At 42.9% G+C, this 143,386-nt stretch overlaps 7 protein-coding genes, 2 long non-coding RNA genes and 1 other non-coding gene across 17 annotated transcripts; 6 read left to right on the top strand and 4 right to left on the bottom strand.

Annotated features, from left to right (window-relative positions):
* The first annotated feature begins 6,605 nt into the window (after positions 1 to 6,605).
* Positions 6,606 to 11,178, top strand: LOC106590413 (COP9 signalosome complex subunit 5). Its single transcript, XM_014181414.3, has 8 exons — positions 6,606 to 6,911; positions 7,142 to 7,376; positions 7,556 to 7,684; positions 8,143 to 8,208; positions 8,592 to 8,677; positions 8,952 to 9,063; positions 9,968 to 10,116; positions 10,897 to 11,178. The coding sequence occupies exons 1-8, from the start codon at positions 6,775 to 6,777 to the stop codon at positions 10,985 to 10,987; spliced, it is 1,005 nt and encodes a 334-aa protein (XP_014036889.1). The 5' UTR covers positions 6,606 to 6,774; the 3' UTR covers positions 10,988 to 11,178.
* A 3,723-nt stretch (positions 11,179 to 14,901) lies between these two features.
* Positions 14,902 to 16,995, top strand: LOC145865778 (uncharacterized). Its single transcript, XR_014383085.1, has 3 exons — positions 14,902 to 14,989; positions 15,946 to 16,153; positions 16,418 to 16,995. It is a non-coding gene; the product is annotated as an uncharacterized LOC145865778 (long non-coding RNA).
* A 2,135-nt stretch (positions 16,996 to 19,130) lies between these two features.
* LOC106590412 (uncharacterized) lies at positions 19,131 to 22,795 on the top strand. 2 transcript variants are annotated; one of them, XR_014383084.1, is made up of 5 exons: positions 19,131 to 19,231; positions 19,424 to 20,709; positions 20,831 to 20,854; positions 21,150 to 21,282; positions 22,104 to 22,795. It is a non-coding gene; the product is annotated as an uncharacterized LOC106590412 (transcript). The 2 variants fall into 2 exon arrangements; XR_014383083.1 differs by having other exon boundaries at positions 19,424 to 20,854.
* A 1,408-nt stretch (positions 22,796 to 24,203) lies between these two features.
* On the top strand, positions 24,204 to 27,509 carry LOC145850241 (transcription factor 24). The gene is made up of 3 exons (XM_082970762.1): positions 24,204 to 24,986; positions 25,857 to 26,319; positions 26,878 to 27,509. Exons 2-3 carry the CDS (start codon positions 25,876 to 25,878, stop codon positions 26,983 to 26,985), a joined length of 552 nt encoding a protein of 183 aa, XP_082826888.1. The 5' UTR covers positions 24,204 to 24,986; positions 25,857 to 25,875; the 3' UTR covers positions 26,986 to 27,509.
* On the bottom strand, positions 26,118 to 44,198 carry mcmdc2 (minichromosome maintenance domain containing 2). Of its 2 annotated transcripts, none has more exons than XM_014181388.3 (14): positions 44,001 to 44,198; positions 43,619 to 43,695; positions 43,264 to 43,519; positions 43,045 to 43,167; positions 42,689 to 42,790; positions 41,971 to 42,099; positions 40,077 to 40,314; positions 39,694 to 39,899; positions 39,294 to 39,460; positions 38,595 to 38,774; positions 38,319 to 38,461; positions 37,667 to 37,776; positions 36,922 to 37,100; positions 26,118 to 26,225 (listed from the first exon to the last, which is right to left on the bottom strand). In XM_014181388.3, the coding sequence occupies exons 1-13, from the start codon at positions 44,095 to 44,097 to the stop codon at positions 36,934 to 36,936; spliced, it is 1,995 nt and encodes a 664-aa protein (XP_014036863.3). In that variant the 5' UTR covers positions 44,098 to 44,198; the 3' UTR covers positions 26,118 to 26,225; positions 36,922 to 36,933. The 2 variants fall into 2 exon arrangements, with proteins under 2 accessions (XP_014036863.3, XP_014036861.3); XM_014181386.3 differs by having other exon boundaries at positions 43,619 to 43,749.
* LOC106590415 (uncharacterized) lies at positions 31,202 to 36,344 on the top strand. 2 transcript variants are annotated; one of them, XR_006762744.2, is made up of 7 exons: positions 31,243 to 31,443; positions 32,766 to 32,827; positions 33,053 to 33,102; positions 33,327 to 33,493; positions 34,830 to 34,989; positions 35,226 to 35,276; positions 35,505 to 36,344. It is a non-coding gene; the product is annotated as an uncharacterized LOC106590415 (long non-coding RNA). The 2 variants fall into 2 exon arrangements; XR_014383082.1 differs by having other exon boundaries at positions 31,202 to 31,443; positions 33,327 to 34,989.
* Positions 44,199 to 44,256: 58 nt separating the features above from the next.
* sgk3 (serum/glucocorticoid regulated kinase family member 3) lies at positions 44,257 to 77,382 on the bottom strand. Of its 2 annotated transcripts, none has more exons than XM_014181398.3 (17): positions 77,132 to 77,382; positions 70,718 to 70,925; positions 70,437 to 70,520; positions 70,042 to 70,114; positions 69,648 to 69,723; positions 68,355 to 68,430; positions 65,679 to 65,728; positions 65,444 to 65,501; positions 59,343 to 59,426; positions 59,115 to 59,246; positions 52,406 to 52,518; positions 50,416 to 50,452; positions 47,140 to 47,226; positions 46,907 to 47,002; positions 46,626 to 46,781; positions 45,948 to 46,037; positions 44,257 to 45,839 (listed from the first exon to the last, which is right to left on the bottom strand). In XM_014181398.3, the coding sequence occupies exons 2-17, from the start codon at positions 70,793 to 70,795 to the stop codon at positions 45,672 to 45,674; spliced, it is 1,458 nt and encodes a 485-aa protein (XP_014036873.1). In that variant the 5' UTR covers positions 70,796 to 70,925; positions 77,132 to 77,382; the 3' UTR covers positions 44,257 to 45,671. The 2 variants fall into 2 exon arrangements, with proteins under 2 accessions (XP_014036873.1, XP_014036872.1); XM_014181397.3 differs by having other exon boundaries at positions 70,718 to 70,928; positions 77,132 to 77,381.
* A 2,573-nt stretch (positions 77,383 to 79,955) lies between these two features.
* LOC106590399 (myb-related protein A) lies at positions 79,956 to 106,462 on the top strand. Of its 4 annotated transcripts, XM_014181377.3 has the most exons (17): positions 79,956 to 80,407; positions 84,820 to 84,897; positions 85,676 to 85,775; positions 86,139 to 86,210; positions 90,117 to 90,209; positions 93,637 to 93,857; positions 94,784 to 94,982; positions 95,079 to 95,153; positions 95,548 to 95,658; positions 96,423 to 96,764; positions 101,814 to 102,182; positions 102,318 to 102,457; positions 102,589 to 102,703; positions 102,927 to 103,040; positions 103,137 to 103,241; positions 103,614 to 103,805; positions 104,134 to 106,462. In XM_014181377.3, the coding sequence occupies exons 2-17, from the start codon at positions 84,884 to 84,886 to the stop codon at positions 104,263 to 104,265; spliced, it is 2,394 nt and encodes a 797-aa protein (XP_014036852.1). In that variant the 5' UTR covers positions 79,956 to 80,407; positions 84,820 to 84,883; the 3' UTR covers positions 104,266 to 106,462. The 4 variants fall into 4 exon arrangements, with proteins under 4 accessions (XP_014036852.1, XP_014036853.1, XP_014036851.1 ...); XM_014181378.3 differs by lacking the exon at positions 84,820 to 84,897 and having other exon boundaries at positions 101,832 to 102,182; XM_014181376.3 differs by lacking the exon at positions 84,820 to 84,897 and having other exon boundaries at positions 79,957 to 80,407.
* Positions 106,463 to 109,129: 2,667 nt separating this feature from the next.
* LOC106590398 (uncharacterized) lies at positions 109,130 to 113,151 on the bottom strand. The gene is made up of 5 exons (XM_014181375.3): positions 112,962 to 113,151; positions 112,355 to 112,398; positions 111,270 to 111,440; positions 110,815 to 110,891; positions 109,130 to 110,041 (listed from the first exon to the last, which is right to left on the bottom strand). Exons 1-5 carry the CDS (start codon positions 113,029 to 113,031, stop codon positions 109,756 to 109,758), a joined length of 648 nt encoding a protein of 215 aa, XP_014036850.1. The 5' UTR covers positions 113,032 to 113,151; the 3' UTR covers positions 109,130 to 109,755.
* An 8,180-nt stretch (positions 113,152 to 121,331) lies between these two features.
* On the bottom strand, positions 121,332 to 122,767 carry rrs1 (ribosome biogenesis regulator 1 homolog). Its single transcript, NM_001141397.2, is given in 1 exon segment — positions 121,332 to 122,767. A coding segment is annotated over 1 exon segment (1,062 nt). The 5' UTR covers positions 122,751 to 122,767; the 3' UTR covers positions 121,332 to 121,688.
* Positions 122,768 to 143,386: the final 20,619 nt, after the last annotated feature.

Here is a 143,386-nt window from a genome sequence, read left to right on the forward strand (position 1 = left end):
CAAAATAAATATAAATACAGTAGGGGAAGAGGTAGTTGTTTGGGCTAAATTATAGATGGGCTATGTACAGGTGCAGTGATCTGTGAGCTGCTCTGACAGCTGGTGCTTAAAGCTATTTAGGGAGATAAGTGTTTCCAGTTTCAGAGATTTTTGTAGTTCGTTCCAGTCATTGGCAGCAGAGAACTGGAAGGAGAGACGGCCAAAGGAGGAATTGGCTTTGGGGGTGACCAGAGAGATATACCTGCTGGAGCGCGTGCTACAGGTGGGTGCTGCTATGGTGACCAGTGAGCTGAGATAAGGGGGGACTTTACCTAGCAGGGTCTTGTAGATGACCTGGACCCAGTGGGTTTGGCGACGAGTATGAAGCGAGGGCCAGCCAACGAGAGCGTACAGGTCGCAGTGGTGGGAAGTATATGGGGCTTTGGTGACAAAACGGATGGCACTGTGATAGACTGCATCCAGTTTATTGAGTAGGGTATTGGAGGCTATTTTGTAAATTACATCGCCGAAGTCGAGGATCGGTAGGAGGGTCAGTTTTACGAGGGTATGTTTGGCAGCATGAGTGAAGGATGCTTTGTTGCGAAATAGGAAGCCAATTCTAGATTTATCTTTTGATTGGAGATGTTTGATGTGAGTCTGGAAGGAGAGCTTACAGTCTAACCAGACACCTAGGTATTTGTAGTTGTCCACATATTCTAAGTAAGAACTGTCCAGAGTAGTGATGCTGACGGGCGGGCAGGTACGGGCAGCGATCAGTTGAAGAGCATGTATTTAGTTTTACTTGTATTTAAGAGCAGTTGGAGGCCACGGAAGGAGAGTTGTATGGCATTGAAGCTAGTCTGGAGGGTTGTTAACACAGTGTCCAAAGAAGGGCCAGAAGTATACAGAATGGCGTCGTCTGCGTGGAGGTGGATCAGAGACTCACCAGCAGCAAGAGCGACATCATTGATGTATACAGAGAAAAGAGTCGGCCCAAGAATTGAACCCTGTGGCATCCCCATAGAGACTACCAGAGGCCCGGACAACAGGCCATCCGATTTGACACATTGAACTCTATCAAAGAAGTAGTTGGTGAACCAGGCGAGGCAATCATTTGAGAAACCAAGGTTATTGAGTCTGCCGATGAGGATGTGGTGATTGACAGAGTCGAAAGCCTTGGCCAGGTCAATGAATACGGCAGCACAGTATTGTTTCTTATCGATGGCGGTTACGATATTGTTTAGGACCTTGAGCGTGGCTGAGGTGCACCCATGACCAGCTCTGAAACCAGATTGCATAGGGGAGAAGGTGCGGTGGGATTCGAAATGGTCAGTAATCTGTTTGTTGACTTGGCTTTCGAAGACCTTAGAAAGGCAGGGTAGGATAGATATAGGTCTGTAGCGGTTTGGGTCAAGAGTGTCCCCTCCTTTGAAGAGGGGGATGACAGCAGCTGCTTTCCAATCTTTTGGAATCTCAGACGACACGAAAGAGAGGTTGAACAGGCTAGTAATAGGGGTTGCAACAATTTCGGCAGATCATTTTAGAAAGAAAGGGTACAGATTGTCTAGCCCGGCTGATTTGTAGGGGTCCAGATTTTGCAGCTCTTTCAGAACATCAGCTGACTGGATTTGGGAGAAGGAGAAATGGGGAAGCCTTTGGCGAATAGCTGTCGGGGGGTGCAGTGCTGTTGACCGAGGTAGGGGTAGCCAGGTGGAAAGCATGGCCAGCCACAGAAAAAGGCTTATTGAAATTCTCAATTATTGTGGATTTATCGGAGGTGACAGAGTTTCCTATCTTCAGTGCAGTGGGTAGCTGGGAGGAGGTGTTCTTATTCTCCATGGACTTTACAGTGTCCCAGAACTTTTTTGAGTTTGTGTTGCAGGAAGCAAATTTCTGTTTGAAAAAGCTAGCCTTGGCTTTTCCAACTGCCTGTGTATATTGGTTTCTAACTTCCCTGAAAAGTTGCATATCGCGGGGGCAGTTCGATGCTAATGCAGAACGCCACAGGATGTTTTTGTGTTGGTTAAGGGCAGTCAGGTCTGGAGAGAACCAAGGGCTATATATGTTCCTGGTTCTACATTTCTTGAATGGGGCATGCTTATTTAAGATGGTGAGGAAGGCATTTAAAAAAAATAACCAGGCATCCTCTACTGACGGGATGAGGTCAATATCCTTCCAGGATACCCGGGCCAGGTCGATTAGAAAGGCTTGCTCGCTGAAATGTTTCAGGGAGCGTTTGACAGTGATGAGTGGAGGTCGTTTGACCGCTGACCCATTATGGATGCAGGCAATGAGGCAGTGATCGCTGAGATCTTGGTTGAAAACAGCAGAGGTGTATTTAGAGGGCAAGTTGGTTAGGATGATATCTATGAGGGTTCCCGTGTTTACGGCTTTGGGGTGGTACCTGGTAGGTTCGTTGATAATTTGTGTGAGATTGAGGGCATCAAGCTTAGATTGTAGGATGTCTGGGGTGTTAAGCATGTCCCAGTTTAGGTCACCTAGCAGCACGAGCTCTGAAGATAGATGGGGGGCAATCAGTTCACATATGGTGTCCAGAGCACAGCTGGGGGCAGAGGGTGGTCTATAGCAGGCGGCAACGGTGAGAGACTTGTTTTTAGAGAGATGGATTTTTAAAAGTAGAAGTTCAAATTGTTTGGGTACAGACCTGGATAGTAGGACAGAACTCTGCAGGCTATCTCTGCAGTAAATTGCAACACCGCTCCCTTTGCCCGTTCTATCCTGTCTGAAAATGTTGTAGTTAGGGATGAAGATTTCAGAGTTTTTGGTGGACTTCCTAAGCCAGGATTCAGACACGACTAGGACATCCGGGTTGGCAGAGTGTGCTAAAGCAGTGAATAGAACAAACTTAGGGAGAAGGCTTCTAATGTTAACATGCATGAAACCAAGGGTATTACGGTTACAGAAGTCATCAAAAGAGAGCGCCTGGGGATTAGGAGTGGAGCTAGGCACTGCAGGGCCTGGATTCACCTCTACAGAGGAACAGGATAAGGGTAGAGCTAAAAGCTATGAGAATTGGTTGTCTATGACGCCCAGAATAGAGAGTAAAAGGAGCAGGTTTCTGGGGGCGATAAAATAGCTTCAAGGTTTAATGTATAATGTACAGACAAAGTATGGTAGACAGTGGAGGTAAACCTAGGCATTGAGTGATGATGAGAGCGATATTGTCTCTAGAAACATCATTGAAACCAGAAGATGTCATAGCATGTGTGGGTGGTGGAACTGAAAGGTTGGATAAGGTATAATGAGCAGGGCTAGAGGCTCTACAGTGAAATAAGCCAATAAACACTAACTAGAACAGCAATGGACAAGGCATATTGACATTAGCCGAGTGATCATAAGGGTCCCGTGGGATTCAGACAGCTAGCCGGGCCATAGGTAGCAAGCTGGCAGAAGATGGAGGGAGGTCTGGTTTTAGCCACCTCGTGCGTTTCCGTCTGTAGATTAGTGGGGTTCCGTGTGGTAGGGGGGACCAGTCCAATTGGCAAAATAGTTATAGTGGCCCAAGAAAATTATCCGATAGACCTATTCAGATAGCAGCCGATAAGACAGCTAACGATTAGCGGGCCGCAGATGGGTGTTCCGGTGTGCCTTGTTAAAAGTTAATTTGTGGAATTTCTTGCCTTCTTAATGCATTTGAGCCAATCAGTTGTGTTATTTAACCTGTATTTAACTAGGCAAGTCAGTTAAGAACAAATTCTTATTTACAATGACGGCCTAACCCGGCCAATTGTGCACCGCCCTATGGGACTCCTAATCACGGCCGGATGTGATACAGCCTGGATTAGAACGAGGGACTGTAGTGGCGCCTCATGCATTGAGATGCAGTGCCTTAGACCACTGCCCACTCGGTAGGGGTGGTATACAGACAAGGTAGGCGGGGTATACAGAAATCCATATTATGGCAAGAACAGATCAAATAAGCAAAGAGAAACGACAGTCCATCATTACTTTAAGGCATGAATGACAGTCAATGGGGAAAATTTGAAGAACTTTGAAAGTTTCAGTCGCAAAAACCATCAAGCCCTATGATGAAACTGGCTCTCATGAGGACCACCACAAGAAAGGAAGACCCAGCGTTACCTCTGCTGCAGATGGTAAATTCACTAGCGTTACCAGCCTCAGAAATTGCAGCCAAAGTAACAAACACATCTCAACATCAACTGTTCACAGGAGATGCGTGAATCAGGCCTTCATGGTCGAATTTCTGCAAAGAAACCACTACCAAAGGACACCAATAAAAAGAAGCGACTTACTTGGGCCAGGAAATACGAGCAATGGACATTAAATCGGTGGAAATCTGTCCTTTGGTCTGATGAGTCCAAATTTGAGATTTGTGGTTCCAACCACTGTGTCTTTGTGAGACGCAGAGTAGGTTAATGGATGATCTACGCATGTGTGGTTCTCACCATGAAGCATAGAAGAGGTGTGATGGTGTGGGGGTGCTTTGCTGGTGACACTGTAAGTGATTTATTTAGAATTCAAGGCACACTTAACCAGCATGGCTAGCACAGCATTTTGCAGCAATACGCCATCCCATCTGGTTTGCACTTATTGGGACTATCATTTGTTTTTCAACAGAACAATGAGCCACCACACCTCCAAGCTGTGTAAGGGCTATTTGATCAAGGAGAGTGATGGAGTGCTGCATCAGATGACCTGGCCTCCACAATCACCAACCTCAACTCAGTTGAGATGGTTTGGGATGAGTTGGACCGCAGAGTGAAGGAAAAACAGCCAACAAGTGCTCAGCATATGGGAACTCCTTCAAGACTGTTGGAAAAGCATTCCAGGTGAAGCTGGTTGAGAGAATGCCAAGAGTGTGGAAAGCTGTCATCAAGGCAAAGGGTGGCTGCTTTGAAGAATCTAAAATCTAAAATATATTTTAATTTGTTTAACACTTTTGGTTACTACATGATTCCATATGTGTTATTTCATAGTTTTGATGCCTTCACTATTATTCTACAATGTAAAAAATAAAGAAAAACCCTTGCATGAGTAGGTGTGTCCAAACTTTTGACTGGTACTGTACATGGTATGACAATAAAATGCAACAATGAAATGCAATAAATAAACAAGCCGGCGAGACGGGGACTGAACACAAGTATTGGGCATTACAGTTTTCCATTGTAGTCTCCCTCCGCAATCAATACAGAGAGGTTTTATACATGTGGTGGCCAACTGTGCTAAAGAGGCCATTTAATACATCTACCCTCAATATCAGTTAAGCAATAAAGCCCTGACTGATCTAATATGTTTAACTGCAGTGGCTCAGTTTTGGGTTTTGGTGTCGCTGACTTGGACTTTCTGATCTGGTCTCTGATGTGCTCTTCATGGACAAAATTTGGTTCCACTTCCCTCCTCTCCTGCACAACTCTGCCATAGAAATTAATTACAATGTTAAACAGGAAGATTACAAGGAGTATAATCCATCCCTTTTTAAAAAATGCAGTTTTCACAGCAGCAGGTAGTTTGCTGATAGGTACTTCTCATGAGAGATTTTCTGTCAGGGCTGTGATAGATTATCATCCTGTGTGTTCTCCCAGTGAACTCTGGCTCTCGGCTTCGTCTAGGTCTCCTCCTCTCCAAGAACTCAAACTCCTCTTCCTCATCCTCCTCCTCGTCCTCTGTGGAAAGGTCCTCCTCAGAGTTGTACTGCTCTCTACACCTGCTTCTCCTTCTGGGCCTCCTCTTCCAGCCCTCCAAAGACTCCTCTGGTCTGTGGAGCTCCCAGCGCCCCCGCCCTCGTTGGGCCTGACCCTCTGTCCCTGTCCCCCATGGTTAAACTGGATGTTATGCTGGGCCTTCGGGATGGCTGGGGGGAATAAAGTGCAGCGGGACTCACAGTCTCTGGGGCCTACACCTGAAGTTTAGGAAAGAGAGGTGTTAAATTATCTACATGTGGCAACATGCTGTAGGATCTTAGTCAAATGTAGCCAATGAACAGGACAATCATCTTCAACTCATTAAACACACATTGAATAGGTCAAGAGATATTTTCACAAAAATATCTACATAATTTCCAAGGTATGCATAATCTATTTTTACATGAGAAGCATTTGAAGGTGGTCTCCTTAGTTGTCCTAACTGTTCTTTTAATGAAAGAGGTTGTATTCTTTGTTTCCCTCATCTCTTAATTTGTCCTGGAGGAAGAACAGAAACGTTTCTGCTTTAAATAACAAGCCATTTAGCAGTTTTCAAAAAATCCATTGAATAGTATTTTATTTACCATTATTTTACCAGGTAACAGAGCGCTAAGTTAGCTACAGCAAGCCAATGACATTATTTGCCTTCCAAACCTAATTGAAATGTAAGAATGACTTTGTTTCAAAATAATAAATAAGTGAAAAGCATTCACATATTCCCCCAGAAGATGTCAGTATTACCATTTCTATCACGTCGTCTGTGTTATTTGGACTAAACCATCACCTTAATGGGTGTTTCGTGGCTGTTGATAAATACAAGCATAAGTTTATTTGTTTGGGACATGCATTTTTGAATTAATTCGATGATTTTATGCGTATACTCATTAACTGAACAAAAACCCCACGGTCACTTTTTATTTTAGATTTTTTTTTAAATGTGTATGTTCCCCTTCCTCATAGCATGGTACAGTCCAGTGTCATGGCTCCCTGAACGAATGGATAAGCAAGGGCTACTGCTTTGAGATGATGTTATTATTACAGGTTTTTGAAATATTCCACGTTTGATAGCGCACTAGTCTTCTTCCTAGTATTACTTTATATTTTAGAGAGGTAGTGAGACTAGGTTGTCAACATGGCAGGGAGTAGCATGGCACAGAAAACATGGGAGCTACAAAACAGTATGCAGGAAGTTCAGAGCATAGATGAAATATATAAATATGACAAAAAACAACAACAGGAAATCCTTGCTGCGAAGCCATGGACAAAGGAGTAAGTATATATTTGATAAATGATAGATTGTCATTTGTTTTATTTGCAACTACTTGCTAGTTCCTTGTTTGGCTGAGTTAGCTTGGCCAGCTAGCTAACGTTACTAGCTGAAGTTAGCTTGCTAGTTAGCATGTCAACAATGGGAATTCTCCCTACATTGCAAGCTAGTTAGTGTATGCCATATTAATTCCCTGAACATAATTCACACCAATATTATTTTTGTCCTATAGTCATCATTACTTCAAATACTGCCAGATATCTGCTCTGGCGCTGCTGAAGATGGTGATGCACGCCAGGTCCGGGGGCAACCTCGAGGTGATGGGGTTGATGCTTGGGAAAGTGGACGGGGAGACTATGAACATCATGGACAGCTTTGCCTTACCCGTGGAGGGCACAGAGACGCGGGTCAACGCCCAGGCTGCGGCTTATGAATACATGGCTGCCTACATTGAGAATGCCAAACAAGTAATATAACTGACTCCTGGAGTGAGATTTTGGTCCTTAATGTTGCATAAAAGGATGGATCAAAACACATGACATTTTAGTGAAAACTGTGCTTGTCATTGTTTATCACAATGGTTACATTTTGGACACTATCTCTTCATTGTATTGATATTGATTCCTTGCCGTTTGTGAACTGTCAGGTTGGTCGGCTGGAGAACGCTATTGGCTGGTACCACAGTCACCCAGGTTACGGCTGCTGGTTGTCTGGTATAGATGTCAGCACTCAGATGCTCAACCAGCAGTTTCAGGAGCCCTTCGTGGCGGTGGTGGTGAGTACAGTGAAAGATCTGCCCCAACTTCAGCTCATAGCGCAATACCCCCAAAATACACATGTTAAAATGTCCATTTGTCTTTTATTAGACTGCTTCTGAAATACAGTACTTTGGTTTTCCTTTTGAATTTGTGGGTGCAAGGTTATACATGTGTAACTGAGAGGGGTGCAATCAGGTTCAGGCATCCCTTTAGTGGTTGATGATGTATGGTAGTAGTCCACCATGAGGCACGGCAAATATTTGGCTTTTGTAACTGTAGATGCTATTTACACTTGATTGGTTTTGCAGGGCTGCAGTGCCAAGGGCATAGGATAATTAAGTGTGTACTTTGACAACACTGGCAGCAGTAGTTGAGAAAAAAACATCACTCCTGGTGGCCGGCTTGGAGTGGTCTCTAGAGACTGTCTGACCTCTGAATACGTTTTCCTGTTCTACTGTATATCTCTCCCTCCCAGATCGACCCCACTCGCACCATATCTGCAGGGAAAGTCAATCTTGGCGCCTTCAGAACATACCCCAAGGTAAGGAGTTAAATGTGTTTCTTGCATTATTCCAGTGTTTAGCCGTATTACATGTGGTATTAGACAAGTTAGGCACACAATTACTGCAAATTCAGCATTTTGGTCTCATTTATAGCTCATAAATATATTTTCTATATTCAGCATGCCAAATGGAATATTTATTTTAAAGATTTTGTTGTATCTATAAGTAATACTATTATGATTCATTGTCAACATTTAGTTAATTATTCCTTTTGCAAAATGTGTTTATTAGTGGTTAATTAGTAGTTGGCTGTCTCTCACTATCGAACTGTGCAAATATTTTAAGACTACGTTTCCTCTCAGTAAATAAACATTTTCAGATATCATGAGTCTAATAATTGTGTGTTTGTGTTGTTTTTCAGGGTTACAAACCTCCTGATGAGGGACCCTCTGAATATCAGACCATTCCCCTGAACAAGATCGAAGACTTCGGCGTGCACTGCAAACAGTGAGTTTTCATCTTGGACATTTATACTTGAGGCAGACGTATAATATTTAGCATCATCTTGCAAATTGTCTAAGTAAACTTGACAAGATACTTCATATATATATATTTTTTTAAATTTATTTTAGGGTTGATGTAGCCTGTAACACAAATTCAAGTCATTATGATGTAATAATCCATTAGTAAGGCTGCGGTAAATAAAAAGGTAGTATTTTCTTAATTTAATTTACATTGTTTATTTATTCACTAAGTGCCGTGGGCTTGTTTGTTTGTTTAGGTATTATGCCTTGGAGGTGACTTATTTCAAGTCTTCCCTTGATCGAAAATTACTGGAGCTCCTCTGGAATAAATACTGGGTCAACACTCTGAGCTCTTCAAGTCTTCTGACGGTAAGTGTTTGGAATTTAACTCTAACTCAAGCAATGCTACATTTGTGAAACCCTTTTGTTTACATATAGATATGTAACCATACTATGCCGAGTCAAGGAGCAGCCGAAATATATGATGTGTGATTCTTACATATTAATGACAATCCCTTTCTTTATTTAGACCATTATTATAATAATTTTATATGGCCCGGGGGGGTCTTCTATTTTCCAAAAAGTCACTTGTACAGATTTACAAACATAGGTTAATTAATATGACTGAGGCCACCATGTTAATCTTGAAACAAAATATCTATTCGTTGGAAATGTGGTGATACAGATGCACTGTGGTTCACCGTGGATCATCTCCCTTGTTGCCAATACTTTCTAGAGATTGAAAGCCCCCAGTGAATTCCCATTGTGGATGCTAACAGTCTCTAAAGGCAGCACACTATCCAAACAGTGGACTCTGGTCATTCTGGATGAAGATGGATTGACTAGTTGTCAGGAGTTGACTGGTCCATTGGCGAAGGGCTTTGTCAGTCACCACAGTCTGGCTCCCTATCATTGTCTCCTAATTACCTGCTCCATGGAAAACAAGGCCTCACCTTAGGCAAACCTTTTCACCGAACCCCTTTCACGGCGACTTGACAAGCCATTTAATCCATGAACAAGTTCGACGTATTGTAACTGTTTAATTGAATGTCTCAGTAGTGGTGAAGAAAATAGGGTGGTGGTGAAATTGTGCATGAACATTGTGTGTGTAAAGAAAGAATGAAAGAAAGCCCACACATGGGTATATAGGCTACTGCTTCCACATACTTTGATTAACTTAATCACAATTCGTGCATATGCTTTCGTCTGATCATGGTACATGACAATATAACTTATTGGTACATAACCCAATGTGTGTGTGTAATCCTCCCAGAATTCAGAGTACACCACGGGCCAGGTGTTTGACCTGTCTGAGAAACTGGAGCAGTCGGAGGCTCAGCTTGGAAGAGGAAGCTTCATGCTGGGCCTGGACACACACGACAGGAAGTCCGAGGACAAACTGGCCAAAGCAACACGAGACAGGTACAGCAACGCTCCTCCACTCCGGTTAGCTATCTAATTTAGATCTTGTTTATTCTGCATTTACATTTACTTGTATTTATTTATTTTGCTTCCAGGCCTAGAGCTTATTTAGTGAATGATTTAATGCATTGATCTCTAAAATTGGCATGGCACCATATATTACTCTGTATGTTTGTTCATGTTTTGCAGTATTGACAGACTGGATTGGATTGTTGATAATGCCCTTTGTACTGTTACGATAAAGATTTTTACTGATATTATTGACAACTGTAAACCAATTTGAGTTGCTGTTAAACACACCATTTAAATATACAACTGACACAGAGAAACCAATTATTCCTACACCATAAAATAATCATTGCTCCGTATTCACAAAGCTTCTCAGAGTAGGAATACTGATCTCGGAACATTTTTGCCTTTCTGATGAACGCGATCAATGGAAAACTGTAAATCTCTGGTCTGCTTAGACCTACGCTTTGTACTACTCTAAGTTATAGAATCTCTCTATGTTTTGTAACCATTTTGATCACACATTATTTGTGTAGATGCAATGGGAATACTTAGGACAACTCTACCTGCTAAAACAAGTAACTATCTACCTATTCAAGGTCTGCTTATTATTTATACAATGGTTGTGATTTATTGAGTTTTTCTCCCGTGAATGCAACACCTATCTGTTTGTTTATCTGACCTGTCTGTTGATGGATAGGACGTCTGTGTCACCTCTTCATGTCCAGAGCGAAACTGAACTTTCCTCTTTTTTTCCCCTGGCTATTCTAGCTGCAAGACGACAATTGAGGCGATCCATGGTCTGATGTCTCAAGTCATCAAGCATAAGCTCTTCAATCAAATCAACACGTCTGCCATCTAAGCCCGAAACAGTCAAAGTGTAGTCACCCCTCGTGTGTGTATTACTATTTAGATTCTCGTTAGCAGGATGATCTTTCAATTATTATCTGAGGAAGGTTTATTGGTTTTATCTTCAGCTATTCTTTAGTGTGAGTGAGTGATCTCAACTTATGTCCACATAAGTGTATGAATAAATAGTGTTGTTAAAATGTATCTACATTAGTTTTCCTTCCTTGACTTGAAGTATCACCATTTTCATTGAACAATTCCTGAGGTTGGTGAACCATATTGTTTTGACTGAATTGCTTCCAACTTTAGTTAATGTATTTTCTTATTTTTGAATGCTTGCAGACTTTTGAAAGGTATTCTCCTTTGGGTTCAACATGACATAGCACTGTGACATTTTCATGTCCCATGGCTGTTAGGTATTGGCTAGAGTAGACTACACACACACCCTCGCAGCACAACTTAACACTTTAACAAAGACCATGGTATATTACTCCATAACAAAACCTACAACCAGTCAGCCAGTCATTTCAACTCTGGCCAGTCATATCATTACATAATGGAACAACAAACTCAAGCCGCTGCATCGGCTCAAACGTAAACACTGGCTGGCATGGTCGAGAAGTCTCTGCGGAGTGGCTTTCGGTGCAGGTTGTCTCTCTGTAGTACACAATCCTTCAGGATTGTCAAGTCGTCAAGTCGAGCCGCGGCAATGATGCAGCACAGAAACAGGAGCTGTGCACACTGGAGTCTATTCACCCAACCCGTCTGCTCTACATCGAAGCAGACACAGAGTCTGCTTTTCCTTACACACTGCAGCCCTGGCACCATTTCATGTCAGAATTCTTTTTCTTGTAGTATTATAATGGTGGAATGTATATTTTTGATGCAACATTGCAGAGGCGGGGAACCATATTTGGTGCACTTTGAATGGGTCTGCATTTCCTCATGTACATGAGCTTTGGCATCAATTCTTGTAATGATTTTCTTTTTACATTCTTTTTATGTTATTATAATGGGTGAAGTGTGTATCCTAAAGTGTTTTAGAAAGAGGAAACTTATTGAATTATGTTAAATGTAATTAGAGTTTTTGGAATTAACAACAGGAAACAATTGGCTTTACCCTCACATTGAATGCTCTGTAGCTAGTGGTTTTAAGTGCATTACAGTACTGTTACTGTATTAGCTAAATACTGTTATGGCTAGATGCTCAACAAGTATATGGAACGTGCTGTCTTAGTAGTGGTTTTACCTAATGCAAGGTTTGTAAATGATCATTTAAATATAAGACCAGTGTTCCATACATGTCATTCTTATGGTCGTCACCAGATGAACATTCAGATGCTTCGCTAACAGTGGAAACAAGTAAATGTGAATTCCAATGAAGGCCGACCGACAGCCAAGCATTCAATACTATTGCTAATATGTTACTGAATTAACATTTATTTTAATTAAGTGTAAACTTAATGTGTTTTCTATTATCTATGAAACAGTGGAATTGCACCTCATTTGGTGAGTTCATCGAAAATACATTACAATAATAAACAGGGGTGATGTAATAGTGATTTTTAAAAAACTAGGCCTAACTGAAGTTCTGAGAACAGAGGATTGATAAGGCGTATGATGAATAGCTATTTATTACTGGGCACCTATAGGCCCTGCGGAACAAATTACCCTGCAGAAGTCCAAGGATATTGTTTACTTTGGATCTCAGAATATGCTCAACAAGCATGGTGTAGGCTATAATGAAGGGGGTTGGAACTCACTCATTGCCCTAGAGTGGAGCTATGTGGGGGGAAAGAAGGGCCTATAGCGCTACATTTCCTCCCTGCCAAGTGCTCTGCATGCATAAGTGGAGGCAAGTCACTCATTCGCAGGAAGCCCGGGCCTTGACAATTATATAACAATGCATGGGTCACTGCTGAGACTCGCTGAGCCAATCGCACTGCGACCCCAGCCTGCCTGGCGCGTTATACGCATTATTACTGGGAGCAATGTGATCTTGGCTGGAGAGAAGAGGAGAAACTAATAAACATGGTGTCGGGTTACGTCATGTACATGTCTGCAGGCACTATAGTCTACAGGCCTCAGGGATAGCTGCAGGATCTGTTTACTGTTTGCGTGTGTGTGCGCCTGTCTGAGATGTTCCACACTATCTGATCTTTATTTAACCTTTGACCTCATTGAAAATAATCATGGACATAAAAGATTTTACATTCCACCACTGGAAAGGCAAAACGGTTTTTATTTCAGAGGTCTACAATACCACACAAGATCATTAGAAAGGTCCATAAAAGACCACATGATTCAGGGTGTTGGAATGGAATAGTTTTAGACTATTTCTGAAGAAAGGAAAAGTGCTGAAAGGAATTTAGCTTGTTTCATTCTGGCTTTCTTTATAATTATCCAATATCTTTCAATTTACTCAGCCAGAAAAGTCTGGCCCAAAATATGTTTTTAATGAGGATGTGACAAGGCAATAAAGTGTGAAAAGCGATCCAATTCACAAATATTTTGGATGCAAATATACACATTTATTCAAATCTAGATACCAATGGCAAAAACGGTGATATATTCAAACTGTAATTTATTCTGAGGTGATTTTACATAAATTAACAAAAATACATTTGATTGTGATCATTTAAATAATTGATTAAACCTACTGATGCATTCATTACATTGTTCAATTTTCTGTGAAACATAATTCAATCTAAAGGAAATGTTTTGTTTTATCTACATGCTGACTGCAGCAATAATGCACTGCATAGCCAATTATTTTCTACCACTTCCTTTGTGAATTCCTATGTTTGTTCTAGATCATTTTACTTTTGGGTCCACATTTAACTGAAATGTACTATAAGAATAATATATATTTTTTTTTACATTGATAACAGCCTGTATTTGGTCATTTTTCACAACTGTCACAGTCGAAAATATTTGTTTTTGTAGTTAAATACAACAGAGCGTTGACAAGAATGAAATGCATGAATACAGGCAACCATTGTAAGTAATTAGTAATGAGCAGAATATCAATTTATCTTCCTGACTTCAACTGCACGCGGTACACAATTTGATTGACACTTGTGTAAACCATAGACATAAGGTGTAAACAGCTCGTGCTCGAAAATCTCAACTAAATCCATGGTTGTTAATTAGCCTACTCAAGATAATAGAAGGAAAGTAACATTTCCGTTTCATATTTTTATTGCATAGGAAAGGATATATTTGATCACTGGGCGGCAAATTAGTTGTGGTATGCCATAAAAACATATAGAAGAAGAAGTACTTTACGCAGCTTTGGCGCGTTGTCCCCATGGCAATCATTCCAACAAGGATATCCACAGACCACACGAGGGTGAATTTATTCATCTCATCTCGCGTCTTTAGTCTCTTTATCATAACATTACAAGGAGGACACGTGCATATACTACAGAGGTAGCTAGAGTTGTATTTACTTTGCAAGTTTATTTTTTGATGGCTAGCGCTGACAGCTTTGTTGACAGCCTAACGTTTAGCTAGCCTGCATTGCTAGCTTGTTGTTTATTTATGCCTAGCTTGCTAGCTAACGTTAGTAGTTACTACAGAAAATATGTGAATGAATGTGGCCTTGAATTTATCCTGTAAGTTAACTGCTGCTAGTGTTAGTGTCAGTTTTGCACATGATTAACTGCTGTCCGTCGAGTCCCGAGGGCTACACTGATCTGGTTGCTGCCCACGGGAGATCTCATCTCAATCGATCAAAGGCCCTCCATTCATGTCAACTCTGCCTCGGCTCGTGCCCTGAGATCAGGTTTAGAAAATACTTGTTGTCTCTCTGTCTGTCTGTCTGTGTGTGTGTGTGTGTGTGTGTGTGTGTGTGTGTGTGTGTGTGTGTGTGTGTGTGTGTGTGTGTGTGTGTGTGTGTGTGTGTGTGTGTGTGTGTGTGTGTGTGTGTGTTTCTCAACAGAAGTGTGTGCATACTGGAACTGAGGCAGAAGTGTAAAAGGAGTAAAGCCTTGCTCATGAGGGATTGTGACTGGTGAGCAGAGAAGGACATCTATACTTCTCGATGTCTTCATTGAGAGAGAGAAAATCACATGCACATTTAGATCTAGTCTCAGGGTCTAGCTAATAAACAAACCCCTGGGGTGTCAGCAGGCCTGCTCGGGGAATAGATGTCCTGCTCGGGGAATAGATGGCCTGCTCGGGGAATAGATGGCCTGCTCTGGGAATAGATGGCCTGCTCGGGGAATAGATGTCCTGCTCGGGGAATAGATGGCCTGCTCGGGGAATAGATGGCCTGCTCGGGGAATAGATGGCCTGCTCGGGGAATAGATGGCCTGCTCGGGGAATAGATGGCCTGCTCTGGGAATAGATGGCCTGCTCGGGGAATAGATGGCCTGCTCTGGGAATAGATGTCCTGCTCGGGGAATAGATGGCCTGCTCTGGGAATAGATGGCCTGCTCTGGGAATAGATGGCCTGCTCGGGGAATAGATGGCCTGCTCGGGGAATAGATGTCCTGCTCGGGGAATAGATGGCCTGCTCGGGGAATAGATGGCCTGCTCGGGGAATAGATGTCCTGCTCGGGGAATAGATGTCCTGCTCGGGGAATAGATGGCCTGCTCGGGGAATAGATGGCCTGCTCTGGGAATAGATGGCCTGCTCGGGGAATAGATGGCCTGCTCGGGGAATAGATGGCCTGCTCTGGGAATAGATGGCCTGCTCGGGGAATAGATGGCCTGCTCGGGGAATAGATGGCCTGCTCGGGGAATAGATGGCCTGCTTGGGGAATAGATGGCCTGCTTGGGGAATAGGTTTAATTTAGGCCTATTTATATCCCTCTTTACTTTAATGAGCTCTTAAAGTCTAAAATATTTCATTGAGGTAATATATTTTTGTATCTGTCATATAGTTACTTATTTGTGGAAAGACTTCAATGACATTTCATTTCCTTTGACTTTACTCTTTACAGCTTATTCACTTCCCTTTTTCAGACGTTTCTGGTGGTTGTTCTGTGAACACTTGGCTGAAGCTGAAAAGCATCCACTCTGAGGCAGGGTCTGACGAGCCATCATGGTCCGCCTCACTATGGATCTGATTGCCAAATCCAGCTACGATTTGAAAAACAAGAGAAGCTACTCACTCCCACAGTACCTCAAACTCACTCACCTGAACTTCTCTAACAAGAACATAGAGGACATTGTAAGTACGATACTACAGTTACCAAAATGAATATAGGCCAGCTATGTTTTGTTTCTGTGCTTCTCTCTTTTAGCTTCTAATGCGCAGAAGCCCTCCAAACTGTGAGTAGGAGCTTGTCCTATGTATCCAGTTTAAATGTTTGCCGTCTGTGTTAAAGCTTTGGCGATACGTTCATCTGTTTCTCCATTCGTGGATCTTTCTTTCCGTGCATGTGTGTACATCTCAATCTTATGTTTGTGTGTGTCTCTCTCTGTGCCATATCAGCTACCTGGAGGGAAAAAGCATCATGGTGATGGGGGGGGTTAGAGGAGCTGAAGATGCTCTACCTGGAGGGCCAGAGACTGCCCAGTGGGGAGAAGCTACTCTTTGACCCCAGGACTCTCTTCTCCCTCGCTGTAAGACCCAATAACAAACCAACTACATCACCAACCACATCCTACAGTAAAGGAGATTGTTTCAGCTCATTTCACACCACAATTGAAATGCAGGTTGTGCCTGTGCACCAGGATTCCACCATTGATCTCATGTTGCTCTTTATCGGTAATGTCATAATTTCCATCTCTGAGCAATCGGACCATATGTATATGTTCACAATCTGTATTATGTCCTTGTCTGGAAAAGGTCTCTGATTTCCGTAAGGAAACTGGTCCCTGTAAAAGCGGTATTGTGCTGAGTTTGATGATGTTAAAGAGAGCTCTGTGGCACTTTCTGGTCTCACAGATCAACCAGGGCTGTTTACTCCTTAGACTCTGGTTAAACAAACTGCAAATCTCACATTCTTGTTTATTTTGATAATTAAAGAAATTGCAGCGCAAATGTAAGAGCTCCAGCTTTTTATCAATGCTTCCAGTTAAAGGAACTGAAACTAAGATGAATACCAAATTTGAACATGCGTATTTAATACAACAGCATTTAATAGAACCAAAGCAATCTATTGAACCATTTTACACTGTTAATCAAGGATCAATAATATATACTGGTTGTAAATATTATTTAAGTAGTTGTTCAAATGTTTTGCCATTGTATTTACAAAGTAGATTATCTTTGCAGGAATCTTTAGGTGTCTTGAATATCAACAGGAACAACATAGATGATGTCAGAGATCTTGCCGTTCTAAAGAAACACACATTTCTTTGCTGCAGACAACCAGTTACAGGACATGCAGGTACGGTTCCTCATGAAAGCGCTACTACTGATGGAACTAATACCAGTCACCACTTACTCTACTCTTTACCAACGTGACAAAAGTGTAAACTGTGAGCATGTTGTGCGATCAAAATAATGACCCACATCACAGCAACTATGCGTGGCGTTGTGTATCAAAATCAACATGCTCGCTATAAGCGGATCAGGGTAACATGAACATAGCAGCGCTGCCCTCTGTAAGTGATGTGTGAAATGATATGGAGAGCAGAGTGCTAAAGAACCAAATCCTGCAAATCCCGCCAGAGGTTCCCAGTCTCTGCGACTCGCACAGGGTCAGAATTATTCAACAAATCAGTGGCCTCGTCCCCCAGGACTGCCCTCGCTGACAGCTTTAAAACAAGCGCAAATTTCTCTCCTTAGGGGGCTGATTTTTCCTCTTTCTCTGTGAGTCCAGCATTTGATACCTCCTCCCCAGCAGCACCACTGAACTTGATGGGAGATTCATTAAAAGCAAAGATATGGTTTCTGCTCGCTGTGTTGACCTTGAAAAACGACCTGCTGTGCGTTCCCAAGGCTCCACTTCTGAGGGGGGGGGGGGAATAAAATCTCTCTTTATGGATCTGAAAGGCTTGATGGCTGAATTATTTTGAAAAGCCATTTCTTGATCCACACTATAATGTCACTTTGGGACGTGGCATTGAAAGCACACTGTTAGTGTGGGTAACATTGGCACTCAACATAAATGATATTCCACTGAGAAGAGGAGATTACCCTCTGCAGGTAATTGCTGTACATGTGTCAGAGGGAGCTTTCATGTTCTCATATTTAGTGGATATCTCCTTTAATTTATACAACCCCTCGCCACTATTGATCCTACAAAGACAGCACCATGAAGGATCAATCCCTCCTTCAGCCCAGTGTGGTCAGAATCCCCAGGAAGCATTATGGATTTTTAAAATAGATTATGACAGGCAGTCAGCCAGGGTGACAAATGGGCTGGTATCTATCGAGGCTGTTAGCACCGCACGAGGACCAGAGAGGACGGGGGAATCGAAGTGCTGGTCAAATACAGGTTCATAACTGGCCAATCATTAAGTCCAGTGAGGAACCAGGGCCCAGCAGCCCAGCACAGTGCTCATCCAGCCTAGGCTGCTCTAGTCTTCGCACCCCCGCGTGGGGGGCAATTTGGCGCTGGACCGCTCCTCGCCAGGGCCCTTGTGAGTGACGGCCCTGACACGATCATTTATCAAAGCCTGGGAGCGCGCCGCGCCGAGGGGTCCCCACTGAACTGATTGCAGCGCGGGCTGGAAAAGTGGAAGCGCTTTGGCCGAGACAGGAAGGCAATGAACAATCAGAGCGTGTCCAGAGAGTATTCATATTTCCAGGCTTGGATTAATGTGCCTTTAGATAAACATACACTGCGGGGCAGGCAACACGCTTATTAGTCACATGACACCAGCGACTGTTTATTAAAACAAGCTGATGTGTTGTTTGCACCTTTTCTCTTGGACTTTGCTCTTGGCAGTACAACCTTTGAATCGTGTTGTTTTTGCTGATAGTATGACTTTCCCACTGGAGAGTGGTTTGTTGATAACATTCATTGTATGACTTCTTATACTTTGTTGAATGTACAGTCTGTAGATGCATTATAAATGAATACTTTTGAGTCCTCCATATTCACTTCCTCAAAGGTTAAAGTGCCACTTTGTTTCCACACTTTGTCACGTAAAGACTGTACAGAGACTCTACAATGGTATATAGTGTCCAACCCCTATACATTTGTAAGTACAGTATGTTCAACATAAGTATTTATCTTGTGTGCTTTCAGGATTTAGAGGGGGTGTTTAGTCAATGGCCTCTGCTGCATCGAATGGATTTGAGTGGAAATACTGTCTGCCACAAACCAAAATACAGAGACAGGCTGATGACTGGGTGAGTAAATGGCCGCTGTCCGCGCACCTCCACCAAAATGACCGTAGGAATTGTATTATGCATTTTACATGAGGATCTTTCAAATAACTGATGCCTTTGACCTAATTCGCTACAATTGCAGAAAATATATCAGCTCTAAAACACATATGGTACGTAAATGAATTGTAGACGATAGTAATATTGTTTTTGTAGAGGAACTTGATGGGAAGGAAATTAACGAGTTGTCCAGGCAGTTCCTGATTAACTGGAAAGCGTCGAAAGACGGCAAGAAAAAATGGAAAGATGAAAGCATGAAGACCAGCCAGATCACCTTACCTTTACTGGTAAGATAATGTACTGTTATATCCAGATCACCTTACCTTTACTGGTAAGATAATGTACTGTTATATCCAGATCACCTTACCTTTACTGGTAAGATAATGTACTGTTATATCCAGATCACCTATCCCTTTACTGGTAAGATAATGTACTGTTATATCCAGATCACTTATTCCTTTACTGGTAAGATAATGTACTGTTATATCCAGATCACTTATTCCTTTACTGGTAAGATAATGTACTGTTATATCTTTATGACTGGCCAGATCACCTATCCCTTTACTGGTAAGATAATGTACTGTTATATCCAGATCACCTATCCCTTTACTGGTAAGATAATGTACTGTTATATCCAGATCACCTATACCTTTACTGGTAAGATAATGTACAGTTATATCCAGATCACCTATACCTTTACTGGTAAGATAATGTACTGTTATATCCATATCAACTATCCCTTTACTGGTAAGATAATGTACTGTTATATCCAGATCACTTATTCCTTTACTGGTAAGATAATGTACTGTTATATCCAGATCACCTATACCTTTACTGGTAAGATAATGTACTGTTATATCCAGATCACCTATCCCTTTACTGGTAAGATAATTTACTGTTATATCCAGATCACCTATACCTTTACTGGTAAGATAATGTACTGTTATATCCAGATCACCTATCCCTTTACTGGTAAGATAATGTACTGTTATATCCAGATCACTTATCCCTTTACTGGTAAGATAATGTACTGTTATATCCAGATCACTTATTCCTTTACTGGTAAGATAATGTACTGTTATATCCAGATCACCTATCCCTTTACTGGTAAGATAATTTACTGTTATATCCAGATCACTTATTACTTTACTGGTAAGATAATGTACTGTTATATCCAGATCACCTATCCCTTTACTGGTAAGAGAATTTACTTTTATATCTTTGACAGGCCAGATCACCTATCCCTTTACTGGTAAGATAATGTACTGTTATATCCAGATCACTTATTACTTTACTGGTAAGATAATGTACTGTTATATCCAGATCACCTATCCCTTTACTGGTAAGATAATGTACTGTTATATCCAGATCACCTATCCCTTTACTGGTAAGAGAATTTACTTTTATATCTTTGACAGGCCAGATCACCTATACCTTTACTGGTAAGATAATGTACTGTTATATCCAGATCACTTATTACTTTACTGGTAAGATAATGTACTGTTATATCCAGATCACCTATACCTTTACTGGTAAGAGAATTTACTCTTATATCTTTGACAGGCCAGATCACCTATACCTTTACTGGTAAGATAATGTACTGTTATATATTTTTGCATCCTTCTGATAATAGAGATATACAGAACAAATATTTAAACCTCCATATTATTGACAGCAGTAATGAAGAACCTCTTATTACAAATATTTAAGAGACACTCACTTTGTCATAACTTTAAAAAGTGAATATCCCATGTTACCGCCATACACTTTTCTCTAAGGTCCACCGCACCGCAGTCCCTACTTTGGTCCTGTTGTGTGTGTCCCCGAAGTATTGTCAGAACTGTGACAAGGTGTGTGTGTGACTTTGTTTGTGTTGCATCAGACTTCCACATGGGCCCACATCCTTCATACAACTATAACTACGGCAACACCCTGGGCAAGAAGAATCCTCTGGAGGGGGCGACCCAGCAGGAAGTCCGCTCCGAACACTCACAACTGGAGAGCGCAGCAATGAGGTACCGTAACAATCTATATTCCTATCATCCATATGAAACATTAATGAAAAAGAGATTGAACGAGTCAAAAACTTGCTGGATGTTGCATATTTATTAAAGTTCCAATGCAGTCGTTTTTTATTTTTTTTATCTCAAAATCATTTCTGGGTAACCTTACTGTGTTTTTTGTAAATGTAAAATGGTCAAAAAGAAACAAAAATGGCCTTTAATAAAAGGGGTAACAGTACAGTAGTGGAAAAGTAGGAAGATAAAGTGGCAGCAGCAGCAAAGGTTTCAGATCAAGATATCATCATTGCCTGTCACCAATACAATCAATTAAATGGTCTCTTCGGTCATTTATTAGTACCGTTTTTTAATACATCCATATGGGACACAAAATTGTGGAAACATTCAGTGTTTTTAGACTGTTCAATATGACAGATTTAGAATACAGTGGCTCTTCCCACCCATGTTTGATAATTGATTCATTTCTTCATTCATTCATTCATACAAAAATGAGAGCCAAATGTATATCTCAGTTTGAATAAGAACGTGTATTTAGTTGGTATAAGTGATTTAAACATCAACATGTTTCACTTAACTGTTTGTTTCATTTTGTATACATGCTTGACGAATGGCCTGCTATTTGTCAAATGCTTTTTTGTTGTTGTTGCAAATAAACACTTTTCTGTCGGCCTGGGGTTGACCATCAGTACAATATAAAAACTTCATACAGTGGCTTTCTCTTTAATATCCAATATACATTGTTTTATACTTTTTCATACCATATCACACTTAAACATGATTTAAAGAGGTTGATGATCTGGTCAGCTTTCTCTCAGTTCTCCCAGGCCACGGAACCTGAAGAAAGTCTGAGGCCTGTGAGACAGACATGCCAGCTCTGATAACACACACACACACACGCTGATGACCCTCTCACGTCTGACCCTTACCTTGCACACAACACACAGCCTACCACTGCTGTCGTCAAACATCAGGAGCGGACCTGACCCCTGAAAATCTCACTAGGAAGGAGTCTACCCTAGGGTCTGTCACTGTTAGTGACTGATGGACTGTGGTAGAGGCACTTTATGCATGATACTGTATATCTACTACCTGCACTCTTTGCCCATGGCAATGGAGTCTGTTGAAATTATACTCGCCAATATTTGCCCTGTTGAAAAGTGACAAATTATTCTGATTATGTTGTGCAGTGTAAATAAAGGTAGTTTCGTTTTTTTTATATTTTGTACATCAATGATAGTTGGTTTTGCCTGTTTGTTGTGTGTACCTAAGTGTACTTGATAAGAATGTTTAAAATACCTGGATTTTGGAGTGTTAGAGCGCGATGTGTTTATTTATGAATTCCCCATGCTGGGAAGTCTCAATTTCACTTGATAAAAAATATTTATTGGATTTTTCAAATAACATCACCAATTTGGGAAGTTATATCCCATAACTCTATATCGAATAAATCCACATTTATAAATCCAATCTGAATTTGTTTTATTCCAAATAAATCACTTGGAATAGCTTCAATTTGAGTTGTTACTATCTGGTGTCTTCGGCAGTCTATTTTGTCTGTTCCTGTTGTGTAAAGGACATGTTTTGTGGGACACCAACGGTATGTAATGATGTCAGATATATATTTATTTTTATTTAACCTTTATTTAACTAGGCAAGTTAGTTTAGAACAACTTATTATTTACAATGACGGCCTATACCGGGCAAACCCGGACGACGCTGGGCCAATTGTGCTCCGCCCTATGAGACTCCCAATCACGGCCGGTTGTGATACAGCCTGGATTCGAACCAGGGTGTCTGTAGTGACGCCTCTAGCACAGTACCTTAGACCGCTGCGCCACTCGGGAGATATGCACTTGATTGCGCACCATTGTCATTTTATAAGATTCTTGTAGAATAAATGGTGAATGTTTTCATTTAACAGAAGCCTTGGTTAATTGATCAACCATTTATTAAAAACAAAAAAGTAATTTTAGAGCATCAAATCAAATGTTATTCGTCACATGCTTCGTGAACAACAGTGAAATGCTTGCTAACGGGCCCTTCCCAACAATGCAGAGAGAAAATAGAGAAATAATAGGAAAGTAATGACACGCAATAATAAAAGTTATAATAAATACACAATGAGTAAAGATAACGTGGCTATATACATGGTGTACCGTAGAGGCGCAGGGGTACGAGGTAATTGAGGTAGATATGTACTGTACATATAACAAAGTGAGAGCTAGTAAACAGTATTGCAGCAACAGTTGTGATGAGTAAAAAAAATTGCAAACGGGGTCAATGAAGGTAGTCTGGGAAGCTATTTGGTTAACGATTTAACTAACTATTTAGCAGCCTTGTGGCTTGGGGTAGAAGCTGTTCAGGGTCCTGTTGGTTCCAGTCGTGCATCGGTACAGCATGCCGTGCGGTAGCAAAGGACATATTAATTGCGTGATAACCTAATGCATATTGCCTGCAGTCCCTCTCTCTTAATGTGGAAATAATCCTCCAACACAACACAACCAACACAACAAATCCTCGCCGAGTGAGGAGTAATATTGGGTTGGTTATTGTATGCTATAAGTCCCTGTCTAAATTCCCTGCGCACGTCTAAATGGCCTTTTTAAAGTATGTCGAAGTATAAAGCCTGAAAGATGTGGGGTAATTAGGGAACGAAGCTTACTTAACCCTTTTTGCTCTGCCTCATAATTAGTGGTCCTCCCCGAAGCAATTCTGTTACTCCATCCTAACAAAAACAATGTTTATTAAGAACCGTCTAAGGATATAGCCTATATTATGAATAATTGCAATCATTCATTTGCCGACATCTCCGTTTGCGGACCCTGGAAATCAGTGATTAATTTATGAGTCGCAAGTATTTCCTCATGTAGGCCTGTGTTGATTGCATTGTTCAAAGTTTGTTTATTAGCCCTAGCTGTTTCATGGAAATCAGACTATTTTTCTACCTGCAACTCAAGGCACCCAGGCAATTAGTCAATTTTGCATATCACCTTACCCTCTAGTCATCTTGTCATCATGGTCTGCTGCAACCATTGGCGTCTGCAACATTAGCACCAAAATATTTGGGACTGTTTATTTGGGAATGTACCTGATATAGCCCCCTTGAAGCCTTTAGAAAGCAAAGCAGTGACCGAGCACTTGGGTAGGAAGGCAGGTATACCAGTTGACGACCCATATCAACGTAATAATACAGATGTCCCCACTTTATTGACGTGACCATAATATGACAAAAATACATGGTTTGCTCACTTGTGGTTTTGAGAGAGGTACCGTCCCCAAAATGGTGTTCGCTAGAAAAAAATGCTGCCTCTGGTGTTGAAAAGGGGTCCCTCCTCTCCCCTCTGACAGAAACAAGTTGTGAAAGGGAAAGAGCAGAGTCTCTCCCACTGCCAGGCAGTCTTAAGGGCTTATGATTAATTACTCCGGAGTCTAAGAGTTGTCAGCTCTTTGGGTATCCAATAAATTAGAGGCTCCTGAGAGTTTTACGCACACACTCAGGTGAGCATGCATGGACACGGACCACTGCGCACCTTTTTCCTCGGCCGCGCCTCTTTATAAAGATTATCTGTACTTGGAGCGGCAGGGCTACTTTCCTCCACCTCGTATTGTAGCAGCAGTGTAGTCTGTGTGATGCACGATACCTCTCTGCATTGCCTTGATGTCGTTACTCAAGACGGCGTTTTTGGGGAAATTTGAAGGTAAGTTCTCCTTATTTTCATAGACGACATGGCTTGGAATACATTCAAAGTAATATTATTTTCAGAGGGTTATGAGGTGTTTTGATTTCTTGATAACAGCATCACCATCAAGCACAGTCAGTTATGTAAACATATTTAATGATGGTGATGGAACGTGCACGATAATTGGTATTATTTACATGAGTCTGCACCACACCAAATAATGATGCAATTGCCATAGAACTATTTATTATATGTTTCACATTCTTATGTCAAATTGAACTTGGGAAAGCAGCCGCCTTAGGTCAAGGTTAACCCACGTGGGTCTCACTATGATTCTTTTTCAAATGCTTTATTGCAATAATGAAGGAACAATAACACACGATTATATTTGATATTTGATTGACATTCTTCACAACAATTTAGTAATGTTGTTATGGCATGTTGATTAAGTACATGTTGCCTATATGCGCAATGAATACTTTATATGGGTATTGCAAATTTAAGTTTACTCAATAGGCTTAATTGGATACAGAATTTGTTGCAGTACTATTTTACCATTAATCTTTTTGAAAAGGCCTAAATATTCAACGGCATGTTTATACACAAGTTCAGAATGCACACAGTTCAAGACAAGGATGAGGATTTGATATGCCTGCCTTAATTTATGTTCAGCAACTAACTTGGCCTGTTGCAGATCATTTCAATGCATTTGCGCACACTGGTCAATATACCTACATAAACTTGTACTATTTCTGTAGGCTAATGTAGGCTTATTATAAAATACAGAACTTGTTATATTTCAATTACAATCTTGGCATTTTCAGTTTTTTTTATGTAATAGGCAAGGGAAAATGTACATTCATCAACAAGACATATGTTACCCGTCAGGTTTATAAGTGCTCCCTATATGGTTGGAAGACAGACGATCCGCATGGATAGTGGAAATGGCCCAGTGACAGTTATGGATGAGAGTCCCACATCTAGCCCCAGCTCCAGCCCCAGTCCTGACATGCTGACCACCGACAGTCGGCGTCCGGGGGCCCTGCAGCACTCCAGGGTGGTCCAGGCTGGTGGGCTCGGTGGCAGAGGGCGGCCGGCAGCAGCCAACGCAGCGCGGGAGAGGAGTCGAGTGCAGACCCTGAGAAGCGCATTCCTGGAGCTACAGAGGACTCTTCCGTCGGTGCCACCGGACACAAAACTGTCCAAGCTCGACGTGTTGATTTTGGCCACCACTTATATTGCCCATCTGACTCGGACCTTGCAAGAGGAGGGGATGGAGGAGGGAGAGAGCAATAGACAAACAGAGGCCTTACACTCGCTGAAAGGTGAAGGTTACCTGCACCCTGTGAAAGTAAGTAGGCCCAATACATTTTGACGTTGAATTGATATCGAAATTCCATTTGAAACTAACCTGACAAAGTGTGTCATAATTGTGTCAGCTCTATTCAATATACCACATAATAGAAAAAAAGTGATAATAAAAAAATAGTTAGCTAACAATAATCAATCATGCGTGCATAAAATGCATTTAGCCATCATTGCACAACTTTTTATATTACACAGATCTTTAAAATGAGTAGTCTTCCTATTATGCTTAATAAAATTATATAGAGAGGAATGGCTATTATGGGTAATTGAAAGCACCAATTTGCACCATAAATTGTGTTCAATTGTAAGTCGCTCTGGATAAGAGCGTCTGTTAAATGACTAAAATGTAAATGTAAAAATGCAATTAAACATTTAAATTAAATATATTGCTTAATGTAATGTGTGTGTGTTCAACTGAAGAATGACTTAAAATAAACTTAGCAACATATTTGTTTCTTCATTTTATTAATTCTATTTTCAGGTGCAATGAAATCAGTTAACTGCACTCCCTAAATCATTTGTTCTCTTTTTATCTCAACAGAAGTGGCCAATGCGATCCAGGTTATACGTCGGCGCCAGCGGTCAGTTTCTGAACAATTCAAAACAGACAGAAAATCAAGGCGCATCATCGTCAACCTCGCAGACATAAATCTATCCACTGCATAAGGGACTTGTAATTTAGACGAGCATTAATTAGTACGACTCTTTCAGCTACATCCACCCATGAGGACTTATGAAATGGACAGGAGATTCGTCGTCTTACAGTGCTTATTATTTTTATTTATCAAACAACTGCTTTTGACTTCAGTATTTTCGTGTAAAGGAGACAGTCACGACTCTTTCAATAGTAGGAACACATTGTAAATTAATATATTATGTATATAAAATCTGAGAAAGCCTGAATATTGTTGCTCTTATTTTGGCCATGCTGTGTTTCTGCTCTGCTTTCTGCTGTTCTGTGCCTGTTGGAGATATTATTAACGTGTGTATGCTTTTTAGAAATTCCGTATGCGGTGTAATGAACATTCGCACTAAATGCATGTGTGAATAACTTAACATCTGTCATGTGAAGTGATCTGTCAGCCTCTTCATCTTTTTTTATTACGTAAATGGTTGTAATTATGTTTTTTTGATAATGACTTGAGAAATAGAAATAAGACATGTCTCCCACTCCATCGGTTGTAAATAATTTTACTGAGATGTATTTGTTTTAAGTGGCCTAAATAATAATGTTCTGTAATTTAAGACAAGCTTTATCTCTTAACAATCAAGAGGGATTCAATTTTATTATTTACCTAAAAAGGGAATTATGAGTTGACATTCTTTGGAAATATGCCATTTTTTGCATGTATGTGCAGTCAGATATATATTTTACACAAATGCACAATTTTGCAACCACAACAAACTCATTACAATAAATGTTAATCCATTTCAAGGCACATACTGTGTAATGTATTATAGGCCCTAAGCCTATTCAAAATGGCAGTGTCTCTTTCAGTGTGGTGTATAGTGTGTCTAGATGCCGCTTTCAAAACAATGGGAACTCGGAACTGGAACTCGGAAATCACTGAATTCCGACTTCAGTGCGTTCAAAACAATTGGGAACTCGGAAAAAACTAGCTCTGACTGGGAAATCGATTTGAACGTTATCCAACTCCGAATTCCAACTCGGGAAGTCGGGCCTCTTCTAGAGCTCGGACGTCCCGACCTGAAGATCACTGAAGTCATGATTTGACCTCGGCAAGAGGCCACTTCTATTAAAGGGAAAGTTCGGGATTTGGGCAATTAGATGAACTGGATATAATTTTTATGTCTCTGTGTTCAGTTTTAAGTAAGCTGCCAACTACCGTTAGCGCAATTGTTAACTACTGGAAGTCTATGGGAACAGCTAGTAGGGGAAATCGATAAAGGGCCTCATTGCCAAAATCCCGAACTATCCCGTCAAACTATAGCATAACTTTTGAGATAATTCTGGCATTATGAAGTTGAAATCGAATGGTCAGAGATCAATTTAGAAAGTGCACGTTTATGCAGCCTACTCAGACACTTACACTGCTGAAATGTGCAAATTGGAGACTTAGCATAATATTCAAAAGAAAAACTGATAGTTATGGTTTTAAAGGCCCAGTGCAGTAAAACAATTGATTTCCCTGTGTTTTACATACAATCAGTGGCCAGTTTATTTGGTACACCCATCTATACTGAACAAAAATATAAACACAACATGTAAAGTGTTGGCCCCATGTTTCATGAGCTGAATTAAAAGATCCCAGAAAATGTCCATACGCACAAAAAGTTTATTTCTCTCAAATTTTGTGCACCAATTTGTTTACATCCCTGTTAGTGAACATTTCTCTTTTGCCAAGACAATCTATCCACCTGACAGGTGTGGCATATCAAGAAGCTGATTAAACAGCATGCACATTACACAGGTGCACCTTGTGCTGGGGATTTTTTTTTAAACACAAAAGGTGCAGTTGTCACAACACAATGCCACGGATGTCTCAAGTTGAGGGAGCGTGGAATTGGCATGCTGACTGCAGGAATATCCACCAGAGCTGTTGCCAGATAATTCAATGTTCATTTCGCTCCATCGTTTTGGAGAATTTAGCAGTGCGTCCAACCAGCCTCACAACCTCAGACCATGTGTAACCTCACCTGCGTGATCGTCTGAGATTAGCCATCCAGACAGCTGATGAAACATGTATGTAATAAAGCCCTTTTGTGATCAAAAACTCATTCTGACTGGCTGGGCCTGGCTCCCCAGTGGGTGGACCTATTCCCTCCCAGGCCAACGCATGGCTGCGCCCCTGCCCAGTCAAATAAAATCTTTACCTTTGCCAAGATAATCCATCCACCTGACAGGTGTGGCATATTAAGAAGCTGATTAAACAGCATGATCATTACACAGGTGCACCTTGTGCTCGTATAATCATTTTTAAAAATGCAGTTGTCACAACACAATGCCACAGATGTCTCAGGTTTTGAGGGAGCGTGCAATTGGCATGCAGACTGCAGGAATGTTCACCAGAACTGTTGCCAGAGATTTTAATGTTAATTTCTTTACCATAAGCCGCCTCCAATGTCGTTTTAGAGAATTTGGCAGAATGTACAACCACAGACCATGTGTAAACACGCCAGCCCAGGACCTCCACATTCAGCTTCTTCACCTGCTGATGAAACCGAGGAGTATTTCTGTCTGTAATAAAGCCCTTTAGTGGGGAAAAATTCATTCTGATTGGCCTATGGCTCCCATGGCTGCGTACCTGCCAAATCATGTGAAATCCATAGATTTATTTCAATTGACTGATTTCAAGTTTTAATGTCACATGCACAAGTACAGTGAAATGCCTTTCTTGCAAACTCAAAACCCAACAATGCAATAATCAGTAACAATGTAATACTAGAAAAAAACAGGAGAAGAACTGTAACTCAGTATAATCATTGGAATTGTTGCATGTTACATTTATATATATTTTTCAGTATAGTATCGGGTTGGACCCCCTTTGCCTCCAGAACAGCCTGAATTCTTCAGGGGAATGGATTCTACAAGGTGTCAGAAACGTTCAAATGTTTGGTTTCAAGGTACAATTGATACAATTTGCTACAATTGGTGTCATGGGACCTAACGTGTGCCAGGATAACATCCCCCACACCACTACACCACTGCCATCAGCCTGTACCGATGACACTAGGCAGGATGGGGCCATGGTCTCGTGCTGTTTACATCAAATCCTGACTGCCTTCAGCATGACGCAACAGGAACCGGGATTAATCGGACCAGACGATGTTTTTCCACTACTCAATTGTCCAGTGTTGGTGGTGGCGTGCCCACTGGAGCCGCTTCTTCTTGTTTTTAGCTGATAGGAGTGGAACCCGGTGTGGTTGTCTGCTGCAAAAGTCCATCCGTGAAAAGGGCCGACGAGTTGTGTGCACCGAGATGCCATTCTGCACACCACTGTCGTACTGCGCCGTTATTTGCCTCTTTGTGGCCCGCCTGTGAGCTTGTACGATTCTTGCCATTCTCCTCCGACCTCTCTTATCAACGAGCTGTTTCCGCCCACAGGACTGCCGCTGACTGGAAGTTTTTTTGTTTGTCGTACCATTATCGGTAAACCCTAGACACTGCCGTGTATGACAAGCCCAGGGGGACGTCCGTTTCTTAGATACTGGAACCGGCGCGCCTGGCACCGACGATCATACCACACTCGAAGTCGCTTAGGTCACACGTTTTCCCCATTGTAACGTTTAATCGAAACAGTAACCAAATGCCTCGATGCCTGCCTGCCTGCTTTATAAAGCAAGCCACGGCCATGTGATTCACTGTCTGTAGGAGCGAACCGTTTTCATGAACGGGGTGGTGTGTCTAATAAACTGGCCACTGAGTGTGTATTTCCACACTACGATGATAAAGCCCTTTTAGTGTAAGAGCTGTTTTAAAAGACTGCCTGACATTTCTGCCTGTTTTGGTGGGATGAAGTTTTGGCCTGCCTGACAGTTAATAGACCAATAAGAAAGAGAGTTCCAAACCTCTCGGCCAATAACAGCTTTTTTTTCACCTTTCCCCTCCCCACTCAGACCACTCCCAGACAGTCATAGAAAAACTATTTGTTTGAGAAATTGCTATTTGCTAAGCCATCTTTTTGAAAATATTAATTGAAAACTTGTTGTTACCCAGAAATTATTTGATAATGAGATCAAAACGGCTGCATTGGACCTTTAATTCAAATGCAAAATTGCCAAAACACAAATACAATTAAAACACCGTTTTCAAAAGTTATAAGATAGACCTATTTTTTTTTTAAATGCATGAAATTAAATTAAATGTATGAAATGTATGCATTCACTACTGTAAGTCGCTCTGGATAAGAGCGTCTGCTAAATGACTAAAATGTAAATGTTAATAATAGGTAAAACTTTGTAGTGTGTTTTTGCTAGTTGCCTGCGTGATGTGAGCTCAGACTGCGCATGCCAATAACGATGAAGCAGGAAGTCTTATCTTTCTTTCTGGAAGAACAACGAAGGAGGACACATGGAGTTTGTATGCGCTCGCACCAATATTGTTTTTATGAGCAACAACTTGTTGAATTCCCCGTTCATTCGACAGGTAGGTGGCTAATAACATTGGGCAGTCGGTTTTATTCAAAAATAATGCACATTTGTGTTTTAGCTAGCTATATAAAATACCAGAACACTAGCAATAGTAGCTAACCTGAATGTAACGTTTCCGCAGTCAAAATAAGGATTATATCCATCCCTCTAAAAATGGATTCGAAATAATTTACGTAGTTTTCTGTAATGTAATCGTCCTGTTTCAATGATACAATTGTATTGACTAGGTTAGTAAGCAAACCGTTTCCTTGCTACTGGTGCACTGCGCTCGAGGGCCACGAATCAATGCCACTGACCACGAGAGTTGGCAAGCTGGCGTGGCCATAATGTAGTTAGCGCTAGGGTAGGCGAGAGACTGGTAATGTATGCATATTGTCTGGCGAAGGATGCAGCTGATTATTTAATTCTTTAATAATCATTAATTTAGTTTGCTAATTAACCACTCCCCCCTCATGTTTATGCTCAAATTGGTGCAGACATTTAAGGCACTTTTGTCGGTGCATGTGGTCTTTTGGCAATCACATACTATGGATAATTTTACCAAAATAAGTTGACGTTTTACTCTTGGATCTTAGTATCATGTGTGAATGGAATGGGCCCATTGTCAAAAATAAATCATGACTCATCGAACGGTGTATTTGGGCCTAAATGTCCCAGCAGTATTGTAATAAATCATACTGTCAGCTGCTTGTCCCAGATCCGATGATAAATGGACCCTTTGTCATTTTGGCCCCTATTGTTAGTTAGGTTACTGCACACCTGCTCTGGTCACCGATCATCGGATACCATGGTGGTCAGTTAATTGTCTTCGCAATGACTTCATTGAGGAGTCTCGACTTTGGACGTCTCAAAGGAGTAAAGGTTTTGGTTAAGGTCGTGATCTGCTGTTGAACCTTCCTTGGAAAGGCTGCAGTGTGGGCTTTCATTGTGCAATACTCCCAAGCTGTGTTAAATGTGCCCCCTGACCCTAAGTTCATTAGTCATTTTAGCTGTCTAGTTGTTCTGAGTGCATTGGCTATTCCTTCAGTACAGCTTATCAATGCAAGATAAAAACCAATAGTGCCACACCAGTTACATGGCAATTACTTGGGAGTACTATTTTTGGATGTCACTCAGACTTTTTCAAAGTGCAGAATGCTTCCCATAGATCTGAATGTGGCTCTTAATATCTGAGCAGTAGAGTTGTGTGCTATCTGAATCCCAGAATTAGCAGAACCTTGAATCTGGCAAACTCGACAGCTGTGTAGGCTGACGGAAGTGTTTTTAAATATACAGCAGCAGGAATTTCACTTCAGGTTTTATGTATTTCTCTTACAGCTTTCATGGACTTGAAGGGGGTTGAAGGTTCCAGACACGCATACATCCTTTGTTGTACTGGAGTGAGTCGTCCATTCTTAAACCAGGGTTTATTAAAAGGCCTAGAATTCGCTATGCTTTTCTGTTCTGACAATACTGGAGTTGTGATGAGTTATCATTTTTGCCGTTTACCCATCTGACTAAATTGGGTTGCTGAGACTAACTAACTGAACTACCAGTATAATCACAACACTGACCATACCACAACTGTCAGTCAAATTTGATTTATTATTTTTGTTTTTTCACAGGTTTGTCTTTTGGGGACAGATGGTGCTGGCTATGCCAGTAGTGTACTGAGGTGAGTTCATTACTAACTATAAGCTATGCTCTGCTAGTCGGTTGTTCTGCTGGTATTGTGATGACTTCACACATTTGCCGTTTACCCATCTGACTAAATTGGGGTGTTGAGACTGTGACTAACTGAACTACCAGCATTATTCTAACTAAAGAATACCATTTCAACCCACAACCTCTCGATTGGAGACCAATGATCATCAGTATAACAATGTTTTTCTCCCACAGATTTGATTGGCTGGCAGGGTACTGAAGACGCTATAAGAGATCTACATCAGGGGTGTCACTCATTCCATAGAGCCTAGTGTCTGCGGGTTTTGAGTTTCTTTCAGTTAACCTCTATGGGCTAGGTGGGACGCTAGCGTGCCACCCGTGGTGCACTCCATCAACAGCAGGTGCATTTCAAGAGCGGCAAATTTGAATCCAAATAAATGTCAAAATTCAAATTTTTCAAACATACAACTATTTTACACCCTTTGAAAGATAAACATCTCCTTAATCTAACCACGTTTTACGATTTCAAAAAGGTTTTACGGCGAAAGCATAAATTTAGAGTATGTTAGGACAGTACATTTACAAGAGTTGTGTGTAATGTTTTGTCAAGTCAAAGACAGGGTCACCAAAACCATAAAACCAGCTAAAATGATGCACTAACCTTTTACAATCTCCATCAGATGACACTCCTAGGACATTATGTTAGACAATGCATGCATTTTTAGTTCTATCAAGTTCATATTTATATCCAAAAACAGCGTTTTACTATGGCATTGATGTTGAGGAAATCGTTTCCCTCCAATAACCGGCAGTCAAGTCAGCGTCACAAATTAAATAATTAAAATTAGAAAACATTGGTAAAATATTATATTGTCATTTAAAGAATTATAGATTTACATCTCTTGAACGCAATCAACTTGCCAGATTTAAAAATAACCTTACTGGGAAATCACACTTTGCAATAATCTGAGCACTGCGCCCAGAAAAATACGCGTTGCGATACAGACTAGACGTCATGTTGGGGAGATCTAAAATACTATGTAAATAATCCATTACCTTTGATTCTCTTCATCAGATGTCACTTCCAGGTATCACAGGTCCATAACGAATGTAGTTTTGTTCAAAAAAGCTCATCATTTATGTCCAAAAATCTCCGTCTTGTTAGCACATGATCTAAGCCAGCCGGACTTCTCGTCATGAAAGAGGGGAAAAAATATATTTACGTTCGTTCAAACATGTCAAACGTTGTATAGCATAAATCATTAGGGCCTTTTTTAACCAGAACATGAATAATATTCAAGGTGGACGAATGCATACTCTTTTATAACGTATTGGAACGAGGGTACCCAACATGAACTCGCGCGCCAGGTGTCTAATGGGACATCATCGTTCCATGGCTCTTGTTCGGTCAGATCTCCCTCCAGAAGACTCAAAACACTTTGTAAAGGCTGGTGACATCTAGTGGAAGCAATAGGAAGTGCCAAAATATTCCTCAGCCCCTGTGTTTTTCAATGGGATAGGTTTAAAGTCAATACAACACATCAGGTATCCACTTCCTGTCAGAAAATGTCTCAGGGTTTTGCCTGCCAAATGAGTTCTGTTATACTCACAGACACCATTCAAACAGTTTTAGAAACTTTAGAGTGTTTTCTATCCATGTATAATAAGTATATGCATATTCTAGTTACTGGGTAGGATTAGTAACCAGATTAAATCGGGTACATTTTTTTTATCCAGACGTGCAAATGCTGCCCCCTAGCCCTAACAGGTTAAGGCTTAGACAGCCAGGTGATGGAGTGACCTTAACTCATCAATCGAGTACAGGGAGCAGCGAAAACCTGCATACACTCGGCCCTTCGTGCAATGAGTTTGACACGCGATCTACATCTTGTTTTTGGTGAGTAAGGCCTATACCTTTTCCACTGGCATTAACCAACTAGTATACAACCAGCCCACTTTGGCTGTTTGAAATGTTTTCACTTCGGTTAATGTTGTGATGAGTTATAATTTTTGCCTTTTACCCATAAGACCATTATTGGGGTGCTGACAATGTGACTAACTGAACTACCAGTATTCTGAGATTTTACATTGTCTATCAAATTATCATTTTAATAAGTTTCTGTTCTTTCGTAGAGTTAATGGGCCAGGATGTATATTGAAGACTGATGTAAATCTTGCCCTGTGGTGAGTAAAATAAAATGTTTTTTATTTATCTGAGGACCAAATGTGTCTTTGATCGGCAAATGTGCACGAAACTGGAGTTGTGATGAGTTCTACATTTTGCCGTTTACCCATCAGACTAAATTGGGATGCTGAGAATGTAACTTCCTGAACTACAGTATAATTGCTTGCATATTGTGCCTAACTACAATCAAATGATAGTCATGCTAATAGACTGTTCTTCTCTCCTAGATTGGGTTTGATCCAGTATGTGGAATATGAAGACTTAAATCTCAACCCTATGGTGAGTGTCTGATGGCTAAAAGTAGCCAATTGTTTTCCTTCAGTCTTCTACTGGAGTTGTGATGACCTCTCACTTTTGCTGTTTACCGATCTGACTAAATTGGGATGCTGTGACTAACTGAACTGCCAGTATTAGCATTGATCATTATAGGTAGATGCAGAGAGCATAGTGGGTCAATTTCCACAACTAAGAGTGTTGAAGCGTGAGCATCTCGCTTAGCTCAATATCTGCGGTGCACCTCGTGGCAGCGGCATTGCAGGGTCTACCTTCAATCATTAAACCTGCAATCCCTGACTAAGTTTTGAGACTTCTTATTTCATCATGCAGGATTGTTAGACCTGCAGTAGGGGAGTTATTTCCTGGGTTGTGAGGTGTCAACTAAGATTTTCCTACCCATGTTAATTCATTTTTAATGGAATTGTGATGCCTTTTCTGCTAATTTACCCTGCTGAAAAGCCATTCATTTGAATTACCAGCATTGTAACTAAACCCACAATGGTGGAAGGCTGTAAAGTAGTTTTAGGTTGCTGGCTAATCTCAGACAATGGTCATTTGCGTTTAACTGATTTCTTCTATTCATTGACACAATTCACAAGGTTTGGAAAGCGGTGCATGTACTCCTTCACACATGTGACCCTGGAGACCTAAACTATCACCCTATTTTCAACTTTCTTGTCTGTCAAAAAAGCACAGCCTTGGTCTGACTCCCCTGCCTAAATTTAAGGTTAAATGTTTGTTTTTAATCAGATTGTATTCTGCGCTGTTATGAAATAAAACATTTTATGGTACATTAATCGCAATCTTTTTTTCTGCCTACATTGAATTACTGTGTCAAATTACATGAACTATACTGAAAAATGAATGGTACAGTTCATGTAAGGAAATAAGTAAACTGCAATAAATGCATTAGACCCTAATCAATGGATTTCACTTGGCTGCAGGTGCGTAGCCATGGGTTGGCCTGGGAGGGAATAGGCCCACCCAGTCAGAATTAGCTGATGAAACAGTATTTGTCTGGGTGGCTATCGCAGGTGAGGCCGGTCGGATGTACTGCCAAATTCTCATTCAATACTGTGGTGGACATTCCTGCAGTCAGCATGCCACTCAACCTGTGATGTGGCATTATTTAAAATTATCCCAGCACAAGGTGCACCTGTAATCATGCTGTTTAATCAGCTACTTGATATGCCACACCTGTCAGGTGGATGGATTATCTTGGCAGAGGAGAAATGCTCAGTGAAGCTTTTTGTGCGTATGGAGAATTTCTGGGATCAACACTACATGTTGCGTTTTATATTCTTCTGAGTAGCTCATTTCACCATTTTAAATTCAATTGGATATGTAAAAATAGAAACATCCTTTTACTTAGCTGTGGCGCTATTCTTCAGTGATGTAGCTGGCGGCCCCGGGTGCGTAGGTGTAGACAAAGTGCAGGATGCTCTGTTGGAGCTGCTCCAGGATAAGGTCTCTCCTGTGGAGAGCTTCCAGGTCACACAGGTCACAGGGAAATGCTGCGTCGGGTGGGATAACGAGCGCTGAGGCTCCTGTAGGTAGAGGGAGCAGTCCCCAGACCAACTATCAGGGAAAATCTAGACTGCAGTCCACACTGACTGCTATTACTAGAGCAAAGAAGATCATGGCCAGGATACTCTTGCCTGTAGCTACTGCAATAACATGTGACCGATAATGTGATTTGACTATAGATGGCCCCTGTAGAGATCACTCACTGACATTAAAGCAAGACCTGGGCATGGCTGCGGGAAGATGTTTTGTGTTCGGGGAGGGGGATTCTTCACCCCGCTCTGCTGATTGTATTTTTCTCCCCATATACAGGAGTATTAAAGACTTAGTGCACTAATTTGGGGTGGGGGTCATTTTGTATTTTTGATATGGGGGGGGGCTGCAGCATGGCTATGGACCTAGGGGTGTGGCACCATAGTCCCTAGACAAAAGGTTGGACTGTGACATAACTAGAAATGGTGCTGAATCTGGAGGGGTTTGTTCTTGGACTATCAGTTAGCCAGGATGTGTGAAGGTAGGTGATTTCAACATGGCAAATGGGATCTATGAGTTTGGCTGCTGACGTGGCCTTCGGTCCTGTGTGTCATACCATGTCTGAGAGTGATGGAGTTTTCACACAGCAACACAGCGATCACTGCATCCTCCTCCAGCACTGTGCTTCTCAGACACAGCTTACTGTGGGCCTCGGCCAGGGAGATCCTGGAAGAAACATGCCAATAGACATTTTGTAGAAGTAAACAAATGTTTATTTTTAGCTAAGAGCTAAGCAGAATTTACTGTGAGTAATGGTACAGTTACTAACTGGCAATGCAAAATCAAGCAACGACATACACTGTAGGAACAGGCCATCAGATCTAGAAAAACCTGTCTTTGTTAGCCTTTTATTTAAATATCTATATAGTGCCCCTGATGAAATTGGGTTTATTTTTACTGTTCACTTTCACAAAATATTTTCCAAACTATACGAAAAATAGTCTGGACCCAGGCACCCATTTATAGGTTCTGTAAATGAATGATTGCGCTCCACCTTGTGGAGAAATATGACATTACAGAGAACACTTCGAAAGCACAAAATGCTGCAGGTGCCCTGAGAATTAAGGGCTTTTTCTCTTACACATTGTTAAATCAGTGATTTGACAAATGCCCAAGTTAAACACTACAATAAGTAAAAGGTGATGTGTATAAATATTAAACATGGTATTTTTTTAATGAATAACCCTCAGCATGTGGTAGGCCCTTACAGTAGCTTGATGGAGGCCACAGACACCTTTGCACCATGGCCCGAGTCTGACCGGACCCTTCTGCTGGCCATGTAATAGCCATGGATCATCATCTCTGCCCCAGGGCTCAGCTCTGTCTGGATCCTCTGGGTGTAGGCCAGGAGCTAGGGGAAGGAAGAGAGCACAATGGTAAGTCATGTTGTCTGTCACAAAGCATCTAAGTGTGCGGATGTATTTTATGTGTGCCATATATTACATGAAAAGGTGAAAATCATCATTACGTATTGTGTGATTTACCTCCTGGTAGTCCTGTGTGGTGAACTGCATGCAGGATGGGTAGAGGGGCTCTCCGGGCTGCACTGCCTGCCTGAGGGTGTGCATCGTCTGGGCTAGCAGGGCCTGCTTTCCCCCTGCCTCCCGACACAGGATCACCAGACCAAAGGCCTCAGCCAACTGGGCAGGGACCGGGCCCATGTCCTACACACACAATGGATAACATATTTTCATGTGGCTGGTAGCTAATTTTGAAAAAATACTTTGACCTACTAGCTTAACATATTTAACAGTACTATATTTACCACTAGAGTACTGTTTCTTGTCCATTCTGAATTGGCACTGAGGCCAAAGTGGAGGAGAACCTGAAAGCGTTTGTTTGGGCAGCAGCCTGTTCCATGAGTGGGAGCAATTAACTACTTCCTCTGAAGAGAGTAAATTGTCTCCCCTTCCTGCTTTGCCTACATAAAGCATACGCCTAAACAGACAATTGGCTGGCTCAGAGATTTGACATTTCGGGAACACATATTTGCCAGTGCTGAGTGCTATTGGCATTGTGTGGTAGGAGAAAAGGTTTCAAACTGCTCACATGGAATAGCGTTGTTCCAGAACCACCATATCAGACAACAACCCAATGGGGACACATCGGGGGCACTCATATTTATCAAGTGCAGTAGTCCAATAAATTTGAATGGTAATGTAAATTAAACAACTATGACCCACCACTGTTCCCAGCACTGTACTGTCAGTCCTGGTGGTCTTGTTTGAGGGAGCTGTGGAGTCTGCCAAGGCCCAGAAGCTGCACTGGACAGGGAAGGAGATCTGCTGGTCAGCATCCTCTCCATACTTCTTCCCTGGGATGATCACAGACACTGTCCGACTCTCCAGAGCTGGGTGGGGAAGGAGAGTGGTCAAAGGTGAACTAACTGTTGGGGGTGGATAGAAGGCAAAGTCCCAGTGTGAAACCAGTCCCTTGGGTTATACACTCAAATAACCTACTCTATACTTTGTCACAGGAGGTGCCATAACGTTTCTTCATTGTTGCATTGCTTTGACAAGACAACACATTAGCTACAGCTGTATCAGACTGGCCCCAGGCTACAAGGTAAGCAGGGCTCTGTACCTGACTGAAGGGCGTCCATCTTATCCTTCCTGTGGTGGCCCAGGTCCCCGAGCATGCAGACGCCCCCGGTGGCCAGCAGGGCGGAGCCAGCGTGGATGTTAGCCGTGCCCGCTCCGTGTTCATCACGAGAAAGAGAGGCAAACATCTCCCCTGTCGCAGGGTGTCTCACCCCACGGCCAGCCAGGCCCAGGCTGTACGTCATCAGCCTAAGACGGGGGGTAACGGAGGCTGGCTCTCTCAACTATTCATTTATGCTGTTGACTTGAATATGGGCATAGTACAATTTTACTGTAGTGTTATTGTTTTGGTAATTTGGTCATTGTATTGTGCTTCCTAAGAACTTGGTTGATTGATTAATTGACTGAAGGATTATAATGCAGGACCTGTCCAGTATGAGTGTGTCAGTAGTCAGGGCCAGCAGGTCCAGGCAGTGCAGTGAGTCTGGGTTGTCCTCCCGGCCCTGGACCAGGCTGAGCAGCAGGCCCAGCTTCAGAGTGCTGTACAAGCCCGGGGGAACCACAGGGGAGCCAAACGTGTTAGCCACGATGGCAGAGAACCTCCAGGGGGAAGAGGCTGTTGCTGTCAACAGGGCCTGGAAGTTAGAGCTGATGGTGCCTGTGTCTGGGGGTGTGTTTGAAGGAAAAGTTGAGGGGTGGAGTGAATCTACTGGACTGAGGTGTTGTCATCGACTATACAATACCAGTCAAAAGTTTGGACACCTACACATTCAAGAGTTTCTTTATTTGTACCATTTTCTACATTGTCGAATATTAGTGAAGATATCAAAACTATGGAAACAAATCATAATATATTTTATTTGGGATTCTTCAAAGTAGCCAACCTTTGCCTTTGACAGCTTTGCAAACTATTGGCATTCTCTCAACCAGCTTCACCTGGAATGCTTTTCTAACAGTCTTGGAGTTCCCACATATTCTGAGCACTTGTTGGCTGCTTTTCCTTCACTCTGTGGTCCAAACCATTTAAATTGGGTTGAGGTCAGGTGATTGTGGAGGCCAGGTCATCTGATGCAGCACTCCATCACTCTCCTTCTTGGTCAAATAGCCCTTACACAGCCTGGAAGTGTTTTGGTTCATTGTCCTGTTGAAAAACAAATGATAGTCCCACTAAACCCAAACCAGATGGGATGGAGTATTGCTGCAGAATGCTGTGGTAGCCATGCTGGTTAAGTGTGCCTTGAATTATAAATAAATCACTGACAATGTCACCAGCAAAGCACCATCACACCTCCTCCATGCTTCACGGTGGGAACCACACATGCTGTGATCATCCGTTCACCTATTCTGCGTCTCACAAAGACACGGCGGTTGGAACCAAAAATCTCAAATTTGGAGCCAAGGGACTGATTTCCACCGGTCTAATGTCTATTGCTCGTGTTTCTTTGCCCAAGCAAGTCTATTCTTATTGGTTTCCTTTGCAGCAATTCGACCATGAAGGCCTGTTTCAAATAGTCTCCTCTGAAGAGTTGATGTTGAGATGTGTCTGTTACTTGAACTCTGAAGCATTTATTTGGGCTGCAATTTCTGAGGCTGGTAACTCTAATGAACTTATCCTCTGCAGCAGAGGTAATTCTGGGTCTCCCTTTCCTGTGGCGGTCCTCATGAGAGGCTGTTTTTTCATAGCGCTTAATGGTTTTTACGACTGCATTTGAAGAAACATTTTCTGGATTGACTGACCATGTCTTGAGGTAATGGTGGACTGTTGTTTCTCTTTGTTTACTTGAGCTGTTCTTGCCATAATATGGACTTGGTCTTTTACCAAATATAGGGCTATCTTCTGTGTCACAACAACTGATTGGCTCAAACGCATTAGGAAATAAATTCCACAATTTAATTGAAATGCATTCCAGGTGACTACCTCATGAAGCTGGTTGAGAGAATTCCAAGAGTGTGCAAAGCTGTCATCAAGGCAAAGGGTGGCTATTTAAAGAATCTCATAAAATATATTTATATTTGTTTTACACGATTCCATATGTGTTATTTCATAGTTTTTGTCTTCACTATTATTCTACAATGTATAAAATAGGTCAAATAAATAAAAACCCTGGAATGAGTAGGTTTGTCCAAACTTTTGACTGGTACTGTAGAGTGTTCTGGTATAAGCAAGTCAGAGGTCACAGTCCTCACACACAAGGACACGCACATGCATGTTCCTTATGAATTGCTTTCTCAGAGTAACTGAAAATCAGACCTATAGATTATGAATAGGATTTAATGTAAGCTGATCTGTACCATTGTAAGCATGCATATAGGTCCTTACATTCAGGCTTCCACGGTTGAACGCTATTGGCCTCCACACTCAAGGTGATGTTGGGCCACTGGTGGACATGGGCCGGTATGCCCAGCACCCTGTACAGACGTCCAATCCTCATGGAGTTACACAGCTCATCTACAACGTTGTGAGGGAAACGGAACCATAACACTCAGAGGGGTTGTCCGGTTCTGTCCTGCTGTTTCCTAATTATTTGAGGAACATGCAAGGCACCTACACACCCCTGCCAAGAGCAACACAGGAACCAGGCCCTTGGAACAAAGATCTCACTGTGTGTGCATTGTGCGACCCAACTAATGAGTGTTTCTTACACTTATTAACATATATGTTTAGTAACGTGAGCCAGCTGTGGTGAATTCCTCCAGAAGACTAGGTCAACAGAATATGCTAATACTGGCACTGAGAATCACTGCTCTCTCAGGGGTAATGGCTGGACAATGTTATTGGAGGGCACAGGAACACCTAATATCTCACCCAGGGGCACTACTGCGTGGCTGGCTACTCAAACCTCTATTTTAACTCTTCCCCCACTGGATTTTGGCTCCAAAATTACATTTGTCATGGAAAAGGAAGAGAATTCCTAACAAACTTCTAAGTTACTTTTCTAAGGAGATATCGAAGTTAAATCTATTAAAAATAAAATCTTGACTTGCAATATGTGAACATTACAAAACGTTTGGGCAAAATTATTATTATGTGAGCTTACCTCTGAGAAACAGGGTGACAGACTGGTACCTGAGGGCACTGGGAGGATGGACTTTCAGGACATCCAGTGCTTTAACATGGATCAGCTCAACAAGCTGCTTGTCTGTTTCCAAACCACATTATACTTACATGAACATTTACATTACAAAGGTCAGTCATTTAGCAGACGCTCTTATCCAGAGCATCTTACACTTTGTCTCACCTAGCTACCTTAAGATGGATGCACTATCATATTCAAGTACATTTTCTTCAATAAAGTAGCTGTCAGCAAAATCAGAGCTAGTAAGAAACGGCGAACTACATGTAAGCATGGCATGTGAGGCTACTTCATCAGGTATCATTTAGGGACATTCTCACCCCCCAGGACCCGGAACTTGATGTCCTCTTTGAGGTGAGAGGAGCAGAGCAGGCAACTGAAGTCACTCCTCACTGTGGCTGACTCAGTGGCTCCGGGTGCATGCACTCTGATGTGATGGAACCCTGAGGATAACATATTACAGAATTTGAAATTGTTTTGTAAATGGCATTACTGTGATGTTATGAAAACAGAAACATGTTACTTGTAATCAGGCCTACCTGTTGAGCAGGGACAGTCCTCCTCAGAACAGAGAAACCTGGCTCCCTGAGTGTACTTGGAGACCCTAGTCATCGCGATGGCCAAGCCCTCCATGGCAACAGGCCTCATGGTGCCATAACCACAGGGAAACTCACAGAGGTCCAAGGTGTACTCAGGGAACGGAGGTAGGTGTGTAAACTTCAGGATCACATTCACCTGACTTTCTGTGTGGATTTTCTCTATGAGGGAGAGTGTCTTTATTGACAGAAAACAAACCTAAAAGAGTGACAAAAAAAAAATACAAAAAATACCAGTATGTTCAAAATTCAAGGTTTGAATAAGGGGTAATGTAAATGGGAGATGTTTTGGACTTACAGATTGAAACAGTGCTGTAGCTTTGAGGGGGTCATTGAGAACACAGTCACCCAATCTAGGATCCAGTTCGATTAGATCTGAAGGGTTCACACGGATACAGAACCGATACACAGCCTCATTTCGCTGGATGTCTGAAGGGAATAGGTACTTGGGTGATAGAGTTGACTTTATAATAGCTAAATCAATCAATTTACATAACCATATCAGTTATTTAACAGTTTGCTGTCATCTATGAAGGACTGCGTCTCACCACATCCTCCAAGTGGGTACAGGGTTGCCTAGGTTACCTCTTCCTCAGGAGTCACACAATCCCATTAACTAGCTAGCTAACACTGACCGAAAGCTCTCGCTAGCTAGCCTACCACTGCCCCATAAAACTTACCGTTGAATGGTTTGCAGTCTTCGGCAAGTTGAAGAAGAGCTCCACTTCTGTCTAGAAAAGACAAAACTGACTCTTTCAGTAAGAAAACGTCTTCCATTTTCTGTTACCGACTGACTAGCTAAAGCGTTGGCTGAAGAGACTACAGTCACACAGTCAAGATATCACGCGACTGGAACATTTGAACTGTGCTCGCCAACTTTAGAGCACAGACAGACAAGTTCCCCCATCTCCGTAATAAACAAGACAATGAAAAACAAACTTGTTGGTTCATTTAATTATTTTAATATACAGTACATCCAAGGCATTGTATTGAACAATGAGGCCTGTTGACCACACTCGTTAGTTAGAAATGGTATGAAAATCCTAGTCTGGTGGTTGAGGTTTTCTGTGAGGATTTCTAAGGAATATCTGAGTGTCAATTAAGGCAAGATTATGAGCTTGTAAACTATAATACAGACAGGCAAGTAAACCACAGAAATAAATCAGATGGCGCAGCACCTGTTTGCAAAGTAAAGTCACTGGAGCCATTACAGAAAAGGTCTATATATACACACAATGAAAATCTGAACTGAAATGACCTCTGTCAACACAAGACTATATTCCGTGACCTAGTATTTCCGACTGAGAACCCCCCCCCCCATACAAATTAACAATGAACCTCTATAAATAAACCTACTACAAGCGCTTTCTAAATATACCATTAACCAGTGATCTTGTTATGATGAACAATCTTTTGATAATGGAAGAGACAAAACAATTCCTTTTAGCTGTTCTGAAAGCATATAAATGACTGCCATTTAATTAAATCCACAAAGTCTGCTTTTAAAGTGGAACGAAAAGATTTTGAGGAAGCGCTTTCATCCCAACTCCCCACTTAAATGTAGGATTTTATTTGGGGGATAATTTTTTTTACCCACCCCACCCTGACAACACCACACTGAATGTCCTTGTTTCTTCAAACAAAGAACCAAAATGGACATGAGCCAACAACCAATACATGTGTCAAGAAAGAAAGATGGCCAACATTTCTTAAAAATATAATTTGTTATATAAATATCATTAGGTAAAAATAAAGGTTTCTTGACACAGTCTGCAGCCCAAACCCTTTTCACAAGTGCTGTCTGATCACAACTGCTCACTTTGGCTTTTCTCAAAACGGGTTCATCCACAATATAAATTCTTCCCTTTTATTTAAAATATTTAGGACAGGTTAAGGCAGTGTTTTTCAGTCCTGATCCTGGAGACCCACAAGGTGTGCAGGCTTTGTTCCAGCCCAGCACTGACACATCTAAATACACTAATCAACAAGCTACTGGGCTGGAACAAATCCTGCATACCCTATAGATTTCCAGGACTATGATAGAATAATACTGGGTTAAGGCCAAGGCTCTACAGTGCATCCATTTTGATCGCATATGTGCCTTAAGATTTTGCTGTGCGACATGGAATTTTTATTTAGGAACACCAGTGCGCCTAGAATAATTAAGGATTCTATCTTTCTTACCTCAAATATTTTTCAATGTGGTCCTACATTTCTTTGTGTGCACCTACATTTTTCAACTTAGGTGCACACATGCTCCTTGTAAAATAAAAGGAAAGAAAAAAAGGTCCGCGTAGAGCCCTGGTTAAGGCAATTTCACAGAACTCTGGGGCAGGTCCTCAGCAAGTCTTTCATAGGAAGGAGTCGTCTGAGGGGGGTGCGTAGGAGAAACCTAGGAAGGCATCATCAGCCTCCATTACACTGGCGTTTACTATGGCATGTTCAGTATAGCACACAGAGTTTGGAACGGTCTCATCAGTGAATTCTGGATCAAAGTTTGTGATGTCGTAAGGAGAATTCTGAAAAACAGGAAAAAACAAACATCAGTTCATTCATGCTTGTGGTCTGGTGTTGCATCTGCCGTGTGTTGCCGTACATCAGAATCACATGTAACTGAGAACATTTACCACATTTGGAGTGAATGGAGGTGGAACCTTTCTCTGTTCCAGGTCATCCCACTTGATCGCAGAGAAGAAGTTATGTGCTTTGATCTCATTCTGAAAAAAAGAGAATAGATCTTTTTCAGTTCTAGAACAACCAAGGCAAATGTTATTACTTCATACTGATGAAAACGATGTAATGCAATCCATCTGCCAAGAAGAAATGAACATTGCCAGACACTGCAGCTATTGAGCAACTCCTGGTCATGACAATGTCTCTCCACCAGAGAGAGTCAGATGCCATCAGCTACAGCAATACATGAGTCACAGTTGTGAGACTATGAAGCATACTGCTGTGTTTCTTAAACGGTAGTTTGGGATTTAGAGCACAGTAGCCTGCTCTGGGGAGAACAGCTCACAATAATGGACGGAACAGAGCAAATGGAATGGCATCAAACACCTGGAAACCATAGGTTTTATGTAATTGATACCATTCCAACTATTCCGCTCCATTCACACCACGAGCCCGCTCTCTCCAAGTAAGGTGCCACCAACCTCCTGTGACTTCGAGGAAGGTCAATTTGTGTGTATTTAGTGAGTCTGGAGTATTTAAACAGTCTTGGGTCACTGGAATATCTTCTAACTAAATGAGATGGGTGACATAAAACCATAAACCACTGACATGCTGTGAGGGTCACCACTCACAAAGTCGTCTCTTGAGCCCAGTCTGTGTGTGCCGTCCTTCTCCAGTAGAGCCTGCAGGAGGGACCAGGCCGTGTTGGACGCTCCGGGACGCATCATCAGGGGTTTGTGGAGGATGTTGTCATACATCTCATGGGTGTCTCTGCTGTAGAACGGAGGCTGTGGAACAGAGGGGAGATAGATGTGTGCTACTGTTAAGACAGTGTGTGATCAGGCATTATGTCAAGGGTGCGTTCTGTCCGTACATATTGTGCCTGTTTTCAATGTCTACTACTGTAACTCACCAGGCCAAAGAGCATTTCATAGAGCACTGATCCTAGACACCACCAGTCCACTGTGTTGTCATACGGTTGTTTCCTCAGGACCTCTGGAGCTAGGTACTGGGGAGAGGAGAACGTTAAATAAATTAGTAATGACAGGCCTTTTCAGTCTCAATCCAGAACAGTGGTCCAGACATTAAAAAAAGGTTATTATGCCTTATTACATACGCTGTCCTGGAAAACATGTTCCACATTACCTCAGGTGTCCCACAAAATGTGCTTGTCGTCTCGGCTTGGGAAATGCCTTCCTTGCACAATCCGAAGTCCGTCAAAACTATATGTCCCTTTAAAGAAGGGGAGTCAGGGACAATTTTAGACAGTGTTTGCCACCATTATCCTCAGTCAGAACTAAAGAACATATTTTCTTTGTGGAATTTTGGCCAGAGTAGCCAACTCTCAGGACACTTGCAATTTTCTCAGTCTCAATAAGGCTGGTCAGGAAACGCATTAGTTAAACGTAATCAAATCACAAACGTTCTCTTCTAAACTGAAAATGACATTGCCGTTCGTGCGAGATGTGTTAGCTGGTGAAGGACTAGGCTTCACCACAGATGCTTTCTTTATAACCTGTTGGATTGGTTAGTTTCATCATTTTTTCCACTGACTAAACTCAGCAAAAAAATAAAACGTCCCTTTTTCAGGACCCTGTCTTTCAAAGATAATTTGTAAAAATCTAAATAACTTCACAGATCTTCATTGTAAAGGGTTTAAACACTGTTTCCCATGCTTGTTCAATGAACCATAAACAATTAATGAACATGCACCTGTGGAACGGTCGTTAAGACACTAACAGCTTACAGACGGTAGGCAATTAAGGTCACAGTTATGAACACTTAGGACACTAAAGAAGCCTTTCTACTGACTCTGAAAAACACCAAAAGAAAGATGCCCAGGGTCCCTGCTCATCTGCATGAACGTGCGTTCGGCATGCTGCAAGGAGGTATGAGGACTGCAGATGTGGCCAGGGTAATAAACTGCAATGTCCGTACTGTGAGACGCCTAAGACAGCGCTACAAGGAGACAGGACGGACAGCTGATCGCCCTCGCAGTGGCAGACCACGTGTAACAACACCTGCACAGGATCGGTACATCTGAACATCACACCTGCGGGACAGCCACAACTTCCCGAGTTACACCAGGAATGTACAATCCCTCCATCAGTGCTCAGACTGTCCTCAATAGGCTGAGAGGCTGGACTGAGGGCTTGTAGGCCTGTTATAAGGCAGGTCCTCACCAGACATCACCGGCAACAACGTCGCCTATGGGCACAAACCCACCATCGCTGGACCAGACAGGACTGGCAAAAAGTGCTCTTCACTGACGAGTCACGGTTTTGTATCACCAGGGGTGATAGTCGGATTTACGTTTATCTTCGAAGGAATGATCGTTACACCGAGGCCTGTACTCTGGAGCGGGATCGATTTGGAGGTGGAGGATCCGTCATGGTCTGGGGCGTTGTGTCACAGCATCATCGGACTGAGCTTGTTGTCATTGCAGGCAATCTCAACGCTGTGCGTTACAGGGAAGACATCCTCCTCCCTCATGTGGTACCCTTCCTGCAGACTCATCCTGACATGACCCTCCAGCATGACAATTCCACCAGCCATACAGCCAGCCCCCATTTGTTCAGGGACAAATTCAATTTCTGTTAGTTACATGTCTGTGGAACTTGTTCAGTTTGTTCATACAAATATTTACACATGTTAAGTTTGCTGAAAATAAACGCAGTTGACAGTGTAAGGACGTTTCCTTATTTGCTGTGTTTAGTAGTAAACACCGAAAACATTTACACTGAACAAAAATATAAAAACGCAACAATTTTTTTACATAGTTAATTCATATAAAGAAATCAGTCAATTGAAAAAAAATTATTAGGCCCAAATCTATGGACTTTACATGACTGGGAATACAGATGCAATACATCTGTTGGTCCCAGATACCTTTAAAACATTTTTTTTTTTTTTAAAGTTAACGGCGTGGATCAGAAAATCAGTCAGTATATAGTGTTACTACCATTTGCCTCATGCAGAGCAACGCATCTCCTTCGCATAGAGTTGATCAAGCTGTTGATTGTGGTCTGTGGAATGTTGTCCCACTCCTCTTCAACGGCTGTGCGAAGTTGTTGGATATCAAATCAATTTTTATTTGTCACATGTGCCGAATACAACAGGTGTAGTAGCACTTACCGTGAAATGCTACCTTACAAGCCCTTAACCATCAATGCAGTTTAAGAAATAGAGTTAAGAAAATATTTACTAAATAAACTAAAGTAGAAAATAAAATAAAAAGTATCAAAATAACAATAACGAGGCTATACACAGTGGCTACCGGTACGGAGTCAATGTGCGGGGGAACAGGATATTGGCACAAACTGGAACACGCTGTCTTACAAGTTGAGCCAAAGCATCCAAAACATTTTCAATGGGTGAGATGTCTGGTGAGTATGCAAGCCATGGAATAAATGGGCCATTTTCAGCTTCCAGGAGTTGAGTACAGATCCTTGCGACATGGGGCTGTGCATTATCATGCTGAAACATGAGGTGATGGCGAAGGATGATTGGCACAATGGGCCTCAGGATCTCGTCACGGTTTCTCTGTGCATTCAAATTGCCATCGATAAAATCCAATTGTGTTCGCTTTCCGTAGCGTATGCCTACCCATACCATAACCTCGCTGCCACCACGTGGCACTCTGTTCACAATGTTGACATCAGCAAACCGCCTGCCCACACGACACATTACACGTAATCTGTGGTTGTGAGGCCGGTTGGATGTACTGGCAAATTCTCTTAAATAACATTAGAGGTGGTTTATGGTAGAGAAATTAACATTAAATTCTGTGGACATTGCTGCTCTAGTGGACATTCCTGCAGTCAGCATGCAAATTGCATGCTCCCTCAAAAATTGAGACCTCTGTGGCATTGTGTTGTGTTACAAAACTGCACATTTTAGAGTGGCCTTTTATTGTCCCCAGCACAAGGTGCACCTGTGTAATGATCATGCCATTTAATCAGCTTCTTGATATGCCACAACTATCAGGTGGATGGATTATCTTGGCAAAGGAGAAATGCACACTAACAGTGATGTAAACAAATGTGTGCACACAATTTGAGAGAAATAAGCTTTTTGTGCATATGGAACATTTCTGGGATCTTTTATTTCAGCTCATGGAAACATGGGACCAACAATTTACATGTTGCGTATATATTTTTGTTCAGTGTAGTAAAGGCTAAACTAAAGTAAACACTTTCCTTGAGGTTAAACTGATATGCAGAATTATTTTGGATAATGTTAAAATACCAGGTAGACTACATTCGTGGGAGGAGGATTTCAGTTGTCAAGATACATTTGTGCGAGGGAAGTTGTTAAGCAAAAAGATTGCTAATGCAGGTTTGATTGAATACAGCCCTAAGCTACTCCACATATAAAACAGATTACTTACGCACTGCAAATGGGTTAGGATGTCACACTTACTTCAAAGTCGAGAAGGATATTTTCTGGCTTCAAGTCCCTGTGAAAAAACAAACATGAACATTGTCCAAAGTTGCTGTTATTGGATAATAGAACTGTGCTTAATGGATTACAAGAGCTATTATCTTCCTACTTCTGGGTAAGTGGCCCTTCAGAGCAACAGAGGATATCAAAACAATCATCAAGAGAGGTTTCTTTAATCCTGGCGATTTGCATCCAGTTGATATCAATGTACACGAGTCACTGAACCAGCATTACACTAAACCGGGGGCGGCAGGTAGCCTAGTGGTTAGAGCGTTGGACTAGTAACCAAAAGGTTGCTGGATCGAATCCCCAAGCTGACAAGGTAAAAATCTGTCGTTCTGCCCCTGAACAAGGCAGTTAACCCCCTGGTAGGTCGTCATTGTAAATAAGAATTTGTTCTTAACTGACTTACCTAGTTAAATAAAGGTTACACAAACTGAAAAGACAGGCAAAGGGACTATGGGGACAGACAGGCAATTTCCCTCAACATGTTTTTATTTAACTAGGCAAATCAATTAAGAAGAAATTCTTATTTACAATGAGGCAAGGGACAAGGATTAAACATTTAAATGTGGGACAAACACACATCACGACAAGAGACACCACCACAAAGAGACAACATGGTAGCAGCACAAACATGCGTTACATTCCCCAGCTCAAACAGAATGGGAACTAACAGTCACTCACCATCAACCAAAACAAAACACCTTTCCCACTAACAAGATGGAACTAATGAGGTGTGCCCTACGTACTAAAGTCCGACCTCAAAAAACATACATGGAAAAACTAAAACCTGAGAACAGCATGAAGGGCAACAAGGTAGAGACGAATACATGTCAGTTAATGAACGACTATACACGTGCTGCAACCATGACAGCAGTGACATTGGACTTAATGAACATTACTACAGCCGACCGCTTGAAAGAGGAGCACTTCAAATGTTCAAAGTCCCAGGAATTTCACAAAAGACGCTATTTGAAGTTGGACTTTTCCCACTAATTAAAAAGGGGATGTGTGTTGCATTCAGTGCTCATTCAGGATAGTTAATGTGGAGTAAAACAGTAGTGGCTAGTGTTCTATTCTTAAAGTGACCAGTGATTCCAAGTCTATGTACATACACAGGGCAGCAGACTCTAAGGTGCAGGTTTGAGTAACAGGGTGGTAGCTGGCTCAGGATGGCATTCATTCTCTACTACAGACCTCCAGCCAACTGGTGTACCAGAGCCAAGACAACCAGCCAGCCTGTCCACATGGGTGACTCACTTATCCAATACAGCCTTTGCCACTGACTGGATTTGAACCTGGGACTCCTGCGCACCTCAAGACTGGGTTTGCCTGTTGAGCCAAAGCCCATGCTCAGGCAAGGTTACTCATCTCACACACACACACACACACACACACACACACACACACACACACACACACACACACACACAGAGTATACCAAACATTAGGAACACCTTCCTAACATTGAGTTTGCCCTCAGAATAGCCTCAATTTGTCAGGGCGTGGACTCTACATGGTGTTTCGATTGTGTTCCACAGGTATGCTGGCCCATGTCGACTCCAATGCTTCCCACAGTTGTGTCAAGTTGGCTGGATGTTCTTTGGGTGGTGGACCATTCTTAATACATACGGGAAACTGTTGAACTTGAAAAACCCAGCAGCGTTGCAGTTCTTGACACAAACCTTTGCGCCTGGCACCAACTACGATACCCTGTTCAAAGGCACTTAAATCCTTTGTTTTGCCCATTCACCCTCTGAATGGCACACATACACAATCCATGTCTCAAGGTTTAAAGATCCTTCTTTAACCTGTCTCCTCCCCTTCATCTACACTGATTGAAGTGGATTTAACAAGTGACATCAATAAGGGATCATAGCTTTCACCTGGATTCACTTGGTCAGTCGATATAATGGAAAGAGCAGGTGTTCTTAATGTTTTGTATACATGCACGCAATTCATGTACCTGTAAACTATGTTGAGAGAATGCAGATAGCCCAGTGCGCTTGCCATTTCTGCGATGTAGAACTTGGCTCTGGGTTCCGGAAAGGTCCGTTCTTTTTGAAGATGGAAGAAAAGCTGGAATGATAGAATACAGCCACAGTGCCAGTGAGACATCACAGAGGAATAAAGGTAACTGCCAAAATAAAGGAAACGCCAACATAAAATGTCTTAATAGGGCGTTGGGCCGCCAGAACAGCTTCAATGTGCCTTTGCATAGTTTTGGGCAAGGGACTGGAACTCTATTGGAGGGATATGACACCATTCTTACGAGAAATTCCATAATTTGGAGTTTTGTTCATGGCGGTGGAAACCGCTGGTTCAATTGGGTTGAGATCTGGTGACTGACACACACACACACACCCTTTAAACCCCCTATGCTCCTTTGAGCCCTCTTTCAAAGTCACTGAGATCTCTTCTAGCCATGGTAGCCAAAATAATGTGCAACTGGCATTTTTATACATGACCCTCAGCATGATAGGATGTGTTAATTGCTTAATTAACTCAGGAACCACACCTGTGTGGAAGCACCTGCTTTCAATAGACTTTGTATCCCTCATTTACTCAAGTGTTTCCTTTATTTTGGCAGTACATCATAATAAACTAATGGACATGGTAAGATCATGGCGTGATATTTAGCCCAAGTTGCTAACAACAATTGTAGCCGGGTCATGACACAGAGCCGTGGGTCAAACTTCCTGCCCTGTCTGCAAATTCCACATCACAATTACAATTGACTCAAGCAGCACGTTGAGGGGATTAACTAAGTGCTAGCATCAACATGACATGAGCTATGAGATTAGCCTCTGCACCCTGGAAAACTGGAAAGGCAACACCGATTCAGTGGTTTAAGAGGAGATAGAGCCTAGCCCCTCCAGCTAAAGCACATACTGATGACAACGATAATGAAAGGAGTTAGCTAAAGCACATAGCCTGATCCCAGATTTGTAGGCTAAGGGAAATCCATAGACCTCAGTAGCTTTTTTAAAGATATCTATAATATTTTAATACTGTCAAAATATTTATACAGACTGGCCATTATACCAAGGTTACAGAAACATTACAAACCTTCAATCATCCTGTCAATCACTCTTGGTTTTGGCTCTGACAGTCCCAGAATGACATAAAAATGCTAATAAATATTTTTAGAGGAATTACATTGGCCAACGTTGCACTAATGGCCAGGATGTGCTTATTCAAATGTGGAAATTCAGCTCTCACCAACTACACTACACAGTTCCTTTTATTGAAAAGGAAGCTTTGAAATGTATGGGTTTTTTAACACTTTAATGGTAGATTGGGAGTGAGTCGCAGCTGATTCCTTTTGAATAAACTAAACAGGCTATAAACTCTATGTAAATGTTTACAGTTTACTGTCAACATTGGGATAGGGGTAAGCAGCATATCCTGGATCAGTGGTTTAATATTGGGATAGGGGTAAGCAGCATATCCTGGATCAGTGGTTTAATATTGGGATAGGGGTAAGCAGCATATCCTGGATCAGTGGTTTAATATTGGGATAGGGCTAAGCAGCATATCCTGGATCAGTGGTTTAATATTGGGATAGGGGTAAGCAGCATATCCTGGATCAGTGGTTTAATATTGGGATAGGGGTAAGCAGCATATCCTGGATCAGTGGTTTAATATTGGGATAGGGGTAAGCAGCATATCCTGGATCAGTGGTTTAATATTGGGATAGGGGCAAGCAGCATATCCTGGATCAGTGGTTTAATATTGGGATAGGGGCAAGCAGCATATCCTGGATCAGTGGTTTAATATTGGGATAGGGGCAAGCAGCATATCCTGGATCAGTGGTTTAATATTGGGATAGGGGTAAGTAGCATATCCTGGATCAGTGGTTTAATATTGGGATAGGGGTAAGTAGCATATCCTGGATCAGCATTAAGTGGTTACATCTACCTTGAGTTATGTTCTTTGTACCACTGGACATAAGAAATGTCTTCAGCCAAAGTTGAATAACACTGCTTCTTTATGATTAAAAACCAGGCTGTTTTGTTAGCACCAAGAGTTGTAACCGGTTCAGGGAACAGAACCGAAAACAATAGAATTATTAGAAGAACAGAACCCGAACGGAACGATCTATACTGTTCCGGAACAGAACCATTATTTTAAAAGCATGGGAACCGGTTAATAATGTTATTTTACATTCCGGACAATTTTTTCCAGTCCCACAAAAAAATTACAACAAAGCTCCTATGCACTCTGTCCCTCAGAAATGTATTCCAGTGTCTGCCTGCCAGCTGGAAATCTTTGCCAGTGGGTGTGCGTAGGTTACCTTCCCCTCCCCTCTGAAGCATAGGTTACTAAAGCCTACTGACAACTTTACATACAGTGGGCTCCAAAATTACTGGCAACCTTGACTGGCAATGCACAAACAATACTTAAAAAAAATAAACAATATACACTACCGGTCAAAAGTTTTAAAACTCCTACTCATTCCAGGGTTTTTCTTTATTTGAACTATTTTCTACATCAAAACTATGAAAATAACGTAGTAACCAAAATATGTTATATTTGAGATTCTTCAAATATCCACCCTTTTCCTTCATGACAGCTTTGCACACTCTTGGCATTCTCTCAACCAGCTTCATGAGGTAGTCACCTGAAATGCATTTCAATTAACAGGTGTGCCTTCTTAAAAGTGAATTTGTGGAATTTCTTTCCTCCTCAATGCGTTTGAGTCAAACAGTTGTGTTGTGACAAAGTAGGGGGTATACAGAAGATAGCCCTATTTGGTAAAAGACCAAGTCCATATTATGGCAAGAACAGCTCAAATAAGCAAAGAGAAACGACAATCAATTACTACTTTAAGACATGAAGGTCAGTCAATACAGAACATTTCAAGAACTTTGAAAGTTTCTTCAAGTACAGTCACAAAAACCATCAAGCTCTATGATGAAACTGGCCCTCATGAGGACCGCCACAGGAAAGGAAGACCCAGAGTTACCTCTGCTGCAGAGGATAAGTTCATTAGAGTTACCAGCCTCAGAAATTGCAGGCCAAATAAATGCTTCAGAGTTCAAGTAACAGACACATCTCAACATCAACTGTTCAGGTGGTCGAATTGCTGCAAAGAAACCACTAATGAGGGACACCAATAATAAGAAGAGACTTGCTTGGGCCAAGAAACACGAGCGGTGAAAATTTGTCCTTTGGTCTGGAGTCCAAATTGAAGATTTTTGGTTCCAACCGCCATGTCTGTGAGATGCGGTGTGGGTAAAACGGGTGATCTCCGTATGTGTATTTTCCACCGTAAAGCATAGAGGGGGTGTTATGGTGTTGGGGTGCTTTGCTGGTGACACTGTCTAAGATTTATTTAGAATTCAAGGCACACTTAACCAGCATGGTTACCACAGCATTCTGCAGCGATACGCCATCCCATCTGGTTTGGTGGGACTACCATTTGTTTTTCAATAGGACAATGACCCAACACACCTCCAGGCTGTATAAGGGCTATTTTACCAAGAAGGAGAGTGATGGTGCTGCATCAGATGACCTGGCCTCCACAATCCCCCGATCTCAACCAAATGAGATGGTTTGGGATGAGTCAGACCGCAGAGTGAAGGAAAAGCAGCTAACAAGTGCTCAGCATATATGGGAACTCCTTCAAGACTATTGGAAAAGCATTCCAGTTGAAGCTGGTTGAGAGAATGCCAAAAGTGTGCAAAGCTGTCATCAAGGCAAAGGGTGGTTATTTGAAGATTCTCAAATATAAAATATAATTTTGATTTGTTTAACAAGTTTTTGGTTACTACATGATTCCATGTTATTTCATAGTTTTGCTGTCTTCACTATTATTCTACAATGTAAAAATTAAGAAAAACCATTGAATGCAGTGTTTTAAAACTTTTGACAGGTAATGTAATTATAGAGAGAAGCTCAAAATAGCAACATGTGAGAAATACTGTACTTATTTAATGTTTCAATGGAACCCACCAAAATCATACAATTATTTAATAGAAAATACATTGAACCAAAATCAAGGTTTCATAAGTATTGGCACTCCTCATTTAGTACTCTGGCAAGGATAACAGCATGGAGTCTTTTCCTGTAATGTTTGACAAGGTTAAGGAACACATTTGGAGGGATTTTGGAACATTCCTCTATGCAGATCCTTTCAAGATCCTTCACATTCTTGGTTTTGCAGTTATCAACTGCCCTCTTCTACTCAGCCCACAGGTTTTCGATTGGATTGATGTCCGGCAACTGAGATGTCCATGGTGGAACATTGATTTTGTTGTCATAGAACCATTTCTGTGTGGATCTTGAGGTATGTTTTGGGTCATTGTCTTGTTGGAAAGTCCACCTACGGCAAAGTCCCAGCCTTCTGGCAGAGGCAACCAGATTGTCAGCCAAAATTGCCTGATACTTGGTGGAATTCATTATGCCATCAATGATAACCAGTGTCCCTGGACCTCTGGAATTAAAACAGCGCCAAAACATCACTGACCCACCATCATATTTCACTGTGGGTATGAGGTGCCTCTCCTTGTATACCTCTCTGTTTCGACGCCAAACATGCCATTGCTGTATCTGACCAAAACGTTCAATTTTGGTCTCAACTGACCAGAGCACCTTCTTTCAGTCATAATTTAAATGACGTTTGGCAAACTCTATGCCCTTGCGTCTGTGTCTTGGGGTCAGAAAGGGCTTTTACTGGCAACCCTTCCAAAAGAGCCTGTGGTTGTGGAGGTGGCATCTGATGGTGCGTTTTGAAACCTGGTGACCCCAAGGCCTGCAATTCTTTCACAGTGATTCTTGGGGATTTTGTTGCTTCTCTCACCATCCTCCTCCCTATCCTGGGGGGCAAAAATGTATTTGCGTCCTCTCCCCGTGAGGTTTTCAACTGTTCCATATCTTTAGAATTTTTTTTATAATTGCCCTGACAGTGCTCAGTGGTATATTCAATCGTTTGTAGATCTTCTTGTAGCCATTACCAGATTTATGAAGGTCTACGACCGTCTGTCTCTTTTGAACTGCCAGTTCTTTTGTTTTCTTCATGGTGTTGGATGACAAAGGGATATTGCATGCGTGTTACCTCATTTTTATACCCTAGTGAAACAGGAAGTGATGTAATGGCTCAATATAGTTCCTTAAGACTTAGATACACTTAAATAAGTGGAGTTTAATTTTGGTAGATGTTATTTACAATAATCTTTATGGGTGCCATTAATTGTGAAACCTTGATTTGGAGGACATTGATTTTTTATTAACTCAATAAATGATTTTGGTGGGTTCCATTGAAACATTAATAAAGTACGGTATTTCTCACATTAGTATTTTGAGTTTCTCTCTATAATTATATTGTTTATATTTTTTTAAGTATTGTTTGTGCATTGCCAGTCAGGGGTGCCAGTAATTTTAGAGCCCACTACAGGTTACTGTAGACTACTGACAATGTTACAAGCATGATTCAGAATTTAGGGAGAGATGTTTAAAATAATAGATTAACTTTAATGCTAGTTAAGGCTACAATAGTTGAAAAAGAAAAGGAGAGCCTCACACTCTAGGAGCTCAGATGCAATCATTTTATAACCGACATTGACAGACAAGCCGCCTTCATCAGGGTATAATGACAAACACTGCGGGTCACTAGACTATATACTTTGAAAGGACACAGACAGGTGTCTAATCATGGCCAGGTGTGGCTTGATATCATTGGTTGATTTACAGATATAAATTGAACTTATAAAAAGCATGAATGAATAACATACGATCATAGATACAATTTGGCTACATAGGCCAACAAACACTTTACAATGGATAGCAAAAACACACTAATCACAAGAAGTCTATGTTGAGACCGACGGGAGCAAGGTCTTTAAAATAAAGATCCAGGCAGCCTCTCGTTTTAACAATAAATTGTCAAGGTCACCCCGTCTCCAATCGAATTTTAGCAACTGATGGTGCTACGATGCTCAGAGATTATTACTTTTAATTTGCGCTTCGTATTACACACATCATTTTTTACCACAAGGACAAGTTCTAAGATAAATACCTGCCTTAGTGGAGCACGTGATAACACTTTTGATTGGGATCAGTTTCCCTGTTTGAGGGTGTTTGAAGGATCTACATCTACAACACAGCCATTACACTTGCAGTTTCCATCCGGTAGTGGTGGAAATAGACGTTGTCCAGGGGTATTTTGGGGTGGTAAATCAGTTTACCAATTGATCGCAGAAATTTCTGCCCGGCGAGATCCAATGTGAAACGTAATAACTATTGTATTTATTAACTACAAAAAGGTTAGATGTGTTTAAGTTCTAGTGCTGCTCTGCACACACAAGCTTGTTAGCTAGTTGCTAGCTAGCTAACAAGCTTGTGTGTGCAGAGCAGCACTAAAACTAGCTCTGGTGCACGGCTAAACCAACTCGGAAGTTCAAAGTTCATCCATAGAAGCCACGCTACTTTCTTTCGGTACGAAACGGTCCAGAACTTTATTTTCCTGGTCAGAACTGTAGAATGGAACGAAACGATTGGAAAATTATTTCAGTTCCAACCCCTGGTCAGCACCACTGGGACTCAGATCAGGGGTCATTTCCCAGGGACCTTTTCAGCAGGTTTCTGGTGTTGTATTATTCTGAGTTTCCCTCCTTGAGCTCAGTGACTCAACACTGTGGGTCTCCATTATTCATAGGAGTGAAACTACTCACTTCTCCCCCATTGACGAAATCCAAGACGAAGTACAACTTGTCTGTCGTCTGGAAGGAATAATGCAAGCCGACCAGGAATGGGTGTTTTACATTCTTCAGTAGCACGTTGCGCTCCGCCATGATGTGTTTTTGCTGGTGGAAACAGGAGAAATGGTATTGGTGGGGTGAACATAGAAATAACGTACTCAACATTGAGAAACAGAGTAATAACACTTCAGAATAAATTACCTCTCTCCTGTTGAGAATGACCCTTTTCTGCAGGACCTTGATTGCGTAATACTTCCCGTCCAGTTTCCGTTTTGCAAGGAGAACCTTCACGTGGGAGAGAATATAAAAGTATGGTGTTCAATTGTTGTTAAAACCCTTCAGTTACCACATCAGGGACAATACAGTTCCAACAATGAGGCAGTGAAATTACAGAACTGTAAGACTACCACTTCCCAAATGGAAAGGCCATCTACTGATAGACAAAGAAGTAAAACAGCATTCTTTACCACACTAGTAAGAGCAAACAAAAAATGCCATTGTTTGTGTTGCTGTGGAGTTTCTCTTCACAGTGAACTACAAAGACAAAAGCAGTGCTAATTTTGTAACTTTTTTTGTTGATTTTGTCTAGTTTTATTCATTTTGACTAAAATATAATTAAGGTCTTAGTCACATTATTCAAATGACAATGATTTAATCTAGTTATTGTCAAAATGACACAGTTGGCCATTTTAGTCAACTAAATGCCTTACATTTTAGTCACATTACATTTGTATTGCCTCAAACTATTGTAAATCACTGACTTCCATGTCCACAAACATAAATAGTCAAACCAACATATTTTTCTGCATAACATCGTATTCTTTTCCCAACAGCAGAAATATGACAAAAATACAGTGCATTCATACACTTCCCTTCATCCACATTGTTACGTTACATCCTTACTCTAAAATGGATTAAAGAAAATATTTTCCTCATCAATCTACAAACAATACCTCAATGACAAAGGCACAAAATGTTTAGAAATTTTACCGAATTTATTAAATATAAAAAACAGAAATACCTTATTTACATAAGTATTCAGACCCTTTGCTATGAGACTCGAAATTGAGCTCAGGTGCATCCTGTTTCCATTGATCATCCTTGAGATGTTTCTACAACTTGACTGGTGTCCACCTGTGGTAAATTCAATTGATTGGACATGATTTGGAAAGGCACACACCTGCCTATATAAGGTCCCACAGTTGACATTGCATGTCAGAGCAAAAACCAAGTCATGAGGTCAAAGAAATTGTCCGTAAAGCTCAAAGAAAGGATTGTGTTGAGGCACAGATCTGGGGAAGGGTGCAAAAAGAGTTCTGCAGCATTATTTGGTCCCCAAGAACACAATGGCCTCCATCATTCTAAAATGGAAGAAGTTTGGAACCACCAAGACTATTCCTAGAGCTGGCCACCTGGCCAAACTGAGCAATTGGGGAAGGGCCTCGGTCAAGGTGGTGACCAAGAACCCGATGATCACTGACAGCTCCAGAGTTCCTCTGTGGAGATGGGAGAACCTTCCAGAAGGACAACCATCGCTGCAGCACTCCACCAATCAGGCCTTTATGGTAGAGTGGCCAGACAGAAGCCATTCCTCAGTAAAAGGCACATGACAGCCCGCTTGGAGTTTGCCAAAAGGCACCTAAAGGACTCTCAAGACCATGTTAAACAAGATTATCTGGTCTGATGAAAGAAAGAATGAACTCTTTGGCCTGAATGTCAAGCGTCACATCTGGAGGAAACATGGCACCATCCCTACGGTGAAGAATGGTGGTGGCAGCATCATACTGTGGGGATGTTTTTCAGCGCTCCATCACTCTCCTTGGTCAAATAGCCCTCACACAGCCTGGACATGTGTTTTGGGTCATTGTCCTGTTGAAAACAAATGATAGTCCCACCAAGAGCAAACCAGATGGGATGGTGTATCGCTGCAGAATACTGTGGTAGCCATGCTGGTTAAGTGTGCCTTGAATTCTAAATAAATCACTGACAGTGTCACCAGCAAAGCACCCCCACACCACCTCCATGCTTCACGGTGGGAACCACACATGCGGAGATCATCCGTTCACCTACTCTGCGTCTGACAAAGACGCGGCGGTTGGCACCAAAAATCTCAAATTTGGAGCCATCAGACCAAAGGACTGATTTCCACCGGTCTAATGTCCATTGCTCGTGTTTCTTGGCCTAAGCAAGTCTCTTCTTAATGGTGTCCTTTAGTAGTGGTTTCTTTGCAGTAATTCGACCATGAAGGCCTGATTCATGCAGTCTCCTCTGAACAGTTGAGATGTGTCTGTTACTTGAAGTCTGAAGCATTTATTTGGGCTGCAATTTCTGAGGCTGGTAACTCTAATGAACATGTTTTCTGCAGCAGAGGTAACTTTGGGTATTCCTTTCCTGTGGTGTTTCTCATGAGAGCCAGTTTCATCATAGCGCTTGATGGTTTTTGTGACTGCACTTGAAGAAACTTTAGAAGTTCTTGACATTTTCTGGATTGACTGATCTTCATATGAAAAGCCAACTGACATTTACTCTTGAGGTGCTGACTTGTTGCACCCTCGACAACTACTGTGATTATTATTATTATTATTTGAGCATGCTGGTCATTTATGAACATCTTGGCCATGTTCTGTTATCTCCACCCAGCACAGCCAGAAGAGGACTGGCCACCCGTCATAGCCTGGTTCCTCTCTAGGTTTCGGCCTTTCTAGGGAGTTTTTCCTAGCCACCGTGCTTCTACATCTGCATTACTTGCTGTTTGGGGTTTTAGGCTGGGTTTCTGTACAGCAATTTGAGATATCAGCTGATGTAAGAAGGGCTATATAAATACATTTGATTTGATTTTAAAGTAATAATGGACTGTCGTTTCTCTGTTTATTTGAGCTGTTCTTGCCATATTATGGACATGGTCTTTTACCAAATAGGGCTATCTTCTGTATACCACCCCTACCTTGTCACAACACAACTGATTGGCTCAAAACGCATTATGGAAAGAAATTCAAAAAAATGTACTTTTAACTAGACCTGTTAATTGAAATGCATTCCAGCTGACTACCTCATGAAGCTGGTTTAGAGAATGCCAAGTGTGCAAAGCTGTCATCAAGGCAAAGGGTGTCTACTTTGAAGAATCTCAAATATAAAATATATTTAGATTTGTTTTATACTTTTTTGGTCACTACATGATTCCATATGTATTATTTCATAGTGTTGATGTCTTCACTATTATTCTACAACATAGAAAATAGTAAAAATATAAACCCTTGAATGAGTGGGTGTGTCTAAACTTTTGACTATTACTGTGTAAATATATGTAAATCTAATATTAATTACATTTGCTATTATGGGGTATTGTGTGTGTATATTGATTAGGAAAAAAACAATTTAATCAATATTAGAATAAGGCTGTAACAAAAACAAATGCGCTGTATTCAGCCTACATGGATACTGTACATTACAGACAGACAGAGAGATAGAGACAAGCACAATCACCAGATGGTGCCGCAAAGTCTAGGCAAAGTAGTCTGGGTTGCACCTCCATCACTCGGTCACGTCATTGACATTGTTATCAACGTTCCAGACACCACAGCCACATTGGTGTCCTAAAGTAGAACCGGGCTAATGACTTCGAAAGGGAGATAATGACTGTTTTTCCCAGTGATGTAGTCGAGTCACTAAACCTCGAGTCCGAATCCCTATGGCTGAAGTCCGAGTCCCAGTGCTCAAGTTGGAGTCTCTCGGTTCACATTAACTCAAAATAAAGTTATTTATCTAGTCAGATATAGTGTAGTGGCTACAGGAATTTAGTCAACTTGTTTGCTATCCATTTCACTTTCTTTCTGTGCCACCAAATGTTTGCATATAGGCTACTGGTAATGTTACCAGGGCCATGTTCAGTTGCAAAACGTTCTCAAATGTTGCAGATAGAAATCCCATGATTAGAGCAAACGTTATTCCTTATTCAACATGTCAGAGGCATGTTTGCTCTACATATCATATTTTGATCTGAATGTTCCAAAACATTGCATCCTGCAGGTTATTAGCTATAGCTAGCTAATGAGGTAACATGGCTGAATAAGGTGTAGCCTATCAAATGGTTAATGGTCCGGTCCGCAAGTAGCCCATCTGTAGAACGCCCCGCAATACGCTTTATAAATATAAAATGTGACCTGCCAATGCACAAACAAATACATACCTAGCGCCAGTATTATGGGCCATAAGGGCTAGAATCAAGACGTTTTCTCTGAGGAAAAGAAGGAGACTTGGCTACAGAATCTGATCCAGAACCTGGCTATGAAATGCAGTGGGGAAAGTGGGAGGGTTGAGCGAGACTACAAATTCAAAGACAGCCTACTTTTCTATCCTCATAGCTAGACTGCTGTTTTACTATTAAACTCAATGCCGCTATTGTTTTTAATTTTGTAAAGCAGCTTGTGTTTCCTAACCGGGAAAAGGGTAGCGAACTAGAAGGCTATTAGCAACTTTTTAGCGCATCTGTGCAGCTAATATTAAATTGTACTTATCACTCAATCTCTCCAAAAACTCTTGTTTAGTCCACTCAGTAGTCAGACTTTCGTCACAGAGATCATTTTGTATCGTCTCATTTTAGTCAAATGAAATGGGACTACTTAGTAAGTTATAGTCTCGTCAATTGCCACTGAAAAATAAGTGTTTGAGGAATACATTTTTTTGTTGACGAAATTAACACTGGACCAAAGACATTCAAAATGGCTGTAATATACACTCCTGTTCAAAAGTTTGGGGTCACTTAGAAATGTCCTTGTTTTCCATGAAACATACATGAAATGAGTTGCAAAATGAATAGGAAACAGTCAAGATTTTGACAAGGTTATAAATAATGATTTTTAATTGAAATAATAATTGTGTCCTTCATACTTTGCTTTTGTCAAAGAATCCTCCATTTGCAGAATTACAGCCTTGCAGACCTTCGGCATTCTAGATGTCAATTTGTTGAGGTAATCTGAAGAGATTTCACCCCATGTTTCCTGAAGCACCTCCCACAAGTTGGATTGGCTTGATGGGCACTTTTTACATACCATACAGTCAAGCTGCACACACAACAGCTCAATAGGGTTGAGATCCAGTGACTGTGCTGGCCACTCCATCATAGACAGAATACCAGCTGACTGCTTCTTCCCTAAATAGTTCTTGCATAGTTTGGAGCTGTGCTTTGGGTCATTGTCCTGTTGTAGGAGGAAATTGGCTCCAATTAAGCACCGTCCACTGGGTATGGCATGTCGTTGCAAAATGGAGTGATAGCCTTTCTTCTTCAAGATCCCTTTTACCCTGTACAAATCTCCCACTTTACCACCACCAAAGCACCCCCAGACCATCACATTGCCTCCACCATGCTAGACAGATGGCATCAAGCACTCCTCCAGCATCTTGTCATTTTTTCTGCGTCTCACGAATGTTCTTCTTTGCGATCCGAACACCTCAAACTTAGATTTGTCTGTCCATAACACTTTTTTTCCAATCTTTCTCTGTCCAGTGTCTGTTATTTTGCCCATCTTAATCTTTTCTTTTTTTGGCCAGTTTGAGATATGTTTTTTTCTTTGCAACCCTGCCTAGAGGCCAGCATCCCGGAGTCGCCTCTTCACTGTTGACATTGGGACTGGTGTTTTGCTATTATTAAATACTATTTAATGAAGCTGCCAGTTGAGGACTTGTGAGGCATCTGTTTCTCAAACTAGACACTAATGTACTTGTCCTCTTGCGCAGTTTTGCATCGGGGCCTCCCACTCCTCTTTCTATTCTGGTTAGAGACAGTTTGCGCTGTTCTGTGAAGGGAGTAGTACACAGCGTTGTACGAGATCGTCAGTTTCTTGGCAATTTACCGCATGGTATAACCTTAATTTCTCAGAACAAGAATAGACTGACGAGTTTCAGAAGAAAGGTCTTTGTTTCTGGCCATTTTGAACCTGTAATCGAACCCACAAATGCTGATGCTCCAGATACTCAACTAGTCTAATGAAGGCCAGTTTTCAGCTTTGCTAACATTATTGCAAAAGGGTTTTCTAATGATCAATTAGCCTTTTAAAATGATAATCTTGAATTAGCTAACACAACGTGCCATTGGAACACAGGAGTGATGGTTGCTGATAATGGGCCTCTGTACACCTATGTAGATATTCCATTAAAACTCAGCCGTTTCCAGCTACAATAGTCATTTACAACATTAATGTCTACACTGTTATTTGCTTTTCTTTCAAAAACAAGGACATTTCTAAGTGACCCCAAACTTTTGAACGGTAGTGTGTATATATACTGTATTATGCATAGTCACATACCTTTCCAAAGCTCCCCTTTCCGATGACTTTGAGAAAGTCAAAGTCTGTGGGCTTTGCACTAAAATGTGGAAAACAAAAAAGGTAAGCAAACAAAATAAGTGAAATTTTTGGGACAAAGAAATGGCTACGATAAGGCCTGCAAAGGTTACTTAAAAGGAAAATGACATCCAGAAAACACATTAATACAACAGAAATATCTGCAGGCCTCAATTCAACGTGAGACTGTGTAACCTACTGTGGATTTCCAGATGGTCCCAGGTTAATATTTCTGGAGGTAGAGCTGTTCTGCAAACCAGAGAGAACAGATGATCTAGGTTAAAAACGCAGACATAGAGGCCATAGAGTCTAAATCTTTAATCTACCAGAACTCTATCCTCGTCATTCCTGCTTATAAGCAAAAATTAAAGCAGGAAGCACCAGTGACTCGGTCTATAAAAAAAGTGGTCAGATGAAGCAGATGCTAAACTACAGGACTGTTTTGCTATCACAGACTGGAACATGTTCCGGGATTCTTCCGATGGCATTGAGGAGTACACCACATCAGACACTGGCTTCATCAATAAGTGCATCGAGGACGTCGTCCCAACAGTGACTGTAAGTACATACCCTAACCAGAAGCCATGGATTACAGGCAACATCTGCACTGAGCAAAAGGGTAGAGCTGCCGCTTTCAAGGTGCAGGACTCTAACCCGGAAGCTTAAAAGAAATCCTGCTATGCCCTGCGACGAACCATCAAACAGGCAAAGCGTCAATACAGGGCTAAGATTAAATCATACTACACCGGCTCCGACGCTCGTCTTATGTGGCAGGGCTTGCAAACTATTACAGACTACAAAGGGAAGCACAGCCGCGAGCTGCCCAGTGACACGAGCTTACCAGATTAGCTAAATCACTTCTATGCTCGCTTCGAGGCAAGCAACACTGAGGCATGCATGAGAGCATCAGCTGTTCCGGACGACTGTGTGATCACGCTCTCCGTAGCCGACGTTAGTAAGACCTTTAAACAGGTCAACATACACAAGGCTCCGGGGCCAGACGGATTACCAGGACGTGTGCTGACCAACTGGCAGGTGACTTCACTGACATTTTCAACATGTCCCTGATTGAGTCTGTAATACCAACATGTTTCAAGCAGACCACCATAGTCCCTGTGCCCAAGAACACAAAGGCAACCTGCCTAAATGACTACAGATCCGTAGCACTCACGTCCGTAGCTATGAAGTGCTTTGAAAGGCTGGTAATGGATCACATCAACACCATTATCACAGAAACCCTAGACCCACTCCAATTTGCATACTGCCCAAACAGATCCACAGATGATGCAATCTCTATTGCACTCCACACTGCCCTTTCCCACTTGGACAAAAGGAACACCTACGTGAGAATGCTATTCATTGACTACAGCTCAGCGTTCAACACCATAGTACCCTCAAAGATCATCACTAAGCTAAGGATCCTGGGACTAAACACCTCCCTCTGCAACTGGATCCTGGACTTCCTGACGGGTCACCCCCAGGTGGTGAGGGTAGGTAGCAACACATCTGCCACGCTGATCATCAACACTGGAGCTCCCCAGGGGTGCGTGCTCAGCCCCCTCCTCACCCACGACTGCATGGCCAGGCGTGACTCCAACACCATCATTAAGTTTGCAGACGACACAACAGTGGTAGGCCTGACCACCGACAACGACGAGACAGCCTATAGGGAGGTCAGAGACCTGGCCAGGTGGTGCCAGGAAAACAACCTATCCCTCAACGTAACCAAGACTAAGGAGATGATTGTGGACTACAGGAGAAGGCCCCCATTCTCATCGACGGGGCTGTAGTGGAGCAGGTTGAGAGCTTCAAGTTCCTTGGTGTCCACATCAACAACAAACTACAATGGTCCAAACACACCAAGACAGTCGTGAAGAGGGCACAACAAAGCCTATTCCCCCTCAGGAAACTAAAAAGATTTGGCATGGGTCCTGAGATCCTCAAAAGGTTCTACAGCTGCAACATCGAGAGCATCCTGACTGGTTGCATCACTGCCTGGTACGGCAATTGCTCGGCCTCTGACCGCAAGGCACTACAGAGGATAGTGCGTACAGCCCAGTACATCACTGGGGCAAAGCTGCCTGCCATCCAGGACCTCTACACCAGGCGGTGTCAGAGGAAGGCCCTAAAAATTGTCAAAGACCCCAGCCACCCCAGTTATAGACTGTTCTCTCTACTACGGCATGGCAAGCGGTACCGGAGTGCCAAGTCTAGGACAAAAAGGCTTCTCAACAGTTTTTACCCCCAAGCCATAAGACTCCTGAACAGGTAATCAAATGGCTACCCGGACTATTTGCATTGTGTGCCACCCCCCAACCCCTCTTTTTACACTGCTGCTACTCTCTGTTTATCATATATGCATAGTCACTTTAACTATACATTCATGTACATACTACCTCAATAAGCCTGACTAACCGGTGTCTGTATGTAGCCTCGCTACTTTTATAGCCTCGCTACTGTATATAGCCTGTATTTTTACTGTTGTTTTATTTCTTCACTTACCTATTGTTCACCTAATACCTTTTTTGCACTATTGGTTAGAGCCTGTAAGTAAGCATTTCACTGTATTGTCTACACCTGTTGTATTCGGCGCACGTGACAAATAAACTTTGATTTGAAGTCTCAAATGACAACTGTACACTGCTGCGTTATTGTTGTAGAATGTAATAAATTATCACACATTGACAATACAATATCCAATACATAGAATACTTAATCAAGTACTCATTCATGCTAAATCAGAGCAGAGATGTTATTCAATGCTCCCTCAAGGCCATATGTGACATATTTCTTCAGTTTCAAGACGTGACAACTAAATCTATAAAACAGTCTTATCTCCTTTCCACAGACATCATACTGTCCTGTCATCCCCTACCTTGTCATCTTCGTCCTCGGATGCATCTGAGAAGTTTTGAGATTTGTCCATCTGCAGGAATGCTCTGACATCAGGCCTATCAGACAGACAGACAGATAGACAGATAGATGGGCAGAGTGGTCACATGTTAGGGGTCTGACTGAGACATACACAAAGCCACTGCTGTTAGAGAAGCACCGCTTTTAGACTCCATGTTAAACATCCCTGGGTCAGGAGCAGTGTTGGGGGTAACGTGTCACAAATTACTTTTATGAGTAACATGTTACTTTTGAAATTGGGTAATATTATTACAGTTACTTTGTCAACTAACGTGTGTTACTTTCAGAATCATCTCTCTACCGGGCGCGTGTTTCCTTGATCCGATCTCGACTTGTTCCCTCATTTAGTTCTCCAGCGAGTGGAGAAAGGCTGTTTGGAGAAAGGTCACGACAGCTTCATCCATAGAAATGTATAAACCCACCCCAACCACCCCAGCATATTGAATAAGGTACTTGCATTCATGTTTCCAACAAAATAAGAACTTGTTCTTAACTGACTTGCCTATTTAAATAAAAATAAAGTAGAAATGATCTATATTAATATCACTGCATTGTTGGGAAAGAGCTCTCAAGGTAAGAATAACACTGTAAAGTTTTACATCCTGTGCACGTGGCGAATAAACTTTGAAACTTTAGATTTTTGCCATCACGTCTGTGATAGCAAGGCCGATAGAGGGCTCTCCCAGGAGGAACTAGTGATCCACCTGAGTTAGTCTACTTACTATCTTTGGTAGAGCACACGCGGCTCATCTTGCTCCCTCTGACAGTCAAACTGTGAGATTTCTATTTTTTTCCATGAAAGTAACAGAAAGTAATATAACGTGTTACTTTCCACACAAAGCAATATTGTAAAGTCATATGTTACTTTTGCGAAATGTAACATTTACTTTTTCAAGTAACGAATCTCAACAATGTTCAGGAGATACCGCCATGACACGACAGGGTTACATATGCTCCCTTCTGAGCTTACCATCCCCAGATCCTAACCATAAGCAAGAGGGAGAACCGTAACCAAGAGGGAGAACCGTAACCAAGAGGGAGAACCGTAACCAAGAGTGGAGAACCGTAACCAAGAGGGAGAACCGTAACCAAGAGTGGAGGAAACACAAAACTGACCTTAGATTAGTTTCTAGGGGTAACTTCCTACTTGTATAGGGGGCTTCACACTTGGATAAAGTGAGGCAGATCGATTTGGTTTATTTTATATTTAATTCAATAACTTATTTAGCTAGCTGACCAGTTATACAATACTTACTGGATACTGAGCTGAGGATGTGAGACCAGTCTCTGAATGAACTCATGTAAACCTGTTCTTCTTTGCTTGATAAACTCTAAAAAATAGAAATGGACAATTTTATAAATACAATATTTGATATTGACCCGGTATCACAAATGAAAGACAACCTACAGACAAACGAGCAGATATGATGCAAAGTTTTTCTGGTGTAGTTTCATATCATCCGTAATCTAGTTTGTAATACCCAAATGAGCTAATTTGTTTACAATTTAAATAAAACAAAATAGTTGGCTGAAGGTCTGTGGAAAACAGAGGGGTCTGTATTGAATTCTAATCTACTGAATACATTTTTAGAATAGAGTGCACTTACAGGTAGTATACTGTACTTTTATCAGATGAATCAATACGGTACCTGGGTCAAAGTTGTCCCCAAATATCCTCTTAGCTGGGATTTTCAAGTTCAAAGATGGAAACTGTTTCCTCAACTGCATAAATAGAAAAGACAGACAAATCAGATTATAGAAAGTATATATAAAAATAGATGTCACAGGGACCAAAATGACTCTCTACTTTCATTTTCCCAATTATGAGAGTTGAATAACCTGATTTTCTAAATGTCAACTAAGCAAAAATCCCCACTCACAGCCTGAAAAATACTCCTTAAAACATCGGATAAGATTCTATTTTGATCAAAATCGAGCTTTGCCCAGTTTAGTCAGCAGATCTCTGATGAAAAGGTTCAGTAAGAAAGGAAGCCTGGAGTCTCACGACAACATGCATTTATCACACTGTAACACTTCCACTTACTGTGTTGTAGAGCTTGTCAAACTCCGCGTATCGCCTGAAGACAAACCACTCATGTCTCCCTACGTTGACCATCACTTTGTAAACCTGGACAAAAGTGGAGGAAAACACATTTTAGTATAGACCTAGACAAAACGACACCGATGCCCTACTTTCTACTGATAATAAACACTCTCTAATAACCATTCTGGATAATGTCTATACAAGATATACTGCAGTTTGTAATACTGCCTGCTGAACAGCCGTTGCCACAGCAACACTATTATACTATACTCATTACTCACAGTGTAGCGCTTCTTCTTGTCCCTCTGCTCGTTGTAGCAGGGGATGCTGACATTGGGGAAGCTGGACTGCTCCTCCATCCTGAGCTGGAGCAGTCAGAGTTCAGAGGTTTGAGGTCAAAGCGTAGGTCAAGCCTCTCAGCACCCTTCCACAGCGTCCGGTCCTGGACAGAGCTCACGTGGACAACTGAACCATCCTCATCCTGGTTGACTGCTGTCGACAAGAGATGAGAGAGATTAGATTATACACTGAACAAAAATATATATGCAACATACAAGAATTTCAAAGATTTTACTGAGTTACCGTTCATATAAGGAAATCAGTCAATTGAAATAAATGCATTAGGCGTACAGCCAAATTCTCTAAAACGATGTTGGCAGCGGCTTATGGTATAGAAATTAACATTCAATTCTCTGGCAACAGCTCTGGTGGACATTCAGTCAGCATGCCAATTTCACACTCCTTTAAAACTTGAGACATCTGTGGCGTTGTGTGACAAAACTGCACAATTTAAAGTGGCCTTTTATTGTCCCCAGCACAAGGCGCACCTGTGTAATGATCACACTGTTTAATCAGCTTCTTGATATGCCACACCTGTCAGGTGGATGGATTATCTTGGCAAAGGAGAAATGGTCACTAACAGGGATGTAAACACATTTGTACAGAAATATTTTTTGGGTGCATGTGGAAAACTTGTGGGATCTTTTATTTCAGCTCATAAAACATGGGACCAACAACTTACATGTTGCGTTTTATATTTTTGTTCAGTATAGAGGTACTATAGAGAAAGGATACTGCACTCTATTCCATATGAGAGAATGAGCATACCTGCTCTATCATGTTACAGTTCTGCCTACAACCGTCTTAACGTTTCAGCCACCGGAATAAACCCCAAGCTCAGCCCTCATACATTGATCCTGCATGGAGCTGATTGCAGAGCACAGATTCTCAGCAGTTGTGGAGGGAGTTGTTGTTTGTAGCAGCTAGCGTGACAGAGGAGAACCCACACTGTAGTCAGTGAGCATCAACAGCCTCACAGCAGGTTACCTCATCCTGGAAAGACAGATATTAGGCTACACACCCCCCCCCCCCCCCCCCCGAGTCTCACCACGCTCTCTGTCGCCTACGCGCCCACTCTATCCTGTTTAGTTCTTTACCTCCTACCTCACCACTTTCACTACTATCCACCTCTTCTCATCCCCGCATCACCTACTATCCGCCTCTTCTCATCCCCGCATCACCTACTATCCGCCTCTTCTCATCCCCGCATCACCTACTATCCACCTCTTCTCATCCCCGCATCACCTACTATCCACCTCTTCTCATCCCCGCATCACCTACTATCCACCTCTTCTCATCCCCGTATCACCTACTATCCGCCTCTTCTCATCCCCGCATCACCTACTATCCACCTCTTCTCATCCCCGCATCACCTACTATCCACCTCTTCTCATCCCCGTATCACCTACTATCCATTCCTCATCCTCTCTTCAGCCCCTCTCTCCAAACAGTTGGACCCAGAGCTGCATGACTTCACTCTCCTCCTCTTCCCGCTCTTCCTCTTCTCACATACAGCTCACACACACACTCCCACTCGTCCCCCCCACCCCCCCCCCCCACACACACACTCCCGCTCGCACGCTGGGCCTGTGACATTCTCCCTGGCTCCTGTCACAGCATGGAGGACTGGAGGTATTTTTAGATAACCTTCCGCTGGCTCTTTGAAGTTTGAAGCACACAGGCTAGGTAGAGACCTGTAGGAAGCTTCCCAGTGGGATCCCCAAGACAGGAAGAGGTGCCATTGTAGTGAACACTCTAGAGAGGTAGTAGTGGCCTATTATGAAATCACCTTGAAGACCTTATTGGGAAAAGAGAATTTCATCAGTCTCTATCAAAGCCTATCGATGCCTTGAAACGATATGGAGAAATTACAAATGCCACCTCAATCAAATGTATTTTCTTCAGGTTAAAATGTGTTAATGTTGATATGCTGCAAGGCTCAATATTAAATGGTCAATGTCTGCTTTTAAAAAATGTTACCCATCAACCAATAGGTGCCCTTCTTTGCGAGGCATTGGAAAACTTCCCTGGTCTTTGTGGTCGAATCCATTTTTAGAAATTCGCTGCTCGACTGAGGGACCTTACAGATAATTGTATGTGTGGGGTACAGAGATGAGGTAGTCATTCAAAAATCATGTTTAACACTTTTGCGGTCTAAGCAACTTATTATGTGACTTGTTAAGCACAGTTTTACTCCTGAACTTATTTTGTCTTGCCATAACATTTCAGCTTTTCGTTTTTTTATTAATTTGTAAAAATGTCTAACAACATAATTCCACTTTGACATTATGGGGTATTGTGTGTATGTATGCCAGTGACGTGAAATCTCAATTTAATAAATGTTAAATTCAGACCGTAACACAACAAACGGTGAAAAGTCAAGGGGTGTGAATACTTTCTGACGGCACTGCACATGGGATCAGAGACCAGCAGCCTTCCATTGTCAATACCAGTGATAATAATGAATGTTATTTTATGAAGTAGTTCCTTGCATCATAACACAATTTTCAGTCACCTTTTTGTCCAACAGTGTGACAGAATTTGTATTTTTTTTTGGGGGGGGGGGGGGGGGGGGGTGACAATTGACTTGAGCTTTCAGACAAGTAAAAAAAAAAAGAAATCCGTCCTAAAAAAAGTTCATGTCAAGCACTGTGCTGGTTACTTGCTGATCGTGTCGTGTCTGTTTTCCTGTTAGAAACAAAGCTTTTTGTTTGGTGGCGTGACACTGTGACTTGTCCTTTGTTTCATAGTGAGGTCAGCTACCATGTTAAGTAATTTCTTTCAGACCTTGCGATTCGGTGCTCGGTGTAGGCTACAACATGCTGGCTCTCTCTCACACAACACTTCCCAGTTAACTGTGCTGTACTGAATGTCTTCACAGAGGGATCTAATTCAACTCACGTAGTAGTAAAGACGCATAAAGGGAGAAAGCCTCTTAAAATGCAGAAGTGCATCTGAGAGACATTCAGTTCCACCCCCCACCCCCCCACCCCCACAGAGAGCAGAGCACAGAGCCCATAGGCTTGACTGGGATATTATAAACAAATATTCTCCCACTGGGCTTGTTTCAAAATCAAATCATGCAAGCATGGCATAATGACTGTGCATCCCGAGGCAGAACCGCTTTTTAAAATTCCAGAAATACTTTTGTTCAAATGAGCCTAAGCTATAACATACTCCTTCATTTGGAATGCAGAACATAAAGTCCTGACCAATCCGCATCCTCAAACCAATATCACAAGAACAATCACATAAGGGGAAGGTAGACGTTAAGTTTGTGTTCAGGGGTTTTAGGTCACTAAATAAATACATTAAAACAGAAAATGTATCATCACATTCACCGCTGATCGCCAGATGTTGCAAGCGTAGTTACAACACTGGGCTTGAATTAACTTGTGCAGACAAGCTCAAATATGTTACTATCAAACATAGCCCTCTTCCTGGTTTGTTCAAACACACACACATCCTTGCCTGTGGAAAATCCTCTGAGGATGTTGAACAACCTGAGTGGCATTATTATTAGTCTCAGCAGCCCGATGTGTCTTGTCAGCGGTCAGACATAGAGGTCAGGAAACTCTGGATAAACAGCAGTGAAAGACCAGCCAGGAGAGCCATGTCAGTCGCTGTAGACATTGGGGGACAGAGCCTGACTAAACAAGAGTGTCCTCTTTTCTGCTGGTATAAAAGGATGGAAATGTAGTACAAGGATGGCCATGGAAATAGGCATTTGGCTTTACTGAGCTATTTCAATAGTTGTTGTTTTTATGAATTGGCCTATGTGTTGTTTAATTGGTGAGAGATCTATTTGTTATGCAACAGTATGGATTATTTCTAAAGGACCAACTACGCTATTGTTAGCCTGTGGGCTATACATTCACACAGAGACACTCATCTACAATAGACAAACATCCTCCCAGGGAGGAATTGATAATGACAAAGCTTTCTCTAAGAAAAGGAAGTGCGAGACGGCATCTGGACTAATGCCTAACCAGCAGTCCTGTACAGACGCCTCAAACCTCCACTGTTAATTAACAAACACTGGCTGTCCACAGCTGGCTGAGGAACTCCGTACTACTACAACTACTACTACACACTCACATAACTTCTCCTCTTAACTCTACTTCTCAGGCTTGGGAAGTATGGCTGTAAACAGCACCACCGAGAGCTAACAGAACAGAACTTGATGAGTGAAACTACAGTATTTGGACACTGGAGCATTTAGTCTGCAAATAGGCCTAACATTTGAATTAAGAATGTCTCTGAAAATCTAGAACTGACATTGGTGTATTGAGACTGGTGGATCTACCACACAGCAGTCATTTTAGGGTGTGTTTCCTGCCACCCCCTCATTCATGGTTATGTTGTAGCTTAAAGAAGCTTACTCTTATGGTTGGTTTGTTTCCCATAGACCAGGGACAGATGGCAAACAGGAGATGGACAATTCCAAGGTAACGAAATTAGACTCCGATTTTTTTTAATAAAATGTATGCCAAACATTAAACATTGATTTCAAAGTTTAAGAAACCATACAACTCTGAACATTTTACAAAAACACATTTACTGGAAAAACTGTGCAGATGCAAAGTTTTGTAACAGAATTTCAGTAAAATCTCCCTCATTTGCTTTTAATGTTTTCCCAAAAATATATGTTCTGAATTAAGATTAAACTATGTCTTCATAAAGAATGGAGTGTCAGCTATGGTGTGACACATTGACTTTGAAAACATATCTTTGGGTTATTAAACTACAGTAAGTGAAGTGGATTTACACCCAGTAACAGAATTGCTGTAATTGAATTTTATCCCTTCTGTCCCTGATCTGTACTACATAGAAATGCACAATTGTTGATATGAATGTCATTCTTTTCATGGTGATGTATCCTAAATAGGTACACAAAAGGTAAAAATATGCAATATTATCCTTTGCATATTTGGGTATTATTCTACACACTGGAAGGTTGTTTTAATGAGCTCTGCCCCAAACAAGACCACATTTGGTTGATCCAGACCGGACCAAATCTGAACCAATCATACACGTCTATGTTTCACAATTTGGACATCAAAGTACAAATACAGTACAGTACAGCACAGTTCAGTACACTAGAGCACAGCACACTAGAGTACAGTACAGTGTACTCAGCTCTAGTGTGCTCTGCTGTGTACTGAACTATACTCTACCTTTCTTAACTGTACTCTACTGTGCTGTGCTTTAATGTACTGTGAACCCAACTGTGGTTTGTGACCACTATGATTTCCCATTTCAGCCAATTGTATTTCAGAAATTCCGTTACCAATTTTTTGTAAATTCCGTTACCGAAACAAAATGTAAATAAGTAAAAAAATATATATACAACTAATTAATAGGTTTTCCTTTATCTGTTACTTCTGTCAACTTTCATTACCCTCCCTCCTCATGAGGGAGAGAAATGTGAAATTATCTTAAAGAGATTTGGGTTTTTGGTACTGGAATTTCAAGATACAAGGTACGTTTGCTAAACTTGCAGAAGGCATAAAAATGTATCCAAAACTAAACGTACTATAAGTGTTGATAGTAGTTGACAGGGTTCTTTACTTCAACATTATTGTGTTTTGATGTATTTATAACACCTTTTAAGACTTTTTTGGTAGCCGTTTTCCATCTGTTTGACTAGATATCAAAGCCTTTGCTTATACCAAATTTGTAGGATAAAAAAATGGTAAAAATAAAAATGTATATGCTTAAATAAAAAAATTAAAATATAGACTTAACTTTGATTTGACATGCTCCTATGAACTTCACATGCTGGTGCTCATGGGTCCTTTCACATGGAAATGCCCAGATACAATACCCCCAGAGAACACCCTGGTTTTCTTGTTACACAATTGCATGGTTCTGCACCTACGCATACTTGCGCATTCCTGCTGTAGCCTAACTAGTGGTTACATTGTAGCCTAGAGTTAAACTACGACTGTATAGAAATAAAGTCCCATAGCAAGACTATAGTCTCAACATGGAACAGTCATGTGAAATTACAAGTGGAAAAACACACCGAGATGTTTTCACATTGACTAACTGGCTGTGGAAAGGAAGTTAAAGTAAACATGGGGATGTTCCATGAACAGACAGAGAGAGACACACGGGAAAGAACAGGAGAAAATAGTTTCGTTTCAATGTGGAACAACTTTTGAGTGAGAGAGAGAGCTGGACGTTTTGTTTATGCTTTAAATTAGACAGTTCTAGCAGAAGAAAAAGTTACGTAATGACAATTTTCAACAGATTTATGTCTGTATATGGCTCAAAGTTGGAAGGAAACGATAAGGGTTGTAGCAAAGATCCTGCACGACAACAGTACAGAAAAGTATATAGCGTGAATGTACCTTATTTTGTCGGGTTTTTAATCCAACTAACTCCAATGGCGTGTTGCGCTGAAGGCAAAGGAATGTGTCAGTAAAAAATGGAGCAAAATCCGGTGAGTTTGACTCAATTATTTAGGAGGAAAATTCAAAGTCACAGCCTGTACTTTCTACTACCATTCTGAGCGTCTGTCAAGGGGTAGCTCGAAGCAGGAAACATCAAGACGTTTGTCCTGCAAGTTCCAATGAAATTAGTCACGGGACCACACACATAAAGAGGATGAAAACATTGAGGTGGAAACGGCAGCAAACAGTAACCCCTAGCGGTGGAACGTGGGCATGGCCACAACCACGTTGTTCCATGTGAAATTAGTACCGCACGTCCCTCTGTGACATGAGATCTACAGCCCACTGTATGGTGAGCGTCATCTTTAATGTCCATTAAAGGTCTGTCTGTTTGGTCATTCCCGCTAACTTTTGTTATATTGTATTCGTTTATATTGTATTCTATTGTATTATATTCAGTTATGTTCTATTCTATTATTTGATAGTTAGAGCAAAAGGATGTCCAAGTCCTTTCTAGCAGGTGTCCCCTTCCACTCCTGACACCTCTCCATGGAGGCTTTGTGACGGGAAGAGAACTGTCCTGCAGGCTGCAGCCGTAGCTTGAGGTCTGCATCAAAGTGCTCAAGGAAAGTGGACGTCTGCCAAGGAACTATACAGGGTCCTGACCTCCTCTTCAGGAAATATTGACTCATCTAACAGATATTTCCTACTACCGGTAATAGTGATTACATCTAGCCTACTCATCATCACTTTATGAATGAATGTTCATGATGATAAATACCACACTTCTTTCCATGTAAGTACAGTGATACTGGCTGGCTGACACAGGTATTCCCATGGCCATAATAGTGGCCCTTCTATGTAGGCCTATCAGCGGAAATGTATGGAGATTGGGCTCAACCAAAGTAGGCATTTGTATTGTAATAAATTTGTTATGCAAAGAGATCAAGAAATTGGTATATTCGCTAATTATATTAAACTACACTACCGTTCAAAAGTTTGGGGTCACTTAGAAATGTCCTTGTTTTTGAAAGAGAAGCAATTTTTTTGTCCATTAAAATAACATCAGATTGATCAGAAATACAGTGTAGACATTGTTAATGTTGTAAATGACTATTGTAGCTGAAAACGGCAGATTTTCTTTTATGGAATATCTACATAGGTGTACAGAGGCCCATTATCAGCAACCATCACTCCTGTGTTCCGATGGCACATTGTGTTAGCTAATGCAAGTTTATAATTTTAAAAAGACTAATTGATCATTAGAAAAATATTTTGCAATTATGTTAGCACAGCTGAAAACTGTTGTGCTGATTAAAGAAGCAATAAAACTGGCCTTCTTTAGACTAGTTGAGTATCTGGAGCATCAGCATTTGTGGGTTCGATTACAAGCTCTAAAGGGCCAAAAACAAAGACCTTTCTTCTGAACTCGTCAGTTTATTCTTGTTCTCAGAAATAAAGGCTATACCATGCGATAAATTGCGAAGAAACTGAAGATCTCATACAACGCTGTGTACTACTCCCTTCACAGAACAGCGCAAACTGTCTCTAACCAGAATAGAAAGAGGAGTGGGAGGCCCCGGTGCACTACTGAGCAAGAGGACAAGTACATTAGAGTGTCTAGTTTGAGAAACAGATGCCTCACAAGTCCTCAACTGGCAGCTTAGAGGACAACTCTAATGTACTTCTCCTCTTGCTCAGTTGTGCATCGGGGCCTCCCACTCCTCTTTCTATTCTGGTTAGAGACAGTTTGCGCTGTTCTGTGAAGGGAGTAGTACACATCGTTGTACGAGATCTTCAGTTTCTTGACAATTTCTCACATGGTATAGCCTTCATTTCTCAGAACAAGAATAGACTGACGAGTTTCAGAAGAAAGGTCTTTGTTTCTGGTCATTTTGAGCCTGCAATCGAACCCACAAATGCTGATGCTCCAGATACTCAACTAGTCTAAAGAAGGCCAGTTTTATTGCTACTTTAATCAGCACAACAGTTTTCAGCTGTGCTAACATAATTGCAAAAGGGTTTTCTAATGATCAATTAGCCTTTTAAAATGGTAAACTTGGATTAGCTAACACAATGTGCCATCGGAACACAGGAGTGATGGTTGCTGATAATGGGCCTCTGTTTGCCTTTGTAGATGTTCCATTAAAACAAATCTGCCGTTTCCAGCTACAATAGTCATTTACAACATTAACAAGGTCTACACTGTATTTTTGATAAATGTGATTTTATTTTCTTTAAAAAACAAGGACATTTCCAAGTGACCCCAAACATTTGAACGGTAGTGTAGATCCACAATACAGTACATGTAGGCCTACAGTTGTTCAGATCATGTAATGTATGTCACAAAGTATTTGTACACAAGGGGGCAGCAGGACACCATTTGAAATAGAGCTGTCATTCCACGACTGTTATGCATGCAGAAGGGCACACTGTCTGCCAGCCTCTGTTAATTATTACTACAGTAGGCCTACTGTTTTGTTCTGCATTGAACATAACTTGAATATTTTTGTTATTGTAAAAAAAATGTTATAAATACTTGTCTTTACCTTCATAATCGTCTAGATTTTTACAACAGGTTTGTATGATGATTGTAGAATAGACAGATAAAAAAAATATAAAATAATATAGGTCTTTATCGCCACAATACTTTCGTATTAATTGTCACAATGTTCATTTGCGCTCAAAGCGACAGGCTCTTTTGGAGCGCTCCCCTGATTCTAACCAATCAGGTGCGAGGCCGCCTGCGCAGATTCAAACACCCTTCTAGAAGGAGGCTGGGCGCGAGATTCGGCGGGATCGACAAAAATCTGAATGCGAAAATAACAAAATAGAAGTACAGTGGGAGGGAGAACAGTGTGTAGCCTACAAGGCAGGTTAGCTAGCTATATATGTTCACATCCTATTCGATCGGATATTGACATTGCATGCATCGCGGTGACATGCAAAATATAAGGAGATGCGTTTTTATTTACGATTGCACACATTTCTTACAACAAGAACGAGTTTGACATGAAAGTGCACCGCTAGCTAACCAGCGAAAGTGTGGCACTGTATTTTAGGCTACTGTCTGAAAATAAACTGGAAGATGACAGACATCGGATTGTATAGATAACTGTCCATAGAGATCATCTAATTCGCTTTTATATGGATTTTAGACCAACTACAAATAGAGGATTTCTTATTTGAAAAGCTTTGATCAGCTGTCATTATGGCCAACATAAAGTCGCGCAGGTAGGTGACACATTGCTTCTAAATCTGCAGTTCATTTGGCTGCGTACTAGCTACATTTGAATGGTTTCAGATATGATACAAAAATGTTGCAACAAAATAGCTACAGTAAAGATGCAATTCATAGTGAAACCCATTGCTCAGGCATGGCATTATATTGAGCCAGATGTCACGTTGATCGTTGACACATCACGAGCACCTGCTCACGGTCACAACGTGTTAGTTAGATGTTGAAATACAGTAGCCTACAGCAAATTACAGCCTAGTTAGGATTCTAAAGGTTAATTAAAATAGTTGAATCAATTCCATTAATACTTTATTTGGCTGGATGTTTGTGCAAAATGTATGGTTATAGAACAGCCATAAGAGTGTATGTGGCACTTTTCAGTGAATAACCAAAGCATGTCGCAAGTTTGTGAACCAGCACAGCTGTTTGAGTTGCTTATTTTGTAGTAGACTAGGCTATGTTCCTTTTGGTCATGATAACTTTGATAAAACAAATAGAAAACGTTGATTTGAGTTGTTCGGTGGGTTATGTAACTGCTTTGGTCTGTATTGTATTTTGTTGCTCAATTCAACACCCATTCATTGCCATCTTTCCTCGAACAGAAAATATGGCTGACAGTCTGTGAGATGTGGTCTTGGCTAGAAGAGATTCAACTTTTGTCAAATTAACGTCAAAAGTTACATTTTTGGGGCATTTTAGCTAACCCTAGCTCTTTTCCTAACCTTAACCTAATTATCCTAACCGGATACGTTTATTCTCCTAACCTGCTGCATTGCTGCGTAAATTCTCCTAACCAGCTACGAAAAGTCAAATGTGACGTTAATTTGACAAAAGTTGGATCCCTTCTAGCCATTACCGTGAGACGTAGCACGAGTAAGACTATTGAACAGATAGAGCACTTGTTATTTTCATCTCAGGCTACAGAAAAAATGTATTAGATGGCCCAGCCCTCTGTTGTTTCAGTATGAACATTATTCTTCAAGGGAAATAAAATAGATGTATTGATTTAGAAAAAAACATAGTCCAACATAGGATTGAGATTGTTTTGTGCACCATTCTACCACATCATGTGGGTACATGTTTGGAAAATCCCCTATAACAGAGAGTCCCATAAAATGGTAAACAGAGAATGTTACTACTGTAGGCTAGGCATCTAAAAGACATCTATTATTTTCACAAATCAGATTTTGTTTGTTAATTATATATATGAATACTAATGGATATAGCAGAGTCAGAGCACTAATGTATTCATTTAAGGAGATATTTTCCCTCTGAGGTAAGGCTAGAATGATGCAGCTGTGTGTTATTAGTATTTGTGAGTTTGAGCCTGTGAATGGCTGAATTAACTATTGATTTATAGGCTGATTGGAGCCTGCTAACTGCCCTTAAACACACAAACATGACAATGACGTAATTTCCGTCTGAGCGAACAACTCAGTGGCGTGTGTGTATCCCTCCACCCTCTACCCCCCCTAGACCCTACCCCCTCGGTGTGCCCCATCTGGGGGTGATAGGGGAGGGCCTGGGTGGTGGAGGACGGTCCTCTCTACCTCGCCCTCTGCTTTACATTTCACATGGAAGTTCAAGTTTGAATTGAAGAAACCTGTGGGAACACAATCTACAGAGGCCAATATTTCAGTTTTATATTTTATTCACATAATAAACGAGCCATTGAAAAAGCATATGAAGAATATGACACATTTGATTTAGAAAATATATTTTTGTGCCTTCGCCAACATTGTACACAAATTACGTAGGTATTACACATAGATTAAGATTACTTTAGTAGTCTATGAAGAAGTTGTTTGAGAGAATGTAAGACTCGAAACAGTACTGGCTCAGGCACCTTGGCCAAGTTCTTATATAAGAAATCATACCAATCCCCCTGAGTCGATTTTGAAACTCCTGTTTAATTCAGCCTGGACCGTTAGGTCTGACCTATTAGTTTAGCCACACCCCGGGCCTGCCTCCTTGCAGCCCGCACCCCACACTCACTCACTCACTCACTCACTCACTCACTCACTCACTCACTCACTCACTCACTCACTCACTCACTCACTCACTCACTCACTCACTCACTCACTCACTCACTCACTCACTCACTCACTCACTCACTCACACACTCACACACACACCTTTATGCCACACACCTAGATACGACAAAGAGCCTGTTTATGTGGGAGCACACACCCTGGGCCCAGACCCACTTCCACCTCTCTCTTTCCTGTAGTGAGGGAATTATGCTGAAATTCAATTGGCATGTCCCAGTCACCACTGAAGAAGCCCTTTCATCACAGGCCAGTACTGGAAACCTTTGGGAGGCCTTGTTTTCCTCACCACAGTGTGTGTGTTCAAATGTGTACAGTATGTGTACGTGTTAGTGTTTGAATGTGTCTGTGTGTGTGTGCGCATGTGCTGTGCTGGTGGCGCATGTGAGTGTGTATTTCAGAGACTAAAACAACAGAGCCATATTTAGGAACTTCATACTTTGACCTTCTTTAGAGAGGGGAGAAAGACTGTTGTAAATCCACCCAACATTTCATCCAAACCAGGAGGATGGCATCAGGCTGAATGTTGTAAAGAAATGCAATGAACAGAGATGAAATTCCTTATTTTACATGTACGAGAGGCATGTTAATCCTACAAAATATATTTACAGTACCAGTCAAAAGTTTGGACACACCCACTCAAGGGTTTTTCTTTATTTTTACTATTTTCTACATTGTAGAATAATAGTGAAGACATCAAAACTATGAAATAACACATATGGAATCATGTAGTAACCAAAAAAAGTGTTAAACAAATCAAAATATATTTTATATTTAAGATTCTTCAAAGTAGCCACCCTTTGCCTTGATGACAGCTTTGTACACTCTTGGCATTCTCTCAACAAGCTTCATGAGGTAGTCACCTGGAATGCATTTCAATTAACAGGTGTGTCACATTTAAAGTTAATTTGTGGAATTTCTTTCCTTCTTAATGCACTTGAGCCAGTCAATTGTGTTGTGACAAGGTAAGGGGGTATACAGAAGATAGCCCAAGTCCATTTTATGGCAAGAACATCTCAAATAAGCAAAGAAAAACAACAGTCCCATCATTACTTTAAGACATGAAGGTCAGTCAATGCGGAACATTTCAAGAACTTTGAAAGTTTCTTCAAGTGTAGTTGCAAAAACCTTCAAGCGCTATGATGAAACTGGCTCTTATGAGGACCGCCACAGGAAAGGAAGACCCAGAGTTACCTCTGCTGCAGAGGATACGTTCATTAGAGTTACCAGCCTCAGAAATTGCAGCCCAAATAACTGCTTCACAGAGTTCAAGTAACAAACACATCTCAACATCAACTGTTCAAAGGAGACTGCGTGAATCAGGCCTTCATGGTCGAATTGCTGCAAAGAAACCACTACTAAAGGACATCAATAAGAAGAACAGACTTGCTTAGGCCAAGAAACACGAGCAATGGATATTAGACCGGTGTAAATCTGTCCTTTGATCTGATGAGTCCAAATTTGAGATTTTTTGGTTCCAACCGTTGTGTCTTTGTGAGAACCGCATGTGTGGTTCCCACCGTGAATTATGGAGGAGGAGGTGTGATGGTGTGGGGGTGCTTTGCTGGTGACACTGTCAGTGATTTATTTAGAATTCAAGGCACACTTAACCAGCATGGCTACCACAGCATTCTGCAGTGATATTCCATCCCATCTGGTTTGCATTTAGTGGGACTATCATTTGTTTTTCAACAGGACAATGACCCAACACCCCTCTAGGGCTCCTTCAAGACTGTTGCAAAAACATTCCAGGTGAAGCTTGTTGAGAGAATGCAAAGAGTGTGCAAAGCTGTCATCAAGGCAAAGGGTGGCTACTTTGATGAATCTCAAATATAAAATATCGTTTGATTTGTTTAACACTTTTGGTTACTACATGATTCCATATGTGTTATTTCATAGTTTTGATGTCTTTACTATTATTCTACCATGTAGAAAATAGTAAAAAATAAAGAAAAACCCTTGAATGAGTGGGTGTGTCCAAACTTTTGACTGGTACTGTATATCTGAACGTTCCTACCATGTTGTGCTCTTCTGAATGCAGCCCCTGTCCTTCAGTCTCTGGGATTGTATGGGGCTGTGGCTGGCCTTGGAATCAGTCAATTGCATGTAGGCCCATATTATGTTACTGTGCTGTGATACTATCTAACTTCAGACTCTTATCTGACAATATCTGGAATGCAATGAGACCAATAGCTCAGTATATCTCTGTTGCCAGTTGTGGTGTAGCTTTATTACGTAGCTCTGGTTCTGCTGTATCTCAGCCGTTGGAACAGTGTCAGTGTGAACTTACAGGTTAGGTTTGCTCTGTGATTACTCTGGGTAACCACTGTCCTCAACCCTCCTCCCTGTCTGTTTATTAGATGTTCTACCCCTGGCACAACGTGACGCCATGAAGGAAGTGTTGCCCAGCAACAAGACATTTCTATGGACAGAGCTAAGTGTGCACAACTACTTTCTCTGGTGGCAGAGTTTCACATTGGAGAAGGGAAAGCTGTGTCCGGTATTAGAGCTTTTTGCTGTCTGAGAAGTAACAAGTCTTGATTAAAGCTAATAGATTGTGAGTTATAGGTGTTTAAGTTGGCCCTATTCTCCTAAAATCAACATTCGAGGCAAAAAGGGACAGTTGTGTAAAGGTGGATTTGCCCCAAAAAAGGCAACAGTTGTTTCACTACACCCAATAAGACTAGCTTTGACCCTTTTACCACCTAGGTATAGAGGCAGTCTGCCACAGTCAGGGTTGGCATCATAATGCCTGATCTAGCAGGGAACAAGGGACGGCTAGGCTACTCTAATTATGGTCAGGAATGTTCTGTTTAATATGAGTCTCAACCCTGTTTCCGTCTCTGCACGCCACGTACTGAGACTGAGACTACTGCCAGTCCTGCTTCACCATGAATGACTATGCCTGCTCGATCCATTGACTTCTGATTCAGTTTGAAATTGGACGGTTATTTGTAATTGGCTATCAGTGGGTTGGCGCTGTATGTGACTTAGTTGTGGCATGAATGATGTATTGTTCCTGCTTGTGCCTTTTTATGTTTTATTGATATCACTAGTTCTGCGTCCACCCTGTAATATTGTGTCACGATTATGTTAATGCTCTTGTTTTACTTAAGTGGCTGTGTTGATTAGTGATTTACTATAATGAAATGTGAAAAGAGTAATAAATAAGAGTATCGCTCTCTTTCCTCTACCTCTCCATCTCTCCTTTTTCAGTGAGTCTGAGGATGAAGAGCTACACTCCACAGATCCTGAGAGTAAGGACAAGAGCAAAGACAAGAAAATACTGTGCAAAGTCAAATGGTCTCGTGATGAGGTAGGCTAATTCTATAAGAGGCATATGAGTGTGCTAGTTAGTTTATTGCGCTCACTGTTGCACCATTATTTATTGTACCTGTCTTACATTGTTTTAGTGTTCAAATGGATTGAGAATAGCATGTGCATGAAAGTGTGCTGTGGTCCAACAGTCTGTTTGTTTCTTAATGTATTGTCTGCAGCAATCTGCTGCTATTCTATTGCACGATATGTAGGAAGCTCTATTGTGTCCCCTGCTAAAAAAAGTGTAAAGGGCGTTTACCTTATGGAAGCACTGAGGATGAAGGGAGTGTCTCAGGAAGGTTGGCTCCTCACTGTCTCTCTCTGCCCCCCCCCCCCCCCCCCCCCCCTCTTCTCGCTGCAGGACGAGAGGCTGAAGAAGTTAGTGGAGCAGCATGGAGCAGACTCCTGGAAATTAATAGCTAATAATTTCCCAGTAAGTAAAACATTTTTTTCCCCTTAATCATTACACACTGTTAGAACATGGTGTTAAAATACAAAGCTTTCTGTAATAAGCACAGTAACACACTAACAAAAATCAAGTCTATATATTGATTATATGTAATAGTGATGGGGGAAAATGCAGGAAAACTGTAATCCATTTTACCTTATTTCTACCAACATCACCTGTGCAACTAGAGGTGAAAAAAAATTGACCTTTACTCCACACACATAGCTCTCTCTCGCCCTCCATTTGGCAAATCTGACCATAACTCTAGCCTCCTGATTCCTGCTTACAAGCAAAAACTCCTCAATCAGTAAGTACCTGTGACCCGCTCAATACTGAAGTGGTCCGATGAATCGGGTGTTAAGCTGCAGGACTGTTTCGCTATCACAGATTGGAATATTTTCTGGGATTCATCCGGTGGCATTGAGGAGTTTACCACAACAGTCACCGGTTTCATTAATAAGTGCATCAACGACGTCGACCCTACAGTGACCGTACGCACATATCCCAACCAGAAGCCATGGATTACAGGCAACATCCGCACTGAGCTAAAGGCTATAGCTGCCGCTTTGAAGGAGCGGGGCACTAACCCAGCCATTTATAAGAAATCCCGCCACGGCCTCCGATGAACCATCAAACAGGCAGAGCGTCAATACAGGACTAAGATCGAATCCTACTACACCAGCTCTGACACTCGTCGGATGTGGCAGGGCTTGCAAACTATCATGGATAACAAAGGGAAACTCAGCCGCAAGCTGCCCAGTGACATAAGCCTACCTGACGAGCAAAATGCCTTTTATGCTCTCTTCAAGGCATGAAGCACTGAAACATGCATGAGAGCACCAGCTGTTCCGGACGGCTGTGTGATCATGCTCTTCGTAGCTGATGTGAGTAAGACCTTTAAACAGGTTAACATTCACAAGCACGCAGGGCAAGATGGATTACCAGGACGCGTACTCAGAGCATGTTTGGACCAGCTGGCAAGTGTCTTCACTGACATTTTCAACCTCTCCCTGATCCAGTCTGTAATACCTACATGTTTCAAGCAGACCACCATAGTCCCTGTCTAAATGACTGTTGCCCCTTAGCACTCACATCTGTAGCCATGAAATGCTTTGAAAGGCTGGTCATGGCTCACATCAAAACCATCATCCCTGACACCCTGGATGACGCAATATCTATTTCACTCCACACTACCCTTTCCCACTTGGACAAAAGGAACACCTATGTGAGAATGCTCTTCATTGTCTGCAGCTCAGCGTTCAACACCATAGTGCCCTCCAAGCTGATCACTAAGCTAAGGACCCTGGGACTGAACGCCTCCCTCTGCAACTGGATCCTGGACTTCCGGATGTGCCGCCGCCAAGTGTTGAGGGTAGGCAACAACACATCCTCCACGCTGACCCTTACCACGGGGGCCCCTTGGGGTACATGCTTAGTCCCCTCCTGTACTCCCTGTTCACCCACGACTGTGTGGCTGCGCACAACTCCAACACCATCATAAGTTTGCTGACAAAACTACGGTGGTGGGCCTGATCACTGACGACGATGAGACAGCCTACAGGGAGATCAGAGATCTGGCAGTGTGGTGCCAGGACAACAACATCTCCCTCAAAGTCAGCAAGACAAAGGAACTGATCGTGGACTACAGGAAACGGAGGGCCCAGCACGCCCGCATTCACATCGACGGGGCTGTAGTGGACCAGGTCCACATAACTAAGGACCTATCATGGTCCAAACACACCAACACAGTCGTGAAGAAGACACGACAACGCCTCTTTCCTCTCAGGAGGCTAAAAAGATTTGGCATGGGCCCTCAGATCCTCGAAATGTTCTACAGCTGCATCATTGAGAGCATCTTGACTGGCTGCATCACCGCTTGCTATGGCAACTTGCTGTCTTCTGATCACAAGGCGCTACAGAGGGTAGTGCGTACGGCCCAGTACATCACTTGGGCTGAGCTCCCTGCCATCCAGAACCTCTACCAGGCAGTGTCAGAGGAAGGCCCTAAAAATTGTCAAAGACTCCAAGCACCCAAGTCATAGACTGTTCTCTCTGCTACCGCACAGCAAGCGGTACCGATGCAAAGACTGCTAAATAGTTAGTCCGGGTAGCTATCTGGTTAACTATTTAACTATCTGCATGGAACTTTTGCGCAAACGTTTTTGACTCATCACATATGCTGCTGCTACTGTTTAACTATCTGTCACTTTATTCCTAGTATATGTACATCTCTACCTCAATTACCTCGTACCCCTGCACATTGACTCAGTACTGGTACCTCTTGTATATAGCCAAGTTATCATTACTCATTATGTATCTATTATTACTTTTATTATTACTTATTTTACTTTTCTATTATTTTCTCTATTTTCTTTCTCTCTGCATTGTTGGGAGGGGCCCGCAATTAAGCATTTCACTGTTAGTCCAAACCTGTTGTTTATGAAGCTTGTGATGAATAACATTTTATTTTATTATCTGGATAAGAAAAGTGATATGACAAGTGACACTCACAGGTGTTGTGTGAGGTGGGGTTATTTGTAGTACTCACATGTGTTGTGTGAGGTGGGGTTATTAGTGGTACTCACAGGTGTTGTGTGAGGTGGGGTTATTTGTAGTACTCACAGGTGTTGTGAGGTGGGGTTATTAGTGGTACTCACAGGTGTTGTGTGAGGTGGGGTTATTAGTGGTACTCACAGGTGTTGTGTGAGGTGGGGTTATTAGTGGTACTCACAGGTGTTGTGTGAGGTGGGGTTATTAGTGGTACTCACAGGTGTTGTGTGAGGTGGGGTTATTAGTGGTACTCACAGGTGTTGTGTGAGGTGGGGTTATTTGTAGTACTCACATGTGTTGTGTGAGGTGGGGTTATTAGTGGTACTCACAGGTGTTGTGTGAGGTGGGGTTATTAGTGGTACTCACAGGTGTTGTGTGAGGTGGGGTTATTAGTGGTACCCACAGGAGTTGTGTGAGGTGGGGTTATTAGTGGTACTCACAGGTGTTGTGTGAGGTGGGGTTATTAGTGGTACTCACAGGTGTTGTGTGAGGTGGGGTTATTTGTAGTACTCACAGGTGTTGTTTGAGGTGGGGTTATTAGTGGTACTCACAGGTGTTGTGTGAGGTGGGGTTATTAGTGGTACTCACAGGTGTTGTGTGAGGTGGGGTTATTTGTAGTACTCACAGGTGTTGTGTGAGGTGGGGTTATTAGTGGTACTCACAGGTGTTGTGTGAGGTGGGGTTATTAGTGGTACTCACAGGTGTTGTGTGAGGTGGGGTTATTAGTGGTACTCACAGGTGTTGTGTGAGGTGGGGTTATTAGTGGTACTCACAGGTGTTGTGTGAGGTGGGGTTATTTGTAGTACTCACAGGTGTTGTGTGAGGTGGGGTTATTAGTGGTACTCACAGGTGTTGTGTGAGGTGGGGTTATTAGTGGTACTCACAGGTGTTGTGTGAGGTGGGGTTATTAGTGGTACTCACAGGTGTTGTGTGAGGTGGGGTTATTAGTGGTACTCACAGGTGTTGTGTGAGGTGGGGTTATTAGTGGTACTCACAGGTGTTGTGTGAGGTGGGGTTATTAGTGGTACTCACAGGTGTTGTGTGTGGTGGGGTTATTTGTAGTACTCACAGGTGTTGTGTGAGGTGGGGTTATTAGTGGTACTCACATGTGTTGTGTGAGGTGGGGTTATTAGTGGTACTCACAGGTGTTGTGTGAGGTGGGGTTATTAGTGGTACTCACAGGTGTTGTGTGAGGTGGGGTTATTAGTGGTACTCACAGGTGTTGTGTGAGGTGGGGTTATTAGCAAGTGTGTGTATGTGAATATGATAACTCAGGGGGGACAGCTGCAGGTGGGTTTGTGTGTTAATGAGGTGTTGTGCTCTGCATTGTGTCTGTCACAGGGGAGGACAGATGGCCAGTGTCAGCACCGCTGGCAGAAGGTGCTCAACCCAGAACTGGTGAAAGGACCCTGGACAAAAGAGGAGGATCAGAAGGTAAGTGGAGATGGGAGTTACTCCAACCTGGGATGGGGGGGTGGGGGTGGGGAAGATGGGAGGGATGGAAAAAGAAGTAGATAAAAGAGCTAGAGAGAACATGTATTGTTCTGAATTTTATTGGAGCGGCTCGTTGATAGCACAATACAAACAAGCTGCAGGATGAACATCACAGACCTTTTTTTTGGTAATCTGAAACATTGAAAGGAACATACAGTACACACGTTCCTCTCCCACTCTCTATCCCTGTTTGAAGCCCATAGACCCTGCAGTAGTTTTCATTGGCTGTGCATACGACCCACTACCTCATGCTTTAAAACAGCCAAAGCTCTCCAAGTTTCCCTGGTCCTGAGCCCCTCCTCAGCCAGGCTTTAGGGTCATATCTCTCATAGTTGGAAGGTGAACAATACATTCCTTAAATAGAACTACATGATGCCTCGCCTACTGGAATGTCAAGATTGACATTTTGTTCCTCCAACATCTAGGCCTCACATCACAACACGTCAGTGATAGTATTGTTCTGGCTTGCCCTTAGTGACATGCTAGAAGTAAGATATTCAGGAAGATAATAGCACTGGGTAGTGTGGGCCTGCTAAGAGATGACAAAACATGTTTGGCTCCATGACAGAAGTGTTGTGGCAACTAGTTTTACTTCTTCAGCTGCATTCTTGACATTCTCTAGTGTTGCCAATGATGATGTGGGACCTCTGTTTGTGCGGTACAGGGGCGAAAATCTGATATCCACTTTGGAGGGGACAATTACATGAAATTTTCTCAAGAGCAATTCCTGAGGGGGACACCAAAAGTAGTGTTGTAACACATAGCCTACATTGTAATATGGTAAATGTAAATTGAGGAACCAAAGAAATAAGGTGTTTGCCGTACTCCTAACTACCGGTACCCAAAACTACACAACTAATCACAACAGCAATACCATTGCCTTTAACAAATCTTAGTTCAGTCACCAGTTTAAGTTGAGAGTGGGGGTATCCATGGCATTTTCCAATTATGTTCCTATTTTACAAGTCAAAAAAATTGAGAACCTTTCATAATGTTGCCAAACAAAGACTCAACAAACTTACCTGAGACTCCCTGTCTCTGCCAGTCTGTCCCTGCATATCTGTCCCCAACTCTGCTGTCTGTGTGCCATCTGTTGCCTGCTCTGCCTAATGACATCATTGTGAAACATTTCCATTAGAATTTCATTTCTTTCTTATGAACATTTTATCAACTAGTCTTTGAGATATTAGGCTACTAGGGTTCTTACTATGCGTTTTGGTGTATTGAAAAATACTCTTTTATTTTTCTGCCATTTTTCTACCTGGCTGGCTGGCTACACACACACACAGTGTGTAGGTTATTTACAGTAGGAGATGGGCTTCTATCATCTTCAATCATTCTATATGGGCTTCGATCTAAAAGGTAGCTAGCAAATGTGAAACGGATTAAAATGACAAGAGTTGACAGCTGTATGAGTTCACCATTTACACAACATATGCTGCAAACTTTTGTAATTTTAATAGTTTGTTTCATATTGGCTGGCTTCCAACAATAGCTGAATTTGCAAAGCTAGCGAGCACCAATTCAGTTTCAGTGGTGTTTGCTATAATCTTTGCTACCCGGGTTAAATAAAGGTGAAATAAAATAAATAAATAAAAGTTCCCTTGCGACAATTTAGCTTTTGCAACGAGACCATTAAATATATTTAAGACAATGGTAGAAGAGAGTGTAGTTCTGTTCAGTTTGGACTTCAGTTTATCGCTAACCTTATCACAGGGACTTTGAAGCACTAACTTACATCATCTGCATGCTGATTCCATCTTTGACGACGCCACATAAATGGAATAGGTACTAGCTAGCTTAATAGTTAATATTTGCGCGCTAGCTCTGCATATTCAGCTAGTGTGTGTGTGCGCGATTGACTGGATGAACCTCACGGCAGTTACGTAGCATGCTAAGGAACTGGCAGTGGATCAAACCATTGTGAGGCAAAGGGCGGGGGGGTCGCAATCTTTTGAAACTTAAAAACGCGCTATTAAGTGTCTATAATCAGCACAATTGCTTTCATTGCGTATTATTAATATTATTTAAATTACATAGTTATGTTTCAGTGATATATTGGGGGGGACAAATCATATTTTTCCCAGGATGGGGGGGTCGTGTGTACCCGTCCCCCCGGGATTTCCGCCCCTGGTGCGGTAATGGCATATATCCCTCCAGTAATAGATACTATACGGTATGCCAGGGGTCGGGAACAGGCGGCGTGATTCCCTCCAGTAATAGATACTATACGGTATGCCAGGGGTCGGGAACAGGCGGCGTGATTCCCTCCAGTAATAGATACTATACGGTATGCCAGGGGTCGGGAACAGGCGGCGTGATTCCCTCCAGTAATAGATACTATACGGTATGCCAGGGGTCGGGAACAGGCGGCGTGATTCCCTCCAGTAATAGATACTATACGGTATGCCAGGGGTCGGGAACAGGCGGCGTGATTCCCTCCAGTAATAGATACTATACGGTATGCCAGGGGTCGGGAACAGGCGGCGTGATTCCCTCCAGTAATAGATACTATACGGTATGCCAGGGGTCGGGAACAGGCGGCGTGATTCCCTCCAGTAATAGATACTATACGGTATGCCAGGGGTCGGGAACAGGCGGCGTGATTCCCTCCAGTAATAGATACTATACGGTATGCCAGGGGTCGGGAACAGGCGGCGTGATTCCCTCCAGTAATAGATAGTATACAGTATGCCAGGGGTCGAGAACAGGCGGCGTGATTCCCTCCAGTAATAGATACTATACAGTATGCCAGGGGTCGGGAACAGGCGGCGTGATTCCCTCCAGTAATAGATACTATACGGTATGCCAGGGGTCGGGAACAGGCGGCGTGATTCCCTCCAGTAATAGATACTATACGGTATGCCAGGGGTCGGGAACAGGCGGCGTGATTCCCTCCAGTAATAGATACTATACAGTATGCCAGGGGTCGGGAACAGGCGGCGTGATTCCCTCCAGTAATAGATACTATACAGTATGCCAGGGGTCGGGAACAGGCGGCGTGATTCCCTCCAGTAATAGATACTATACAGTATGCCAGGGGTCGAGAACAGGCGGCGTGATTCCCCCACACCTCCCTGTATGTTCCCAAGTATTCCCACAAATAAAAAAAGAGACGTGATCATGTCTCAAAGTTATTAAGGTATGAAATTATTGTTATTTTCGAATAAAATCACTTTTTGGGCTTAGTTGTGGTCAATTTGCAGTGTACAAATTATTCGAATTATGTTTCGGACACCCCGACCATCCACTCCAACAAAAGTCGTCCCGTGGCTGAATCTAGTACCTACCCCTGCAGTATGCAAATTTTTTTAAGTCCAGAGGATTGCATTTTAAGAAGTCCCTGTCTTTGCTCCTGTGTGTATAGGTGATTGACCTGGTTCATAAATATGGCCCCAAGCGCTGGTCGGTGATTGCTAAGCACCTGCAGGGGCGGATCGGGAAGCAGTGCCGTGAGCGCTGGCACAACCATCTGAACCCTGAGGTGAAGAAGTCCTCTTGGACCCAGGAAGAGGACAGCATCATCTACCAGGCCCACAAACGCCTGGGCAACCGCTGGGCCGAGATCTCTAAGCTGCTGCCTGGAAGGTAACGGAATGAGATACCGTACATCTCTTTGCCTGAGTTAGTGGGTGGTTACATCTCAATAGAGTAAAAGTGGGTGGTTACATCTCAATAGAGTAAAAGTGGGTGGTTGCATCTCAATAGAGTAAAAGTGGGTGATTGCATCTCAATAGAGTAAAAGTGGGTGGTTGCATCTCAATAGAGTATAAGTGGGTGGTTGCATCTCAATAGAGTAAAAGTGGGTGGTTGCATCTCAATAGAGTAAAAGTGGGTGGTTACATCTCAGTAGAGTAAAAGTGGGTGGTTGCATCTCAATAGAGTAAAAGTGGGTGGTTACATCTCAGTAGAGTAAAAGTGGGTGGTTGCATCTCAATAGAGTAAAAGTGGGTGGTTGCATCTCAATAGAGTAAAAGTGGGTGGTTGCATCTCAATAGAGTAAACGTGGGTGGTTACATCTCAATAGAGTAAAAATGGGTGGTTGCATCTCAGTAGAGTAAACGTGGGTGGTTGCATCTCAGTAGAGTAAAAGTGGGTGGTTGCATCTCAATAGAGTAAAAGTGGGTGGTTACATCTCAATAGAGTAAAAGTGGGTGGTTGCATCTCAATAGAGTAAACGTGGGTGGTTGCATCTCAGTAGAGTAAACGTGGGTGGTTACATCTCAATAGAGTAAACGTGGGTGGTTATATCTCAATAGAGTAAAAGTGGGTGGTTGCATCTCAGTAGAGTAAACGTGGGTGGTTACATCTCAATAGAGTAAACGTGGGTGGTTACATCTCAATAGAGTAAACGTGGCTTCCCTTCTTCTCCTGGTCAGCTTTCCTTCATATTTCCTACACCTACAGTATAGTAGTATCTGTCCCATTACCAAAGGTGTAAGGCTGAGGGCAAAAGCGTAGGTTTTGTTAGGTTTTTGGACAGATCTAAAGTATTTTAACAACCTCCCTTATAGGACGGACAACTCCATCAAGAATCACTGGAACTCCACCATGAGGAGGAAGGTGGAGCACGAGGGGTACCTCCAGGAGGGCTGCAGGGGATTCAGCTCAGAGCACGGGGGGTTGAAGCGACGCCACCACAGACCCTGTGCCCCCCAACCAGACACCCCCCACGGTGGGCACAGCCCTCTGGGCATGGCTGGACCAACTCAGGTGAGAGGACTCTCAGACACTTCTGTTCCGTTTCATTCAAACAAGGTTTATTGGCATATTGAAAGGATCAATGTTTAATGTTCCTGTGTGTTGTAGCTTGGGGGTTACCTCTATAGCTCTCACTGTGGCCAGCTGATGGACAGCCTCCCAGACTCCTCCAGCTACTTATCGGTGAGTGACCTGTCCTTTACAGTTGGCCAAGAGTCCGATATGTTGTTTGACTCAAAAGCTCAAGGTTTGGACTGAAGCATGGAGCTAAATCAGTAGAAGTGTCTTCCAATCCTGTCCACTTTACCATCCCTTTTTTATACCTTTCCACCGTACTAACTTCAGTCTACTTTGTATTAATCACTCTCTGAATCAAACAACTAAATGACCTGCCTGAATTCCTGTTTCTTCTCTGTGTCTTTAACAAATGTGTGGTTTGGTGTTAATCAGAGTAAGCCTGAGTCTGATGTGAGTAATTTGTGAGTAAATTTGTTCTCTCCTTCCTTCTTTCCCTGCCTACCTTTTCTTCACTCCCTCCGTCCACTCCTCCTCTCCTTCCCGTGTGTGTTTATTCCAGCCGTCCTGCCATGACGATCCAGACAAAGAGCAGAGAATTAAGGAGCTTGAGCTGCTGCTTATGTCAGCAGAGACCGAGGTCCGGAGACAGGCCCAGTGCCGAGGCCCATGTGTAAGACACACTCTCAGTGTGTATGTGTGTGATGATGTAGCCTAGTCCACTTGAGCTTGTAGTTATGCTGTAGTGATGTCATAGTAGCCTACCCATCTCACCCCTCTCCCCACACTCCCGTTTCGCTTCGTAGCTCTACCCCTCCCGTCCCCATTTTCAGTGCTTCCTGCCATCTCGCCATGCGGCCGCCACCATTAACCTCCTCTCACTCCCTCCAGTCTCCTTCCCTCCAGCCTCCTATCTGCTCCTCACAGCAGTAGTGCACGGTGTCACTTCAGCCAGCGGTTTGGAACCAAACATGTGTTTCCCCCTTGTTCTTCTTCTTTTTGAAACCTTTTCCCTTCTTTCACCACACCACTGTGGCTTCCATAGCAGAATCCCCCCCTCGTTGCCTTTCTTCATTCATCTATTCACTCCATCCATTTATCTCATTTTAACCTGCGTTGCAGAACAAACTATTATGATGATGTCAGTGGTTCAGATGTGAAATGATAGAATATCTTGGTGTGTTACAACACATGCCTACCACTGACTTCTCAATGAGGTTCAATTATGTTTTAGACTGAGGGAACAAGTTTGAGTGTTGGGAGACTTTTGGATAGGAATTTCGTTACATTGCCTTGTCGTCTAAACATTATTGAACTTCCTTGAAACGTCATAACTTCATTCATTGGGAGTTTTCCGAACCCAGTCAGCCTTACTGACCTGGTTGGTGTCCAACCCCACCATCAGCAGCACCCTAACCCCAGTCTCTTCTCTCTCAGAGTGTGGAGCGTTACTCCAGCTGGGCAGACAGTGTGTCAGATGACACCATGACCACCAGCAGCAGCAGTCTGGAGGATCAGGCTGAGGGGGGCTGGAGGGGGGCAGAGGAGGGCCAAGTGCCACCAGTGGAGCAGGCTGAGGGGGGCTGGAGGCTGGCAGAGGAGGGCCAAGGGCCACCAGTGGAGCTGGCTGAGGGGGGCTGGAGGGGGGCAGAGGAGGGCCAGCACCAGGTCCAGCACCATGTCTCCCCCAGTAAGTTCCTGGCTGTGGAGGCTAGTTCTGTGCTCTCCACCCTGCAGACCATCCCCGAGTTTGCAGAGACCATGGAGCTCATCGACTCGGTGAGTGTGTGTAGATCAGACCCGGAGCCAGGATGAGGTGACTATGGGGGTAGATCAGACCCAGAGCCAGGATAAGGTGACTAAGGGGGCAGATCAGACCCAGAGCCAGGATAAGGTGACTAGGGGGGTAGATCAGACCCAGAGCCAGGATAAGGTGACTAGGGGGGGCAGATCAGAGCCAGGATAAGGTGACTAGGGGGGGCAGATCAGAGCCAGAATAAGGTGACTAGGGGGGCAGATCAGACCCAGAGCCAGGATAAGGTTAAGGTGACTAGGGGGGCAGATCAGACCCAGAGGCAGGATAAGGTGACTAGGGGGGCAGATCAGACCCAGAGCCAGGATAAGGTGACTAGGGGGGCAGATCAGAGCCAGGATAAGGTGACTAGGGGGGCAGATCAGACCCAGAGCAAGGATAAGGTGACTAGGGGGGTAGATCAGACCCAGAGCCAGGATAAGGTGACTAGGGGGGCAGATCAGACCCAGAGCCAGGATAAGGTGACTAGGGGGGCAGATCAGACCCAGAGCCAGGATAAGGTGACTAGGGGTGCAGATCAGACCCAGAGCCAGGATAAGGTGACTAGGGGGGCAGATCAGAGCCAGGATAAGGTGACTAGGGTGGCAGATCAGACCCGGAGCCAGGATAAGGTGACTAGGGGGGCAGATCAGACCCAGAGCCAGGATAAGGTGACTAGGGTGGCAGATCAGACCCGGAGCCAGGATAAGGTGACTAGGGGGGCAGATCAGACCCGGAGCCAGGATAAGGTGACTAGGGGGGGCAGATCAGACCCAGAGCCAGGATAACGTGACTAGGGGTGTAGATCAGAGCCAGGATAAGGTGACTAGGGGGGCAGATCAGACCCGGAGCCAGGATAAGGTGACTAGGGGGGGCAGATCAGAGCCAGGATAAGGTGACTAGGGGGGCAGATCAGACCCAGAGCCAGGATAAGGTGACTAGGGTGGCAGATCAGACCCGGAGCCAGGATAAGGTGACTAGGGGGGCAGATCAGACCCGGAGCCAGGATAAGGTGACTAGGGGGGGCAGATCAGACCCAGAGCCAGGATAAGGTGACTAGGGGTGTAGATCAGACCCAGAGCCAGGATAAGGTGACTAGGGGGGCAGATCAGACCCAGAGGCAGGATAAGGTGACTAGGGGGGCAGATCAGACCCAGAGCCAGGATAAGGTGACTAGGGGTGTAGATCAGACCCAGAGGCAGGATAAGGTGACTAGGGGGGCATTTGAAATCGGTGAGGGGACACAATTTTGGTGGGTTCTTGCATTGGAATTATGTTGAATTCTGCTTATATCACAATAAACAAAGTTCAAATGCCGAAATACGAGACCCTTGATTGGGTGCTTTTGAAGTGACAGGTTGGCCCAAAATAGTTTTATGTCTATAAAAATGATTGAGTGACAGGTTAGTGCAAAATCTGTACCTCCGCTGCGCTGTATCAGCACAATGGACAGCTCCGTTTTGGTAATGAATATAGGCTACAAGATAGATAAGGTAACTCACCTATTACACACTATGTGAATGCAGCCGTACACACAGCTGTCTTACCAAAATAATGCAAACTAAATGCTGAAAGGAGTAGCCTAGTTTTTCATGAATGAAAAACAGAAATACTGAATAGCAGTTTGGCTTAGAGTATGGACACAAACTGCAAATGAGAACTAATGAATGTGAACAGAACAGAACAGCGATAACAAGTAGTCAGCCTAGTCAACAAAATATCAGATGGATAAAAGCATGACACAATCTATATTTAGGCTAGTTACATTTGGACTTTTTTTACCTTTATTTTTTACCTTTATTTAACCAGGAAGGGCTCATTGAGATTTGGAATCTCTTTTTCAAGAGCGTGCTGGCCCTGATAGGCAGCACCAAGTCATTACACAATTACAGACAGACAACATGAAAACTACAGGTCATCTAGTAAAAACCATAGAAATCACAGGAGTATCACGAAATCATACAACAGCAAATTAAAAACATTGACAGGTCAGGGAATCAGCCTCAAAATCATTCATCAGTGATTTTAAAACACCAATCGGGACAAGTTCTTCCAGTTGAAAAGTATTTTGTAAGGCGTTCAAGACGATGGAGCAGAGTACATAAAAGCCCTTTTACCAAATTCAGTTCTGACATTTGGAACAGTTTAGCAGGATAAAGTCTTGCGAACGAAGAGAGTACCCACCACATTTCTGAGGAATAAAAATGGCTTTGTAAATAAAAGCCTACGAGTGACTAGAGAAGGCCAGCCAGCCCTGGTATAACCCTGGTATATAAAGTGCAGTGGTGCGTAAGGGTTTTGTAGTTTAAAATAAATCTTAACGCTCCATGGTAAAGGGTGTCAATTGATCTCAAACACTGAGCGGAAGCATTCATATATAAAATATATGTAAACAAACAGTAAACCTTAACCGTAAACAAGCACAGTAAAGGCAAATGGAGCTCCAAAACACAGCCTCCGGCCTCCTACAGTGAGATGCAGCCATGCACAGCTGTCTCGCCAAATAAATGAACCAATAGGCCCACTTCAAACATGGAAAATCATGGCGCTCATGAGTTCAGCAACACATTTACATTACATTTACATTTAAGTCATTTAGCAGACGCTCTTATCCAGAGCGACTTACAAATTGGTGCATTCACCTTATGATATCCAGTGGAACAACCACTTTACAATAGTGCATCTAAATCTTTTAAGGGGGGGGGGGGGGGTTAGAAGGATTACTTTATCCTATCCTAGGTATTCCTTAAAGAGGTGGGGTTTCAGGTGTCTCCGGAAGGTGGTGATTGATTCCGCTGTCCTGGCGTCGTGAGGGAGCTTGTTCCACCATTGGGGTGCCAGAGCAGCAAACAGTTTTGACTGGGCTGAGCGGGAACTGTGCTTCCTCAGAGGTAGGGGGGCCAGCAGGCCAGAGGTGGATGAACGCAGTGCCCTTGTTTGGGTGTAGGGCCTGATCAGAGCCTGAAGGTATGGAGGTGCCGTTCCCCTCACAGCTCCGTAGGCAAGCACCATGGTCTTGTAGCAGATGCGAGCTTCAACAGGAAGCCAGTGGAGAGAGCGGAGGAGCGGGGTGACGTGAGAGAACTTGGGAAGGTTGAACACCAGACGGGCTGCGGCGTTCTGGATGAGTTGTAGGGGTTTAATGGCACAGGCAGGGAGCCCAGCCAACAGCGAGTTGCAGTAATCCAGACGGGAGATGACAAGTGCCTGGATTACACCCTGTGTGAGGCAGGGTCGTACTCTGCGAATGTTGTAGAGCATGAACCTACAGGATCGGGTCACCGCCTTGATGTTAGTGGAGAACGACAGGGTGTTGTCCAGGATCACGCCAAGGTTCTTAGCACTCTGGGAGGAGGACACAAGGGAGTTGTCAACCGTGATGGCGAGATCATGGAACGGGCAGTCCTTCCCCGGGAGGAAGAGCAGCTCCGTCTTGCCGAGGTTCAGCTTGAGGTGGTGATCCGTCATCCACACTGATATGTCTGACAGACATGCAGAGATGCGATTCGCCGCCTGGTTATCAGAAGGGGGAAAGGAGAAGATTAATTGTGTGTCGTCTGCATAGCAATGATATGAGAGACCATGTGAGGATATGACAGAGCCAAGTGACTTGGTGTATAGCGAGAATAGGAGAGGGCCTAGAACAGAGCCCTGGGGGACACCAGTGGTGAGAGCGAATGGTGCGGAGACAGATTCTCGCCATGCCACCTAACATAACACGTTGTGATATGGCACAATACACTTCTGTGGATCAAATTCCACCCACGTAAGCAATGCCAGCCTACCATAAACATGCTTCCAATACAGTACAGTTCCTTTTACAACCACAAAAACCAATAGGCTTCCAAGACAACCAATAGGCTGCCAAGAAAACCAATAGGCTACCAAGACAACCAATAGGCTACCAAGACAACCAATAGGCTGCCAAGAAAACCAATAGGCTACCAAGAAAACCAATAGGCTGCCAAGAAAACCAATAGGCTGCCAAGAAAACCAATAGGCTGCCATGAAAACCAATAGGCTGCCAAGAAAACCAATAGGCTGCCAAGAAAACCAATAGGCTGCCAAGAAAACCAATAGGCTGCCAAGACAACCAATAGGCTACCATGAAAACCAATAGGCTACCATGAAAACCAATAGGCTACCATGAAAACCATAATAGAATGTATCCTATCTATCTCTTTGAGGAAACACACTGATATGTAGCTATACCCAGGGGCGTCATTTGGGTTCTTGCATTGGAATTATTTTGAATTCTGCAGAAAACTAGTATTCCAGCCACTCTTCCTATGCTATTAAATTAATGTTTTTGGCCAGAAAACCTGCGGCTAGGGTAGGATTCTAGGCTAACCTGGACTGGCTCCTCTGTTCCAAGATCATCAGGAACAGTTGGAGGTGGAGGGGGCTGTGGAGCCATTATCCTGGCGGCACTTGTAGAAGGCTGGGTAGGCTTTGCACTCGGCAGCATCATCGCTGCTGGCCTTGGCGGCGGCCTCGTGGTTTGATGCTGCTGCTCATTGTTCTCCTTCTTCTTTAGCTTTGTCTGGGTACTTTGGCGAAGCCAATTTCTGATATCCTTTGTGGCAGTGGCAGACTAGCTGGTTCGAGCTAGCTAAATAGGCTAAGGCTAATAACACTAACGGTTTTTACAGCTAGCTAAGAAGCTAACTAAACTCTGTAGTGGTGGGGCGTGAGGCAGAGTTGAGGGAAGCAGCTTCAACGGTAACCTGAAGGAGTCAAACCTAACCGCCGCAGTGGCTTTCCATAGCCCCCCTACACACACTGCAGCGCTCTGTCCATTGTGCTGACACAGCGCAGCGGAGATACAGATTTTTCACCAACCTGTCAATCAATCATTTTTATATAGAGACATAAAACTAAAACTGAGATGGCACAAGTTTCAACTGACGGGGCTAAGCCCTCTTTTTTCCCCCTTGTGGAGCAGGGCCCGGTGTAGATGTGTGTGTACAGTATATGGCTGTGTGTGTTTATATATACCAGACCCAGAGCATGAATGTATTGAAAATCCATTTTAGATGTGTCTGGCTCTACAGGACCCTATGGCGTGGAGCGAGGCGGCCAGCTTCGACATGTCTGAGGCGACGACCCCCCCGAAACAAATACAGGGGAGCTACGTACCCCAGGGGAGGACCACAGAGAGGATGAAGTATACCATTGACCCCTCCAACGACATCTCAACAAAGCACTGTGCCCCCATGGGTCAGCTGAAAGTCCACACCCCGAACAACGTGCCCAGATCAGGCCTGCCGTCCCTGGGGAGGAGGAAGAGGACAGAGAGGGGGGACCAGTCCCCTGATAGGAGCCACGCGTCCTTCTTAGAGTCACCCAGCATCAACTCGCCCAAGAACACCCCCACGAAAGCACTGCCTTTCACCCTCTCCCAGGTAAGCCAGATGCTAGAAATGTGCTCAAGCTAGGACATGATGGTGCATCTGGCTCTGGCAGTATAGCTTCTCTTTATAGTCCCCCTTTCTTCTCCATCTCCCGTCTCTAACTGTTGTGATCATGTCGTCCTCCAGTTCTTCAACACATCAGGAGGAGAGCATCTGAGCCTGGACAACCCAGCTCTGACCTCCACCCCGGTCTGTGGCCAGAAGTATCTCCTCAACACACCCTTCCAGAAAGAGACCACGCCCAAACACCAGAAAGAGAATATGGGGTAAGCGAGTTACAGGTTCCACTATATTTTCACATTTGATTCATTGGCTATATTACGTGGGTGTGTGTTTGATGTATTGATCTCATCATTTTGGCAGGTGTTGTAAGAATTTTTCTCTTTGTCTCACACAGTTTCAGGACCCCTAAGATTCATAAGACCATCATGGTTCCGACTCCCAGAACTCCTACTCCATTTAAGAACGCCCTGGCCGCCCAGGAGAAGATGCACGGGCCGCTAAAGATGGTGGTAAGTGGGAAGTTGGTCTAGCTGTGTGTATTTATAATTCACTGTTCTTATGAGTGTGTGTACTTTGTTACTGTGCTCCTATTAATGTGTGTGTGTGTGTGTGTGTGTGTGTGTGTGTGTGTGTGTGTGTGTGTGTGTGTGTGTGTGTGTGTGTGTGTGTGTGTGTGTGTGTGTGTGTGTGTGTGTGTGTGTGTGTGTGTGTATGTGTGTGTGTGTATCTCAGCCCCAGCCCCTGGCCTTTCTGGAGGAAGATATCAGGGAGGTGCTGAAGCAGGAGATAGGATCAGACATCTTCACCAGAGAACCACAACCAGACTTCAGGACATGGAAACTTGATGTTGGTGTTCATATAACCATGTACAACTCAACTGTTCATGACCTCTGTTTGACTTGGTATCCAGTCTAACCACAACCTTGTCCCTGATCCTCCCAGGTGGATGGCCCAGTCAGGAAGGTGCGTAAGTCCCTGGTGCTGGACTCCTGGGGGAAAGACTGTCTCAACGTCCAGCTATACCAGGACCAGCTCAATATTGCACTGGTGGGTTCTGGGATATAATCAATCAGATTAATCAGTCAACCAACCAACTAATCAATCAATTCATCAGTCAACCAACCAACTAATCAATCAATTCATCAGTCAACCAACCAACTAATCAATCAATTCATCAGTCAACCAACCAACTAATCAATCAATTCATCAGTCAACCAACCAACTAATCAATCAGATTAATCAGTCAACCAACCAACTAATCAATCAATTCATCAGTCAACCAACCAACTAATCAATCAATTCATCAGTCAACCAACCAACTAATCAATCAATTCATCAGTCAACCAACCAACTAATCAATCAGATTAATCAGTCAACCAACCAACTAATCAATGTCTACCCGTCCTTGCCCCCCTCCAGGTCCCAGAGGAGAGTTTGTTAACCAGCTCCTTATTGATGACCCCCGTCCCGGAGAGAGACAGAGAGGAGTGCCCCTGTCCCCCCTCGTCTGGGAAGGAGGGGTCCTGTGGGCCCCGACGCCACCTTCCCAGCCCCCGCAAGAGGAAGAACCCCCCCTCGGTCAAAATGTCCCTCCACGATTCACCTGGACAGGTACACACAGACATCTCTCCTTGGTGAAACTCTTAACTCCCCTTTAAAAAACAAAACAACACATTTCACTGCCCCTATCCGGTGTATGTAAACTAAAACATTTAAATACATACTAACTTCACATTATTGCTCCTCAGGCGATATATATATATAATGATAGGGAGAGGGGAAAGGTTGTCCCTCCAAAGTGGACAGTATGTTAGGTACAGCTGGTCCCTTTTCAAAGAAACCTGCCAACTTTTCAGTGAGCATTTCTTTATTGAGCATCAAGGTCTTGGTTTTGAGAAGGGGACAGACTAATGCGTTCCCTTCTCTTCTTCTCCTGCAGGTCAACAACCAGTGGGAAGCAGTGGTTTATGGAAAGACGGAGGACCAGCGCATTATGACAGAGCAGGCCCGGCAGTACCTGAGTAGCACTTACACGTCCACCGGCTGCACCTCGAGGGCGCTTGTGCTCTGAGGCCTACGTCCCCACACACTACACCTGTCCAGGTTGCTAGGGCTCCACGCTCCTCCTAACGACTCTTAACATACTTAGACAATCTGGTGTAGATCTACTCAAATCATTTAGACATTTGTGTATTGATAAGATCGGGAACTGAACACTCAAGTGTACCACAGAATAATTTACAGAAAAGGTAAGACTGTCGTTTTTCTAGGTCACACTGCTTGGTTGTCATAAATTGCTTTGTTTGTCTTTTGAATACACACCAGCCGTTGACCTCCTAGCCATGTAACAGGTTTGTACAGATAAGAAATACTCGATTTTCTGCACTAGTTTATAATGTGTTAAAACTGAACAACCTGCACATACAGTAAGTAGCAAGCTGTAGAAATAGTTTTTGTATTACTACTGTAGCAGTGACTGCTTATGAGTTTCATATTGTTAATATATTGTTTAAACAAAAATGAAAAAATAGGTTTTATGATGTAACATTACATGTATATGTATATTCAGCTTGTTTGTAGAACTACCCTGTACTGCTAAACCTGTTGTTATGAAGTCTTGAGAGAGAGAGAGAAACAGAGGTGAGAGAGAGAGCTGTCAGTATTGCACTACTGAGTAGGGGTTGGCTGCTGAGAAACGGTCAGTGTTGAGGAGGTAACTGGATAGTACAATGAAGTTTCCATTCCAAGGCCATACTTCCCTTTAGCAGTCTCAAATTGAGACTTTTGTTGAATGTATTTCATAGCGTGAAACTGTGAAGAAACTCAAAATGGAAGGGTACCTTTTTTCTTCATTTGTTTGTTTTTATCTTATTTTATTTATTATCTGTTCTCTAAAACGTAGACAATAATATAAGTGTAAATTGAACACATTAAGTTTCCATTGAGAAATATACCTTTGCTGACAGACAGCCTAAAACCCTTCTGAAACCCTTTGACCTAAGGTCAGTTCTACTACACTGATCCTAGATCAGAATCCAGTTGTCATGTTTGGTACGGACAAATAGCGCTCATGTCATCAGTGTGCTAAAGCAAGCATTTTAGTTGAGGTTCTATTTATTCAATGTTTACTCATTTATTTATTTCTAAAAATGGAAAAATAAATGATCAAATAATGCTATTTTCTTTCTATCAGAAAAAGGATTGGGCTACCTTTCAACTCATTTCTACGAATTAGACATAACGAGCGAACATGCACTACCACTAACCTCTTTCATTTAGTCATTCTTTAAACTATCAGATTTAGTTAATAACCATTGTATAGTGAAATCAGAGTTTCTTTATATTCTCCATAGGTAGTAGCAGGATTCCGTCTCCAACCTCTATAATCATAGACAAATTGCACTTTTCTCATTGTTTAAGTGTTGTTTTGTTCATTTGTTTGTGCTCATGACGTAGCTCTTGTTTGTGTGTGTTTTGTTTGTTTCGTTTAAAAAGAAATCCAGTGCCATTGGATGAATGTCTCACTACATGTGACTATTGAACACTGACATACAGATGTAAAGACAGAGCTGTTTATAAGTAATAATCACATGTACAATACAAGATATTCAACATACAATGAAAGATGAAGCTTTTACGTCTTTATGTGACACTGCGGTCTTCTATGGCTCTGATTGGTTGCCGCTATAATAATAGGGATGCAGCGGAGTATCAATGGTCCCTGTGGTGATAGTCGGTGTCATTTGTTCCGACAGTCTTCCAACTGTTTAGAATCTAGATTATAATGGGGATTATCCAGCATTAAGTGTGTTGGAGAATAAGAAGGGAATCTCCTCAGGAGAGATCAAGTGGAAAGATCATGTATGTTCACTCTCTCTGAACTCCACAGAACCACACTTTCTGAACTTTCTTATTTTCCGACATCTAACAGCTACAGTAAATATGAATATATGTTTGTTCTCTGTTCTGTTGGTTGGTTTGACTTCAGTATGTTTTATGTTTTGTATGTTAACACTTGGACATCTAGGTTATGAGGGACTGAAGTATATTTATAGTAGCAGTTGTCATAATCATGCATGAACAACTTTTCAGTGATCATGTTTTTACTACAACTACAGTAATCACAGACGTAACACTTCCATTATGTCATTTTCAAAGTTTACTGTATTTTCTGCTGAAATCATAACCAGGTACCATAGAATTCCTGCCAACTGCCATTGTAACCATGTACCTAATATGGAATAATAATAAAATGTTATTGCATTGCATTTGTGGTTCTTTGTCATTGTGTTATGTAACAGCAATATGATGTTATGATCTTGGTGCACCTTTCTTTAACACTGCAGTCTTATTCACGTTAAACCTCCTGGTCATCCAGATACCTTCTTCTATCCCTGTTCCCTCCAGTGGAAGAACTCTTCTGTTCCCGGTCCAGTCCTGTCAGGTCCTTATGGCAGTGGATTAACAGTATCTATCTGTATATGTTGCCTTTTAGTGTGTGTCAGCTTGGCCTGGGTTCACCATTAACACAATCACCCTTGTGTGTGTGTGTGTGTGTGTGTGTGTGTGTGTGTGTGTGTGTGTGTGTGTGTGTGTGTGTGTGTGTGTGTGTGTGTGTGTGTGTGTGTGTGGCGGTGTGCTGTCAGCTTGGCCTGGGGTCTGCGGACACGAGTCCCCTCCGGCAGGACAAGAGGCCTCTCCACAGGGTCAGCTGCTGGCCCTAAAGACGCCCAGTCACCCGTGACTTAATGCCCCCGGGCGCTATTGTCCCCAGGGCCTGTTGCTTTTACAGCCCCATTCACTCAATTGCCCCCAAGAGGAGGGGCACAAGGCCTGGCGACTTGCCTTCTGCTGGGGCAGCATCAACATTACAGACAAACGCGCACGCAAATATCCACTAGATCAATCTGTTTCTTGTTTGGGCAGGACTTGAGCTATTGTTGCTTTCAGATGGTCTGGACTGGCTTGAGACATGTCAAAGGCTTACTGCCTCTTAATTGGTTGTTGGCATCAGCCTGTAAAGCCTTGTGTTTACTGAGTGTATTGTTTTGGTCCTGCACAGGGCACTCCTTATTGACTTAGCTTGGCCACACATGCACCTGTTGGGTATCAGTACAGACATGTGTATTATACAGATATGTGTACTATACAGACGCGTGTACTATACAGTGTATTGACAGGCATCTATTGTAGTAGTACTGTAGCACATCAATCAATGGGTAAAGCATTTAGTGATTTTAGAGAAGTGTGTTTTACTTCAATTAAATGTATATACTGTTTCAAGTCGTTATGTTGTACAGTGCTCAAACTTTGCTGTGTGTATTGGTGTTCAATGCAGAGAGCTCCAGGAGCAGCAAGGGTCCCCCCCCCCCCCCACGCACACACTGCCACTGCCAGCCTTTGTGTATGCCAGACAGCAGATGGCAGCCATTATAGCACTGACAGGGCAGTCATCTGTCAGGCACCCTGTTGGTATCCTGCTGAACACAGCACACAGCACCACTGAGGGGATGAGACACTTTAGGCGGGAAAAACTAATTGTGTGTGTGTGTTTTGGACCCTTTCTGCTGTAAATAGGTCCTGGTCTCCAGTTCCCCTGTGTATGTTAGTGCTGTGAGGTTAAACAGGCTCACTAATGAACAGCAGTACCTAACTGGTATACTAGAGGAGCCTGCTGCCTGACTACACCTTTAGCAACAAACAACAGATTCACAATGAGGGGTGATACAATACATTGGACTGGGTTGGTCTGTGTCGTTTGCCTTTCTGAGTGTATCTGAAGTGTAACTGGAGCGTGTGTGTGTATGTGTGTGTGTTTAGTCAAGGGGTCTTGGTTGAATGGGCATGGAAGACAGTGTATGAGGGGTACAGACTGTGTTCACCAGGGGTGGGGCAGGGCTCAGCACTCTCCTGCATAGCATCTGCTGCTCCACAGGTGAGGAGGGGAAAGAACAGGTGTCAGGCAGGTGAACACCCCCCCTCTACACACACACCAGCCCTCTGGGCCTCTAGCCTCTATGAGAGTAGGGCCTTTGTCACTCTGTGTGTAGCTGTCACCGTCCCCACTGGATGTCAACCACAATAATCCACATAGCAAGGCTTTATTCCAGGAGTTAGAGAGAGGCAGAGTTTGACCCTGGATTAAAGATAATTAAAGCACTGATTGAATGAATGAATGGATGAAGGAGAGTAGAGAGAGGAGAGGCCAGTCAGAGGGGGAAAGCTGCTCCTCTCTCAGAGGTGCTAAGCCTTTCTCAGCAGATGGCTGTGGCGGCCAGGCCTCCAGCATCAAACATCCTATATCACATACTAACAAATCAGGAAGATGTGCGAGGGAACACCAAGATGTTGGAAAACTGTTCAGACCATATTTCTGCCTCCATCTCAACAACACAGAGGTTCAGTCATAAATTACAGGACGGCTTTTAACCAGCATTCCCCGTAGTTAGCATTACTGCTTGCTAGTGCCATAATCTCCCATATCAGGCAGGGATATGGACCTTGTTAGAATAGATCTGATCTAAATTTATCAATGGACACATCACTGGGCTGGTGGATGTGGTATCTAAATCTAATAGAGGTCAAGGTTAGGATTAGGATTAGAGAGTTGGAGCTTTAGTCCTTCCAAAGGATACATTCCACAGCATTGCCTTTTCAAAGGATACATTCTACAGCATACTCCAGTCGTGGCCATGCTGGGAGGTACCACTGAAGACTGTGTGGAGCCCAGAGAGAGAGAGCTGTTTTACCATTGCCTGGGCAACCTTCACAATAATGATGCCATTTCCTTTGGCAGTGCCTTTCAACACGCCTCAATCACACATCCTCTCACTTCACAGGGCTTTTTTCAGCTCCGTTGAATGGGAGACTCTTGCCGTGGTACATGCTGTAGTGGAATATGTTACTAACTAGAATGAAGGGATATCAGCCGCAAGTACGGGTTTGATTATTTTTATGAAAAATACATTCTTGGCTGATGTTGGGTTTTACACAAATTAAATTGAACAATTTATAGTCAAAAGGAAATATATCAATGATTTAGTGCTGCTCTGGAATGTCGTAGTTGCAGAGAATACAGCCTAATATGGATGACAACATGGAACAGAAAGCTCAGGCAGACTCATGGAACATTATTTGGCTGAAGTAAACACAGTTAGCTTCATAAAATATAGCCATAAATCTGATCCCTCTTTGACTATTAATGAAATACTTTCCCCCCCTATTCAACCCCTCAATTTACGGCTTGCTTAATGTCACATGTTAATCCCGGAAAATGTATATACAGTACACCATTGATATTTCTTGAACACTTTACAGAGGAGGCAGGGAAGTAGTTACCCTCACTCCAGCTCTTCAATGATGCAGCCAGCAGTTCAGCCATAGACTAGCGTCAGTGATGTAACTATGGCAACCCTACCTGGCCCTATTGGGGGTGGGCACTAAATGTAGTCACTTTTCAAAAATATCCCACCGCTATACCCAATCTCCTCCTCTCTCCTCCCTCCTTTCCCCTCTTGTGCCTGTTTCTCTCCCCACACACACCACCGTCCATCGCAGCATCTTAGTCGGCCATGTAGCCCGTGTTGCTGGACCCATGACACTCACTCCTCCGACGGTGCTTGGATAGGATCCTGTGGAAGAAGCTTGGGGAGCTGTGTGCCTGTGGCTGGGGTCGTGGCTGGGGCTGGGGTTGGGGCTGGGGCTGGGGCAGCCTGTTAGGAAGAGAGATCTGGGACTTCAGTATCAGGATGGGGCCCTCTCTCTCCCCCTCGGCCCCCCCGGCCCCCTCCGGCCCCCCTCCTGCCGCTGCTCTGCTGGCTCTGCGTAGGGCCTGCAGCCTGAGTGCGCTGGAGAACAAAGAGGACACAACAAACACAAAGGACATGTTTATTCCCGCTGACCCAAATTCCAGCGCTCAGCGCAGACAAGACAAGCGCAGGGCTGTTCAGGGGGCTCACTCTCTGAGTGTGTGTGTGTGTATGTGTATATGTGTGTGTGTGTGCGTGTGTGTGTAGGCTGTCGCAGCTCAAGGACCTACGTTCACCTTTAGACCCCTCACACATTAGGAGGGGTCTAAGTCACACGGCACAACTAAAATATATAATCTTGGATCATCTCTAAAACAACATCCAACTACTGTTTACATTTCCACGTTCACTGAGGGCACTTCAGTCAGATCATACAGACAGTTCTGTTTCAGTTCTGTTTGACATTATGAAACACAATATTTTTTGAGGGAAAGAGGGAGCCCTCATCTACTCCCCTGAACGCAGGTCTGTGACTGTGAGCCCCCACTGTGGTCCAGTGTGTGAGGGAGCAGCAGTGCAGTGAGTGGGAATTGATCAGGGAGGGAGGGGTGGGGGGGGGGGATGTAATCTGTGTGCTTTGTCAACTAATGAGGGATGAGAGGGGCCACCTGTTCAGGGTGCGCTGGGCGGAGTGGAACTGGAGGAGGTGGAGGCAGTGAGGGGTGTGTGTGTGTGTGTGTGGGGAGCAGCTGCTGGGGTGTGTGTATGAGTTGTGTACACGCACTTGTGGAGGGGGTTTGATTGAGGATAGTGTGTGTTTGTGTCTTTCTGAGTGTGTATCTGTGTGTGTGTTTTGGGCGCGCTGCTCTCACCCAGTACCACCTGCATACGTGGCCGGAGCTGAACCCCGTCTCGCTAAGCGGTGGACATCTTTGGCTGGCTCATCGTCCTAACAACACAAACAGAGGTGTGTCAATGACAGGGTGGGATTACTGCTGGGACTGTTCTGTATTGCTATCCCTCTGTCCTGTCAAAAACTCAGGTAGGCTAACCAAACATGCTTTTCTGTAAATCAGCAGAGCTGTTCTTTATAAATAGTAGGGGTGGGCAATCTTATATCTGTGAGCAGTGCGAGGGCATACGAGGTGTGTATGCAGGCTTTTGTTCCAGCCAAGCACCAACCCAAGCACCAACACAATTGATTTAACTAATCAAAGTCTTGATCGATGAATATAAATAGAATATAGTAGAAATCGAGCCTTGTTGCACACTCAGAGACAGAATGTTGCTTTTGCCTAGCATAAGACAATTTCCACTAGCCACTAACCTGGTGGCTCAGCTCCATGACATGTGAGGCCGGGAAGTATCCCTGCTGTCCATTTTGCAGCCGCCCAAACCACCGGGCCTCATCATCTTTAAACAGAACCAGGATGAACTCACCCCGGGTCAGCGCCAGCTCATCTGGCCAGTGGGGCTTGTAGCTGCGCTTTACCACCATCTAGTGGATAGATTGAGAAATGCAACTTCAATACATTTTATATGTAACAAGACAGATGCAGTACTTGAGCATATGCAGCGTTGTTCCATATGTCTGTCACAGTATATGCTTGTCTCTGCAGCACTAGCGGTTCTTGGGGGGGGGGGGGGGGGGGGGGCAGTGCCCCTGTGACAACAATTTTGGACCCCATGTGGCCCTCCTAAATGTGGAGTATGAAATAATTTTTACATAACACATTTTTGCTATCGTTCTTTTTTTACATCCGTTATTAGACAGTGGCAACGATGATGATTATGAACATGGTCTTTTGCCTGTTAATGCCTGCAATGCAGTGAAGAAAACAATATGACAACAATAACGTCTAATGTAACTGGCCCCTCTAACAGTACAACTGGCCCCAGCTTGGCCTAGTTGAAATGGTCTAGAACCGCCATGTGATGATCATAGAAGCGCCTTGTGATGATCAAAGAAGTGTCATGACATGTCCAATTCATTGTTCCATTCCTTTACCGCAGCTCATTCACATTGAGTCTATGCCTGAATGAATGAAGAGGATTAGGTGGCTGGCTAGAACTCTATGGATTACCTGGCTCACAGTTAAACAGAAACCCAATCATCACCTGCTGTTCTCCATGATCTGTTCTCTTTAGTCTCATGGTAATGAATGACATAACAGACAGCATCTAATTTGAACTAACTAACGCAATTGTCTCTACAGACAAGTGTAGCTGGAGATACAAAAACAATCTACATTAGATGCTTGCATGAACAGAATCCAGAGGATATGAGGGTGAATTGCAGAGCAAATCTACCAATTGTATCAACAAGTTGAATTCATACGAGCATATTTTCATTCAACATAGTTAATCAATATTGAGGATCTGAGAGTGAGCATTAACAGGAAAATAACTTGCCTTGTCAGCCTCTGCCTGTCTGAATTGGCATCGTCCCCGGTGAACTGGTAAACAAGGAGAGATGAATCAGCAAAAAATAGCTCCCATCACAAAGAACTATAGCAAAGCATTAGGGAATGAAAAGTTGGTGAAAAAACAACAACATGATTCTAGATGTATTTCAGTTTGCCATCAATACCCAGGACCGTACAGTGTGCCAAATAAACAACTGCAGTATACACTACAAATCAAATGGAATTTTAATCATCATTGAAAAGTCAAAATCACAAATCTTAATAATTACAATAATGTGCTAATAATTACAATAATGTGCTAATAATGTGCTATACACACACACAAGTTAAGCACTGCACTTTCAAAAAAAAGAATGCAGTTTTGAAAGTGCAGTAACAGTGCAGTAACTACAGTCAACTGTGGTACTTTGGACGCAGTAATTGCAGCATCTTTTTTTCCGGAACAGGTGTATTTCCTAGCCATAACCATTATTCCTAGCCAAGCTTCTCCAGTCTAGCCCACTGCAGATACACACATACATATATACACACACACACATATCTATCTATCTATCCGTATGATGTAAGCAGTAACCTGCTACTGTGCTACTCACCTTGTGGGGAGAGGACAGTGGTAAAGACTTCAAAGTGCTCATTCTGCTGCCTGTAGATGTTGCTCTGCATGCTGACAATGACTTAGGACCTAAGTCACACACACTGACTAACTGACTAAGCAACCCAGTCTCTCATTAACTATGTACTCTATGTACAAATAAGCAGTTTTGCACTGATGCGTCTGCACCCTCTCTCTGCCTTAAATAAACCAGGTGACTAATCCACTGCAGCACTTACTGGAACACACACACACACACACACACAGGCGCAAGAAACCCCACGTAAGCATATATCCAGAAGCACAAAGTTAAGCAGAGACAAACACACACACATACATTATATAATTCAAGCAAATTGTGACTGGCAAATTTATTTGGACATTATCTCCATCCAGTTTTTTTCAGTCACTTTGGTGCCATTTTCACCAGCATGTGGCATATTTTCACAACTCTAAGCACAGAAATCTAAACAGACCATCAAAATGACACATTTTTCAAAACTCTAAGCACATTTTCAATTGACTGAGAACAACAAACAAATTCACAGTCACTTGTTCGCTGCACCAAATCACTCTTCCAATTTAGATACATATTCAATATAAGTATCTGCTTTTTAAAATGCAATATTCACTTACTTTTGATACGATTGTATTGTAATTTGTTAACAATACAATGAACAATCACTTCATCAATCTGCTCAAAACTGATAACTACTGCCCCAAAATGATGTAGTGCCTCAGTCATATACCCTGAGTGTACAAAACATTACAAACACCTGCTCTTTCCATGACAGACTGACCAGGTGAATCCAGGTGATAGTTACACTACATGGCCAAAACTATGTGGACACCTGCTCGTCGAACATCTCATTCCAAAATCATGGGCATTAATATGGAGTTGGTCCCCTCTTTGCTGATATGACAGCCTCCACTCTTCTGGGAAGAGATTCCACTAGATGTTGGAACATTGCTGCAGGGACTTGCTTCCATTCAGCCACAAGAGCATTAGTGAGGTCGGGCACTGATGTTGGGCGATTGGGCCTGGCTCGCAGTCGGCAGTCCAATTCATTCCAAAGGTGTTCGATGGGATTGAGGTCAAGGCTCTGTACAGGCCAGTCAAGTTCTTCCACACCGATCTTGACAAATAATTTCTTTATGGACCTCGCTTTGTGCACGGTGGGCATTGTCATGCTGAAACAGGAAAGGGCCTTCCCCAAACTACTGCCACAAAGTTGGAAGCACAGAATCGTCTAGAATGTCATTGTATTGCTGTAGCATTAAGAGTTCCCTTCACTGACACCAAGGGATCGAGCCTGAACCATAAAAAACAGCCCCAGACTATTATTCCTCCTCCACCAAACATTACAGTTGGCACCCTGCATTGGGGCAGGTCTCCTGACATCCGCCAAACCCAGATTCGTCCTTTGGACTGCCAGATGGTGAAGCGTGATTCATCACACCAGAGAATGTGTTTCCACTGCTCCAGAGTCCAATGGCGGTGAGCTTTACACCACTGCAGCTGACGCTTGGCATTGCGCATGGTGATTTTAGTCTAGGCTGCTCGGCCATGGAAACCCATTTCATGTAGCTCCCGACGAACAGCCCTTGTGCTGACGTTGCTTCCAGAGGGAGTTTGGAACTCGGTAGTGAGTGTTGCAAGCGAGGACAGATGATTTTTACACGCTTCAGCACTCTGCAGTGCCGTTCTGTGGGCTTGTGTTGCCTACCACTTCGTGGCTGAGCCGTTGTTGCTCCTAGACGTTTCCACTTCACAATAACAGCACTTACAGTTGACTGGGACAATTTTTTATAAACTGACTTGTTGGAAACGTGGCATCCTATGACAGTGCCACGTTGAAAGTCACTGAGCTCTTCAGTAAGGCCATTCTACTGCCAATGTTTGTCTATGTTGATTGCATGGCTGTGTGCTTGATTTTATACACCTGTCAGCAACGGGTGTGGCTGAAGTAGCCAAATCCACCAAATTGATGACCATGTAGTGTATGATCCCTTATTGATGTCACTTGTTAAATCCACTTCAATCAGTGCAGATGAAGGGAAGGAGACAGGTTAAATAATTATTTTTTAAACTTGGGGTTCTTGGTCACCTCCCTGAACAAGGAACTTCTCCGCCGATTTCTCAGTTTGGCAGGGCAGCCAGCTCTTGGAAGAGTCTTGGTGGTTCCAAACTTCTTCCATTTAAGAATGATGGAGGTTACTGTGTTCTTGGGGACCTTCAATGCTGCAGACATTTTTTGGTACCCTTCCCCAGATCTGTGCCTTGGCGCTCAACAGACAATTCCTTTGACCTCATGGCTTGGTTTTTGCTCTGACATGCACTGTCAGCTGTGGGACCTTATATAGACAGGTGTGGGCCTTTCCAAATCATGTCCAATCAACTGAATTTATCACAGGTGGACTCCAAGTTGTAGAAACATCTCAAGGATGATCAATGGAAACATGATGCACCTGAGCTCAATTTCGAGTCTCATAGCAAAGGGTCTGAATACCTATGTAAGAAAGGTATTTGTTTTTTATTTTTAATTCATTTTCTAACATTTCTAAAAACCTTTTTTTGCTTTGTCATATGGGATATTGGTTGTAGATTGATGAGGAAAACATTTAATTTAATCAATTTTGGAATAAGGCTGTAATGTAACAAAATGGGGAAAAAGTCTGAATACTTTCCGAATACTTTACAAAAATAACAGTTTTGAAATGTCTACCTTGTATTTTTTGCTATTGGATGAAATGTTATTTAAAATGGTAAGCCTATCATTATCTGATGTATTGGGGACTAAACTAAATGTTCTCATGGTATTTCACAGAAAACGTTGATTTTGCATGAATGAAGATATGTGAAACCCTAATGAATGCACAATCTAAGGTTCTGAACATAAGATTGGAGGCATCACAATTGTTATCTGTTTAGAATTTTGTACTAAGAGTTTTGAAAATATACCACTTAAATCAGAAAAATGTGCCAAGGTGATTGAAAAAACGGAACTATATGCCATTTAGGAGACGCTTTTATCCAAAGTGACTTTCAATCATGTGTGTATACATTACGGTGCTTGACTACATTACGGTGCTTGACTACATTACGGTGCTTGACTACATTACGGTGCTTGACTGCATTACGGTGCTTGACTACATTACGGTGCTTGACAGCATTATGGTGCTTGACTACATTACGGTGCTTGACAGCATTACGGTGCTTGACTACATTACGGTGCTTGACTGCATTACGGTGCTTGACAGCATTATGGTGCTTGACTACATTACGGTGCTTGACTACATTACGGTGCTTGACAGCATTATGGTGCTTGACTACATTACGGTGCTTGACAGCATTACGGTGGTTGACTACATTACGGTGCTTGACAGCATTATGGTGCTTGACTACATTACGGTGCTTGACTACATTACGGTGCTTGACTGCATTACGGTGCTTGACTACATTACGGTGCTTGACTACATTACGGTGCTTGACAGCATTACGGTGCTTGACTGCATTACGGTGCTTGACTACATTACGGTGCTTGACTACATTACGGTGCTATTTGCACCCCTATTTGCACCCCCCCCCCCCCCCCAACCCCTCTTTTTACGCTACTGCTACTCTCTGTTCATCATATATGCATAGTCACTTTAACCATACCTACATGTACATACTACCTCAATAAGCCTGACTAACTGGTGTCTGTATATATAGCCTTGCTACTCTTATTTTAAAATGTCTTTTTACTGTTGTTTTATTTCTTTACTTACCTCACACACACACACACACACACACACACACACACACACACACACACACACACACACACACACCTTTTTTTCGCACTATTGGTTAGAGCCTGTAAGTAAGCATTTCACTGTATTGTCTACACCTGTTGTATTCGGCGCACGTGACAAATAAACTTTGATTTGATTTGACTACATTACGGTGCTTGACTACATTACGGTGCTTGACTACATTACGGTGCTTGACTGCATTACGGTGCTTGACTACATTACGGTGCTTGACTGCATTACGGTGCTTGACTACATTACGGTGCTTGACTACATTACGGTGCTTGACTGCATTACGGTCCTTGACTACATTACGGTGCTTGACTGCATTACGGTGCTTGACTACATTACGGTGCTTGACTGCATTACGGTGCTTAACTACATTACGGTGCTTGACTACATTACGGTGCTTGACTGCATTACGGTGCTTGACTACATTACGGTGCTTGACTACATTACGGTGCTTGACTACATTACGGTGCTTGACAGCATTACGGTGCTTGACTACATTACGGTGCTTGACTACATTACGGTGCTTGACTACATTACGGTGCTTGACTACATTACGGTGCTTAACTACATTACGGTGCTTGACTACATTACGGTGCTTAACTACATTACGGTGCTTGACTGCATTACGGTGCTTGACTGCATTACGGTGCTTGACTACATTACGGTGCTTGACTGCATTACGGTGCTTGACTACATTACGGTGCTTGACTACATTACGGTGCTTGACTACATTACGGTGCTTAACTACATTACGGTGCTTGACTGCATTACGGTGCTTGACTGCATTACGGTGCTTGACTGCATTACGGTGCTTGACTACATTACGGTGCTTGACTGCATTACGGTGCTTGACTGCATTACGGTGCTTGACTGCATTACGGTGCTTGACTGCATTACGGTGCTTGACTACATTACGGTGCTTGACTGCATTACGGTGCTTGACTGCATTACGGTGCTTGACTGCATTTCGGTGCTTGACTACATATTTTTTTGTCTCTAGCAAATCATATAATTCCAAATAAATTTTGGACATTTATTTTCAAGTCAAAACAAATGCATCAAAACATAATTTACTATCATACTCTAGTTGAAGTCATTCATCCCTGTGTGCACTAATAGTGGAATGTCATTGAACACCCATCTATAAACATTGCTTGACCACTTCAACTTGTCATTCTGTAATCGGACATGCTACATTGTCAGGCGTGCTACCTTGTCAGACGTTTTACCTTGTCCCGGACCTGCTGTTTTTGACCCTCTCTCTCTCTCCCTCTCTCTCTCTCTCTCCCTCTCTCTCTCTCTCTCTCTCTCTCTCTCTACCGCACCTGCTGTCTCGACCTTTGAATGCTCGGCTATGAAAATCCATCTGACATTTACTCCTGAGGTGCTTACCTGCTGCACCCTCTACAACCACGGTGATTATTATTTGACATCGCTGGTTATCTATGAACGTTTGAACATCTTGAAGAACGATCTGGCCATGTACTCTTATAATCTCCACCCGGCACAACCAGAAGAGGACTGGCCACCCCTCAGAGCCTGCTTCCTCTCTAGATTTCTTCCTATGTTCCTGCCTTTCTAGGGAGTTTTTCCTAGCCACCGGGCTTCTACATCTACATTGCTTGATGTTTGGGGTTTTAGGCTGGGTTTCTGCATAAGCACTTTGTGACATCTGCTGGTGTAAAGGGCTTTATAAATATATTTGATTTGATTTAATCATTTGCCTATTGTCCTCCCTCCATCTGGCTACAGGCATGAGGTGGCGCGGGATTGATGCCTTGGTTCCCTGCCCCAACAGAATTCATAATTTCACTTCAGGGCGGTTGATTGATTTTTACCAATGACGATGTGTGTGGTGTGTCCCCATTTCCCAGCACTGGCCAGAATAGGCATGAGATGAATGGGGTTTTGACTGAGTGGGTCTGGAGATGGACCAGTCAGTCAACAGATGGTGGTTAGTTAGAGCCTTTGCCTCGCCCCCTCCCTCCCCAGTGCATAGGGGCTTTGCTGCTGGCTTGTGACAGCAGTCAAACACCATCCATCAAAAATGTGGGAGATTATGCAGTCAGTCAGAAACAAAACAACCACATCTCTGAAAGAGCAGTAATGTGGTGGATACTGTATATACAACCCTATCTATAACATTGTGCCCAATCTGTCTATTGTAAGAATTATAGTATGTTCTTGTATTGACAAGTGCAATCGATCAGGTTTTTTGGAAGGGTAACTGCTTGAGAAAGTTGATGAGACGAGCAAATTAATTGTCAACTCTCCATTGAATTTGGTCAAATGAATAGACATTAAAAAGTCTATCTAGTGCTAAGATCCATTTGTGTCTCTGGGTATGATATGCCAGAGAAATGAAAGAACACTTGCATTCACAATGGAGAGCTCTAGAACTCACGTCCCGATTTGCCTATTTCCAGTGTATTTGGCCTGCTAGGGAGGGAAAATAGATCTGACTATGGCTGCCTGTCTGGAGCCCAAAGGGCTGAGAATTAGCTCTGCTTTCAAAGGGGAAATGTGGTGTGTGTGATAGCGGTGTGTAGTTTAGTAGCAGAGCAGAAGTTAAGACGCACCTGGTAAATTGATCTGACAGACGATTAACCTCATTGTCCTCCTTAGCCTTGTATTAGCGTTAAAGTACCTATAGATGACACACACTAAACTCTAACTTCAATTCAATCTCTCCTCAGTTTTCCCTTGTTTTGCACACAACATGTTTAGGATTTTGTTCCCTTAGACCAGGGTTTCCCAAACTCGGTCCTTGGGCCCCCCAGGTGCAGTTTGGGAAACCCTGCCTTAGACCATGAGTTCTATAATAGGTGACCCCCCGTGGATAATTTTATTTGGCCCCAAAGTTTTCTGAGCTACATTTTTTGTTGTTGGACATAACTGACAGAAAAATCCCTAGGAAATCAGCTCAAAGTTATTTTAATTTAGGAAATCTGTTTCCAAGTATTCCCACGCATAGAGGCATATGTGATCAAATCCCAATGTAATAAAGGTTTGAAATTATTCTGTTTTTGTCAAATACTATATCTGATTCTAGTGTACAAATTATTTAAAACTATGTTCCAACCACCAGCTCAAGCAAAAATGGGACCACGGATGAATTTAATTGGGGACCCCTGCCCTAGACTATCGCCGAGTGAAGCTTGAGTACAGGCATATCAGGCTCTGGATGAAAGTACTCCCCAGAGGGAATAGGGTACAATTCAGCTTGCCCCCCTATTTCTGCATGGATAGTTATTTGATAGTTATTTGATGTCATTTTGACCAGATGGAAAGTACATAATGTATTATGAAAATAACTTTGGCTATGCATAATGAAGAGCTGCCAATTCGAGGTAAGTATTTGGTATTCACTGAAAATATAATTTGGTGTCACATTTTGCCTTGCAGCAGCAGAGTATTAATTCAGATCACAGGCTCACGTGGTTGTTTTCTCTGTGTGGGTCTCCTTGATTGGTATGGCCAGGTGTGATGTCCTGGCCAGGTGAATGGAAAGCTGACCTGAGAAGGCACCTATCTCACTGGGGCCAAAGCCAGTTTTATATAACCAACAGCACAGTTAATCTGATAAGCAGGCCCAGCTCCTGTACTGTATGTTTCTAAGAAAGTCCAATTACATCACCTCTATTCTTGGTCATTAGGTCTATATGCAATGCATTAGAGACAGACAGGCTCTCTGTTTATATCATCATATGACACTATTTACAGGGTCAGTTTCCCAGTCAGTTTCCCAGTCCATGAACTTTTGGGCTCCCGAGTGGCACAGCGGTCTAAGGCACTGCATCGCAATGCTAGAGGCATCACTACAGACCCTGGTTCGATTCCAGACTATCACAACTGGCCGTGATTGGGAGTCCCATAAGGCGGCGCAGTGTCGTCCGGGTTAGGGTTTGGCCGTCATTTTAGATAAGCATTTCTTTACCGACTTGCCTAGTTTAAATAAAACTGTCCACTCGTGCCTAAATGTATATTCAAACACTTTTTAGTGTAGGAATAGGCTTAATCTGATTCCAGGAAACATTTTCCTATCAATTAACTACTTTACAGCATTGTCTGTATTCAGTACAATTGTATTCGTTAATATTTTGCATCATTTCTGGGCAGGCCTCAGTCAATTCCATCTGGCCCTTATGGACTGATGGAACTGAGAGGCAGCCTACTACGACAGCACATTCATACTGACATGCAGCCACAATTGTGGATTCCTAAGCACTTTTCTACAGGAACATAATGAAGGAGAGTCATGTTCACCCCTCCCTCTCCTCTCTGCCCCCAAGTGTTGCACTCATCCAGTCTGTCATACACGTGCAGTGAAAAAATCTACATAATGATTGACCAATATCCAGTGGAGGACAAAAAGAGAAATAGCAGCCTTCAGAGACAGGTTTTTCTTGGTTGACCCATATCCTTTAAAGTGACCCTAAAATATTTGTTTTGTTGTTTACAGACCAGTGGCAGCCCTACTGTAACCATCACATGGAATGTGTGCACTTGCTATTGTGTTCAGTAACAATGCACTCTTAGGAAATCTTAAACACAGCATATTTTTGAAGTTGATTTTAATTTGAAATATCAAACATAACCCTGTACCCAAAAGTTGTACATTGCATTGACAAATCTATAACAAATTGAGGACTGATGAGGTAAATAAAGACCGTATTCCATTTCACACAACATCATGGGTGAGCCATTTAGAAATTTGCATGATGGGACAGAAGACCCCTCCCCTCTTACACTCCTATTACACCTGACCTGCATAAAGGGGAAACAAAACAGGAATCGCTCCCAGCAATATGACAGTGCAGGTGGGAGACATAATGAAGTAGTCAGTTCATATTGTGCAGTCCGATACATCTGAGATAAGGCACTTATGATGTATGACATGCAAAGTTCCAAACGGTCCTCCTTAGCGCTTCCCTGGTTTCACAGCTCCTTTTTTACCACTAGGTGGTCCTTGGCCCTTACCCCCTGCTCTTCCTTTACCTTTGCCCTTCCCACCACCACCCTTTCCTTTTCCAGAGAAGTTACCACCCTTGCGTCCCTTCTTTCCCCCCTTCTTAAATTTCGCTGCAGACTCCTCTCGGTCATCCTCTCGCATTTGTTTGTTTACAGCTTTGTTGACGTCCAGACGAGGTTTCTTACTGTCCATCACTTTCAGCAGATCCAGCTGCCTCTGCTTTTCATTGGAAAAGTTACCAATGACCGGCTGGAATTTCCTCTTCTTCCCGGTGTTTCTGGGAGCTTTCTCCTTAGGTAAGCGGTCTTGGAATTTACCTGCGGAAGCGGTGGATGACTTGGCCACATTGACAGCCCTAACCAGGTCAGTTTTGGATTGCTGGGCGGTCGGTGTGAGTCCAACACCTGGTACTTTGATTTTCTGTGCCCTGGCTATGTTCCTCAGGCGATGAAGCTCGTTCTTTGCCACCTTCTCCTTCTTTGCTTTGTTGCGTTTGGCGAATTGGTCCTCGTTGGGGTCTGCCGTTTCGGGAACCTCAATCAGCCACTCTTTTGTGCCATCATTGACACGCTTGTAGCCCCAACGCCGCTTCCACTCTTTGGCAACATCGTCCCATACCAGGTTCGTTTTCTTCTTCTTTTGGATCCCCTTCAGTTTGGCGAATTCCTCCCATTTGGTTGGAGGCCTGGGCTTTGGTGGGGGCTTCTCTCTCGGCAGTGAAGTGGTCGGCTCGGGTAGTTTGACTACGATTACCTCCTCAACTCTCTCAGTGGGATGCTTCCATATCTCGTTGACCAGGAGCTGCGTGTTGTCACGAGCTAGCGAACGCAGGAAATCCTCTTTCTTCTGTTCACGAAACTGTCGAATGTCAATACGGTTCTTGTCGTATGCGAGCAAGTTTCCGATGTCAAACTCGAGGTCCAGTTCTTTCTGAACGGTGATACTTTTGAGTTTTTCAGCCTCATCTTGTTCAGCTTTAGCAAGCAAGTCTTCTATACTGCACGCAGCCATTTTGAATTTGTGAAAGCATGTCGGTCCCACGCACTGAGGTATACTAAAGAACTGGTCCCACGTGTGTTTCAGGTCACGTGAAAAGGTTATTCATTTATTTCCGGGTTCAAATTTCCCCATTCTGATTTATTTTTCCCCACTTGTGTCCACTAGGTGGTGCCATTGTCTTACTTGAGTCATGGCAACAACAAAACATGATTATTATTTTTTTAAATACAGCCTTTCACTTGAACAAAGTGAATAGTTGAGTTATATTACTTGATTCTATCACTATCAAAGTAGAATATTATTTAATGCATACCTGATGTCTCTTGAGATCTCTAAACTAAAGCATGGCACAACCAACTCACTGTCCCTTTCTTTTCAGGGTCTGTGTATTGTTTTTTTTTGGCAGAATAGCTGATGCTCAATAAGACTGTCTCTTTTCAGAGAGCTTGGCTGTGATGTTCCACATGAATACCCAATCTTACAGCGGTCTTCTGTGGAAGGAGCAGAGAGAATAGAGGGACGAACAGAGGTAACAATGTTGAGCCGTTATATCTATTACATTTTATCAAGTTGTACCTGTTGATATTTATCAAGACTTTATCAAGACTTTATCAACCTCTATACATACAGACTGATTGTGTTGCCCCCCACATGCTATTTTCAAAATGTTTTTGGACCCCACTAATTATATACAGTGTGAGACTCACCCTGAGAGCCAAGGTTCTGACAGCTATGGAAATGAGCCTACCAGTGAAACTGCAATATGTACTGCAGGTAGTGTGAGGAGGGGAATCTTAATGAGGCGCTAAAGTGGCTACACACACACTCTCTCTCTCTCTCTCTCTCTCTCTAAAATAATTGTATAGTGGATTCATTTGTAATTCAAACAACATGTCAGCCCCTGTTATCATTATATACAATATAGTGATTTGTATAGATTACCACAGGGTGCACTGTAATTACTGCAGGGGGCACTGTAATTACCACAGGGTGCTCTGTAATTACCACAGGGTGCTCTATAATTACCTCAGGGTGCACTGTAATTACCGCAGGGTGCACTGTAATTACCACAGGGTGCTCTATAATTACCTCAGGGTGCACTGTAATTACTGCAGGGTGCTCTGTAATTACCACAGCGTGCTCTGTAATTACTACCGTATGCATTGTAATTATCACAGGGTGCTCTGTATTTACCACAGGGTGCACTGTAATTAACAAAGGGTGCTCTGTATTTACAAGAGGGTGCTCTGTAATTAACAAAGGGTGCTCCACAGGGTGCTCTGTAATTACCTCAGGGTGCTCTGTAATTTCCGCAGGGTGCTCTGTAATTACCTCAGGGTGCACTGTAATTACCACAGGGTGTTCTGTAATTACCACAGGGTGCTCTGTAATTACCTCAGGGTGCTCTGTAATTACTACAGGCTGCGCTGTAATTACCTCATGGTGCACTGTAATTACCTCAGGGTGCACTGTAATTACCTCAGGGTGCACTGTAATTACCTCAGGGTGCTCTGTAATTACCACAGGGTGCACTATAATTAACACAGGATGCTCTGTATTTACCACAGAGCGCTCCACAGGGTGCTTTGTAATTACTACAGGGTGCTCTGTAATTACCACAGGGTGGTCTGTAATTACCTCAGGGTGCTCTGTAATTACTACCGTGTGAACTGTAATTATCACAGGGTGCTCTGTATTTACCACAGGGTGCTCTGTAATAACCGCAGGGTGCTCTGTAATTATCTCAGGGTGCTCTGTAATTACCTCAGGGTGCTCTGTAATTACCTCAGGGTGCTCTGTAATTACCTCAGGGTGCTCTGTAATTACCTCAGGGTGCACTGTAATTACCTCAGGGTGCACTGTAATTACCACAGGGTGCTCTGTAATTACCTCAGGGTGCACTGTAATTACCTCAGGGTGCACTGTAATTACCACAGGGTGCACTGTAATTACCACAGGGTGCGCTGTAATTACCTCAGGGTGCGCTGTAATTACCACAGGGTGCTCTGTAATTACCTCAGGGTGCTCTGTAATTACCTCAGGGTGCTCTGTAATTACCACAGGGTGCTCTGTAATTACCTCAGGGTGCTCTGTAATTACCTCAGGGTGCACTGTAATTACCTCAGGGTGCACTGTAATTACCACAGGGTGCTCTGTAATTACCACAGGGTGCTCTGTAATTACCTCAGGGTGCACTGTAATTACCTCAGGGTGCACTGTAATTACCTCAGGGTGCACTGTAATTACCTCAGGGTGCACTGTAATTACCACAGGGTGCACTGTAATTACCACAGGGTGCGCTGTAATTACCTCAGGGTGCGCTGTAATTACCACAGGGTGCGCTGTAATTACTACAGGGTGCTCTGTAATTACCACAGGGTGCTCTGTAATTACCTCAGGGTGCTCTGTAATTACTACCGTGTGAACTGTAATTATCACAGGGTGCTCTGTATTTACCACAGGGTGCTCTGTATTTACCACAGGGTGCTCTGTAATAACCGCAGGGTGCTCTGTAATTATCTCAGGGTGCTCTGTAATTACCACAGGGTGCTCTGTAATTACCACAGGGTGCTCTGTAATTATCACAGGGTGCTCTGTAATTACCTCAGGGTGCTCTGTAATTACCACAGGGTGCTCTGTAATTACCACAGGGTGCTCTGTAATTACCACAGGGTGCTCTGTAATTACCACAGGGTGCTCTGTAATTAACACAGAGCGCTCCACAGGGTGCTCTGTAATTACCACAGGGTTCTCTGTAATTACTACAGGGTGCTCTGTAATTACTACAGGGTGCTCTGTAATTACCACAGGGTGCTCTGTAATTACCACAGGTTTCTCTGTAATTACTACAGAGTGCTCTGTAATTACCACAGGGTGCTCTGTAATTACCACAGGTTTCTCTGTAATTACTACAGAATGCTCTGTAATTACCACAGGGTGCTCTGTAATTACTACAGAGTGCTCTGTAATTACCACAGGGTGCTCTGTAATTACCACAGGTTTCTCTGTAATTACTACAGAGTGCTCTGTAATTACCACAGGGTGCTCCACAGGGTGTTTGAGACAGTTATTTTTTTATTTTGAAGAGCGAATAATATAGGTAAATAAGATGGAAATAGAAAACGTGGATGTTCATATTGATTATTCACTAGTTGATGTAAACCAGCATCATTAAATACAAAAATCATGTGCAAATAAAAAGTGGACTGGTGTGTGCAAGTTTTGTCAGATATAGCGTTGCATGTAAGTTCTGGGAAAGTTCTGGGACACTGTAAAGTCCATGGAGAATAAGAACACCTCCTCCCAGCTGCCCACTGCACTGAGGATAGGAAACTCTGTCACCACTGATTAATCCACTATAATTGAGAATTTCAATAAGCATTTTTCTACTGCTGGCCATGCTTTCCACCTGGCTACCCCTACCGCGGTCAACAGCACTGCACCCCCCACAGCTACTCGCCCAAGCCTTCCCCATTTCTCCTTCTCCCAAATCCAGATAGCTGATGTTCTGAAAGAGTTGCAAAAGCTGGACCCCTACAAATCAGCCGGGCTAGACAATCTGGACCCTTTCTAAAATTATCTGCCGAAATTGTTGCAACCCCTATTACTAGCCTGTTCAACCTCTCTTTTGTGTCGTCTGAGATTCCCAAAGATTGGAAAGCAGCTGCGGTCATCCTCCTCTTCAAAGGGGGGGACACTCTAGACCCAAACTGTTACAGATCTATATCTATCCTACCCTACCTTTCTAAGGTCTTTGAAAGCCAAGTTAACAAACAGATCACCGACCATTTCGAATCCCACCGTACCTTCTCCACTATGCAATCTGGTTTCAGAGCTGGTCATGGGTGCACCTCAGCCACGCTCAAGGTCCTAAATGATATCGTAACCGCCATCGATAAGAAACAATACTGTGCAGCTGTATTCATTGACCTGGCCAAGGCTTTCGACTCTGTCAATCACCACATCCTCATTGGCAGACTCAATAGCCTTGGTTTCTCAAATGATTGCCTCGCCTGGTTCATCAACTACTTCTCTGATAGAGTTCAATGTGTCAAATCGGATGGCCTGTTGTCCAGGCCTCTGGTAGTCTCTATTGGGGTGCCACAGGGTTCAATTCTTGGGCCGACTCTTTTCTCTGTATACATCAATGATGTCGCTCTTGCTGCTGGTGAGTCTCTGATCCACCTCTACGCAGACGACACCATTCTGTATACTTCTGGCCCTTCTTTGGACACTGTGTTAACAACCCTCCAGACGAGCTTCAATGCCATACAACTCTCCTTCCGTGGCCTCCAACTGCTCTTAAATACAAGTAAAACTAAATGCATGCTATTCAATCGATCACTGCCCGTACCTGTCCACCTGTCCAGCATCACTACTCTGGACGGTTCTGACTTAGAATATGTGGACAACTACAAATACCTAGGTGTCTGGTTAGACTGTAAACTCTCCTTCCAGACTCACATCAAACATCTCCAATCCAAAGTTAAATCTAGAATTGGCTTCCTATTTCACAACAAAGCATCCTTCACTCATGCTGCCAAACATACCCTCGTAAAACTGACCATCCTACCGATCCTCAACTACCGGCCCTCGCTTCATACTCGTCGCCAAACCCACTGGCTCCAGGTTATCTACAAGACCCTGCTAGATAAAGTCCCCCCTTATCTCAGCTCACTGGTCACCATAGCAGCACCCACCGGTAGCATGCGCTCCAGCAGGTATATCTCTCTGGTCACCCCCAAAGCCAATTCCTCATTTGGCCGCCTCTCCTTCCAGTTCTCTGCTGCCAATGACTGGAACGAACTACAAAAATCTCTGAAACTGGAAACACTTATCTCCCTCACTAGCTTTAAGCACCAGCTGTCAGAGCAGCTCACAGATCACTGCACCTGTACGTAGCCCATCTATAATTTAGCCCAAACAACTACCTCTTCCCCTACTGTATTTATTTATTTATTTTGCTCTTTTCTACCCCATTATTTCTATTTTTACTTTTCACTTTCTTCCACTGCAAATCTACTATTCCAGTGTTTTACTTGCTATATTGTATTTACTTTGCCACCATGGCCTTTTTTTGCCTTTACCTCCTTTATCTCACCTCATTTGCTCACATTGTATATAGACTTATTTTTCTACTGTATTATTGACTGTATGTTTGTTTATTCCATGTGTAACTCTGTTGTATGTGTCGAATTGCTATGCTTTATCTTGGCCAGGTCGCAATTGGAACTGAGAACTTGTTCTCAACTTGCCTACCTGGTTAAATAAAGGTGAAATAAAATAAAAATGTATGAGCATCACTGTTGAGGATCAGTGTCGTGTGTGCTGGCTTATGCAGTACCCCCTAAGGCTCAGACTGCCATGTGTTGCCTACAGTGCCTTCCTCAGTCTCTCACCTAAACGTCTTATGAGTGGCTGCACCTTGCAGGAGCCTTCAGCCATCATGATATATTACTCACAACAGAAACATGGATGTCAGATAGGTGTAGTCTAAAGAGCACGCCCACATTTTTTTTCCTTCTCTTTTTTCACCTTTATTTAACCAGGTAGGCAAGTTGAGAACAAGTTCTCATTTACAACTGCGACCTGGCCAAGATAAAGCAAAGCAGTGAGACACATACAACAACACAGAGTTACATATGGAATAAACAAACATACAGTCAATAATACAGTTGAAAAATCTATATACAGCATGTGACATTGAGGTAGGATAAGAGAGATAAGGCAATAAATAGGCCATGGTGGCGAAGTAATTACAATATAGCAATTAAACACTGGAATGGTAGAATGTGCAGAAGATGAATGTGCAAGTAGAGATACTGGGGTGCAAAGGAGCAAGATAAATAAATAAATACAGTATGGGGATGAGGTAGATTGGATGGGCTATTTACAGATGAGCTATGTACAGGTGCAGTGATCTGTGAGCTGGTCTGACAGCTGGTGCTTAAAGCTAGTGAGGGAGATATGAGCTTCCAGCTTCAGTGATTTTTGCAGTTCGTTCCAGTCATTGGCAGCAGAGAACTGGAAGGAGAGGCGGCCAAAGGACGAATTGGCTTTGGGGGTGACCAGTGAGATATACCTGCTGGAACGCGTGCTACGGGTGGGTGCTGCTATGGTGACCAGTGAGCTGAGATAAGGCGGGGCTTTACCTAGCAAAGACTTGTAGATGACCTAGAGCCAGTGGGTTTGGTGACGAGTATGAAGCGAGGGCCAGCCAACGAGAGTGTACAGGTCGCAGTGGTGGGTAGTATATGGGGCTTTGGTGACAAAATGGATGGCACTGTGATAGACTGCATCCAATTTGTTGAGTAGAGTGTTGGAGGCTATTTTGTAAATGACATCGCCGAAGTCGAGGATCGGTAGGATGGTCAATTTTACGAGGGTATGTTGGCAGCATGAGTGAAGGAGGCTTTGTTGCGAAATAGGAAGCCGATTCTAGATTTCATTTTGGATTGGAGATGTTTAATGGGAGTCTGGGAGGAGAGTTTACAGTCTAACCAGACACCTAGGTATTTGTAGTTGTCCTCATATTCTAAGTCAGAACCGTCCAGAGTAGTGATGCTGGACGGGCAGTCACGTGCGGGCAGCGATCGGTTGAAGAGCATGCATTTAGTTTAAATTAGCCTGCTGCTTTACACTTCTATGTCACCTGAAGAGAAGAGGAGGGAGAGAGAAGTAGAACAGTCCCTGAGAGAAGTAGAACCGTCCCCGAGAGAAGTAGAACCGTCCCCGAGAGAAGTAGAACCGTCCCCGAGAGAAGTAGAACCGTCCCCGAGAGAAGTAGAACCGTCCCCGAGAGAAGTAGAACAGTCCCTGAGAGAAGTAGAACAGTCCCTGAGAGAAGTAGAACAGTCCCTGAGAGAAGTAGAACAGTCCCTGAGAGAAGTAGAACAGTCCCTGAGAGAAGTAGAACAGTCCCTGAGAGAAGTGAACAGTCCCTGAGAGAAGTAGAACAGTCCCTGAGAGAAGTAGAACAGTCCCTGAGAGAAGTAGAACAGTCCCTGAGAGAAGTAGAACAGTCCCTGAGAGAAGTAGAACAGTCCCTGAGAGAAGTGAACAGTCCCTGAGAGAAGCCACCAGCTGGAGAGTAAAAGTCCTGGAGGACTAGTGATTGGCTAGGGAGTCCAGTCCACACAGTTGGTTTCTCAGGTATTAATTAGATAGATATTAAGAGAAAGGACAGCAACACAATTAGACCTAACCAAACCGTGAGAGAACAAAAGATAATTACTTGACACATTAGAAAGAATTAACAAAAAAACAGAGCAAACTAGAATGCTATTTGGCCCTAAACAGAGAGTACACAGTGGCAGAATACCTGACCACTGTGACTGACCCAAACTAAGGAAAGCTTTGACTATGTACAGACTCAGTGAGCATAGCCTTGCTATTGAGGAAGGTCGCCGTAGGCAGACCTGGCTCTCAAGAGAAGACAGGCTATGTGCACACTGCCCACAAAATGAGGTGGAAACTGAGGTGTACCTCCTAACTTCCTGCTAAATGAATGACCGTATTAGAGGCACATATTTCCCTCAGATTACACAGATCCTCAAAGAATTTGAAACGAACCCTATTTTGATTAACTTCCATATCTACTGGGTGAAATACCACAGTGTGCCATCACAGGGGCAATATTTTTGACCTGTTGCCACAAGAAAGGGGCAACCAGTGAAGAACAAACACCATTGTAAATACAACCCATATTTATTTTTATTTATTTTCCCTTTTGTACTTTAACCATTTGCACATCGTTACAACACTGTATGTATACATAAAATGACATTTGTAATGTCTTTATTATTTTGGAACTTCTGTGAGTGTAATGTTTACTGTTCATTTTTATTGTTTATTTCACTTTTGTATATTATCTACTTCACTTGCTCTGGCAATGTTAACATATGTTTCCCATGCCAATAAAGCCACGTGAATTGAATTAAATTGAAAAGAAGGTAAACCAGCAGTCCTTCAGGAGTTGACTTTCTCGAAATGTCTCTGAAAGTAAGGTGAGCTGACTTTTCTCTTGTCTGCTTTGCCAGCCTGGTTGTCAGTCTGTTTATGCTGGGGCCAGTCAGGTCTCCTAGCTACTGGTCTGACGTTGCTGTCAATACAAACAGATAGTGGATGAAAGTCAGTGATGGAGGACGCATCATGGTGGGTCATGGGTAAGAGGGAAGTGAAGACGCACTGCGAGCTTAACTCTCCTATTCCCTCGGCCTGCAAGGTCAACATACAGAAAAGCTCCCAATCCATCGCAGTGCTCTGCACCTCACCTTCATAAATAGAAGTAAACAGTACAGTAGCGTCACTCTGTAAATCCACTCCTTGGATGGCTCTCAGGAGAATTAGAGCAACAAAAAAAACGAATCACTTCAGTGGCTTGGGGCTGCATGGCAGACTGATTTAGTGGCGCTGTTATCAATATCAGACCAAAATTCCTTAGACCATGATTCTAAATGCATCTTTGACTTAAGTCAATGAGCAGATTGTTCCGGAAGGGAGCCAGTCGTTAGCTCTATGACAGCTGAGGTCAAGGCCTGTACTGATCTAGTGTGATGTGAACAGAGACCTCATTTTACTCTGGTCAATACCTCATGACTCTACCTGCTGCTTCCAAACAACTTTCATCCCAGCACGACAGCTCACGCCCTGAAAGGGAGTAGCGAGAAGACAAACCACCTCCTACACATTCCACCCTCTCTCTGTGAAAGCACACAGCTTTCCATACATTTCACAGATTCAAGGTACATTGTTCCAGCTCTTGTGACTTCAAGCATAATGTCATATTACAGGACAAATAGGGACTGAAGGTGAACCTGTTTGGTTGGTGAAACTTTATTGTAAACGGAGAGGATTACACCACTCTCTGCCCCGGTCACAGTGGTGTGTCACTGTTCTGTTGTGGTTGTGTGTAGGAGGTGCTGGGAGACAAACAGCTGGGGTCTCCCTTAAGTACTGTGGGGCCGGTAAACACTACAGAAGCTGCTCTGGCCGTGGACAGCCTCTCACCAAACCTGGCCTGGTTCCTAGAAAACACACAGCATGGAATGGAGAGTCCTTGAGATAACATTTCGAGTTGTGTGTGTGTGTGTGTGTGTGTGTGTGTGTGTGTGTGCGTGCGTGCGTGCGTGCGTGCGTGCGTGCGTGTACATACTTGAGTGTATGTGTGTGATTGGACTGCAGTATTATCCATTGACTCCATGCTGGGGCTTGGAAGTGGAGAGAGAGTTGGTCACTGGCTGGGATCACAGCAGTTAACAGAGGTCATCCCTCAGCCCGCTCCTCTACACTGTGGGAGCTGAGTTGGATGACATCATATAGAAGGGACACCCACAGACCTCAGTCAATGCCCCTACAACGCATTAGGACTGGCTCTACCCCACAAGTTCAAAGTTCGGTTGATGTAAGATAAAATCCCTCTCCAAGCTCAGTTGTTATGATACCACTTCTCGTCTACCTCTTTATGTGTTAAAACCACGGCCCTGGTTCTGTTTATATGTTTATTATTTCAACCACCCCACTGGCAGTTAATATGCGACACACAACTCCACAACCCTCCTTCAGTTCATATACAGTACGCCCCCCTTTTAGTTCACATTCGTCACAAATCCCCCTCAGCTTTCCTACTCCAGTTCATAAAGCTGCTAAATCTGACAGCATGACAAATCTTCACTGGGTCTCAGTAGTTCTAAAAGTGTCTGTAAATATCCCATCCTTCCAAACAGCCCTGGGGTTACCATCTTTTTCTAGAATCAGAATACACAGAAACGGAAATATCAACTTTGCCAAAATCTTTATAATGTGTCATCCCCATCATAACCCAGTGGGTATGGCCTGCAAAAATCCCTTTTGAAGCCGCTTGGAAGCGCTGGTAATGATCTGGTCCTTTACTGGGCTATCTGTGATGGGAATCCAGGGCCGGTATTGATCTTCTCCTAATTCGCTCATAGATGCATAATGAGGGTGATAATGAGCCTAATGAACACAGACTATGCCTGATACCACAAAGGGGAATAGTTGAAAAGTAAAGGCGGAGTATTTAGACAAGGGGGAAGAGTTTAAATGTTACACAAGGGCTGGTTAATATTAGCCCTACATGTTTGTATGAGAAACATATATATATATATTAGAAATGGGTAAACGACAAATGTGCTGTTAAACGTTTATGAAACGATTATTCCTGAAAATATATTTTTGTTGGGGTATAACCCCAATAACCATAAAGAGCTAGCGATTAACCGTATCTTGAAGTTATGGGTTGGAGAAACACACGGCTCCCACGCTGACAAAACCTTCACACAGTTCCTCAAAGACAGTGAAGCTTTTAGCGTCAAAGTGCTGCTGCTCAATGTGACGCTATCCGGTTTGACGACATTGGACCATGGGGAAGGAAGACAAGACAGAAACCGAATACAAATTGTTTCTCACCAAATCTACAGTGACAAATTGGTATTTTGAGAGATGAACTGAAGACTTTATGTAGTTTCTTCTGGTGTTTCCCCAAGGGGTCTCTCTCTCTCTGTCGCTCTCTGTCTCTCTCTCTCTTTCTCTCCCTCTCTCTCTCTGTCTCTCTCTGTCTCTCTCTCTCTCTCTGTCTCTCTCTGTCTCTCTCTCTCTTTCTCTCTCTCTCTCTCTGTCGCTCTCTGTCTCTCTCTCTCTTTCTCTCTCTCTCTCTCTGTCGCTCTCTGTCTCTCTCTCTCTTTCTCTCTCTCTCTCTCTGTCGCTCTCTGTCTCTCTCTCTCTTTCTCTCTCTCTCTCTCTCTGTCGCTCTCTGTCTCTCTCTCTCTTTCTCTCTCTCTCTCTCTGTCGCTCTCTGTCTCTCTTTCTCACTCTCTCTCTCTGTCGCTCTCTGTCTCTCTCTCTCTTTCTCACTCTCTCTCTCTGTCGCTCTGTCTCTCTCTCTCTCTCTCTCTCTCTCTGTCGCTCTCTGTCTCTCTCTCTTTCTGTCTCTCTCTCTGTCACTCTGTCTCTCTCTTTCTCTCTCTCTCTGTCGCTCTCTGTCTCTCTCTCTTTCTCACTCTCTCTCTCTATGTCGCTCTCTGTCTCTCTCTTTCTCACTCTCTCTCTCTGTCGCTCTGTCTCTTTTTCTCTCTCTTTCTCTCTCTCTCTCTGTCGCTCTCTGTCTCTCTCTCTCTTTCTCACTCTCTCTCTCTGTCGCTCTCTCTCTCTCTTTCTCTCTCTCTCTCTGTCGCTCTCTGTCTCTCTTTCTCACTCTCTCTCTCTGTCGCTCTCTGTCTCTCTCTCTGTCTCTCTTTCTCACTCTCTCTCTCTGTCGCTCTCTGTCCCTCTCTCTCTTTCTCACTCTCTCTCTTTCTGTCTCTCTCTTTCTCACTCTCTCTCTCTCTGTCGCTCTCTGTCTCTCTTTCTCACTCTCTCGCTCTGTTGCTCTCTGTCTCTCTCTCTCTCTTTCTCACTCTTTCTCTGTCGCTCTCTGTCTCTCTATTTCTCTCTCTCTCTCTTTCTCACTCTCTCTCTGTCGCTCTCTTTCTCACTCTCTCTTTCTTTCTCTCTCTCTCTTTCTCTCTCTCTCTCTCTTTCTTGCTCTCTCTCGCTCTCTTTCTTTCTCTTTCTCTTTCTCGCTCTCTCTCTCTCTCTCTCTCTCTCTCTCTCTCTCTCTCTCACTCTCTCTCTTTCTCACTCTCTCTCTTTCTCACTCTCTCTCTGTCTGTTGCTCTCTGTCTCTCTTTCTCACTCTCTCTCTCTCTGTCGCTCTCTGTCTCTGTCTCTCTCTCTCTCTTTCTCACTCTTTCTCTGTCGCTCTCTGTCTCTCTATTTCTCTCTCTCTTTCTCACTATTTCTTTCTCTCTCTCTCTCTCTCTCTCTTTCTCTCTCTCTCTGACTTTTCAAAGCAGCTCTGGACGGTGCTGACGTGTGCGACATGCGTGTGAAGACAGGGCTGAAAAGCTGAAACACTTTAAAATACAAGCCCTCAGCAACTCACTGTGAAAAAGCTAAATAAGTACAAGTGGGAATTACCTTTGAGGATTAAAAGAGAGCAGCCATTTCTCACACTTTTTCATCTGTTAATTTACCTTTAAAACGGCCTAATCAGTTATGAACGTCAAAGGAAAGATGTCTATTAGGCTAGTGGGAAGATGCTGTCGCAGTTTCAGTGATGGTTGGTAACAGAAATAAGAACTCTGAGAATAGCTACGCTTGGTCATGTTAGCACAGGGGTTGCCTTTAAAGAAGAACTCTTGCCATTTTCTTAAACATCTTCTCTAAATTGTGTTTTATTTCTCTTGTGTTTATATTTTCTTATTTTTAAGTCTGCATCGTTGGGAAGGGCTTACTGTAAGGTCTACATGTCTTGTTGTATTCGGCACCTGTGACAAATACAATTTGATTTGATCCCAAACTCAAGATCATCCCCAACACTGCTGTTCCCATTGGAACACCTGCTGACCCTGAACCCTTGACCCTCTCATCCCCTCCTCTAGACCCTCCATTGGACAGCTTGGACAGGAAGCAAGGCTTGGCAAGCTCCATAGCCACACACCCCATCCTATATGGCTTAAGTCCTGTCTCACATGTTGAATCACCAGCAGCATACCACCCTGCATACCACTGCTGGCTTGCTTCTGAAGCTAAGCAGGGTTTGTCCTGGTCAGTCCCTGGATGGGAGACCAGATACTGCTGGAAGTGGTGTTGGAGGACCAGTAGAAAGCTCGTGAGATAAGGTGAGAAAGCTCGTGAGAAAGCTCGTGAGATAAGGCGGCTTGTGAGGGTAAATAAAGTCCCCCTACACCAGTGAGTCCAGAATTGCATCTTAGTTTGTGTCATTCTGAAGCGCTGTGGCTTCCTTCCTACACCATGTGTTTTTGTGGCTTGTCAGAGCTAGGGATGCTCATTAGCCAAAGGGCTGAAGCCAACTTCCTCCAGTGGCTATCACCCAGACCGCTCTGCTCCCTGTCGCTCATTCCTAACAGGGTGTCAATGCCGTGCTAGCCTACGTGACGGGCACTGCTAAACGACACATGCCATGTCTGTGTGCTTGGATCCATACGAAGACAGTACAGTATGGGACACGTCTTGGTGACATTCGCTCTACCACTGTCTCCTCCCTGAACATGACAGATGCCCAAAATACAAATCCAGAGGCACTTTCCTTGGCACTAAATAATACAGATAACATAATTTTCTTGAGTTACCAAAACAACAACACAGAGTTACACATGGGCTAAACAAACGTACAGTCAATAACACAATAGAAAAATCTATATACAGTGTGTGCAAATGTAATAAGATTAGGGAGGTAATGTCAGGGGCGTCGTAAAGGACAGACCAAGGCGCAGCGGGTATCGTGCTCATCTTCTTTTTTATTACGAGTGAACACTTAAACAAAAAACCAACGCCAAACAACAGTTCCGTAAGGACACAAGGACTATACGAAAAACAACCACCCACAAAACCCAAAGGAAAACAGGCTGCCTAAGTATGGCTTCCAATCAGAGACAACGAAAGACACCTGCCTCTGATTGGAAACCACACTCGGCCAAACCTGGAAAACGGAACATAGAAAATGAAAACTAGAACCAAAATCCCCTAGACCAAAAACCCCAAAACACACAAAACAAACACGCCCTGACCATACTACAATGACAAAAGACCCCTTTACTGGTCAGGACGTGACAGGTAAGGCAATAAATAGGCCATAGTGGCAAAATAATTACAATTTAGCAATTAAAGATTGGAGTGATAGATGTGCAGAAGATGAATGTGCAAGTAGAGATACGAATCAACATTTTAATCAACATTTGGCTTCCTAATTTTAAATGGCTACCCGTCATTTTCTATCCTTCTTTTAGGTACCACAAATCCACTTATGATTGCAAAGACCAGTAGGCTACAAAGGACCCATTTTCAATAGCCTCAGAAGTCATTTGGAATAAACTCTACAGGCTATATGAAATCCATTTTGACATTGTGAGGTACCAGTTGACTGACTGCGTCTCTCTGGGGAGGTCAGTGTGGGGGTGGACCGGAGGTAGAGACTTATTACTCCTCACTATATCTGGGAGGAAATATGTGAGGTTCCGGCCGTCATGCAGACTGGTCATTGTAGAGTCCAGGGATGGGAGAAGTCTTAACAATTACACACAGTGGAACAATGGACTGTCATAACCAGAAAGAGAGAGGAGAGACAGGGAGAGAGAAAGAGAAAGAGAGAAAGAGCGAGAGAGAGCGAGAGAGAGGGAGAGAGAGAGAGAGAAAGACAGAGAGAGAGCTAGAGGGAGAGGGTAGCAGGGGGTCTCCCTACTTACGGATGACTGCAATTAAAATAAAGTGTGGTCAGTGAGGGAACTCACTGGAATTCAAATTGGATTTTGTGTGGTAGTGAACTGGGTGGGAGGAGAGAAACAATAATGTCTTCTTCTTTTTGAACATTGGGACTTTGATAGAGAGACCTGTTCAAGAATCGCCTCTGACCTATTCTTTAATTGGGTTCCATGGAGTCCACATTAGCTGCTTTTCAAACTTAAAGACACCTCTGGATTCTCTCTCATGAAAACACAACAACACACAGACTTTAACTCTTTGACGCCAGCAACAACTATCTCTGTGGGAACACTCACAAGCGCTGTGAATTCAACAGAAAAAATCTGTTTACTTTATGTTATTCCCAATCATGAGATCAAAAACAGCATAACATAAACACTCGGCCAGTCCCTTTGTGACATCACCAGGAGTTTGCTTCGTTGCACCTGCTGCAAATCAAATTCACAGGTTTATTTCTCTTTCATCTCTCTCTTTCTCACTATGAAGCTCGGCCTTTTAACGGACAGTTCACCCTATAGTTGAGCTACGTGATTCATTTCCTCATTGTTTCCAAACAGAGGTGCAGGGAGGGAACGCTCAGTGATGGCCGCAAGGCCTCATTTGCATTTTGTACTGCAAATAAAAGCTGATGATTCATTCTTACAGATGAGTGGGAACAGTTAGTGAATGCCAGCGTTCCTATTTGGGGTGTATGGATATTATTATGGGCTGGGAAGAGGAGTGTGATAGGGTTGTGACAAGGCAGCGGTCGTTATTCCTTGTCGTTAGGTCGGCCTGGGTCAATGTGCTGTATCCATGGTTGGTTGGTTGGCTTGGTTTGTCTCCTTTTCCGTCTGCCTTGCCGTCCAACTAAGCCACGAGCACCCCAGTGGCAAGTGTGACTATGTTATATCATAACACACACAACTCAGATGACTGGACTTGTGTGTGTAGCCTACTGAACACACTCACACTCACATAAACCATCATAAAAATAATCTCAGCTCGAGAGTTTAACAGCTGTAGAACAAGAACAGACTATATGTCCGTAAGCATTCAGAGTGCAATTCTAAATCCCTAATCAAATTGTAGTGTTATTACGGAAAACATCATTCTTATTAGCTTCTGTTGAGGAACATCGACTAAGGGCAGCCCACCTGAGTTGACCTTCCACCTGGAATCTGAGTGGGTGTAGCTGCACAGCCCAGTGAACTGAACTAATCAAAAGAGATTGAAAAACCTACACTTAAATTACATCATACTGCAACAACAAACTTTAGGCCAGAATTGTTTACGTGGGTGAATGTCCTCATAAGCTAATCAAATGAAAAGTTCTGTGGTTTTGGTTGAGTGTTGATGTAATTTTGGTGATGATTAAAGAATTTGAGCGTTTCTTTCACAAACCAACACTATTGTCTGTTTGGTTCCTCTGTCATAGGAGAATCTATAATGCCCCTATCGTTTATGAGTCACACACTGGTATAATGAAGTTAGAGGAGCTGCAGTGTCCTACACAAAGTTAACTGTCTCAAGGATACAGCAAGGGACAGTTAGGATCCCAGATATGTGACAAATGGCAATACAGTGCCACCTCTTAACAATGCAATGTACTCTACATGCGAGTGTACATATTACTTAAACAGATTCTGGGTTGTAAGTGTCTACTGTAACACATTTTTCTCAAAGCCAAATATTCTAGTGAGGTTGTGAGTGGAATCCATTGTATACTTGATTTGGGCAATTTACTGCACTTATTTTGTCAAGATGTCAAGATCAGGATCGCTTTGCATCAAGTTGCATGCTCCTTGACCTTGTTGGCTTTGATGCCTGATGTCCCCAAATCCTGACAACTTCACTTCATTTTCATATTGAGGAAGTCAAATGTAGATAACTGGAAAAAACATGATGAACAATGACAACATACAGTGCATTCGGAAAGTATTCAGACCTCTGGACATTTTCTACACTTTGTTACGGTACAGCTTTATTTTAACATGGATTAAATTACTTTTTTGCTCATCAATCTACCCACAATACCCCATCATGACAAAGTGAAACAGGTTTTTAGAATTGTTTGCAAATTTCTAAAAAATAAAAAACTGAAATTCCTTATTTACATAAGTATTCAGACCCTTTGCTATGAGACTTGAAATTGAGCTCAGGTGCATCCTGTTTCCATTGATCATCCCTGAGATGTAACTACAACTTGATTGGAGTCCACCTGTGGTAAATTCAATTGATTGGACATGATTTGGAAAGGCACACACCTGTCTATATAACGTACCACAGTTGACAGTGCATGTCAGAGCAAAAACCAAGCCATGAGGTCAAAGGAATTGTCCGTAGAACTCCGAGACAGGATTGTGTTGAGGCACAGATCTGGGGAAGGGCACCAACATTTTTTTGCAGCATTGAAGGTTCAGAAACACAGTGTCCTCCATCATTCTTAAATGGAAGAAGTTTGGAAACACCAAGACTCTTCCTAGAACTGGCCACCTGGCCAAACTGATCAATCGGGGGAGAAGGGCCTCGGTCAGGGAGGTGACCAAGAACCCGATGGTCACTAACAGTGCTCCAGAGTTCCTCTGCTGAGATGGGAGAACCTTCCAGAAGGACAACCCTCTCTGCAGCACTCCACCAATCAGGCCTTCATTGTAGAGTGGCCAGACGGAAGCCACTTCTCAGGAAAAGGCACACGACAGCTCACTTGGAGTTTTCCAAAAGGCACCTAAAGGACTATCATACCATGAGAAACAAGATTCTCTTGTCTGATGAAACCAAGATTGAACTTTTTGGCCTGAATGCCAAGCGTCACATCTGGAGGAAACCTGGCACCATCCCTACGGTGAAGCATGGTGGTGGCAGTATCATGCTGTGGGGATGTTTTTCAGTGGCAGGGACTGGCAGATTAGTCAGGATTGAGGGAAAGATGAACGGAGCGAAGTACAGAGCGATCCTTGATAAAAACCTGCTCCAGACCTCAGACTGGGGCGAAGGTTCACCTTCCAACAAGACAATGACCCTAAGCACACAGCCAAGACAACACAGGGGTGACTTCGGGACAAGTCTCTGAATGTCCTTGAGTGGCCCAGCCTGAGGCCGGACTTGAACCTGATCGAACATCTCTGAAAAGACCTGAAAATAGCTGTGCAGCAACGCTCCCCAACCTGACAGAGCTTGAGAAGATCTGCAGAGAAGAATGGTAGAAACTCCCAAAATGCAGGTGTACCAAACTTGTAGCGTCATACCCAAGAAGACTTGAGGCTGTAATCGCTACAGAAGGTGCTTCAGAAAAGTACTGAGTAAAGGGTCTGAATACTTAAGTAAATGTGATATAAAGTTTTTTATTTTTAAGAAATGTGCACAAAAAAATATGCTTTATCATTATGGGGTATTGTGTAAAGATTGATGAGGGAAAAAAACTATTTAATCAATTTTAGAATAAGGCTGTAACGTAACAAAATTAGGAAAAAGTGAAGGGGTCTGAATACTTTCCTGAAAGCACAGTAATTACCATCATGTGAACACTCACATAAAACAGCCATGAATGAAATGCATTTTCCCCATATAATCTGCAAGAATACGTCTAACATTAACCTTGTGACAAACAACTGTCAACAGAGAACACTTAAATATATTTAAGTGGCACGACTTCTGGAAATTTCTTGAGATCCTAATTGCTCTAAATTGCCATTTCTTTCTTGTGTCTTTTTTGAGTCCTTAAAACATCTTGACAATGGAAGGTATTCAGCAGTTTGGATGACAAATATGTATCTCTCCATAGCATAATGCTGTACTGTAAATTAATACTCATTTTAAGTCTATTCATTTTGTACTTTCTGATTTAAATAGTCCAAAAATGCAATTCCAATACTGTAATTGCATAAAAGTACTGATTGCTTTTGATAAAGAACATTATCTGTTACCTGTTGTAGTAATTGTAACCATGCCATGGGTAATTACAGGTAACTATGCAGTTGGTACAATACATGGAAGTGTTTTCTGATGTTTATTAAATATTCAATCAATATTAATTATTTTAATTTAGCTAATTAATTGCTAATATGTAGCATGGAGGTACTCTATATAAATTAATCCATTTGTTTGGCTGTGGTTATTGACTGGAAAAATGTCAACAGTTACACAAGCAAAATTAAAACAGACATGAATCAATTATTAACGATCACGATATTGATGCACAGTGATTTGTCATTGAATATGACAAAATGCCTATATACAAATATACACTGAACAAAAAATATGAACGCAATATGCAACAATTTCAAAGATTTTACTGGGTTACAGTTCATTTAAGGAAATCAGTCAATTGAAATAAACAAATTAGGCACTAATCTATGGATTTCACATGACTGGGAATACAGATAGGCATCTGTTTGTCACAAATACCTTAAAAAAAAGGTAGGGGCGTGGATCAGAAAACCAGTCAGTATCTGGTGTGACCACCATTTGCCTCATGCAGTGCGACACATCTCCTTCGCATAGAGTTGATCAGCCTATTAATTGTGGCCTGTGGAATGTTGTCCCACACCTCTTCAAGTTGCTGGATATTGGCCCGAAACTGGAACATGCTGTCATACACGTCAATCCAGAGCATCCCAAACGTGCTCAATGGGTGACATGTCTGGTGAGTATACAGGCTTTGGAAGAACTGGGACATTTTCAGCTTCCAGGAATTGTGTACAGATCCTTGCAACATGGGGCTGTGCATTATTATGCTGGAACTGTCACGCCCTGATCTGTTTCACCTGTCCTTGTGATTGTCTCCACCCCCTCCAGGTGTCGCTTATTTTCCCCGGTGTATTTATCCCTGTGTTTCCTGTCTCTCTGTGCCAGTTCGTCTTGTATGTTCATGTCAACCAGCGTGTTTTTCCCATACTCCTGCTTTTTCAATTCTCTTTTTTCTAGTCCTCCCGGTTTTGACTCCCGCCTGTTTCTGGACTCTGCACCCGCCTGCCTGACCATTCTGCCTGCCTTGACCTTAAGCCTGCCTGCCACTCTGTACCTCCTGGACTCTGAACTGGTTTTGACCTTTTGCCTGTCCATGACCATTCTCTTGCCTACCCTTTTGGATTGTTAAACATTGTAAGACTCTAACCATCTGCCTCCTGTGTCTGCATCTGGGTCTCGCCTTGTACCCTTATAGTACGAACTGGCCATGACAGACCCAGCAGACTTGGACCAGCTCCGCCACGCTGTCTCCCTGCAGGGAACCACCATTGGGAGGCATAAGGAGCTACTACAGGACCTTCTGGAAGGGCTTCATTCCCTGAAGGAACGCCACGACCAAGGGTTTAAGGCTATTATGGAGAAAATCAGGGAGTTAGCTCATAGGCAGCCTGCCACCTCTGAGAATCCCCAACCACCTAGAAACTTTTTTCCTATTAGTGGTGACTTTGTACAGCCTACCCCAGCTCCCCCAAAACCCTGCTTACCTCCTCCGGAGCGATATTCTGGGGATCCTGGCACCTACCTCTCAGTGCTCCCTTATTTTTGAGCTACAGACATCTTTGTTTCCTTCAGACCGATCAAAGATAGCGTATATTATTACGCTAATGTCGGAAAGGGCGCTCTCCTGGGCTACGGCAGTTTGGGAGGTGGCCTGAAAACTTCTTGAATTACATCGAGACTCCTGTAGTGTGGCAGACTACGCTGTTGATTTTTGCACGTTGGCCTCCGAGAGTGCCTGGAATCCGGAGTCCCTTTTCAATACCTTCCTTCACGGACTATATGAGGTGATAAAAGATGAGCTAGCTGCTCGGGAATTACCGGTGGACCTCGATTCCCTCATTGCCCTCACCATTAGAATTGATGGAATTCTAAGGGGATGCAGGAGTGAGAGGAGGTCTGACCTAGGTCAGACCCGTTCATCCGCAGTGGCTCGCTCATCTTCGAAGGAATCCGAAAGTCCCCAAAGGCTATTTTTCCGAGAGAATCTGAAGCCACCTGAGCTCCCTCGAGAATCATCAATGATGGGTGAGCTTGATACACCTGAACCTATGCAACTGGGAAGAGATAGGTTATCACCTAGGGAATGTTCCAGCAGACTAAGCTCCAATTGTTGTCTGTATTGTGGAGCTGTAGGGCATTACATAGCCACCTGCCCAGTAAAGAGACTTGAAGCCTTAGTAGGTGCAAGTACTCTGATGAGTCTGACTGGGAACCCTCTAAATCCCATTACCCAAACTCCTTTTTATGTGAGCTTGCTGTGGGGAGACCAGTCTAAGTCTCTCTGGGTGCTTATTGCCTCTGGGGCAGATGAGAGTTTCATGGACGCTGCCCTGGTATCAGAACTAAGTATCCCTACTCAACTCCTCTCTGTTCCCATGGATGCCAGGGCACTAGACGGCCTCTCCATTGGTAGAGTCACG

This window comes from Salmo salar, chromosome 29, assembly GCF_965601325.2.
Source record: "Salmo salar chromosome 29, fSalSal1, whole genome shotgun sequence".
NCBI lineage: Eukaryota > Metazoa > Chordata > Actinopteri > Salmoniformes > Salmonidae > Salmo > Salmo salar.

What these genes read in the sequence shown, in the direction of transcription:
- sgk3 (XM_014181398.3), bottom strand. Translation starts at nt 70,795, where the DNA reads ATGGAGGAGCAGTCCAGCTTCCCCAATGTCAGCATCCCCTGCTACAAC. An exon ending in TTGACAAGCTCTACAACACA is followed by an intron (nt 70,115 to 70,436) that starts GTAAGTGGAAGT and finishes CTATTTATGCAG; the next exon opens with TTGAGGAAACAGTTTCCATC. An exon ending in GAAAGGGGAGCTTTGGAAAG is followed by an intron (nt 59,427 to 65,443) that starts GTATGTGACTAT and finishes TCCCACGTGAAG; the next exon opens with GTTCTCCTTGCAAAACGGAA.
- LOC106590399 (XM_014181376.3), top strand. Translation starts at nt 80,385, where the DNA reads ATGGCCAACATAAAGTCGCGCAG. An exon ending in GCCAACATAAAGTCGCGCAG is followed by an intron (nt 80,408 to 85,675) that starts GTAGGTGACACA and finishes CTCCTTTTTCAG; the next exon opens with TGAGTCTGAGGATGAAGAGC. An exon ending in ACCAGCTCAATATTGCACTG is followed by an intron (nt 103,242 to 103,613) that starts GTGGGTTCTGGG and finishes GCCCCCCTCCAG; the next exon opens with GTCCCAGAGGAGAGTTTGTT.
- LOC106590398 (XM_014181375.3), bottom strand. Translation starts at nt 113,031, where the DNA reads ATGCAGAGCAACATCTACAGGCAGCAGAATGAGCACTTTGAAGTCTTT. An exon ending in TCATGGAGCTGAGCCACCAG is followed by an intron (nt 110,892 to 111,269) that starts GTTAGTGGCTAG and finishes TTGTGTTGTTAG; the next exon opens with GACGATGAGCCAGCCAAAGA. An exon ending in ACGTATGCAGGTGGTACTGG is followed by an intron (nt 110,042 to 110,814) that starts GTGAGAGCAGCG and finishes TTTGTTCTCCAG; the next exon opens with CGCACTCAGGCTGCAGGCCC.
- LOC106590413 (XM_014181414.3), top strand. Translation starts at nt 6,775, where the DNA reads ATGGCAGGGAGTAGCATGGCACAGAAAACATGGGAGCTACAAAACAGT. An exon ending in GCGAAGCCATGGACAAAGGA is followed by an intron (nt 6,912 to 7,141) that starts GTAAGTATATAT and finishes TTTGTCCTATAG; the next exon opens with TCATCATTACTTCAAATACT. An exon ending in TTCGGCGTGCACTGCAAACA is followed by an intron (nt 8,678 to 8,951) that starts GTGAGTTTTCAT and finishes TTGTTTGTTTAG; the next exon opens with GTATTATGCCTTGGAGGTGA.
- mcmdc2 (XM_014181386.3), bottom strand. Translation starts at nt 44,097, where the DNA reads ATGGAAGACGTTTTCTTACTGAAAGAGTCAGTTTTGTCTTTTCTAGAC. An exon ending in GGACTGTCCCTGCTCAACAG is followed by an intron (nt 43,168 to 43,263) that starts GTAGGCCTGATT and finishes TGTTATCCTCAG; the next exon opens with GGTTCCATCACATCAGAGTG. An exon ending in GATGGACGCCCTTCAGTCAG is followed by an intron (nt 39,461 to 39,693) that starts GTACAGAGCCCT and finishes TTCCCCACCCAG; the next exon opens with CTCTGGAGAGTCGGACAGTG.
- LOC145850241 (XM_082970762.1), top strand. Translation starts at nt 25,876, where the DNA reads ATGGTTGGAAGACAGACGATCCGCATGGATAGTGGAAATGGCCCAGTG. An exon ending in GTTACCTGCACCCTGTGAAA is followed by an intron (nt 26,320 to 26,877) that starts GTAAGTAGGCCC and finishes TTATCTCAACAG; the next exon opens with AAGTGGCCAATGCGATCCAG.